The 144,179-nt window shown below is 39.0% G+C and overlaps 1 protein-coding gene across 2 annotated transcripts; it reads right to left on the bottom strand.

Annotated features, from left to right (window-relative positions):
- Window positions 1-24,421: 24,421 nt before the first annotated feature.
- PDGFC (platelet derived growth factor C) lies at window positions 24,422-142,202 on the bottom strand. 2 transcript variants are annotated; one of them, XM_035325837.1, is made up of 7 exons: window positions 142,187-142,202; window positions 141,375-141,701; window positions 73,700-73,895; window positions 56,836-57,016; window positions 31,708-31,915; window positions 26,807-27,024; window positions 24,422-26,065 (listed from the first exon to the last, which is right to left on the bottom strand). In XM_035325837.1, exons 2-7 carry the CDS (start codon window positions 141,490-141,492, stop codon window positions 25,949-25,951), a joined length of 1,038 nt encoding a protein of 345 aa, XP_035181728.1. In that variant the 5' UTR covers window positions 141,493-141,701; window positions 142,187-142,202; the 3' UTR covers window positions 24,422-25,948. The 2 variants fall into 2 exon arrangements, with proteins under 2 accessions (XP_035181728.1, XP_035181727.1); XM_035325836.1 differs by lacking the exon at window positions 142,187-142,202 and adding an exon at window positions 141,850-142,133.
- Window positions 142,203-144,179: the final 1,977 nt, after the last annotated feature.

Here is a 144,179-nt window from a genome sequence, read left to right as displayed (position 1 = left end):
AGATAGGAAGTGAGAAAATAGGCCACTGTGAAAAACTTGGTGATTCTGGGCATGCATGGGAGTAACTGGCATAACCTAGAACCATCCGTCTTCACTTATCCATTTGAAGAGTTGAGGAACTCAAGACATGTTTGAAAATAAGAAAGAACTTGACTCTTCTCCCAGGAGTTTCTCAGTGAGTAGCTCTGATGATGGGAGTAATATTATTACAAACTTGCAGTGGTGCAAGCAAGGAAGCAATGGGGGCTGGCTCCTTGCCCCTTCCTATTTGCATTCCAGAGACTATTTTTGCACCGGCTGTGATCCTGTTGCAATTTCTACGTGGGAATAAATCTTACACTCAGACTTTATCGCAGATAAGACCACACATGGCAGTAGGCACAGAGCGAGCTCCCTGGGGCCCTGTTCCCAGATGGGGCTGAGCCAGCTCCTCTCGTGTGGAAGCAGCCGATCAGCTGCCACCAGGGCAGCTCCACCACTTGCTGCTCCTCTTGTGGCTGGGGCACTGGGGACACAGTCGGTCTCCAACTGAGAGAGGAGCTGAACAGATAATTGTGGTGGTCAGCCTTCTGTTGTGTGTGAATACCCTTCACACTCCAGGAATGGAGGGAAACTGGCTGCACAGCCGTTTTGCACCAGAGCAGAACAACAGAATAAGTCAGCAGTGCTTTCTAAGGGCTGGGGATGTGAAGTGTGGTGCCTGGTTTGGGTGTTTTTCAGCAGCTCTTGATATCACGTGCAAAGAAAATGCCTGTCTGGAGATGCCAGACTGCTCGGAGCCCATGGGAAGCAGGCACCTTCCACATCACCAGCCTTGATTTTTGTAGTATGCCAGGACAACAGACCTATCAATATTCAGGCATAGCTTTTGCATGGAAATCTGTGTATACCGGGCAGCTCTCTGGCTTGTTTTTCATCACAAATCTTCTCCTGTAGAACAGAAGCAATTTCAAAGACTTTTACAAGGAAGCCTCAGGGCTTGTTTGCCAGACTTGGAGCATGGTATGCGGAGACTGAGCTGCCTGACTCCTACTGATGTTAGCGGAGTCAGGAGGCTAACGGCCCGCGCACCGCTTTGCTGACAGACCTGCAGCGCCTGGCAAGGAGCCTGCTGCCATTCCTCAGTCCTTCTGGGTGCGATGTAAAGCAGGGGGGCAAAACAAAATGGAGATGGGCAGCATAGTTTCCTCCGGCTAAGAAATTTTGCAAAGCACAGTAGCTTTGGGGGTTTTGCCTCAAGTTTTACAGAGAACCTTCCACTTCCATATAAACTTCCTTAAGTATAAGATATCTAACAGCATTGAAAAAAATAATTAAAAAAAAATAATAAAATAAAAACAAAACACAGTAAGCAGACAACAAACCATTAGCAATACATTGGCTTAATATGAACAAATAGGTTAGGAGTTACACAGGACTCATGGTCCTACCAAAATTCTAGTGTACTTCAATTATACGTATTCCTTCAAAACTGGAGATAAAGGAGGTACTTTTCTATGATCAAACATGGGGCTGTCGCACAGCTGAAGCTAGTAGCTAATTTAAAATGTAACCTGTGTTTAAAACAAGTTTTGATCCTTGATTCTCTGTTTATGAACACCTGCAGTTTATATCACACACATTTTCATTGGAAACAATCTGTTAAATCTGTAAAATTATTATGGTGTAGTCCCACAGTATGTCACACTGTGGCAGTACCTTTGATCTCAGCCCCTGGGAAACATTTTTTCATGTGGGCAGCAGCAGCAGCTGTAAATACAATGTTAATACTGTTGGGGTATTAAATTTCCCTTTTATTTTGCTGGCTGAAGACTGAGGGTTTATGCAGTTCTACACTTCCCATATAACACGCTTTCAAGTTTCTGAAGTTTCAAGATAATCTAGTAAATGGTCTGTCTTAGATACTTTTACAGTGGTGTTACAAGGGAAAAAAGACCTCTCTGTTTCATTCAAATCTGAGAAAATATACTTCAGTGATAAATCTTAATCTCTCAACATCTTGATCCTCCCCTCAGTTGCCTCATAATTGACAGCTTTTCTGCTTTAACCTGATTAGAAACAACCTGTTGGCTAAGGCATCCAGCTATAACCTACAGATACCCCGCATGCTGCTGTTATTCACATATACAGTCCCACATTAATCTGGAAAGACACTTTGAAAAACATTATCTCTGTCCCTGTTGGTTGTCCCATCACAGCTCTGCAATTCAAGGCCATATGCTGACTGCCATGCCCACACAGCACAGAAATCTGCCTTTACCTTGCTGCTGTGTTATGGAGCCCGCCAGCTGCCCAACGCCCATCCCAACCACACCTGAGGTCAGTGGTACAGAGAACAGATAATGTGCTGAGCAGGTAAAAGAATAACTTGACCTAACCTTTATTCAGAGAGCTACTCCAGCTCCTCGTTCAGATGTAGCTACTCTGCAATAATAGCTTACTTGTTCAAGTTTTATACTGGGAATGGTATAAAGATTAGCCTCTTCTTTAATCTTCCAAGCACTGAATATACATCTCTAGTAAGAATATTTTATTAAATATTATTTAAATAAGCGCACACATTCTGTTAACCAAAAATATACATACATACACATACCACCTTCCAAGAACACTTACATTAGAAAAGCAGTTCTATCAAACTCTATGAAAAGATTCGGAAGTGTCCAAGTTATCTTGACTTAACCTTTCTTATTCACTTCTATGCATGCTGAATTAGATACAAACCACAAGACCTGTTCTTCTTTGCATGCTTTGTACACTCTGCTGTCAAATGTGCATAATGACACCCATTTTTGCTCATTTTCGAATACCACTCTAATAGCCAGTTGTGTGCACACAAAGCTTTTTAAATGCATGTGCTGGGTTCTGTGCCTTAGGGCAAAGCTCATTTTATGCTCTTTGGTATCAGTATAGTTTGGGAATGCAAGGACTGAAGACTAAATTCAGGGTCTAAAACCAGAAAAAGATATAAATGACCTGTTAGATGGAGGAAGGGCTGGGGTAGAGGAACAGGCAGGCATGCAGGCAAGCACACTTCCTACTGAGGCAGGTAGCTTCCTTTCTTCTCTGAGTTGTGAGTAGCGTTATGCATCCAGCTGGGACTTAAACAGCCAGGAGGCTAACGTTCGTGAATTTTTTGTTAATCAGTCATCAGCTATAACTTTTAAAACAACCGCTAGCAAGGACTAGAACTCATCCCTCTCCTTTTCCCAGGGAAGAGCTCTAACTGCCCCAGGACACCACAATAACATGACTGTCCTGGCACAATTTCTGCGCACGCTTCTTCCCACCTCCTTCCACTGACTTATAAGTAGATATTCCTTTAAACTGCAGAGCCATTTCATAGAGGAAAGCCGTATTGAATAGCTGTCAAGCTGAAGGTTGGGGTGAAAGGTGGGCAGCTAGAAAGCAAAACCAGGCTGCCCACATTGCCTGCTGATACTCCTGGAGCAATGAATGAGGACAACCTCCTGCTGTACTTCACCCACGGTCTGCACCATTAGTCATGCTAAGAGCGTGCCAGCTGGATAAAGCCCCTCAGGTGAACCAGTCTGAAGAATGCCTTGCTTATGAATTTAAATTAGGCTTAAATGTAAATGATGGTTGGGCCACTCTACTCTAAGCTAGTTCTGGGATGCCCAGGAAAAATAATTTAAAGCCTTCAGGAAATACTGGGGTTTTTACAAGGACGGGTGGCTAAAGACAGGTGCAGGTTTAGTCTGCATACCCTCCAACCCAGACCCACCTAAGCCTGCTCCATCTGAGAATCTGGACAGCCATGCCAGCACAGCAACATGCTGAGGGCTCAGAAAAATGCAAGACAAAAAAAGGATTCAGGTGTCGTCAGCCTGCTTGAAGGTGGAGCCACCATCCAGAAGGACGTAGGTAGGCCGTAAGGATGGGCTGACATGAAAAATGAAGCAAGGACAAATGCAAAGTTGTGTGCCTTAAGTGGATGAATCCCCTGCACTGGTACAGGAATCCCTGAAGAGGAAAGGAAGACATTGATGACCTGGATCAGGTTAAGTGAAGGGCCACCAAAGTGCTCCAAGGCTGGAGCAGTTGTCCTGTGAAAAGCGCCTGAGGGCCCTGAGCCTGTTGAGCTGGGAGAAGGGACAGCTTCAGGAGGACCAAAAGCAGTACCTATGCAGGTTTTCAAGACCCAACTGGATCACGCCTTGAGCAGCCTGGGCTGACCCTGCTTTGAGCAGAAGATTGGACTAGAGACTTCCTGGGGCCATTTCTAACGTGAATTAGTCTGACTCATTAGATGTCTTAAGACTCCTCATGGACTACAGAAAACAGTACGTTTCTTTTCTGAGGAGCTTTCTAATCATTACCTTTTTAACCTTCTTTTGCTTTAGCATGAAAACCTTTTAAACTAATGTTTAAAAGTACATCTCTGAAAATAACTGTTCTAGTTTAGGTAAATACTATCATGATATACATATATATTTAAATTCTGAGTACTTAAGGCCTCTTCATAAAATAATGTAAGCAAAAGCACACCTTTCATAATGAAATCTAGATGAGTTATATAGGAATGAATTAATGCCTAGGGATATTCCATCATATTTAAATTTAGAAAAGTGTAATTACAAGTCTATGACTAGAAAACAGAGAGTCTTAGAGAAATTAAGACTTATTTAAGAAAAATAAAAGGAACTGCAAATGCCTGGATGACTTAAGTTTCCTTTTGTTACTATGGCTACAATAAAGAATTACCAAAGGAGATAATTGGATTGGTATGGTATTACAGATTTGGCATGCTAATTAGTAGTCTCCTTTTATGACTCTGATAGCCACATAATCCAGAGACATTTCTGCTTAATCACTTAACTTAGAATATTTTAGTAGAATATTTTAGCATTGTTTTGCAAGAAAGTGCCAAGTCTTTCTTATACCCTTATAACTCTGTCTGTATTAAAAAAAAAAAAAAAGACTTGGTTCAATTAACATATTTTGGAAGTCTAGACTTTGCCATTTTTAAAACAAACAGCCATTTACTATCAGCTTTCTAGCGATAGCATTTTCTTTTGCACAAGTATATTTTATAGCATGGGTTTTTTTTGCACGGTGCCTCTACATTTTTGGCCACACAAAACTGTATACGTGTTTGAACATGAGCTCTTCCTATCTATCAAACAGTCCTTTTAAACTGAAATACATCTAGTTTTTATACCGTTTAAACTCCATATTTTCACCTTATTTTTCTAACATTTTAAAAATATCCTTAAAGCCAGATTATTCTTTGTGTGTTTGAAAACTGACACATTGCATTTTTCATCTGAACGCATATTCTTGTGTGTGTTTCTTTTTTTTTTTTTAATTCTAGGTTTGCAAGATGTACGTACAGAAATAAAAGCAAAAGCATGTGAAGCTGCCTATAAATTAAAGAGAGAAAGAAATAAAAACTTTTCTTGGACAGTCATGTATTCAAATACCAAACTGGTTAGTGAAAAAGAAAGATCACTAAATGGAAAAATCAAGAGGTGAGTTATTTCCATGTGCTAGGCACTGAGTTTGGACTCAGATTTTGATTCATTCTTGGCTCTGCCGCAGACATGATAAGGGACAGGCTATATCTAATCTTTTTCTGCCTGAGGCTGTAGTTCCTAAAGCTGATCTGCCTGCTGGCTGCCTCAGTCCTGCCATCCTCCCCTCTCCCTCCCTTCCTTAGCTCTGACGGTGGCTGAGCTATTTCAGTATGAAAAGCCATATGAAAGGGTTTTGTTCTTTCCTCCCTCCTTTTCAGCTTACTTTTCTATTGCTGTAAGACACTGACGCAGCCTAAAGTAGGGCTGGATAAACATCAGAGCTCGTTCAAAGAGGAGAGGATTGTTGGTTTGCGAGCAGAGACAAATATGAACAGCAACAGCTCTAAGTGATTACACTGCCTGGCACAGCAGCTTCAGTTTCTCCATCTGTAACACAGACTTACTGTTAATTCCTCCCCTCTTTCCTCTTTATTTATCCTAATTTGTTACCTGTACCTTTTAGGTGTATTGAGCAGTCAGTTTAGGTCTGAAAAAATATTCATGGACACTTATTAGCAAGACGTATAGAACAAATGCATAAAAAGCACTAAAGGACTAAAGTTAGAGGCACCAGAAAGAAACAACAAATGGATTTCTGCCAGTAATGTGTTAAAATTAAAGGCTTCTGGGAATGTGGTTCAGCAGATGTGTAAGAGTCTGATACATATTTGAAAGCACTGGAGGACAGTTACACTCTTGCTCTACATCATTCCTATTAATAGGTGTTTTTTATAGATGCATTAACAGCACAATCTGCAATAATAGGACCAAACAAACCACGGGGGCTCCCCGGAAAACCTTACTAAACCCAAAGGCAGAACTAGGGGTCACCAGGCCTTGGCCACATTTTCATCACAAAGTGATTTGTTTGCTGTTATGTCTGGACTGGAAAGAGTACTCTGCTCCAGAAATGGTAAATGGGACAGACTTATCCAATCCATCCCGCTGAGAATCTGAGCAGACAATAATTTTATTTGGCCTTGCCTAGGTGACATTAACACTTGTTTCCAAAGCAAAAGGAACAAATGAGCATCTGACTGGAGGAAGGGCCAGCTATCTTTAAATGAAGGTTTGCAAAACCTTTGTAGGGGAGAGAATTTGAAGATATAAATCTGAACAGAAACACGCTGGTGTACTCACATTTACCCTCTCGTGCCTCATTTGCAAACTGTCTGGAGACACCAGGCATGAAGTTGGATAGTGCTGTTGAAGAGAATGCCATTTATTTATTTATTTATTTATTTACAGTGGGTGGGTAGGTGCAATTCCCTGAATTCCCCCAATCCTGTGAGCATGGAAATCCATTGTGTGTGTGGCCTGAGAATAATTCTTAACGATGCCCATCCACCAGGCAGAGTTCATGGAAATATCTTAGCAGCAAGGGGGCAGACCTCAGTTTTGTGCACAGTGGACAAGACAAGGATCTGTGTGACAGAGCGGGCGGCCAGCACAGGGCTCAGGCTGTCTTCCAGTAAGCAACATGAGCCAGACAAGCTCCCTCACAGCAGCAGCCCTTACAAAGAATAAGTCTGTGCACAAAAGCAAGTATATTCAGATAATTTTTGAAGTAACCTTCTACAAAGGCTTACAGGAGTGCTTCAATGTACATAAGAGGTCTCATCGAGTGCAGGACTACTCATGTATGTTAAGTTAAGCACATCTGTAGGTCTTTACAGAAGAAAGCTCTTGGCATATACATGAAGTGTGCCAGTGACAACGAGCTGCTGACAGCGAGGTTCTTTAAGAAACTGAGAACAGAACTGAGCATGAGAAGAGACTCACCAGGGAAAGGACTGGTGCTCAAGTACCACAGCACCAGGGCTGCTACCAACAGGTGGGTGGCAGGCCTCGCACATGGAGCAGCTTTGGCAGTGCCACAGGGGGGAGCTGGGGGAAGGAAAGGGGAAACGGGTAGCAAAAACAAGGAAGGAACACAACAGGGGAAGTTGTTAGGATCCTTCCCATATGGCCTGTTATGAGAGGGCGTCTTTCATTCCCTCACAATTTGGTGGTAACTAGCAGACACAGAAAAAGCCAACACTCAATACAAAACACAGGTATTTGGCAGCTACTGCTCTAGTGTCAATCCCTTGACATGCAGAATGAAATATCAGAAGAAAAGGACACAGAGTAGACAACCTTGAAAATGTATTTTCGATTAATCATGGGTTTGTAGAGCTGCCAGAGCTGCAAGAGTTCTGCAACACATAAAGGTTCACCAAAATCCATACACAGCCCTTACAAGGAAATCAAAACTAACCTGGGAAGCTTGAAGTTGGTGGCTACCTTGAATCGATTCCACCTCAGGATAAGCAGCTACATCTTTGAAGAAAGCCAGTAAATATGTTAGTAAAGAACTAGAACTGTGATCTTTGGGAAACTGTAAACCAAACTAAGGTGGGTTTGTAGTTGTTAACACCATTATCAATACTCTTGTGCCAAGTGGACAGGCAAAGCCTCTGTCAGAGGAGAGCAGGCAGATCTAGACCTGACCATCTTTAGAAAACATTGCACAGTTGTCTTCTCTGAACAAGCCTTGCCAACATCAGTGACACTCACAAGTCAAGTAGTACATCTATTACCAGCATGTGACAACCCTGTCTCCCTGCCCTATGGAAACAAAGCAAAAAATAACAAGTAACTTTCTGGAACTGTCAAGAGGATTTGAATTGTTTTAAGGTCTATATAAGATTATCCTACTAATTTATCATGTAAAATGCTGAGGCATTACAGGGATGAGCTACAGTAAAAAGCTCACCAAGGAGTCACAGATAAACTTCATTTCTGTGACCTACAGAAAAATAATGCCAATGCTTCCCTGACACAAATAATTCCAATAATTTTCTCCAAGGTAGAAAATAGACATAAAAACACAAGGATATTTATCAGGGAAAGACTTATGAATCACCTGATGACACATCACATCTTAAAGGGGGGTGAATAACTATTACTTCAACAATCAAACATTTAATCTTCATTCGATGCTATTGTGGGGCAGGAAATGGCACACAAGCACAAACATGGTAATTACTGTGTGGCACTAACAACTTATATCACATATTGATGTTCTCTAGAACAGAAATTCAAGAAACTGCAGTACAGACCCTGTGCTTTCCATCCGATTTCTTCAGACCCATGTAAATCTGTAAAGAGAGCTGTGGAGGAAGTATTCACATCAGCCACCTGCTGTTTGCTGCTACGAATGAGTCAGATATTCTATTAAGACATTGGTGTAAGTGGGATTTTCAGTCTCTGAATTGCATATTGAAATACTGCAGTCAGAAGAAATCAGTTGTGTCTGGCATAATCACTTTGATAGGAAAGAGGCGTTGGCATCGCATTGATGTATTATGTAGGCGCAGCAGAATCTAATCATCACTTAGAGCAGTTACAGCATTTTTCACTTCTGAAGCTAGAAGCTCCTATAATTAGGTTTCTCTCTTCTCTAAACATAATTTCTCCTAAGGAGTGATAAAAATAAGTGTGAGAGGAAAGGAAAAAAATCTGTCATCAATTCTTATTAAATTCTTGCTTGCAAATAGAGATTTCAGCTCGAAGTCTATAATAATTCCAGTCTCATCACAACATAATTGAATGAGCCTAGACTCATTTTAGAAAAAAATTAGAATTTCTTCAATTTCTTTTAAGACTTGTCCCATATCTTATTTCTGAATAGCTTTTTCTATCTTAAATAGAATATATATTAGAATTTAAACTAAATGTAGATTAATCAAACATAAATAATAAAAGTTCTATTTCATGATCACAATTAAAACATAAAGAATTCTGGGCATGATTTTCAGTACTGGCCTATTCAGATTCTTTTCAAAGTGAATGTCCCTTTTTTGTTGGACATAAACTTATGAATGATATAAATTTCTGCAAACCACATTCAAATGCATGCTTACCTAATCTATTCAGCAATTAACTTACTGAATATTTCCAAAAATATCCTAGGTGTTCACTGATTACACAGATCTTTTCAATATATCACAGCAATGTGCAAAATGTCCTATACATTCTAGAGTGATTTAACCTTTCTCTGTTACCTTAAGATCAATAAATCTCCTTTGTCCTCCTAAACTCATGATTTTCTCCTTAAAAAAAAAAAAAAAGGCAAATATATAAACAGAAAGAGAATCTGACTTAAGTGTTACTCAGTCAGCTGCCTGTGTTATGTTTTCCTTTAAGTGGTTTACCACAGTGCCTACCAAGGTTATAGCACCTAGTCTAACAAAATTCATTTGCTAAGAGCTACTATTTCTTTCCCTAAATTTCCACCAAGACCTTTCTTCACTTGAAATAGTTCACATTTCTAGATTCGATCATGCTTTTTAGTCTGATTACCTACACATTTCCTAAAATATAGGCAAATGAGCGATCAATCTGAAGAAGTGTGACTGCAAACCACTCAGAGACAACAGTGACACGACATAATGAGGACTGATTCTCCAGAGATGCCTCATCCTTGGTATCTTGAGAGATATGGGTATACTATCCCTGTATTTGTTAATAACATTACTACATTAGTTAAAAATATTAGGTGGCCTTATCACACATTAAACCAAGAATCTACATATTTAATTACTGTTTCCTGAAATTTCAGAACCCTAGTGTTAGCAGCTGATAAAAATATAGAGGAAGACGGAAGGCTTGCTGGATGTTCTGCTAGCTATTATTTCTTTGCAGTGCAGTCATGTCATGCATATTACTTATGCTGTACTTTTGCTGTTCAGTCAATGTGTGTCTGCACACGTAAATGGGCAAGCGATGTGTGTTACAGAATGGTGAAAGGGATATTGTATTTGCCAAATTGAACAAGTATGAGTGCTAGTCAGTGAGCTGAAGATGGTCTGCATGTACAGCTCAGAAATTGTCAGCTGCCTGTCCCTAATTAAATTCAGCTCACAGCTTGGAAATGAAGGCTTGAACAGCTCCAGTATCAGGCCAATCATCTAAATGTCTAGTCCCTCTTCCCTCTTCTCACATCCTAAATCTAAAAGAAAGCTATTTATAGCCCAGTACTCCCTGAGTCATTTATTGGAATAACTGCTAAAAAAGGAACTCTGGGAATTAAAAGCAGCAGGAAAGGGGAATTCACCCATCTCCCTTCTTTGTATGAACGTAACCCTCCCACTCATTTAACAGCCATAAAAATCAGAATTCCCACTGAAGAGAGAAACCTGCCACGGACCTCCTTAGGACAACAACTAGTTGCACTGTCACCTGGTGTTGTCCTCTCCCCGTGTCTTCTGATGGGTTTGTCACCCCAGGCACAACATACATTTATATTAAAGAGCGTTGAAACTGCTCCTCTTGCCTTGTCCACTTGATCCACCCTGATCTCAAGTGGATGCTCAAGTTACTTCAAGGGCACCTAATACTTATAGAAGAAAAGTTGGAGCTAGAGCTTTTTTATGAAGTAAACATTTTATACGTACAGTTTCGTAACAGAAATTTCATATAGGACCATATACTCATACAAGATCAATAAAACATGTCCACTCTGACCTTTCTGCTAATATTTGTGAGAATTCTCATTTTTCAACTTCTGAAAGTGGTCTGGTTCACTTTGGAGTTTACCCTTCACCAGCTTCCTAGCACAAATGGGAGCTTCAGTCAAACAAAGGATAAAAATATGACTGGCACCATATTTACTTAGCAAACTCAGTTGAATGTTCTCCCCAGTTTCCACTTTTCCTGTGACTTGGTGAAATCCAAGTCCTAGAAATTTATACATTCATATAACAATGAATTCAAGGCAAAACAGGGAAGGGGAAACAAAAAAGAAAGCATCTTAAGAAAAGGAGAAAGTTCCTGGAAACAGAAATAACTCTCTCAAAACATATGTCACTCGTAAGGAGCAATTACTGTGAGGAGTTTGTGTGATAGTCTAGTTACTCTTTATTTCATTTTCTTTCCAGAGACTGCACAGTCTATAAAAGGACTGGAAATTCCCATAATGAATACTATAATGGCATTTATTATGCCAGCAGCATTAAGCTTGTGTCAACACTTTCATTATAAAATCTTGTTTTTAAGAATTTGTAACTTGTCTCTATAAATACTGCATGTCTCACTTTATTTCTGAATAAGTCAAAATATTATTGTCTCACAGCGTACATTGCTGCAGTGATATTACTGATATTAAATGGACAAAGGTCTTGATTAACAAAGATGAAAGATAGAAAATAACCTAATTGCTTTATCATTAAACTGCTCATTCTTTTCCAGCAGTGTGTTTGAATTTTAAGACACATAAAACTGTTTTTGCTTCCTTTTATAATTTAACATGCCACTGCTCCGATTCTTTCTGTGGAGGAAGACTAGGGATTTTTTTTTTTTCCCCCAAAACTATGCCTGTTACAAAATTTACATTTTAGTTCCTGTTTGAAAAATGAGACTTTACAATTAGTGTGGGGGATGAAGGAGAAAACAGTCTTCACACATCTGCAGAAGCAGATTAAATGGTATAAAGGGTGCAAGAGCGGATGTGCCATCCTTCCCCTGTCCTACCTTATGTGACTTGTATTCACTGTGACAACAGCAAAGCTGATGTTGCACAGGAACAAAGCAATGTTCAAAGCTTGTGAGTTAATACTTGCTGGATTTATGGATTTACTTCAGAAAACTCAACTTTGAAAGGAGAGAAGAAACCAGGTGTTGGAAGAGCCCACGGTAATTAGACTGGGGGTGGGGAGGGAGCAGCTTCCCTGTTGTCGCTGAGCATAAGTGTAAAATATACAGCACTGAAGGCTTCTATGTTTGAGAGATTACTTTCCATGTAATTTGGACTTTTTACTACTCATTTCCTTGTTAATACTGATGTGCTCTTTGTTTTCATGAAACTACTAACACAATAGGAATGTCAGCATAGCCAATTAATGAAAACATTGAATGCACAATATATGTAACGTTCATGGATGTATGATAGGAAGACAAGGCTAATTTCACATAAAAGGCAGCAGCTGAAAGACACACAAACAACCAGGGACGTTCTTCCATTAAATTAAAAAATAAAATAAAATAATAATAATAATAATAAAAAGAAAAACACTCACATATATCTAAAGAAGCACTAATTCCCATTTTGAAGCTTTAATACCAGAGCTAGCTAACTCAGTGTCAGTCTGGAGTTAACATTACTAATTTCATTTTATATTTACACTCAGTGTAGTTCTAGGCCCTTTTTGAATTACACCGGTTTGGATAAACAGCCTCAAGTTTAATCCTCTTGTTATTAGGTTTTTATATGTGTAGCTGCCGAAAGGAGTATAAACTGGGGTTGCTTACAGTATGAGGAGTGAGAAAGAGGAAAAAAAGTTTTTCAGAAATGTATTCAATACTGGATACTGCAAGATGTTTTAGGTTAGAAAGAAGCACTTGTCACGTCTACAAGGAAAACTAAAAAGAATGAAATTCTCCTTATTATTTCAGAAACAGTCCTTAAAAACAGAAATGAAGACCATTTACTTTCAGCTCAAAATGGCTGCTAGTGAAATACTGAACATGGATTTCTAATGTAGGAAAATACATGGTAGTGGAGGAAAGACATCTGATCTTCTTCCGGGGTACTAAGTGATGACCAGACGAGAAAAGAAAAATGTGTTTCTGTCCCATTAACCTCCACATGTCCAAGTAATCCATAGACAGTAAAATTATTTCCTTATTAACCTTCCAACCATAGGTTGCAACACGCAACTGCAAGGAAGACACAGACACTGAAAGAAAAACAATGAATCCTGAAGCACTGGCATTTCAGGTCATTCAAGCTGTAAAAGTATGATCTGTATGAGGTTGTATTGGCTGGGAACTAGTGGGGACAGACAAAAATGCAAAATATGGAATCCGTTGTAACCTTTAAATGGTGCTACACTAGCCCTGTTGATTTGGCAAGGAAGCTGCACTAACAATGATGTGCACTAATGAAGATGTCCTACAAAAGGGAAGGGAAGGGAATCTACTCATAATCTACTCATCTGTCTGTGCACCCAAGATGCCTCTGGAATATCACAAGACTACAAAATATCCAGACATTTTAGTTTAGATTATGCATCCATAATCTAAGTAAAGTCAAATTTAAAATCTACAGTGTACTCGGAGCACATAATAATCTAACTGCAAACATGGCAGGGTACATTAAGAAAAGATCAGTACTAACTAGCACAGTTCTTCATTAAGGAGAATTACCATTAAGAGAAGATTACAAGCTCTTTTTAACAAATAATCATACCGGTAGTCTTCCATCCTTAGTGCACATTCATTTGTGAAGGAGCTACACAGGTGCAGCATGATATAAATACTGTGATCTGCTGTACACAATCAGTACGTTTAGGTATTCACATTCATTCGTGCTTCAAAAGTGCACTCCTCTGAATGTTGTGCAGGCACATCCATAGAAAATCATGTGGGAAATTGAACAGCCAACAAACTACTTGATGGGACACCATCCAATTCTTATGAGTAGAAGAAAACAAGGTGCTCTGGTGAACTGTGTTAGAGAAAATGTCAATACAAAGGGGCAACAAAGCATTAAAAATGGAGATAAGAGGTCTCTGAACCCATTTCCCCCAGCCTGAAGGAGAACATGGTAACAGTGCTAGAATTTCTCTTTGCCTCAGCAGTGTCATGAGCCAGAGAAAAAGAGGTACTTGGATCAGGCAGCACTGCGCAACACACGGCCCTTCCCTCTGTGCTTCCTCAGTTCGCCTTTGTGCCTACCCAACAATAATGAGCACCTCTTTGTTCTTCCTACTGGCTGTTTGAGTCCTTCTTCCTATGGCAGATACAACTAAATTCACTGCCAACATACTTGAAAATGGACTGACCTTTTTTAGTGTCTCCTAAAAAGACAAAGGTATTGGGCAAAAACTAACTAACTAACAAACAAAAAAAAAAAGTCAAATAGTTTTTCAATTTAGGTAAAGAGATGATTACTCCCAAATAAATATTTTTAAGATCTCTTGCAGAAGGAATGAATCATTTTTTTTTCTGTTCTTCCCACATGAAGCAATTTATTTCAGCTGTGGGCTTCATCTATGTTTCCTCAGAAAAATGCACTTCACAGTATGTACCTCTGGTAAACAACTTCGCTGGAGCTCAGATGAAAAGGGAAAGTTTAAAACACTAGAAAATTAAACATAATGCCTCTGATTACTGAAAATACTACACCCACAGTAAAAATGAAATCAGGCACAATAGCCTAAGGGAACACCAAGAACCAACACAGCAAATAGGAGACTAAACTTTCAAAGTAAAGATATTCTTGATTGCATAGTGAGAGAAGATTGCTATGAGATATACCCAAGCAATTTTTTGAAATTCATTTCCCATGTGCTAAACTCAAGTCTCAAAGTACTCATGTCACATAAATGGCAATTGCTGCAGTTCTCTCCAACTGCAGAGATTTAGGATTTGTTGAATTAGATGGTAAGAGACTGGAGATGTGAGAAGACTTGCTACAGGAATTAGGAAATGGTCAATATATTCAAACTTTTTTTTTTCTTTTTTTTTTTTTTTTAAGCTACCTATTATTCAGTTTCTCCAGTCATGGTAGAAAACAGAAACAATACTTTGGCCAGGCCTCCAGGAATTACAGCTCAACTTCTCCAAAGCAGATCAGGTAACGCAGGACAAAATCTCTGCTCAGAGGCTGTGGAAGCTTTGTGCTGACAGACATCACGAGCCCTCTCTGCCTCCTCCTTCTCCTCTGCAATATCAGCGGTGCAACCCATGGATCAAACGTCCTTGCTACAACTATAGAAGAATTCAAGTTTCAATGTAGTTGCTCAAAAGCCAGGTGCAGCCACCAGAATCAAACAATAACTCTTGTCTGCAATCCCACCACAGCCTAGTACCTGCACAGAGATAGAAGCTTGTGCAACATGTCAAAATTGTTTTCAAGCATCCAGGAGGTAGTGTTTCCCACTACTGCATTTCTTCAAGATGAAAGCAAACATCCACTGCTTCATCGATGGGGTGGCACATCCAGGCTGCAGCCTTCCCCTCCACGCTCCTTTCTCCACAGTCCAAATTCATTGACTGATGTCTCTGAGCTGCAAACTTTGCCATCCGACTCTGAAAGCAGCTTTCTTCTCTTTCTTTCAAATGAATATCCATCAACTGGCTTATCAGAGACCCTGGATGCACTTGGAGCTAGCACCAATGCAAACCAAAATCCACCAGCCTGACCCCCCGTTCCGGCTGAGGCGCACCATCAGGAACTGCAGCTCAGATCACTGACGGACATACTTTTTCTAATGGCAGGACGGTGGACAGAAAAACATACAAGGAAGGCAAGAAAAAGGAAAACATTTTGACAAAACCTACTTCTTTTATGACTTGACAGAATAACAGCAGTCAGAGGGAACTGTGGGAGCTGGGTTTCCTTCTGCAGCCTGAGGGGAGCCTTACCCCATGGCGCACGGTCACCCATGCACGCTTGGTACCCACCAGAGGGAAGGAAGGCACAGCAGATCTGCTGAGCACGGCGTGCCCTCTGCCCCAGGCATGCTGGCACACTGGTCCAGCACACGCCACTGGCAAGGCCTCCACATTCATCTCCCAGGGGCGAGGTGCCCACTTTCAGGCAGGCCTCTGGCACACTTATTTCAGCACCTTACGCTGCAGGGCAGGCTCACAGCAGCACAAAACTCAGCTCACCTGGCTGCAATTGAGAGATATAACCTAGCCCTTTAGAGCTCAGATGCGAAGGCCATCAGTTCCCAAACACAGCTATCTCCCATTGTAAACACTGCCCTTAGCCTTGCCTGTAGTTCCTTCAGCCTTCCCACACCCAGGTTCCTTTTCAAAGAAATGTTCCTGCCCTCATTTTCTTTTAGCTCAAAGGGGAGATTTTCAAAGACAATAATAGTTTTAAGAGGCAAAATAATCCTAACCAAGGAATGGAAGTCCCCTTTATCCCAGTTGGGAATCATTTCTTTAGCCATTTTCCTGAAACTTAAAAATAAATCTCTGCCTGGCCTCTTCTCTTGCATTTATATAAGAGTGATTTCATGACCTCAGTGCTTAAAACTGTCCCATAGGTCACAGAGAAGAAATTTTTTTACTGCAGCCATCACTCAGAGTGACCTCCAAGGAGACTACAAGGGCAGCCAAAATTCTAAAATCCTTTAAAACTGCTTAAAATAGTTAAAAACAATTTTAAGCTACCATATCTCAGGCAATGATTTTACTCCCCACACAAAGTGGCTCAACAAGATCGCACGTTGTTAGTATAGCAGTGATATGTTAATGCAGGTACTTTATAGAGTAAATTATTTATATAGAGGATCTTGCTCACTGCTTTCACTCTGGAAAGAATGTTGCTCTTACCGACTTAAATGCCACCCTGGAGCATGAGTTAGGGGAAATGCAGTGTTGCTTAAATAAATAAATACTTGTTCTTTCACATTCCCACAGGGCAAAAAGAATTTTTAAGTATCAGGATATTTTAACTTATCTTCATTGCTTTTTTTTTTTTTTTTTTTTTTTTTTCCCAGGAAGAGACTAAGATGATGTCACTTGCTTTTACATATTCTCTCAAACAGACTAACGAGGAAAATCCATCTTCAAAGAAGTGGCTCCTTTCAACACTGGACTCCCAAGGGTACTAGTCCCCAGCCCTGCATCCTGTGGGTATTTACTGACTGGCCTATCTGTGAGCTGGAGGTTATTGTCGTCCTGTGTGGTACCGTTCCTGGCATCACTGCCCTTGGACAACATGCCACAAAATTGCTGCAACGTCACTTCCTAAAGGACTAGCAACGCCAGATCCCCGTTTGTGCTTGTGAGGTACCTTTTGTCAGGGCAAACTCCAGTTAACAAGCTCGAGAGGAAAATAACTACATTCTTATGCACAATGTGAAGCAAAACTGAAATGCAGAAGGACTATTAGGTAAGCTATTTGGTAAGAGTTCAAAGGCTATCACTTATACAAGAAACTTGATCTTACTTGAAAAATACAGGTGTGATTTCACACAGGATATTGGCCTAGATATAGGCCTTTTCCTATCACATAACGTAGGATTAGATTATTTCACACCCTTATCTTGAGATTTTAACTTGAAAGTAATGATTAACAAAGCAGATATGAACCCTTAGAAGCCTATTTCAGGAAAAACTGAAGTAAAGGAATTTGACATTTATCAGATCATAAACATTACAGGGCAATTTGACACTTAGGTATATCCTTCGTGACGTAAGGAAACACTCGACTCTATGCTTATTAGTTCTTATTAATTCACTGAGATTTTAATATCTCAGTGTTAGGTGATAAATTGCATCTGTGCTAAACACAGAATCCACACGTGGGGAGAGACCTCCAGAGCCCATTTGGTCCTACCCCAGCTCACGCAGGGCCACCTGGAGCAGGGTGCCCAGGACCACATCCAGGTGGCTTTTGAAGATCTCCAAGGAGGAGACCACTACTTCTCTGGGCAGCGTGTGCCAGTGCTCCATCACCTGCACAGTACAGACGTGCTGCCTGGCATGTACAGGGAGCCTCTTCTGTTCCAGTTTGTGCCCAGTGCCTCTTGTTCTGGAGCTGGGCACCACTGAAAAGAGCCTGGCTCTGTCATCTTTGTCCACCAGGACCCCCAGATCATTTCCCCCAGCTGCTCTCCAGCTGAGCATCCCCCAGCATGTGCTGGTGCCTGGTTCCTGCCCAGATGCAGGACTTTCCACTTCCCCTGGCTTAGCTGCATGAGGTTTCTCACTGACCCCATCCATGGCAGCACCACTCTGCTGCATCAGCACTCCCAGCTCTGCATCATCTGCCCACATTCCAAGGGTTTGCTGTGCCCCATCGTTAATGCAGGTGTCAAATGGGGCTGCACCTAGCACGGAGGCCAGGGCACTCTGCCAGTTAGTGGCCTCCACCTGGATTCCTACCGCTGATCACCACCTTTGGGGGCTGCTTCTTCAGCCACTCTTCAGTCCACTTCACTGCCTGCTCAGCCAGTCTGCACTTCATCAGCTTCTCTAATGGAGCCCTCTAGCTTAGTTTCACAAACTGCATGGAATAAATTATAAATTTTACAAGTAGAAAAGGAGATATATTACTCTGGCATTAACATGCCACATTGCTAAACTGCTGGAAATGTAAAATTGCTAAGGCATCCGAAAAGAATTCCTCACAGCCACAGATTTCCACTGTGGTTTAGGCCATAATTTTGTCTTTTTTATTTGAGGTGTTAACAACTCATCCCCATTCAGATAATGGTTACACTTTAAAGTTTGTCTGTAATACTTTCTGGTTGAATCATGGTTACCAGTGATAAAAACCTAGCTTTGAAAACTGCTAAAATGGTAATTTATCTGAAGCTGATGAAAGAAAAAGAGACCATGCCAAATGTATGAGAAAAGACCTGACCATTGCCTTAGGGATAATAAAATTTATAGAAAGAAAGAATATATGGCATATTAACAACAATTTGTAAAAGAATGATTAGTAGTTTTTTTGTTTCTTTGCTTTTTCTTAATCCTTCCACCAAATAAATAGCCTGTATGACACTACTGCTTTTATTGAACACTTCATGGTACCTAAGTTTCTTGTTTTTCCTGTGTAAATCATCTGTTCTCCACTATTTTCTTGTCTTTTTGGTAGCGAATTAACTAATCTGCCCTTTTTGAACACATTAGGAGACAACGCTGAAGTAGATGAACAAGTGGTCTAAAGCAACACAGAGCTTTTGCTTGTTTTCATACTCACAATCAGACTCCTAATTCTCCATAATCCACAACCATTTTTTAAAGTAGAAGCCAGCCTGTGACCAAGGACCATACACAGTTCGTATCTCTCAGCAACACATACACACTGTTCCCCAAAGAGTCAGATGGCATAAAACAGACAAGAAAGGATACCCTCCAACTCTACACCCACAACCAAGATGTGATTTTATTGTACAACTAAGAGAACTTGCAGGTTTATTTTGCCTCTGATTCTTGTTGTTTCTGCTTATATCAAAAATTTGTACTTAAGCTCTGAGATTTAACTACGCAGCGTAACATTGCATGAGACTTGTTATGGCTTACTGAGTGAATCAGAGATCTGGTTGCTTAAGCCTCTGGATGAAAAAGCTTTTTTACAGCTCAGATACACATTGTCTTTCAACACGTACCTTCAATATAAGAAGTGGGTCACAGGAAAACAGACTTATTTTGAGGCTTATGGGGCATATCCCTTCTAAAGAACAGTGGTGAAAATTTATAGATTAGGATTCTGTATGCCCTTCAGCTGTATAAAGTCTGCTATGGCTTCACAATTATGTGAAGTCTCTAAAAAAGCCAGTTTCTGCCTAGCACCTCCTCAGCATAGCTATATCAAAAACAAACAAACAAACAAACAACAACAAAAAAACTGCCTAACGTCTTTAAGGAACTACACGAACTACACAAGCATAAAGATATATGGTAGGCAGATCACCTGCTTTTCTTCATTGAAAAGTAGTCACAACAAGAGAGAGACCTCCCTGAAGGCAGAAGGAATTTGGGGGATCCAGACTTTTAACACCTGAGGACAGAGAGAGATGTGTTTATTTCACTATTTTGAAGTGAAAATGCTCAGTTTTTGACACAATGATACAAAATAAAAAATAGTTAGGAGGAAGAACTGTCCCTCCTTTTCTGAAATTGTGGAGAACCTTGAAAAGAACGAAGTCAAATCTTAAACATTATTTTCTTCTGGTCAGTCTCTAACTGAAGCCTTTAAAACAAAGCAGTGTTGTTAGTTTTTCATGCAGTTGATAGTTCACAAAAATGCTAACTGTACTGATCACTGCCATTCTTCAGAACAATATTCATTAAACATCATGGCCTTCACTGGCCTCTCTTAAATGAGTCTGATGTAGGTGCTATCTGAGGTTCTGAAGCATACTGCATGGATATGGCTGAAGCAGGACTAAGTGAGACAGATAAACAAGATAACCTTGTTATCTTACTGGGATCCTGCCTGGTGAAAGAAAGGCAGGGCATACTATGACAGGAGCAGTTTTTCAGACTCCAGTCAGAACCAAACTTTGTGGAACCCCCCTTCAGAGCAGCAGAATCTCAGGAAGGCAGCATGGGCACGTTGAATTGAACTGTCGCTTCTGACTTTCGTTCACTAGACAAAATAAAAGCTTGCCAAATCAGCTATATGAAAAACCACACTGCAAAACATCTTGAGACTCTTTGAGAAAGACAGGTGTCGTTATTTTTGTTTGTTGTTGTCCCTCCCTCCCCTCCCCCTTCAGAATACAGGCCTGTAAATGGGGTGTTCACCTTGATTAACTTCGTACATCTAACAGAGCTGCCTCAAGTGGGAGGGCCAGACTTTGACTCTACTTAATGAAGACAGACAAGCTCAATAAAGAGTGACACAGAGCATGATTCAGAGAAGGAATCTAGCTTACGTGCTCTGAATCACACTTTCCAAGAACCTGTCACCTTTCTTGCAGGACTTAGCTATACGCTTGTTTTTCTTTTAACAGTCTAGGTGAGTTTCAGTGAAGCAATAGGCAAACTATGTCTTCTCTGAACAGCTTTGTGAAATTTATGCTGAAAAAGCAGTCATATTTTTCCTTTGTGATTTTGGCAGATAACAAAGAAACAAAAACACTGCAACTGGGTTTGAAAGGTGCATAAAAGGAGTTTGAAAGACAAGTTGTCTGATGAAACATCCCATGAAAAAAAATATATATAACAAAGAGCAAACTTACTCAAGCTAATTTAAATATCAAATTGTCCCAAGCAGCACCAGAAGAGGAGGTTAGATTACTTAGCTTCATAGCCTGGTTTGAATGTGAATATTGCAATTACCATTCTTCAAGAAATTCTGCATGGTCTTATGAGAGAGCTTTGAACAGTAGCATTACTACAGTATCTTTAGAAGTCAAATAGAAAGTAAACGTTTCCAATTTTTATGTCCAGAGTTTGCTGCAACTGAAATGAGACTATTTGAGCAGCAAATATCTGAGCAGCAGTAGTATCTGAATTGCCAATTTAAGATTTTCAACACAGTCCTCCATTAGAAAGGAAATAAGGTAACAGCTTACAATAGCTGATGCAGTATCTGCTAAATAAGATAGCTTTGTGCTCCTGTCTTTCCCCTCCGTGAACTCTGTTGTATGAGCCACAAATATTTTTTTCCCGTCTTAATGCTGAAAAGGAGTTGCGAGCCTGTGCAACCAGGCAGACAAAGAGCAAGGAAACTTAAAAGACTTTAAGAGCCAATAGATCTGCAGTTAACGCCCTTGGTGACTAAAGTTTTTGTGCTGCTTCCCATCACTCCCATGCTGACAAAGGCTGACAGAAAGGTTCCAGGAATGTAAATATCTACAAAATCCGTAAAAACAAGGCTCAGCATCGGTCGGCAACTCCCCACCTATTCCTCTGGGGGGATTAATTACTTTTAGCCTAAGCCATTTATAAGGAATATGATACAACCTACAAACACAGACTACACTATTTGGATTTTGTCTATTTACAGGAGCTACTTTATTCCACTCTGCTTAGACCTACTGGAAATGGTCATTTCCCTCTTTACTCCCAAACACTGATGTTTTCATTAATACAGTTCAGCATCTCGTAGACTAAAATAGACAGTAATAGTTTAAAAAATGCCCACAAAGAAGTAAAATTGAAACCCACAGCTTATATTTCACATTGAAAATCATCAACTTTTGATCCACATTTGCCAATCTTTTCTTACACGTATGTCATCCTTTGTGCTTAGCTGTGATGAAAGCTGTGGAAGAGGCACCACCATTTGCTTGTTCATAACTCGTGATTAATAACTTCAGTTAGTTTTTACCACACTGCTGTCTTTTTGCTTAGAAACAACAGGACATAAATAATTACAATAAAAATAAAAATAAAAAATAAAAAAACCACCTCCCTGAGAGGATCACTTCCTGAATGTTGTATGGAATTGGGGATGTAGAAACCTTGGCTCACCTTGAGGCTGTGAGGAGTTATACTCCTCAGGAAAACCTGACTGAAAAATTTCATCCTCAGGCAAGAAAATCTTCAAGGGAAGAAACTAAATTCTTCTAATGGGAATTTTAAGCATATCAGGAGACCATAGTCATCAGCACCATTGCTCTTGCCCTCTTCTGCTGCATTTACCCCACTGCTGCTGGCTTGGCCCAGCCCACCCAGGCCTCCAGCAGTGGCGGTGCAGCCCTGCTGCCCACACCCCCATCACCCCTTGGATTTTACCTCAGTCCCACCTCTTCCCGCCTACTATAGGAAATTATCGATTTTATTTTTTCCACACCAGCATTCCTGTGCTATCAGAAGGGCATCTTCAAATCTTCTTGAGGCTTTTCTGGGTGTAGGCCCCTGGCAAGCGTGGCTGGCTGACTAAGCACAGGCACAGGGTGCAGCAAGGCCCCGTGCCATCAGGCCCCCAGGGTGAATTATCCATGCTCAGGGGGCAGCTGCTCTATTAAACAGGAGAGAGGATATAGCATAAAGCAGGAAAGCCTCACCCTTCATTGCTTAGCTTGTTAGCAGCTTTCCCAAATCCTGTCCTTTAAAACAACTGCATCCACTGTATGTCCCGGCTGTCCTGGAAAACGAGCCCCAGCACAAGGCAGATGTGCTGCGCTGGCAGGGTCAGGCTTTCCTTCCATGCCCGTGATCCCTTCCCAGAGGTGGCAGCAGGTCCTAAAACCTATAGCTGGTACTTCTCTCTCACATCTGACTTGCCATAGTCCTCCACACACTAGACAGAGAGGGGAGGCCAAAAAAACAAGGTCAAGGCAGTGGCAGTGAGAAGACAGCTTCAACATGGAGCTGCAGATGGAAAGAGCTCAGTAGGGATGGGCACAAGGATGGCAGATAGGAGTGATGGTGATTTTGGGTCACGTTAGAGAGAGTGCTGGGAATGAGGATATAAAGAGCATGGGAATAAGTTCAGATGCAGTATTGTTGGGCCTACAGCAAGCAGCTGGGAAGAAAAATGGCAAAAGAAGTATGGGCAAGGAAGGAAGTGAGCCAAAGGCAGGAGGCAATAAAAGAAATACCTGTCACTTTTGGAAAACATCACCCTCTGGATCCTGTATGCTTCCAGGAGCTGCCCATTCCTCTGCTGCCACTAAATACCTACCCCAAAATGCATGCCATGCCTTCTTCCACTAGCAAGCCTACCGACTGGATGAGACCTCCTGCATTTCCTACAGCAGAAGTTTCTGTAGGGGAATTACATTTTTCAGTTCTTCTAATGAATTATGGTACCAGAGGCTATAATTTCTGCTTTTAACCTAATTTGCTTTTTAAAAGGCTTTTGACATCACAAAGAAATCACAATATTAATATTTAAAAAACAAACAAAAAAATCCTTTCAATACACTATACTCTGGTCAGGGACTCCAAATTCAAGTAAACCACATTTCCTGTGTGTCCAAAATTCTGCATTCTGAAATAGGGTTAATGTTTAGACTGATAATTGTATGTTGTGTTTACACCAGATATTTGTCTTACTCAGTAGGAGACTGAGGGTGCAGTAAAATAGGCCAGGTAAGGCAGAATCAGATTTCACCTGAGAATTTTCCAGAACTGATATCAGAAAGTCATACCAAAATGCATAACCACCATCAGAACTCATTTTCATAATAGAAACAATAACAGAAGATGTTATTTCTAGTTGATGGCTTCACATCCACTCAATTTTTAACATTTTAGATGTTTGTACAAATATCACCACATTCCTCCACCCCCCTTATTTTTATTTATTTATTTATTGACTCAGAGCTAAGCAGAATCAATAAAACAAGTGAAAATCTTGGTAACAGAAGACTTTCATTTTTAACTGACTTTCAAAATAAGTAGAATATCATTCCCTTCACATTTTTCTATTTTTGTGTATCAACCAGATACAAATAGGCAATCACACAGAAACATATATTCTCCCCAAATTAGCATTATTACTTTATTTGGTGATTCATTACAATCTGCAAATCCAATAGTCAAAAAAATAAACTAGGCATAATGTTAAAGCATTTTACAAGCAAAAATAGTTTACTGTTTTCTTTTCAATTTGCATAGGGTGGGATAAGTGTATTGGTTAAAGGATACAAAGTACAGAAGAAATAAAACCGTATTTCGTCAAACTGTACCAAAGTGTTATGATCCTGTGAGTGAACAAAATTTAAACAGCTATAAATGTCACTGGAAAACCATACACTTCAACATTAACGAGGCTGCCTTCCCATGACTGTGATGCATCACGAAGGCTGTGAGTCACTGAGCTTCTTATGTTGTAGATCATCCTACTTAAAAGAAATTAAACAGTTAAACAAGCCAGAATGCATCTATCTATGCTCATTTCCTTTCTATTGGAACAAAGGCCAGAATGGAGAAAGGGAATTTTTAACATCAGCTTCTGAAACCACTTACAGAAATGTCTTTCTCTTATATATTCAGTATCATGGAGCTAACAAAGCTTTGAGCTTCATCCACACAACTGTTTATTATTACTGTGCTTCCAGGTTAATAATAATAATAATAATAATGTATTTTTTCACTGTGTAGCAACAAACTGTAAAAATATAGTGCTCCTATCCCATTGTAACCACATCTCAGTTCCTCCAACTGTACAAATCTGGCTTTAAAGTTTCACAAAACTACAAAATAGTTGATCTAGGTTGTAATAAAAAAGAATATTAAATACCTTTGGTAAAAATAGATATATTTAACAAGTTTAGAAAAGCAAATAGTTATATTGTCAAAAGGAGAGTATAAAAATGTACACGATAAAAAATAAACAAACAAGAAATAATCGGTCATAGTAGTAAGAATAAAGGCGCTGTTCTTTTCAACATTTGCTTCCTTAGCTCATGTTATTGTCCAGTCTTCTTTCTAAAAGGCAGGAGCTTTTCTAGAGCATATGGAAAAATCCAGTCTTTCCTACCAGCATTAGACAAATTAAGTTTAATTCGGTACAAGACAGTCTGTTATAAACTAAGTTTATAAAACAGAGAATGCTTTGAGTACATAGGAGTTGTTGAACACAAAGAAAGATTTCAGATGTTTTCAGCCAGAGGCCAGATGTACTGGAGCTGTAGAAATGAGCCAGCCAGCAGGATCAAGTCTCCATGATATGAGCCTTCTAACTTTATTTTTTTTCCTAAATTATAAATCCATGTATTGTCAAAAAAACTGTGGGGGACAATAACAATACATATGTTTTAAATCCCTCATTGATGCCTTTCTCCCATCCTTTCACTGGGCCTCCAAACAGAGCGGTCACACAACATATAATCCCAGTTTGGCTTCTCCTCTTTTTAGAGCTCACTGTAAATCTTGAAGACGGAAGATCCCCAAAGCAAACAACTGAGATTACAGAAGGAGATAATGCACAAGCCCCATAATAGAATCAGCCATTGATTGAATGTGCTTCAAAAGAAAACAGCACAATTAAATCATGTTTATCCTTCAGTATTCCCTTTGCACACACAGTCACACTCCTCATGGTGTTCCAAGGGTACATCTGTCAATGATTTATGCAATCCCCGAACACCAGTCCTTGGCTTCAGCTGAAGAACCTGAAGGAAAAGAAGTAAAGCATCAAGAGAACAGCAAGTGCTTTATCACACACCTAGACTATGAGTTAGACCGCGCTGCAAACACACAGGATGACAGGAAGCCTATTAAAAGAAATCGGGTTTTCTCAGCTGAATTTCTACATTTATTCCACCCATTGATTTTTTTTTTCTTTTACAGCAATTCCTTCACAAAAGTGATTAAAACATGTTGAACAGATACTTGCTTGTATCAAAGAAGAGAGTCTTGCAGTTTCATATTTCTGCTTCATTAACTTTAAGGGCTAATAATACAGTTAAACCAATTGAATCATTAGGTAAGTCAGTTGTAAATAATTTTAGTTATAACTTTATAACAATGGAAATGGGACAGATACCTCTTCCTTCATGGAGTTTATATCTACCACTAGAGAAAGTTGAACAAGGAGGTGTGGTTGGGATGTATCCAAACCGCACAAGTTAACAAATACCTCAGAAATGACTTTCCACAGAAAAGTATTTTAACAAAGATTTATTTATTTATTTATTTTTTATGTAACACCTTGTTAACAGTGGTTTAAAAGAAGGATATTTATATATTTATTGTAGCTCATACAATGTTAAGATATATATTGGCACATTCCTGTAGTAAAAATAGATTATTTAATAGATAGATTTAATCTATAAAAATAGATTATTTAATTTGCTTTTAGTATTTCCAAACATGCAAATGTAAAAAAAAAAAAAAAAAAAAAAAGTGCATACCTCATGATATTTTTTGGTGACTTTTGTTGGTACACATTGGCACTCATTGCAACTCTGATGACAACAGGCACAGTTTCCACCACAACGTTTAACCAGAAGACACAGTGGCCAGAAAATGGTGTCAGTTCGCTTCAGCTCCTCCCTCAGTGACACTGAGAAGTTGCGAGGGGTACAACTATACAGTCGTACCTCCTCCTTTAGGAGGTTGAGATCAACCACTGCAAAGAGACAAACAAACCAGTGCTTTTCTGATTCATAATACAACTTCATTGGTGGTAATCCAACTTGAACACTGCAAAACCCTTGTTCACAAACAGGGCACACTTCTTTAGGTTCCCCTTAGCGGCATAGCCTAGAAATAACAGACCTTGAAAGAGGCAATTAAGACTGAAAAACCTGGGATTGGTTTAGTGAAAAAAATAACACAGTTTTTATCTTGGTGAAATTCAGTGCAACTTCATTTCTTTCAGAAAAGCCAGACTAAAATTATCATGATCTGGGATATTTCATCTGAACTGCTTCTCTCCAAACCTACCACCGTTGAGGAATAGAAGTAGTGTCCAGTTCATAAGTGTATTCCAACTGGTTAGTATGATTTTATCTTCCTGAACAAAAAGAAAAAAACTAAAACCCTATCGTAATACGGCTTTTGAGATTGTTGAAATATATGTCTGAAGAGAGCAGAGAGTTTGAAGCCAACTGCTTCTGAGCTAGTTCAAGAATAAACTAGGAATACAAATAACACAGTTCAGTTTAAAAATTGTATTATTAACCAGTAACATTATTTCAGAAATCCTTTGTAGGTATTGCTAGTAGTTCATAAATAAAAAGCTATCAAATAAAGCTGAAATACGTTCCTGATCTGAATGGCCCTTTGGAGAAATACCTTTTTTTCCCCTGTACTAACCATGTAAAGAGCCTATAGATCACCATGGAGAGAACTTGAGTCTATCAGCTCTATTTAAACACGTAGGGAATACAATTTGGAAGATGCACTTCCCGAGTAGACATGCTCACAGGTACTGCCTCAGGAGCAGATCTTTGGGCAGCAATTTCATTCCATGTTTCTTCAAATATTTTCTTTGCAGACCATATCCATATACTGGCACTCATAAGTCAGGGTTTACTGCGGTGAAGGGTAAGTTAAACACACTGAAGCCTTTTCTCCACTGACATTTGCAGTGAATGCCAAGCTGGTGCACTTCATTCCATCACTATCAGGATAACATAGGTTCCTAAATAAACAATCTGATTTTTAAAAGTGAGGAGTGTGTAATAACTTCAATAAAGTTACTGATAGGACACCACTCTGCCTCCCACGCTGCAAGAGCATTCCTTGGAGAAAGCTGAGAAGGGAACAGAGAAAAAGAGAGACAAAACTTACTGGGGAGAGATCCGCTGTGAGAAATTAAAAATGATTTAAGCTCTTCTGATCAGCTAATAGCTCCAGGCTGAGTCATTTAGAGGGTGGACATGCCTACCTCCATTAATCAAGGACTGTGGAATGGAGAACTTTCTCCTGTTACATTTTCAAATGTGTAAGAAGTGAATTGTCTGAATTAGGATAAAATGCCTCAAACATGAGAGAAATGCTAATTCTGTTATGCTTTCTACTGGTAGATTTCTACAGAGACTGAAGTTGCTTGGTACAGTGAACTTCAAGAGGCTAGACTTATGTGTCCTAACACAACGTCTGGTTGGTCCTTCACCAGGAGAAGCTGAAAGCAGAAGCTGGGCACTGCTGCCTTTATTCCAGCAAGGCAACTGATCCACAGGAGAGGGATGCCTGTGTGGCATTCAGCTTCCCTGATAACTCCTGCCTTTTCACAACAGCAAAAGAATGCATCCATTCCCTGGTACAGTTATATAATAGAGAAAAGGGCAATGTGCTAAAATAAGCAGTAAGTGTGTTGCACATTTTGCCCCACAATTGCAATGAATTTGAATGGAACCCCCTCAGACCGGCGGACCCAAATTTTGAAAAGGTTCTGTGCAAGAATTCTTTCAACTCTTGGCCACTAACTTTTAGCATCTGTTGTTGTAATGATGGGCTTCAGGAGAGGTGAAAAATGTCATATTTTGTTGCCATGCTTTACAGTGTATAGAGGTATATTGCTATTGTACCTTACAATGAACCCTTGCCCTACCTTATGTAATTCAATTTTATTAAAAGGTCTGTGGCAAATTTATCTAGTGCTTATATAATCATTTCTTTGAAGTGTGTGAATGAAGCTGGTATTTTTTCAAAGAATATCTGTCTGTCCAAAATTTATTTTAACACACTGTGGGCATGAAGCTAGATGAGAGAATGTATATATTCCCTTAAAAGTGTTTACTTAACCACAATAAAAGGTTATGTGGATTTCCCAAGTGCACTGAGTTACAGTACCTGTTATAATGTGAACATTTAAACACTCTTTCAACTTGGCTTCCACTCATGTATCACGTTTGACAGAACAGTCAAAGTTCTTTTGTTTAGCACTAGCTCAGGAGAAATGGAAGGTTCTGAAGTAGCACATGAATGGAAAACACTAACATAAAAATAAGGGGAGCAAGGAGGGGGGGGAGCAGAGAAAAATATAAGTGCAACTGTCTAGCATCTTCTTGGACTTGTATCTAGTACCACAGCGAACCCTTCTTCTCCCAATATTTTTTTTATTTTTTCCAGGTGGAAATCATGGCTGGGACACTTGTGTGTAGGCACAGATAGCAACAGAATGGTTTGAGTTCCAAAGCACCTTGGAGATATCCTTGGGAGTGTACCTTCTTACTGGCTCCTACAATAGCACAGGGCTTTTACCAAATTGGTTCCCATGCAATTTTTGGACTGCAAACAAGGAGTACAGAGAGAAAAAAAAAAAAAAAAAAAAAAAAAAAAAACTTAATGTTTATGCTAGAAAAGTATCTACTAAGTCCTATGGTTGTATTATGTCTCTGTTCTTTTAAAAGAACTGCAGAATACGGCCTGATGATTATGCAAAGATTTCTGTGGGAAGTGATACAATCATTTTTTGCACTGTAATATATACTTTATTTTAAAGTATGTTTGATATTATAAAAGAATTCAGGACTACATTTAGACATCAAAGCCTCTGAACTTGGTGCTTCTTCTTTCCTGGCTATAAGCTTTTGGAAACTTTTTATCCAGAAAAAACATCAGATGTAGAAGTTCTGTGGAATTTAGGTTATCTAAATATAGTTTTTCATACAAATTATTAAGTAGGAGTAGAGGACAATACTCTTCTCTGCATAAAATAACACACACTTTCAATTAGACTTACATTTGATCTAGATGCAAACTGATATTTATCAGTTAACCAGTGTTTTTTACACTGACATATTGAAAACAAACAACAACAACAAAAAACCTTCTATTTAACTATAGGAATGTAATTTCCTATAATTTGGAATAAGGAAAAAAAAAAAAATAGGGCATGCACTTCTCCTAAACATTTCTTAAGAAAGTTTTTAAATACAGCAAACATGCCACTGAAAGGAATAACAAACAAAACAAAACAACACAAATAAATAGTTTGCTTTCCCTATCTATTGAATAGACCTAGCAGTTAATACTATGTCATCTTAACTGGACGTATTTTTCTGCCCCAAGCTATTAAATTACACAGTAATGCAGTCTGAGGGTGGTCTCTTCAAGATGAATGTGGCAATACCGTGATATGTTTATTCAGTGGAAAAATCTATTTCAGCGTCTAATTAGAAGTCTTTAAAAGATTTACTCTGATAGTTTCTTTCAAAGATATGTCTTGCAGGGAGTCATTTTTGTCTATATAGATGTTATCCAACACCTGCATTTTAGTTTATGTAAGGTTTCACAAATTACATTTTGTTTTTCTCCCACTTACTGTATGCTCATGGCATACATTTGGCAAATATGGAAACCCTTTAATTAGGAAAGTGTTAAATGACTATCTGAAAGACATAGTCCACTGCTGGAAGCTTTTAAAGAGACTTCATCCTCTTTGACTCTTGATTTAGTTGTTGCGTGCATAGCTGTAGCAACAGAGGTAGGGATGAAGGATTGATTTTTAGGCTCTGATCCAAGAATCAGTTGTCAGAATATTTAAATTTGAGTTACGAAAGGTTTCATCTCCTCCCTTTTCTTGCTGATCAGATGATAATCTAGTTTGCATTTGCCAACAGAGGACTCTATTCAGTTACTCCCGTATGTCATCATTTTCTTGCTGTGTGGTGGGCAAGGAAGGAGGTATTGTCTGCATGCTAACCATCCACATGGAATCCATAAAGATGAAATAGTGGGCAGCATCTGGATCACATGTTGTGGAAAATGCAAAAATGTCAAATGTAGATGGAAGAAAATGAGTTGCTGAACAAGAAACAGCTCCACAACTCTCAAAATACATAATCTATTTTACATCTGATTAATTAAGTTGAAATCTCCATGGTCAAACTGGACATGGATACAGTGATTTCATGAGGTATCACCAAAGATAAATATTGAGTTCATGTGGTGTAGGGACTGGAACAATTCTAACAAAATAAACCAATTGTTCATACAATACACTAAATGTATCAAAGCAAAAATGTTATCCTCCAAGAAACCCAAAAAGCTAGATCACATTACTCATCCAGGATGCCCTGCCACTCTGTGGAAAAGAAAGAGCTCTTAACTGCCTACAGATAGATACCCTTTCTGCTTATATATTTTTTTTCATTCTGTTACTTTATACTGCTAAGTTCCTTTAAGCTCTAAGTTTAGTTATTGTCCTTTCTCTGATACAATGATTATGAGAATAGCTAACAACAATGATCTCTAATGTATTCCTTTCTTGGAATCAAATGTTTGAGGTGTAGAATGCTTTTAATTACTGTTTCTTCATCAAGAAAACACACCTGCAAGGCCAAACAGAAAAGTAATTTACCTCTTGATTTTCTTCCATGAATATATGCCTTTCCAAGAAGTTGCCACGTTGGCCTGTACAAGTCTTCCAAATCCAGCTGCCACCGATCTGGCTCAAGGTACCGGATAAGTTCTTCCACAGTACTAAATCCAGCAACGGCATTGTTTAATACATCTAATGGTAAAGCTGACGGGGGTAGCAATGATGGGCTAGGTGCTTCTGTGTGGTGCTGCAATCAAAGCCAAGAGAAGAGTACCAGTCAGAGGTTTAATGGATCTGCTTTGATAAAGTATGGATCTGCTTTGATAAAGTATTGTACTTTATGAAGTTACATAGCTGGGAAAGTTTATAAGTGGCTAGTTTGTTTCCAAGGCACAGTTTACCTAATAAGACAAATGACAAGAGTCAAAAAGTGCCTAATTATTCTTCAGTGATAAGTGTAAACAACCTTCCATGAGACAGCTTTCCTACTTCTTACATTCCTAGCCTTAAAGATAGCACGCTGCTATACCTGTTCTTTGAAGAAGTTCACTAAGTGATGGACAAGATTTTAGAAACAGAACAAAGAGTGACTGTGAAAATATGGCCCCATTAAGCACCAGTTATGTTTCATACAGTGCTACGAATTATGTTTCTGGTTAAACAATAATTAACAGTAATAACATCTGACATTACTATAAGTATTTCTCTCCTAAGGGGAGGGGGAAAAAAAAAAAAAAAAAAAAAAAATATTCCCAAAGATATCAAAGTTACTTAGATGCTGTAAATCAGTACTATAAAAATCTCCGTACTTTCCCACAGCACAAAATTTACTGTCAAACTTGCACTTGCAAGTTGCACTTGCAGGGGCACTCAGCAGCAGGCAATTTGAGGAAAGTGAGATTTCTGATTTTGTTCGCTCTACTATCCATTTAAAAACTATTTACTGATCTGTATTTTCAAAAGAATATAAAAAGGCAGAAAGGGAATCCTAGGCAGAAAGCTCTACAAAGGTTACATCCTAAGGCAATTTATCTAAGGACCGCATAAGGAGGAAGAAAGATTTGAACCTCCTGCTCTCCTGCTGATTTAGAGGACAGGAAGGACAAGGAAACTTCAAGTTAAATGCATAATGTTGCATGCATTGCTGTCCTCAACTGCGGTGCATGCAAGATTTAGGGAAAAAATTTTCACTATAAGGACAGTCAAGCTTTGGAGGAGGCTGTCCAGAGAGGCCGCACAGTACCCACTGCCAGAGGTTTTCACTGCCTGACTCAGGGATGAAGCCCTGAGCCATGGTGTGACCTCAGATCTGACCCTACTATGGAGGAGGCTAACTAGGGACCTCCTGAGGTCTCTTCCTGAATATTCCCAGAACATCACGTTAAAAAAGATGAACTGGCTGTTACTCTAATATGTGAACTAACATGCCTTGTAGTCAACATATATATACATATATATAATTATAACATTTAAAATTTAAAATATTTTAAATCTTAAATTATTTAAATAATTTAATTTTTATATATTGAATATAAATATAAAATATAAATGTGCATATATAATTCCTCAGCAGACTTAGTGTCAAAATGGCACTCTTGGTACTCCAATGTGAAGTGTAAACGTACTTTGTAAGAGCAGTTGTGTTTCTTTAGCTTTTCAAAATGATCACAGAAATAGACTGATGAGGAATTTCCAGCTAGGCAAGAAGAAATATTTACTAAAATAACCCTTGCAGCACTACATACTACATAGCAGTTTTCTAAAATACGTATGCCTACCATAGCTATATTTCATATCAATAAATATTGTTTCCCTTCTGTGCTCTCAGTTTTATTATACATACATTTTTGCTTTTGGCTAAATCTGAGGTTGAAAGGGCAGCAAATGGAAGTAAACCACCACGCCCTTCCTATTTTTTGCTTCAAGGGCTTGTCTCTGTCTTCAAGAACTACGGAGACTAGAATGATCTGTTCTTTTTTTATCTGGGAGTCTGGTAAAGGTAACACAAAACATAAATCTAATGTACTGGTATTACTAACTTTACTGTATTTTCATCTTGCTTTTTTAATCATATTTTCAATAGTGTGACTGAAGTGGTTGCTTCCCATTCTGGATTAATGTGGAGTTCAAAACTCTAAAGTTTTTATTTCCCTCTTCTATCCAATGCCCGTACTAAAAAAAAATAACATGTTGATACCTCTATTAGGTTATGATAATATAGCAACAGATTCTGGTCTGTAATTTAAATATTTGCTCTTGGCAAAACATGCTACTCAGCAAGTTTCAAAATAGTGCTGTGACACTGTAATTCAGATGGTCAAAAAAAATTTACATTTTTTCTTCCTGTTTTTCTCCACCATTATGTATTTGTTAGCAGTCACATTTCCTGGTTTGAAGGTGCAGAGTTTTGCTAAGGGGAAAAATAAAACAAGGCAAAAATGGTAGAACTAGTACCTGAAGAAAAAAAATCTTATATTTTGTTTCCAGATGAAGAATTTACTTCGGCGTCTCACATATACTGACAACTTTTGTTTTCAAATCAAATAGATGAATTCCAGATGAAAATCTGTTGATCTAGAATCTATTTTCACATTTCACAACCTCAAACATGCACACTTAGCAATACATACATAGAAACTAATCCATTGATTTATGTTATTCTGGATTCAGTAGGCATTTGCCAGAGTGAAGGTATTATGAGGAAATGGTGAATCATCATGCTTAATAATAGCACAATTAAAGTTGTCATCACTTTTTCATCATTTTCATAGCAAACCAAACATGAAGAAAAGTTAACTGAAACACCAAAATTGCACTGCTTTTTTGAATAAAGATCAAGATTAATGATGTATATCCCAATAACTGTAGTCATTTTAAATCAAATAGTTAAAATGTATCATAGATAATCAATATCAAAAAACTACATGCTGTAATTTATGGCATAATAACCTTTATGAAACTTCAATTGATAAATATAAATGTTAATTAAAATCATACTCTATATTACTTTTACTTGCTAATAAGTATTACATTTTCTACTTAAATCTTTTGGACAGAAAAGGACAGCAAGAATGGTACTCCTTCCTTTGACTAACATGATCTGTTGGAATTTTATACAATTTACAATTTCACTCAATTTTCTCAAAGTTTTTTTCTGTCTCATGCATCCTTGATTAATATCAATATTTTAGGCTTGAGACCACCTTTTTATTTTTATGCCTGAGGATGCACAATTTCCCTGAAGACAGATTTTGAAAAATACCTCAACAAGATTCTTATTTCAACACGATTCCTCTTGTAAACAAAATGCTCTATGGATTTTGTTTCTGTGCCCAGGAAACAATTTCAATTTACTTTAATAAGAATAAAGATGCTTAAAAACAAGATAGAGCCAGAGTTTTGTCTTTACTGTTACTAAAAATGATTCAGGATGATAACCAGAGCAGAAAACTTAGGATTTCTGCTACCCTTTAGCACAGCCAAGGGCGACAATTTGTGTTCGATCAAACAGAATTTTCAGTAGGTCTGTTTATATTATATTCCTGTGTGTGTACTTGACTCTATCAAAACAAACACCCTATAGAAATTCCCTAAGGTGTTTACAAGTGCAAAAGACAGGCAAATAGACCAAATTTAGGCAACAGTTTAAGATATTGTCTTGGAAAAAAAGTAGGAAATAACATGAAGTCTTCACAGAAGTATCCAGCCCTGAAGGTTATACATAACAATAGACCTCTGGAAGAAACCTAGGGAGTAAAATTCATGTTAGTGCACTCAGAACAGAAGTTACGCCCTGCTGAAGGATCAAAACCACTCCATCTACCCTCTTTCCCAAAGGGGAAAGGGTATGATGCTCATACATGGAACATACAAAGCGGCACCCATCAGTGAAGCAGCAAATCTGAATAAAACGCTGCAACGTGAATTTGAAATTACCCAGTTGAAGCTAGGACCTACAGGATGATGTAGCATGCAGCCTAACTTAAATACCTGTGATCCATTTCTTGTTCTGACATGTATTTCCTGAGCATATAATTTAGGCCACAGCTTCATGGCAGAAAGCATCTGGCAGCAGCAGCTCCTTGTTATGTCAGCATGAACATGTATGTGGCTGCATCATAAACAAGAACTAATCTTTCTAAAGAAGAACATTTCTCCTTTCCATTTTTCTTTAACTGCAAGCTTATTCACAGCACAGACCTCCAACAGCTAAACCATCACAACCAAAAGCACAGTGGCCACTAACACAAACATTATTAAATTCACTCTGGCCCCAGGAATTTCATACCAAGGAAGCTGCCTCACAGCCTTGTCAAATCTGTAAAGTAAGCGTAATGGCAATTCCTTGATATCACATGCTCCATGAGAGAATGGATACAATAAACATTTATTAGATACTCAGCAGTTTATCTGAAGAATCCAGAAGTATTTTAGATAGATGAAGGGCAAAACTTTGGATATTAAACAGTATGTTATAGCCTTTCACCTTCTGCTGCTATCCGTGTGCTATGCCCTTGCACAGAACCTGCTCCAAGGATCAACCATTCAGAACAAAACAGCACTCACCTACCATTACACCAGAGAAGCTCTTAAGCACTACCTGCAATCTAAGCAAAGCTTTCCTTTTGGTTCTGCCTCATAGGTACTGACTGTCAAGGTCCTGGTACTACCCCCCTCCAGTTAGAGGAGAAGAAAGAAGTAATTTTGTTAGGTTGCTGCTGCCAACAGTGATGAATTTCATGTTTAACAATTTAATCACTGAGTTAAGTCTGGAACAACAAAAACAAGTGAGTCAAATACTTGGAAGGTTGGACATTTACAAGTAGTGAATAATGTGTCCACAGAAAATTCCCTCTCTGCAGAAGAAATCCCTTATTTCACTTCTTTTCTTGAAGAAGTCAAGAAGTTCGTGAGTGAAAACCCATTCTTCAGTTGGCACAGTTTGGAGAAACTATTAAATATCAGTATGGTTTCATCAGGCTAGAAGGCATTCTGTAGCAACAAAATAGAATTCAGAGGAATCTCCCTTCCTCCCCATATCAACGATGATCAGTACTTTGAAGGAAACAACATATGTCTTCTAATGAAATATCCTTACAGCTTTTATTGTTATTATACAAGAACAGATTTAGAAGTATGCTATTAAAACTAGAAGTACATGCACATTCTTGTAACACAACAAAGAAAGGCTATTTTCTTCCTTTATAATCACAGGTAGCCCTTGTATTACCATCATTATAAGCTAGAGGGAGAGCAGATATCCAGCTCAGAAAGCGTTTGCCCTGAGGACACAGAAGCTGCTTGGCATAACTCTTTCTTTTCTCTTCTCCCATAAATAGATGCAGTAATGACTCTGAAACCCTCTACAAATCATTGCCTATCTGAAAAGAATAAACTTACTTGTGCTCATGTAAATAGTACAAAAAAGCTAATCCTTTTGTGAAAGTCTGTTGAGCAAGGATGCTCTGTGGTTGGGCCAGTGGGCAACCACCAAAGCAGAGAAAGCAGGTTCCAGCATCTGTCTCTCAGGCCTCCAGCCAAGAAAAAGAAGGAGGGAAGGCAGGTAACCCATTTAGGCTGCCAAAGCCATGGAATAAAGCAAGTGTGTTAACTTGGATGTGAGAGATGTAAGCCAGGAAGGCCAGGACAGTTCCTATCCATTGCACCACTTGCTGTTTTGGCCAAAGTTGCTGTCACAGCAGTGAGAATGACAAAACAGGCTCCAGTGGCACTGAAGTAAACACCCATCTCGTTCAGCTATCCTCACTTCAAGGATACAACTTCTGCCGTCAAATGACTAGCAGGTAGGGGAACCAACCCTCCTCATCTCAATCAGCTACTGCCTGTGGGACCCTGGACAGAGGACGACATCCTCCTCCTTCCTTATGGAGCCTCCCGCTCTCTGCCTTCCACAGGCTCCCTAATTATTCTTGTGTAAGGCTCCCTAATAATTCTTGTGTAAGCCTCCCTTCAGTATGCATCCAGGACTTTCCTTTTTTCACAGTGAAAACCTTACTTTCTGAGTATCCATGTCCTTGCAGCAGTTAACATCTTAAAGCCAGAGATGGCTTTCCAAACTCTACATCAGTAGGTTTTATTAATGGTCTTCAAGTTGTACACCATTTCTACTCTTGTTTCCATAGTCCCCAACAGGAGAAAGGTCACAAGGGAAAGTGAATGGATTGCTTCCTGTCTGTCTTGTTCTGTCACAAGTGTGAATAAAGGAATAAAGACAGATAAAAGTAGTGTTGGGAGCAGCCTAACATTTCCTCAGGTTAGCTGACAGTGTCAAAATAAAATATATTTGGAAAAGTCCCCCACACTCCCCCCAAAATAGTTTCTGTGCCATTCACAGAACTGTAATGGTGCTGGAAACAACTGGGACATGCTCTCAAGGAAATTGGCTGCACAAAAATTGCACAGGATGTCACTAATCATCAGCTTTCTTCCTGCAAATCACAGCTTCTTGCCTGAAGCCTGTGCACCTTCACATCCTTTGAAATACACAGCATAGGAGAGAGAATCACTCATCTGAAGCCAAAACTGACGCCTATCTAGAGCAAGTTTGTGAACTCTCAGAGGATGACATCAATAGCAATAATTTCTGGAAGCCATTTCCAAGAAAAGATTACTGATTTACTTTATTCTCTTCCTAAGTTAATTATCTGTAATCACATATGTATGATTATGTATATATGTATATGTACATATATACACATATGTATATATACACATACGTATACACAGGTGTGCGTGTATATATGTACAAAAATACATTTTGCTTTTTCCTGTGACCACATGTATCAGCAATAATCCACACTAGCTCGTTTAGAAAATTAGAAGGTGGCAAAAAGAAGAAAATAGCTCACAATATTGTATTCATGATAAGGCCTTCCACACAGTGCACTTCATTGTGGTAACTGTAGTATCTTCTACTCCTATGAAGTGCCTACACAGAGAGGTATCTTTCTTGGATGTTGCTGCATGGAGTTACTGAATTTTTCAGTGTATCTGGATAAGTCTCAGTGAAGCAGCACACAGTACTTCATCAGGAATTCATAACCGGTATAAAATTACCAAATTCCTCTCTGTCTTGCCCTCTGACAGTATTACTACAAAATAACCCCATGACTCCTGTATTCTTTTGGGCAAGAACTTTAATTTACCAATTTGTTTTTTCTTTCAATTAAGGAGAGGAGAAGAGACAGGCTATTCTACTTGAAAGCGGTGTTGCCAGCATCTCTGGCAACTGCTAGCCCTGGAATCCATAAAGCTTGCAGACTCCGTAGTTGCAAGAGGAGTCAATTTTGATACCTTTCCACCTTCGCCGTGGGTTTTTACCCTATCTGCTTACATTAGGAGTTTGTGGCCATAGTACTGAATGAGAAAAGATTCTAGACAGAAGACCCAAAGAAATGCAAGACCTCTTATGACTCAGATGTCTTTTGACTCAGTAACCAAACACTCAAGACTTACGTTAAATGTGTGTCCTGATGTACTGAGTTGAACACAGAGCATCTAAAAGCAAACACAGTGCTGCAATGAATCAGGCCTACTAGGACAGAACAAGTTATGGCACAAATTATCTCCATGACATAGAAAGTTTCAAAGTCAAATCTCTATGTCAGTTTTCATCTGCAGTCCTTCCATCAAGTAATGTGTCTTTTTGTTGTTGCTGTTTTCAGATTACTACAAATATGCAAACTAATTTAAGGTATATAATCCTTGGGTTTTGGTTCCTATAGTATATTTGTGAAAGAGTAAGATCTAAACCATAACTACTCCCAAAACCTTAATCCTTTGTAAGCACTAGCTTCTTGTTTATAAATCCCTCTCTTCTAAATAAGACTTTAAAGGAAATCTACAGTGAGTTCTCTTCACTATGTGTGAGAAGAGCCATTAGAAAAAGAATCTCTACATTTCTCTTGTGCTCAAATAGTGATTAAGACAGTAGTGTACTTCGTGACTGTTCATAGCAACACTTTGCACTAAAATATTATTTCATAGGCATACAAAGATACTTGAATGAAAGACTAGAAAGCTGAATAAGAAGTGTTTTAACACTTGAATAAATAAACCCTTTGTAAACCCTTGACAGCCTTATAATAAACCCTTATAATAACTCTTGGTATATTTTTATTCAATACCTGTTATTCTCTGGAATGTCCTAGTTTGATGAATGCTGTCTTAAACCTGTAATTCCTTCCTACAATGGAAGTCTTATAAATTATATTATATATCAAATACTGAGAGAGAAAAAAAAAATGAGTATTAGGATCTCATTATAAATAAATTAATTTTTATTTATTTAATTATTTATTTTTTTTACAGTTCAGACCAAAACTCAAATTTAATGCACAGAGATCCTTAGCCCCAATATTTAGCTGAATTTTAGTGGAAAGGCAGAACTAAAAGAATCCCAACTGAACTTAACTTACTTAACTGAAACTTTGAAAGCATGCAAGTCCTGTATACATACCTTGTGTTGGCTGAAATAGGGAAAAGTTCACAAGTTAGTTAAGGGAAGATTTGCAACAGAACAATCCAAATTATGCTTTAGATATTAAATTATCATCTAAATGGAGGAATATCATTGGTGGACAAGCAGTAATGTAAAAGTCTCAATGCACAAACGAGTCAATGCAAAAAAAATCCTACAACCACAAGACTCCAGCGAGCATTTAGAGCAGAAGGAATATTATCTCAAATCTTACTGCAGATTGGGTTCTTATGATTATTAATCACCTCATTTATATACACACCCAAAATTCATACAGGAAACGCACTTGTATCTGTTACATTTATGATTTATAGAAGGGTTTTGTTGTTGTTCTGTACACAAAGCTCTAGTTCTTGCTTGACAGACAGTTGTTTACAAGAACTAAAAAGTCAACACAAGTGCAGTTGTTCTGAATAGAGGATGTGGTCAGCCATAATTAAAGGACATCATGTTTGCAGATATATTTTTTTTTAATTACTCATTTAAGTCAAAATATGTGAATACTTATAAAAAGCTTAACCAAATGGAACAACAGCAAGTGTTTGGAGTCAAGGAATGAACTTCTTTCTCTAAGTTCCCCCTAGGTATTAAAAATGGGTAGTTGTTTTTATGAAAATGTTTACTTTTCCCAGTAAGTTCATAGGAGGTTCATCAAACGTTAAACACTAGGAATGACTGTTTATTACAACTGGAAAGTGTATTTGGCAAGGGCAATGAAAATTACTTCTACAATATATGCAATTTTAAGGTGATCCTTCAGTAAATTGCATTCCACAACAGGTTTCTGTTCATTTCGTATCACAGTGAAAGGAACACACCCAACATTCCTGCACAGCAGATACTGCAAATCAGAGCTTGTCCTGCCTTGAAGGTAAAAAGTCCTTGAACAAAAAAAAAAAAAAACTTTGCAAGGAAGGAACCTCAGCTCTGTCCTCATGTATCATTCCTTAGTGTCATCAAACATGCTAGAGATTTACCATATTAAGATTTGTGAAGAAAAGTAATTTCTATAAATTTGCTTCATATGTAACTTACACATCATAACTCAATGACCCTCTACCCAAAGGTAGAGGCTATGACTGCATTGGCCATGTAGAGATTCTCACACCTTTTGACACTTGTGCCAGACTTCAGATCTGCGAGCTAGCTTTTGCAGTCCTATACAGCTAGCCATAACGGTGTTCTAACATACTCGTAATGCCCAGCTCTATTGCTCTTAAATACATATTTTCTACTTTATCTCTTAATTCCCATCTCATGTGACTTCAATATACTTTCATATATATATTTTATAAATTATGCACACAAACATAATTACGCAATGTGTGATTACACAATAACCGAAAGGCAAAATAATTTGGAAACGTATGCTTAAATAGAGAAACTTCTTTTCCTAAGAAAAACATATTCCAAAACAACTTGCAATTAGAAGTAAAATGAATAAATATATATATATATACACAGAAGTTCTAAATCCTAAGTACTCCAGCAGAAGTCCTGGAGTAAAATAAACAGAGGTACAGGAGACCAGAAATTGTAACAAGAAATAGGAGACAATGTGATCCTGTAATAAAAAAGGTAAATCTCATTCAGATGTATTCAGAACAGCGTCATAATGCTAGACTATTGAGCTGCCAGAGGTGTCTCAGCTGAAATACAACGTTCAGTTTTATCTACAGCACTTTTAAGATACAGGCAGACAGAAAACACTCAGAGGAAAAAAGCAAGAAGAAGAAGAAAACATGAAATACGATAAGATTGAGTGATACAAGTTTCTTTAATCTAGACTGACAGGAGATGCGATAACAAACATGTAATAGAGCATCAGATGATCAGCTGTTCCCTAGTCCATCAATGACAGGAAATAAGATCTATGTTGGGGAAAAAATATATCATAATATGTAAAGCAGTGCAACAGATGATTGAGCAGATCTGTGAAATCTTTACCCCTGAACTTCAGGCACAGTATAAGTATATAGCAATAATAAACTGTCTATCTAATCCCTTCTAAGAATGGGAGAATGTCTCAGAAAAGATCCTACCAAATTCCCTTCTAGGCTTGCCTTTCTGTGATTGTATTACACAGAATTTATCTGGTAACCTTGTAGTTTCAACAAAACATGTAAGATTATGCTGAGGAAAATCCTGAATTCTAGAAACAAAGTAATGCTAAATCATTTTTATATTTACTCTGTTGACTAGATATAATTCCAATTCTTCTGTATACACAATCAAACCATACTGCACGTTTTTCCTTTCAGTGATTATTTCTCCTTTTGTACATTTTAACCTATTTTAACCCTTAAAATTATTATATTAATGCTGTAATAAAATGCAGTAACTGCATGCCTATATACTTAAATATAGAATATCTGGTGGGAAAGAATATATATATAATTTTTAGTTTGCATGTCAGCCCACAAGCCTTTATTCACATGAGAATATGGAAATTAATAAAACAACTTCCAATTTTAAACTTTAATTTGGCTACTTTCTCGTGAAGAAAATGAGAGAGTCACAGGTTATAACCACGATTTCAGAGTTTTTAATAAAAGTTGGTTGGTTGGGAGCAGCAGAAGTTCCTTTGGCAGTATCATTTACAATTTCTTTGAAACCTCAAAATAGTATGTAATATAACCCACTTAAGAAGATGGTTTTAGCATCAGCCATAAAATAAAAGTAGACACACATCTTCCATGCTCTATTTTTTCAATCTGTATGGCTGCTACTTAAAATGGAGCCTTCAAAGATGGTTTGAAAACAGACTGCTTCATTCTATTTCAAGTACTCTCCCATGAAGTTTTGTGCTGCTTACAGCATGAACAAATCCATTAAATTAGAATAGGTTGAATTTTAAGGCTCCGCTGCAAGTAACTGCTTCACCCTGCTTCTTGGCATTATAATAAATAATAAAAAAATATTATATATTATTATATATACAGTATGTACTATATAATATTATATAATAATAAAATAAATTATTAAAATAAATAGCCTAATTGTTTTTATTATAATGCATAAATATACGTTTTCTTTTGCACATGCAATTCCTTCTCCGCCCTTTCTGTTCGACATGTAAACAAAGATGGAAGGGAAATCTGCTAAGTAATAAACCCAGAGTATTAACAAATCCAGTGTGTTGCAGAGCAAAGTCTGATTCTCCTGAAGACTGCTAATAAATCAATCAATTTTCATTTAAGCCTGACAGAGGTTTGGTTATAACACTGTCACTGTCCACAGATGTGGTCAAATTCTCTCCAAGTTTCCTGGTCAACAAGGCCAAGTCTTGATTATTTTTAACTAGGTCTTGCTAAAGTGAGTAGAACTGGCACCCTGTAACAAAAATGTTTGAAAAAATCATGTTATCTTGTCAACCAGGCCATTAATTTTCCTCATCAAGTTTTAAGAGAGACTATTCAGGTTATTGATTATGGCCCCAGTCCTACAAGCAGAATTGCTAGTACTGTCATGCTGGCTTCATGGGATCTTGTCTGTCAGATGGTTGCATCTCCTTTCATGCATTCTTGCACACTCACCCTGCTTTAAAGCTACAAACCCCAAACCAGTTATCTGCACAAGAAAGGAAGTGCCACACGCTAACATAACACTGCACTAATCCTAATCCTTTAACAGAGTACTGTCCTATCATCTAAACACAGCGAGTTGTTTTTTTCCAAAGGAGTAATTTTAGTAAAAGTTGCAAAGCTTTCTGCAAGGTCACTGCTCATTTAATTTCTCATGGACTCTTTTAAAAATTGTTGTTAACATCCATTTGAAAATTAATACTTATACGCTTAAGCATACTTTTCTGCTTTCATTTTTTTTTTTTTTTTTTTTTTTTTTGCTAGAGTATGTTTATACTCAGAATGTTTTCTTCCTCAGTCTCCTATTTTCCTGTTCACTGAATCAGGAATACTGGGTGTTTCTGATGATTTCACGGAGAATATATGGAACTAATTACAGAACACAGACATCAAAAACTGTGGTTTTCTAAGCTTTAATTAACTGCGGTTTCATGGGCTGCTATTCATCACAACCTAGGAAGTGGTTCAATGTGGGGTTTATTATCAGTTTAAATAGTCAAAGTGTGAAGCATTGATTCCACCTGAATTTTCCAGCTCATAAAAAACATGGTTTTCTGTGAACTGCAGACATTGTTTACATTCTGTTGAATCCAACATTACATAAAGTCATTTATTGCATTAGCGTACCAGACTGAAAGATCTGGTGAGATCTTTCTAACCACAAGATATCTGTTGATCCACACCGAAAGTGTGCCTCAAAGCCATATGATCACAAAGGTTGAGACCAAACCTTTTCTCTACACGTATCGCTTGAATGCTTGACAGAACTGTTTCAGATATAAGACAAATAAGAATATAAATTAAAATGACAGTAAAAAGGCATGTTTTAGAGGTACTGCAGGTGGGATTCCTTCCACATGACCTGCAAACTGAAGCCCCATGAAATGATCTGTTTGTTTAGATAACAGAAACCAATTCTGAAGGTTCTCAATACCAAAAATGGCATGTAATTGTGACGTACTGCAAAAATTATACTTAAGAAGCAATGTCAAACAAGTCAGCTAAATTGACTACAATGACTACTGTGCTTTGCTGAAGAGTCAATCTACTACTTGGAGAAAATCTTTTCTCTGTAAACAGTCATATAGGTAAGACACCTGCTTTCTGAGGTGCTGTTATCATCATGTTCTTAGCTTTCTCCATTATATACTCATAGAACCACAGAATGGTTTGAGTTTGAAGGGACCATAAAGCCCACCCAGTTCCATCCCCTGCCATGGGCAGGGACACCTCCCACCAGACCAGGTTGCCCAAAGCCCCATCCAGCCTGGCCTTGAGCACCTGCAGGGATGGGGCATCCACAGCTTCTCTGGACAGCCTGTGCCAGGGCCTCACCACCCTCTGAGTGAAGAATCTCTCCCCAATAACTAATCTAAATATTACCTAAATATACAACTTAATTTAAAACAGTTTTTTATCTTTATCTGTGCAGTCCCACTGGACAAACATGATGATTTGCATGAACGAAAATTAGTAATAGGATATGTCAGTATAATCCACTTGGGGAATGGGAGAAGAAGAATTGTCATTTCAAGTACATCACTATAAACTTAATAAAATTTGACTGAATTCATATGGATTAAAAATTTCCTCTCTAAAACTATACTCGAGTTTAAAAGTCAGAAGAGAACATTTTGCTATTTGAAGTTATATTGTCTGCTCAAACAATAAGGATGTGGATTACCTTAACATGAATTGTGTTATAAAAGAATTCTGAGAAAAACAAAGATGTTTTAATAAGCAACACAAGTACATATTGACATATCTTTTTTGTTCTTTTTTTTTCCTATAGAAAGTACTCTATCAGTATTCTCACAGAAAACTAGTCCAGTATGAAATTTAAGATAAACACTGATTGTGATCTCAGCATTAATGATATCATTATGCTATCATCAATGCTATCCTTAACACAATTTCCATCAAAGTTAAATTTGTCCTGGTAATCTTTACTTCACTGCTGAAACTGCTCCATGATGCGTAATTCACTCACTCAGAAATTTAGAGGAATAGGTAGCAACAGTGAAATTAGATCTCCGTGGACAGAACATTATTCTCAATTTAATAAACACATACAGAGAGAGACAATTATTTGCCAATGAATTAATTGGTATATATTTTTAAATTAATCGATTTATACTTGGATAGAATAGCCATTGCTTTGATGATGTGGTCACTACTTTTCTGAGTCCAATACCTAATATTTCCTGTTGAGGGCAATGGGATCTGTTTGTTTGAAAATCTGTCTGTTAGCAGTCACGCTATCTGTACAACAGAAAAGAGCTAATCAAAACATCCACAGATTTCAAAAGCTGTGGATGAAAAGGGTAACATTATCTATTATTGCAATTTGAACTGTGAGCTTATCACTAGATGAATAGAAATAATGAACATCAAATTTACATGCAATAATAAAACCAAAGATGACACACTGTTAAAATAATGCTAAAGTAATTTTTTTTCCTCCCTAACAAAAACTAGGGGAATGTCATTTGTACTGAATGATCCAACAATGACAATCTGGCCAGTTTTCCCTCCTTAGGCAACTTGACCATAATTTTCACTTTCTCCTTGAAACCTCAATATCTAGCAGCCAAAAAAGCTGCCAACCTTTTCTGAAGCAGAAAATATCAGTGGAAGTGCAATGAAGCAGCGACCTATTACACGTGGTGTTCTGTGTCCAGTAACAGCCTGCAACAGATTCAGAATATAAAATATCACAGAATCACAGAACTGTAGGGGTTGGAAGGGACCTCAAAAGATCATTGGATCCAACCCCCATGCCAAAACAAGTTCCTTAGAGCAGGCTGCCCAGGTAAGCGTCCAGATATATCCAGATATATCCATAATGAAAAGTTCACATGTTGCACCTAAGCTGTGGTCCTTCCCTGCTTCTCTTTGCAAGCTCTCTGGTTGCTAGATTAGGGCAGTGATATTTGTAAGTGTTTGATTAAAGAAACAAACATGTCTTCATAAGAACTATTTCATAAGAAAATATACTCTCACACTATTATGGAATTGGATTTAAAGAGAAATTAAGAATGGAATGTGGTATTTTTTCTTAAAACTATATTGTTTAAATGATTTGCCTCTGTTTTCAGATTTTTATGATGACATCCCCTTATTATTTTGCCACTCCTCCAAGCATTAACCATGAAATTTAGACCAGACCCTACCTACAAATTATCCACTGGCATTTCTGTATAACACTAGTTTTGTACAGCATCACTTCGTACAGCTTAAGTCATAATGCTCCGCTGGCATGATTGTTTTTTAAATTATCATCACTTTTTTTTTGTAAACAGCCTGAAGAGCAAAGGTGGTGTTTCTGTTCCTACTCAGACAACTTCTAATTTATTGACCTCCTGAATTCCCCTATAATTTTTAAGCACTTGTGGGTAATGAAATAACAAACATTATTATGGAAATGTTTTTATTATTATTAAACAGCATGACAACTCTTTTTTCCAAATTAAAGAAACACCTTCCTAATACAGTTTTTAAAAATACTAGGTGCACTAGTAAGAGATTAATAGTTCATAGAAATGGAGGTAGGAAAAGACAAAAAAAAGAAAGTTTTTGCTTAAAACAATAGTCAACAACCACAATCTCAAACTAATCACAAAAGACTCTGCAATTGTATCCATTATCTAAATGAAAATCTAAAAAAAAAAAAAAAAAAAACCCACCTCATTTACTAGCACTGTTACAAACAAATATTAGAGTTTTCTTTACTCATTTTTAATATTAATTCTAAGCAAATGTATAAATAAATCCTTAACTACATATGGGCATAAGCATGTAACTTGCAAAAGTAAAAGGTGAATTTCCTTTGCTCTTCCCTAACAACATTGCCTCAAAAGTGTTCTTAAACTGCAAATTAAGTGGGGGTATAATACTGCTCTGCAGAAGATGACCAGAACAATTTGGTTTACTACAGCAGAGCAGAAGGCTGCCTGAAGAGTGCTTTGCCTCCATACAGTGGACTTCACACAAGGCTCAGCTTCACCTTCCTATCCCCTCTACCAGATGTGCAGGTGTGGCCCTTAAGCTATAGTACTTTTAGATGCATTTTGTTAGAAAATTAATAAATTACTTTCAAATTGTTTATCATTTTTCATCCATCTAAATATTTAGTTCTAAAACTAACTCAACTTTTTATTCTTAATGACAATTGGGAATATAATTGAAAAAACACTTGACAAATTTTCTTTTTTCTTTGTACTGCTGATTTCACCATCTGTCTTTAGTTCATGGTGAAAAGCTGGGCTGTATTCTGAAGTCTTTTATAGCAGCAAAGTGCTGGTTTCAAAGTTATGAACCTTAACTCTACATTTTTATTGCATCAAGAGACATACTTCTATTTTAGAGCACCTAATTGCTAGTTTTCTTTTTTTTTCCACATGAAACGTGCCTATGACTTTCTTAAGAAGAAAGGCAATTAAAAAAAGTAAGTACAGTATTTAAAGTTACATATATGGACAGACTGTGAACAAGAAGAGAACGATTAGAGAATTTACTTTGACTAAAATACATGAATTCCAAACCAAAAAAGCATTACACAGATGACTCAAGAACTGTAAGTATTTTATTATTAACCTTTGATTACCCAGAACACCTCACATTGAAAAACCTGAAGGCAACCACGTTCAGTAAAGTTCAGTAGATCAGAGTGATTTTTAAAAGATAAGCAAGGGCAACCCTATTAACAGCTTATGTATTAAAATCCTACATATATGTGGCTAACTGCCCTGACAGCTAGCACATTTTAACATTGTGGTATTTGGCCCTTTCTTCCCAAAGAAATACAGGTGACTGAATGACCTTGATAACTCAGGTCAACTCAGTCATCTTACTCTCCTTGGCTACCTAGTCAGTTCAGTCTTGGCAGGGAAGTCTTGGGTCAGTTGCACAGAATTAGCAGAATTTGTATCCAAAACAATTTTAGAGGTTTTGGAGTTTTGATTTTTTTTATATATTTATATATATATATATATATATATATATTTTTACATTCCCACACATATATGATACGTAAATGATCTTCTCAGTAAAGATCCAAACTACAATGCATTGGAAATGTCCCACTGACAGATTTAGACTGTTTCTTTTGACACAAAAATAGTTTAAGTAGACCTACTGAAAACAAAACATTTGAAAATTCAATTCTTCAACTGTATTCACGACACCAACCATTCACCAAACCACAAAAATATGGACTTCTAACAAAATTACCGTAGCATAGCATCTGCCTTGCTAAAGACTGTCAGGTCGTTCAAAAGCTATTTGCCGTGCTACTAGAAGAGCACTTTGAACTACAGAGCTCCCCTGAGAAACTTTCAAGCTAAGTGCTACCAGAAGACACCAGGGCTACGTACTAGACAATAAAGCATCGGGTTGATTTAAATGTGTGCATCACTACACTGAAATTCCCCTGATCACTTAGCAAACAACTGTAATGAGACCTGAGAACTGTTGCACATGGTGCCAGGGCAGAGTTATGGAGTTTCCCCATGGTATCCTTTTGCAGCTGAGAGAGAAGGGCTATTAGGAAATACCAACTCCACACTTTCTGTAGGGTTATATGCAAGATTTCTTCCAAAGGGTGTGCCATCTGCTTTCATACATCCATTTGTCAAGTGCCATTAAGCCAGGTCTTTCATGCACTAAATTGCTCCCTTCAGTTTGAAGCCTAGCAGTTTAGTTCTCCTTGTAAATGATTCTTAGCATTTTTCTTCCTAAGATTTATTGCCTAGTTCAAAACTAGAGTGAAATGAATACTCAAGCAGCCTGAGCCCCTGGAAATGTCTTTTGCCAAACAGAAATTGCCCTCTGTTCTCATGTGCAAGGTTTTTGCTTGTTTCCATTTTTTAAGCAATTAAAGTTCTTCGTCAATGTGTACCAGCTATCAGCAGTCAACATGGAAACAACCCTCCTGAATTCTTTCTCCACCACCCTAATCAGAAATAATTGAAAGAACAGATTCAACAGCTTTGTGATTATCTAGACTTTCCCATGAAAACAAAACCAAAAACTTTTCAACAAATATCCTGGCTTCTTCAGCTAAGCCTTTCATCATCATCATTAAAAAAAAGTTTTGAGCACTTATGCGAAGCTAACAAATGACAGCTCATAATCCCCATCTGTAACACCAGAGGCCAGGTACTGCAAAGACAAGACAGGTGCAAATTTTGGTATTCCCATAGTGCTTATTATCTATTCCTTTTTAGAAAGGAAATGATTTCTCTTAACGCCACCACCAATACCCCACATTAATCTTTCCTCAAGCAAACTCCCACCCTGAAGCTACTACACAGTGCTATTACCCTGTCAAGAATTTTTATCCTGAATATAAAGAGATGCTTCTGCCAGTCCATGGTGTTAGACTGTGCAGTCATCTACAAAAACACCTCCATTATTCCATTTTTTAGCTTGTAATTCTGAAATTACTAAGGGTCCTTTCAGATCTGATAGTAAAAAAGTAAATAATAGTAAATAATAATAGTAAAGATAGTAAAATGGATAGGGACATGTCATTGAACGTAACTAAAATAGCAAAACTGAAAATGATGGTGCTGCCTGAAACCTAGTATGAAGAGTACATTTGCTCACCTTTTTTCCACTATCAAGCGTATCAGGCACAACATCTCAGTATTTGAAACCATAAAAAAATCTAGGACTGTGCTAATTACACAGGGGATTACTTTGAAAATAGGACAGAATCACTTTGGTTTGGGATTTGTAGAGAAGCCATCTGCATGCTTTCTCCAAAAGCTGTGAATAACATATTGATCTTGGAAATTGGAAAAGGGATAGTCAACTAGACAATTGCATAATGCTTGGAACATAAATACATATATATGTATATAAATACAGATAAAATTACCCCAGGAGGGAAGAAAAAAAAAAAAAAGAGAGAAAAGAAACACCCAAATGCTAATGAAAAACATCAGAGCTTTTTTGCTTGTTTGTTTGTATCAGTTAGTATAATGGAGCCATTTTTCTCATTAAGAACACAATCAGAAATGGCAAAATGAGATGAATGACAACCATTTATTTATTTTTAAATTTTCAGTTTTGATGTTTAACTGTGTTTTACCCCAGGCACACAATCTCATACCCAGAGTCCATACTCAGGACTACAATGGTTGAAAATTATCTTCATTATTGATGTGTTCCTTGTTTATTAGCAGGTGCAAACATCATTGTCTATTAAGTCAAGTTGAATGATACAAGTAACACCAAAGGTAAGTGCTACGGTAATCCACAAGGCTGGTATCTTCCCCAAGCCCATCTTCTCCATGTTCATGTATTCTATTCCTTGCATCATTACTGCAGACTAGATTTTCCATATTAGTATCTTTCCTAGATTAATATACAAATTATTATTAGTATTTCTGCTTTCTCATCAGTTGGCAAAATATAGTTCTTTCAGATCATTCCCGAACAGAAATAATATTAAGATCCTGCAAACACTAGTCAGACCGCTCCCAGAGTCATCAAATTCCAGTAGAATTTTGAATTGTCGCTTTGGAAGAAACACAAACATTCCTCTTTCTACCTTTAACTTGTCTTTCAGACTTTTTGATATAAAACAAGGAAAAAAAAAAAAAGCACACAAGCAGAACATATATGCAAGATTACTTGTAGAATACCACAATAAACTAAATGATAAACCATGTAAAATATGTATTTTCAAATTAATTAATTATGGATGCATCAGCTTGATTGAAATACTAAGAGAAACCCTCCAAATTTTCCAAAAGTTTGCAATTAATGAAAATAATCACTGTCAATAATAAATATTTATTACTAAACGCAAGTCTAATAAAAGCCCTTAGCAGCTTATAGACATGAAAGACAAAAGATACCATCACGAATCTGAAATACTTTTCCAATCTATTTCCAAAATTTTTCAACACCTTAGGGCACTTAAGGAGGTGAAAGAGTGTTTGCACTGAGCTGTCCTAGTAACTGCTTTATTTTTTTTTATGGTGTCCATGTGACAAAATGAGATATAGTCACAAGGAAACATGACATTATGATTTTATTCGAAAATACCCTTCAAAGGTTCTTTCTACTTCAAAGTTTTCTTTTCCTTTCATTGTAGCCACATGGATAATAGCCATCTTAATTTGTGTACTCTTTGTAGTTTTTTGATTTACATGAACTGAACCTGAAGTATGTCTCTATCTATGTATTTGTGGGTAATCTTTAATATCCCACATTAAAAAAAAAAAAAAAAAAAAAAAAAGTAACGGGAATTATTTAGTCCTCAGCACAAACCTAATGCAAAACGAAATCCTCAAGGAAAGAATTAGTACAAAAACCTCTCTGACTGGCAACACATCATTCTTTGCCACACACAAAAATTAAATGACTGAATTTGCAAACTTGAGCATCTTTAGGAGTTTATTGATTTATCTGGGTTTAGGTTTCACTGTATGTAATGAGTGGAAACTCTGAACGCAGAATTTTTTTTAAAAAGTCCTTCCCAACATATGAAGGATTTTCACAGTTCCTTTTCACTTCATGTGGCATTCCAATGTGCTAAATAATACTTAGATACTCTCCTGCTGCTTCGTGCAACCTTGGTTTAAACAACCCTGAAATCATGCTATTTCTCTTCCAGATACTTTTGATTTCTTCTTGAGAAAGTGCAGCTAAAGCCCTTCCTTCACCTTTGTTTAGGAGATCAACACGTCCTTTGTGATGTTTCTGGATGGATTTTCCGTTATTGCAGCCAGGGTTAGGCCTCTCTTGGGCTTTGGTCCTGACATGTGAGATACACGTCTGATATCTCTGGAATCTGTGGGCTTTTCAAAGGAAGCGAATGCTAGGTAAGAGCTTTCTTTTTTCTCTTCTTAGTATGCACTTTTTTCTGTTAGTATTTGAATTTTATTTGCATTTTTTCATTAAACAAGCTCAACTTAAAAAGTTTCCACAAAGAAAACTAACATGCTCAACATCAAAAAAAAAATCAAAGCTTAGCTAATTTGGATGAAATAGAGGAACAATTATTAGATGACCTTAAACAGATTATCTGCATAATATTAATCTTAAGTATTACTGTTAATAGCAAGAGCACTACTAACACCATCTCTTCATCAAAGAAAAAAGAAAAAAAATCTCTTGGATTGAAATCCAGGTAGCCATACAGGTACTGCACCAAAATCCCAGAACACCTGCCAAATCACTTTTAAACAAGGTCAGCCATTTAAGACCCTTCTCGGATTTTGCTCTTCATCTTCACTTGCATAGAAGAGGGTTAAGTCTGTTCTTAGCAAAGATCTTTGGCAAGATCTTTCATGACAAATGACATGCTACCATATGCCAAAAAAGAAAGGGGAATATAGTCACCCCCAGCTTCAACTTTAACTGGAGCTGCTTTGTTCTGAGTGCCCTGAATAATTAATAACTACTTTGGCAATCAGTCATGCATTCCTTAATGGCACCTCAGGCATCAAGTATCCCATTCACCCGCTCCCCCAAGTAACAATGGGCTTTATTACATCAAGTTTTCTATGCCAAACTTGTAACTGACATAATTTAAACTAAACAAGTCACTAGGAAGACTGAAGCTCCAACACATTGTAGGAGTTCATAAGGTTTCCCTCAATTGCATGTAGCTACTATATGGGTTAGAGTTGTAACTGGGGGCAAGTGAGGAGAGGAAAACAAATGAAATACGGATTACTTTTTGCAGTAAATTTCTAGGAGGTTTTGGTGCCAAATACACGACTTTTAATAAATGCATAGCTGAACAGTCAAAATGCAGAACAACCACTAAGAAGCCCCTAGTGAATAATGCAGCTCACCAGTAAGCGCTGACTAAGTGACAGGGCATAGCATGAAAAGAGTGCCTAAGAATAACAGTCGTGTCGAAAGTAGCAGGAGAAATTTAGATTAACACAAGCTAAATTTTCATAGCGGAAAAAAAGCCTTTTCAACACTTCCTTTCACTTTACAGTATTCCAGACTAAATGAACTTGCAGCTATAGAACAAACAGAGCTAACCAAAATTGCAGAACATTCTTCTAAATGCACCCAGACTACACAATTTAAGTTGGAAGAAATTCAAATAATTAACCTGCAGTTATCTAGACCCTCAAGAAATCTTCATGATCTTCTCAGGAAACATACTGCTTGTATACAGTATATGCACTGCTTTTAAGTGCTGCCTTATAATCCTGTGTTAAACTACCCTGTAAAATGATGTTGCATCTAACAGCATCAGAACTGCTGGGAGTCCTTTTGAGAGGCTAAATCCTAAAAGTAAGGTAACCAGATCAATAGCCATTCTCCCCCTACTTATTCATCATGTGAAAAGTTCGTTTGAAATATAATATACAAAGTAAATATATATATATACGATAAATTACAGGAGATTTAAACAAAGCCATTCCTCTTGCTCTTTAAAAGACCTGAAAATGTGTCCGGTGCCCCTCTCTGTGTGTGGCCTCCAAATACAGAAACAAGCTTGCACTGTTTTATTTCAGTTTTGCTTCATTTCTCCCCAAACAATCTCTCATTGCTAGTCTACCAGGCATCTACCCCTCCCCCTTTCTTTTAAAAAATTAAAAAAAAAAAAATTAACTGTTTAGGACCAAGTTATATAAGTGAATTACTAAGCAAATCAGATGTTTTGCAATCATTATTTACAATTTACACTTATTCCTATAGCTGACAATTGTAAATTTTGATTTATCTTGAACAGTAGGATGATACAACCTTACAATTTTAAGGAAAACACAACTTTCACTTTTCAATTGTTCTACATACAAGAAGCAGAAGATCTAATCCTGAAACTTATGAATACAGACTGCATTTACAAGCCAGATAGTTAATTATGCAACCAGAAATGTGAAATTGTATTTTGTATGGCTTATTAAAACAGAACTTTTCATGAAAAATCTCTCCATTAAAGAGATTGGGAAATTAATTCTCACAAACCTGTTGTTATACCGTGTATTTTGAAGCTGGCTTTGAATTCCTGTGACAGGAAAGGGGCTGCTCTTGCCTGATACATATGTTAGATAGAAAATAGCTTGATTTCTGTAATAGTTTGTATGTGTACTTCTTATGCATATAAACTTTATTATTGGAGGAAAAGAGGGATTAAAAAAATGCATCCTACAATCTCAGCTTATTTTGTCTACTGAATAAATGTTCAGCATTAATGATCTAAATATTTTGAATTATTAAAATTGTTTTGAATTGTTGATAACTTAAATCGTAGAATCATTTATGTTGGAAAAGACCTCTAAGATCACCATATTCAACTGTTAACCTAGCACTGCCATGTCTACCACTAAACCATGTCCCTCAGCACCACACCTGCATGTCTTCTGAATACCTCCAGAGACAGTGACTCAACCACTTCCCTGGGCAGCCTGTTCCAATACTTCACAACCCTTTCAGTGAAGAAATTTTTCCTAATATCCAACCTAAAGTTCTCTTGGCGCAACTTGAGGCCAAACTTGAAGATAATTATACTTGCATTTTGGTATTTCTAGGTGCATTTGTTTAATCCATTCCACAAAAATTGGAACACAGGTAAATCAGATAGACACGTAGCAAATAGGATGTAATACTGGAGGGCATCTACAATGAAATCTGGCCTCAGCCCACACAAAGCATCTATTTAGGGCTTTTCTTTTACCATTTTCTGAAAGCAACATATTTATTACCTTCTGCCCTCTGGTATAAAGAGAGCTTAAACCCAGCCATACTCCAAGCTGGTTTGCATGCCGACTGACATTTTATTTAATTTCAAAATTCATCATCAATCAGTCATACTATTCTACTAACAAAAGTGTCCAACTCACAAAAGAGATAATAATGCAAATCAAGCCCTTAATTATTTCAGGGATAATACTTAGTTAGGCCTAAATATTTACAAATACTTACAGGAATACAACAAGAAATAGCATGTACATATACTACTACACTTCACTTACACCATCAGTATGCTAAATGTATCCTCTATAAGCTTATGTATTATTGAATAAATGCACAGAATTATTCTATGCTTCTTCTCCATAACTGAAGTTTTGCAAAGAAGGAAAAGAGGGGAAAATGCAAAATGGCAAAGGCAGTAAGCAAGCCAAATGCATCAAGTGATGCACATGTCAGTAAGGTTAGAACATGGATTCTTTTGATCAATTTTTTATTGAGTTTGCAGATATTTCCGACCAACCAAATACCACAAACCACAAGATGATTTAGGAGATTCACAAAGTGAATTATGAGGAATTTAAAAATATTCTTCACTCTCATTAAATACAGAACATCTATTCTGTAAAAACATGTCAACTCCTGTTCCACTGCATCCTGATGCTTCAGAACATTATCTCATCCTCAAAAATCTATAAACATTGCTTTGCTATCAGAGATCTTTTACTTTTTTCTTTTCCCACCAAGTGACAAAACTGCTGACAGTTAAAATACCCATATTTTAGACAGCGACTAGTGTTTAGTACCTGTGAGTTACAAGTGTTAACCAACATGCAAGAGAAATATAAAGTACATTTTTAAGGAAAAATGCAGTGGAAATTGAGTACTATGCATTTTTTACTTTGTCACTATAGTAAAACAATTCAGGAAAACAACGTTTTTGTTTTTGAAATAAGTATAATCATTTGGCTGAGTATGAAGCAGCTGACTAACAAGAACATTAATTCCTTCAATCTTCTTTGTAACTTCCCAATTCCCTTTAAGTGTCATGCAGCTGATTTTTCTGATGCTGATTTTTCTTCTTCTCAAAGCAAAAAAAAAAAAAAAAAAAAAAAAAAGTGGCTTTTTCACAGTACTGTATTAGGAATGCAAACATTTTATTCAAGTTTCCACATAAACAACCAAGCCCACAACTTCCCAGACCAAAGCCATCTGAGAGGAACCACAAGAACTCTCGGTTAGTTAAAAGGCAGAAACAAAATGTACAATTCTGGAAGACAGATTATTCATTATTGTTATTATTGAGAAATAAACAGCAATTAATCCTAAACTTTGCAAAGAATCTTTTGAGCTACCACTTCAAAGATTTTGTTTTCCTGAAATGCTCCAATCCTGAAACATGTTACTTACTGGCACAAGAAGTGTATAATGGATGCAGAATCCAGGTTGAGAAGGAAAATATTCATCAGACACAAATCTTATTCTGATCTGGTTTCCTTTGGAGATTTGTCTGCTTGGCACACTACTGGAACCACACCAGCGCCCTAAAACAGTGCCATCACTAGGCTCTTCAACTTCTACAAAGTCATACCTGAACAGAAAAGAAAATTACATGTTTATTTACTGGTAAATTTCTATAAACTTCCTCTTTTAATAAACAAACTGACTGCAGCTTGCATTTTTATTATTTTTTTTAATGAAACAAGTATGGTATCAAAGCCAGCTATTTTAAATGTAGCTTCCAAGTTGCCACTGGCTTAAATACATAATAAAATCATGCAGTGAGGTTAAAAAAATAAGAGCTAAGTTAGCATTTTGAACAGACCATGAGTACGATTGCTTGTTCCTTTTATGGGAAACAATTACAATATACAGGATAGAACGAAGGGAGAATGAAGTCAGAGAAAAAACTTAAATTGCTTAAGCCTGGCACAGTAATTCATACTGCAATATCACTAGAAATATACTGCATGTTACCAGGGAAAATTCAGTGGCTTTTTGGTACTGAAACCTTGCCCTCTTGTAATAGCAGTGGTGAGCAGGCTCCAGGAGGTTAAGGTGGTTTAGGGAAACTTGGAAGAACATTTCAGGCTTACGCATATCCCAGTGAGACGTTTGTGAAGCAAAGACCTAAATGTACCATGTGTCAAAAAGAACCTGCTATTTTGGTACTACTGACAAGAGATATATGGGTTGGGAGCTTTAAAAGAATAAAACGTACACGGTTTGATTTAGTTTCATTGGTTTTTAACGTGTGGTCTGGGTATCCCTGGGGATCCGTGAACTTCAAATAGCTCCATGAAAGGTAAGTAAGAAACGCCAGTCAGTTGTCATCCATAAGCTTAAATATGCCCCGCAAAGGTCCTCGCTTCCACTGCAGAATGTTTAGGGGCTTCTCAAGTCATAAAAACACTGAAAGCCACTGCTCTAGAAGGCATGTCTGGTTTTAATATTTTAACCTGTTTCATGTCAGTTCCCCAGCTGCCTACTGACAGAATAAACAGTAGGAATTTCAGTCACTTTTCCCCTGCTGGAGCTTGAAAAGCTCTGAGCCGCAGCACTCGGGGAGGCTGAGAAAGACGGGAGAGTGTTGGTGAGAGCGCAGCTGGCTTTGGGAAGGCCACCGCCGCCGCTGCCCCACTGTGGCCTGCTCGGGGGAAGCCTCCCCGTCTGTGGGGCTGCTGCGCTCTCTTTCAGGTCCTGCCATGCAGTGAGGACACCTCTCACCAAAAACTAAACTGATACATATCCCTCGGTCCTTTCCGAGGGTACAGACAGACCTACTTCTGATGACAGCAAATATCCACGTTCTGAAAAGGAAAACACACACACACACTGCCAAACACGTCAAGCAATATTTAACATGAAAATTATTACCTCAAACATTTGCTATTGAAGCTTTTTTCTGGATTTTTTTTCCGTAAAGCTAATCTTTATAATGATTCCCAGTTCCCTAGTTAGACAGCAGGCAATAAATTCTTCTGTTGCATGTTTGTGCAAGACTGACTTGCACATTTATTATCTCCATTTAAAGGACCACTATTTTTTCCACTTAATTAGAAATGAATGCAATGAATATGCTCATTAACTGTGTTCAAAATGTATTACTGCCATGTACCACAGTTTTAAATCTTTGTTTAACTTATGATACTAATTACTTCATCACCATTTTTTTTTCCCCTCAAACAACTAATTCTTTTAACTGATCCGCCACTGTTTTTACTTTATGATCAGCTACACAATGTATTACAAAGGCAACTTGTACATTTAATTGCACTGAGACTTCAGAGTTCACCGTATTTATCAAATTGATCTTGAGCACTGAATTTTATTTTCTAATATCAGGTTACAAAATTTCCAACAATAACCACCTTTTTATTTTTCTCGTTAAAAGTATCAAATAACTCCATCTACTTTTCTGATTTGTAAGGAGTGAATAAGTTAATCATTATGTTTATCAACTTAAGATGTTTGGGGGTTCAGGCATAGCGCAGGTATCAGTGCTGCTACCACAACGTACACAGCACTTTCTGCTGCACCCATTGGTCTAATGGGACCCCTGAAGTAAAAGACAAATTCAAATTCCACAGTTTAAACCCTAATTCAATTAGTTGTGACATAAGTTGGAGGAGATTCTGAAAAACCCAAACAAAATCCAGCTTTCTGAAAAACCCACCAGGTCTAGATAACTCTGTTTCTGTGTTTTTTAACTTCGGTCACTCTCTCCTTCATCTCTGCATGTGGTATTTGTAAGCAATCTGTCTTTTGTAATCAAAATCATTTCCAATGTTTTCAGTGTTATCAGTCCCACCTCGGCTGTGTTGTTTCTCAGTCACCCTCTCCCACCCTACCACCCTTCTGATCCTCAGAAACCCACTTGTTTCCAAGGGATCGATCCAGACGTACTCTCAGCACTTTACAGCACTCACAGGTTCTGCACCCGAGTGTGCACACTTGCCAAAATCCCTGTTTGAGGGATTTACTAAAACCTACTTTATAAGCCAGTCAAACATAACTTTCTCTTGGCAACTTGATACAGTGCATACAGCACTCAGTGGTTTTCAATAATTGTTCCCTTTCTCTGAAGTCTCCCTCAGGACATGTAGAGGATTTATGTATTTTGTTGTTTTGCCTTTTTTGTTTGTTTGTTCAACAAACGGGTTTGGTGCTGTAGACAAAGTTTTTGTTTTCAAAAGCAAAGATGAGATACGAGTACTGGTTTCTTACTTCTGGACACAGATGTAGGCAAATCTTTAGGAACTCAGTCTACATCAACAAAAAAGAGAGACCCTCACACATTTCCTGGACATCGTGACACTGTTAGCCCCTAACTTTATTCCCATCAGTTATCTAGGTTGAACACGCTGCAAGAGCCTGCCAAAAGGATCTTCTGTGCAACTAAGAACTCCTAGCACTGCACATGTTGACTGAAGTTTGAACTTGCTGCAAAACACAAAAATAAAATAATAATAAAAAAAAATAAAGAGATAAAGAGGCTTGGATGCTTTAGTGTTTACAAGACTGCTGTGCACAGTGCTGCGGCTTTGTGTCGCAGGGCTGAAGAGCAGCAGGGACATCACAGCCATCCAAAGTTATCTCCCCATAAAGAGAAGCTTCTCCTCAAAAAGCAAGAAAACCAGGATAAATAATCTAGAATTGGAAAAATTGGAAATACACTTTCTACCTGTAATGGAGTTAAAAAAAGTTTAAATGCATGTTGAAACCAAAAATCATTCTTTTTTTTGTGCAGTGTACAAACCAGAAGACACAACCTTCTTTGGCACAATGACTAAAAAAAATGCTCTTGTGCTGCATCTATGTTCAATACGTTACTCAAATATTAAATTTGAGCAGTCTCATCTCCTTTCCCACGATGAAAGATGCTTTTGCCCTTAGTCACAATGTCGATAATGCCCTCCCGGATATCTGATGCAGAATGTGTATTCCTCTTCCCTAAGGCTGAGATGCTCAGGACCCTGACTTGCATTAAAAACCTGAACAAAACAAATTATTTGAAAAGGACAAAGAAGCAATGTAAGGGGCTCTGAACTTCAATGCCTTTCCAACCAGGAAATATATTTTCCAAGGGAATGTGTTTTCCTCTCCTTTCTCTATTTTTCAGTGGTTTGCACTGTCATTTGCTAAACGTTTTCTGACAGGCTGTTTACCTTGGCTTACAGTTCTGTGACCTTTGCGCAGCCTCCCTCTGCCTTCAGAATCCCACAAATATATCAATGAATGTAAGGTGCAGAACCCACATGGTAAAACATTTTGTCATATCAGTGATACTGGATCTTTCCATCTCTAATAGATGTGCTAGACAAAAATCTAGCACACCCATCAGAACAGCTTGAGAAAAGGGAAATTTATTTTACCTTCCCCATTCGATAAGCACTGACTTCATTTTTTTTTTTTCAATTAAGAAAAAGGAAGTTCATAACAATCCCTGTCATTTTTTTCCCCTGTGGGATGCTGCATTATTTCTATTCCAGTTTGTTTTAAAGCATGTGGAATTTCAAGGCTTTCCTGGTGACAGCAAAACAAAATACCTACCTCAGACTTGGGCCAAAAGCATCCAAGGTATTCTGGCAGTTCACCAGAAACTGTTATTGAACAGAACTTAGACGGTTTATATTTGGGCAGCTTCAGTTTTGGAAACAATGGAAATTACTAAAAACTGTCATCATGAAAATGTTTTTATCTTTTTCCAAACCAAATTTTGTAAGGAAAGTTTCCTCTTCCTCTGCCATTAGTATTTGAAATAATTTTCATTTTTATTGCTGAAATATTTAAATTTCCTATGGAATAGAACTTTTAGTTTCCATCATTCAAGCTAGACTGTATGGCTGTATAGACAGAAGTGTCAAGGTACTGGCAAACCCTCACATGGTCTTCACCTCTTAGATCATTTAAATCACAGCTGCAAGTAATCATACTGTTCTTTGTGAAATAAGAGAAAGAAAGAAAAGCCAAGCATTTAGCTTGAAGTGTTTTTTTTATTATTATATCTATTTTTTAAAGTTTGCCTGCCTCACCTGTAAAAAATTCTGGAAGCCTTCCTCAATCAACTGAGGTCTCCAGTAACACTTTATTGGGAAAATTCATGTTTATTTGGGTGGAAAAGGGAATACTGGGGCATGACAGAGGCACTCAGGTCCATGGTATCTAATTGCAGACCAATCTGTTTAACCAGCCTTGTTGCCCATAGATTGATGCATTGTAAAATCTCCAGCAAAAATGGATGACGAGACATGGAGAATGAAAAGCTCATGATAAAGAGCAGAGAAAATGCAAGGATCCCTAGAAGGAAGAAAGCACGAAAGGATAGTGTTATGCTGGGCCGGAGAAATAAAAGTGGATTTCAGGAAAACTACAAGCCTACAGATGCAGCAGGGGAGTTGCAGTAACCATTCATTCAAGAAGATAAGTTCTTTGCCATTACCCCTGCTGCCTCTCCCTCTGAGGTAGTTTTCCTGAAAGACTGAGGCACAGAAAAACAAGATATATCATGTGAAATAAAAATCAAAATGAGATAAGAAATTAAACAGTTACAGTGCAGGCACTTATCCACTGTTTTTCAATTTCTGTGAGAGGAAATCTTACTTGTAATTTTTTCCTCCGATGTGGCCACACAGTACAACCACCTGCCACCCAAATGGTTATGTACTTCGTTTTCATTCCAAGTGCATTAATTTACTTCATACTGTTTTGTATTTATCGCCAGTACAACATATCCACCTGAAGAACCGTGGACTAGAAAAGACTGGCCCATCAGTCCAGCAAGTCCACCAAGGCACATCAGTCCACCAAGAAGTAAATGTGAAGTTCCTGAAATCACAAACCTCTAAGGGCGCACATCTGTGCAAGTTCACTATTAATATCTCAACTCGCCACCCAGGTGGCAGAGGAAAAAACTCTTCTGGCACAGAAAGCAAAACTTCCAGGAGGAAGGGAAGGGAGAGGGCTCATTGTCTGAAGTGCTGACCCTGTGGCAGCATCGGCAAGTACTCAGAGCAGCTTCAGTAAATCTGATCCCACTCTACACTAACAAAAAATTTTGACTGGGGGCTACTTCAAGCGACAGTAACAACTGTCAGAGACAGAAAAGATGTCAAAACATCAATGACTTGACGTGCAGTAAACTTCCACAGTTGTAACTTCATTTGCTGATCCTACACATACTGTGTTTTAATGGTCACTGTTAAGAAACAGCATACCCAGAAATAATCCAAATAAATAAGTGATGAGGTCAGCTTTTCATTCTGAGAAGATGATGTTTAATTATACACAAGCATCACTTCCAGCCAATATGGCAAATGAGTATATTATATAAAAAACAAGTATCCTGCCATGCCTACATTTTCCATGAAATGAAGATACTCAAGGTATAAACAGAGAACATTTCTAACTGCCATTCACCAAATATGGATTGTAGTTTCTGCGCCAACCTACTCTGAATACATCTATTTTAGAATATGCAGCCCTGTACGCTAGGAAGTGCCTTATGGAAACACAGATTCATTCACAAATGTTACAGGGTTGCCATGGTTCTCTCTAATCTTTCCTCGTACTGATTAGTTACAGCCCGAGGCTCCTACCATAACCGCATAACTCCTTCTGTATCTCTACCTTGTTATTTAGGATACAATAACAAAAAAAAAAAAAAAAAAAAGCAAGCTTAATCCTTAGATTACAGTTTTCTTTCCCTTCATTCACTGTATACACTCATAATCTAAGTGGTTTACATTTAAAATGCTGCAAGCAAAAGGGAAAAACAAGACAGGGTTTAAACCCCATAATTCAACTCTTCTAACAGCTGAATGCTTTTTGCGAAATGAAAAGGATGCACTGGTTGTTTAATTTCAATTAACTGTTGCATAACCACACTCCTGTCTACCAGAAAATGCTTCCATTTTCTGTGGATCTGCTGAAAACTTGGGGCATCGTGTGAAGCTGAGACCCCTACTGTTTGTAGGGTAGCTGAAAGCATGTCCTTGCCCTGATGAATAGCATGCTGGCACACAAACGAATTCAGAGAATAAATCCCGACTGGCACCTACATGCACTGGTAAGCGCTTGAGCGTCTCCAGCTGAAGCACATGAATACCACAGACCAAAGGTAACTTTTGCCTTCTGGGGAGAAAGGGGCATTAACTCTAAACCAAAACAATTCTGTGTTCAGACAGCAACCCTGTAATTATTTAAGCATTTGTTAAACTTGTCATACAGATCAAATATGTACTTTCAGGAATACAGAAACCACAGAATTCAGTCCTAGATAGCCTGTGCCACAACCTAATTTGTGCTGGTGTAACTTTGATTGATAATTTTTTCTCAGTCACTTGAATAACTATCCTAGGATACAGAAGACGACGCTATAATCATGCATATAAAAAGTGGACATAAGAAAGAGAGAAGATGGGTCCCCAACTGTTCTTTTTAAAAGACTGATTGCTGGCTTTCTTAGAAGCTACCACAAACTTCTTTGCATCAAAGACTGACAGGTATTTCCTATGCCGGTCAGGATACGACACGTTCAGCTCTTTAAATAAAGATCATTTGTTCTAAAAAGAGCATGCTATGAGCTGAACAGAAATACAAAACAAACAAAAAAAGTGCATGGAGTTTCATTTCAGCATTAATATTACTATACATCAAAGGCACATTTGGGAAAATTATAGAATACATACACATCGAAACATGTGAATCAGCTTGTAAATGATGCCCTAGACTCCTTACTTATCTTGACCCTCATTGGGAAATGAAGTTTCCACAGGGAATAAAGTCTCCATAAGGTTCAATCACTTAGGGTTATTATGATAACCTCTTTGCAATCTGCCTACAGATTATCCTGTAGCCATCTAAAATACAAGAAATAAAGAAATAAAAATTAAAAAAAAAAAAAATCCACAAACGCAAAGAAGTCACTTGGATTTTTTTTCCTTAGTAATATTTACCTACTATTCCTCTGTAAACCCTAAAGAGTATTCTAGCTTGGGAATCATTTTGGCTTAGTGATCATAAAAATCACATGTTCTTTCTACACAGATTAGTATTTTGTACAAAACCAGCAACACTCGTGGAGCTCATATTTCATATTGACGGTCAATGTCGTAAAGAATTCTTTCCAGTCTACTGTAAGCTTCTACCTGTACTCACACTGTTTACCATAGTCAATGTACCTCTTTCAGCTTCTCTGAACCTATAGTTATGTTTTTATCTTTTTTTTCAAGCAGAGTTTTCAATATTTAGTCTAGTATCCTGAATGGTAATTTTTCGTTTATGGACAACCCTCATATCCTGAAATGCACCTTTGGCTCCAGTCAATCATGTGAAAAATACCGGCTAAGCAATTTCTTAAAAATATTCAGGAGTAAATTTTAGAAAACACCAACAAGGGGGAATTTTAAGCTTGTGGAGATTCTCCCAGGGCAGTGCAGGCAGCACCCCTTCCCTCCAGCACCCCCAGTGACACAGCAGCATTACCCCCCTCTTCCTTTTCCCTCCTTCCTGCCTGCCTCAGTGGAATATCTATGCGTATTTAAATTAAAACACTTACTTCTTTTGTTCGGTGATGCAGTTACATATGGTCTCCTGCCTGCTACAGTAGCACACAGGATTTACCAATCCAGCACAGACCATTTATCACAAAGTCCAATATCCTGCTTCAGGACAGGCTCATAATTGCTACTTGAATAGAAAGTGAAAAATCCCTGTAATGTAACTGAGGAGTTGCAAAATACTGCACAAGGCAGAAAAAACCTGTCCCCAATCCTAGCAGGAGATCAGTTTACACCTAAAGCATGAACGGAGTTTCCTCTCAGTTTGCTTTATACCTACTTATAAGTTAATGGTCATAAAATTATGCAGACCTACTTTTAATCCATCCACAGCATATGAATCAGAGGCTAGTATGAAACAGTATTTCCTAATAATTGCTGCTAGTTTACTGGTCTCCCTACTCCTATGTTAGTGTCAGAAATGGGAAGAGATCTATTTATTTGACCTTGTAAACACCCTAGGACCATAACCATCTATCCTTTTTCAGGATAAGTAATCCTGCTTTTTACACACTCTCTCTCACATGCGTCTTCTCCGATACCCTGACAATCTGACAGCAACAGATTGATGTAAATTGCATTATATATTTGCTGGTGCTGCTCTCTAGCTACAACTTCATTTGAGCAACTTCGTTAAAATGTTGATGCTAGGCAAAGAAGGTGACCACGGTGGGTAGTGAGGGAGTGAGGGAACGAAGAAAACAAAGGGAGGAAGAAATGGGGAGAGGAAGAAAAAAAAAAAAAAAAAAGCTGAGTAACAGGTGAGGAAACAACTGTCTGCCCTGGAATAGGAGAGCAGGAATGCCTGCTATTCCTGCTGATGAGGCAGGATAAAACTGCCCATAAACCTGACAGCGAGCCTACAGGCTTAACCATACTTAGTCTTTCAGTAATCAGTAAAAAAAACTCAGGGAAGGAGCACGTGCTATGCACAAACTGAAATGCTGAGACATTATCCACAGTAACTTCAGCTTTTGCTGCAGGGCCTGACTTTGTAGCTTGCCTTTCTCTGACATCGGGGACTGAGGATAAGGATAAGCACGCTGGGAAGTGCAGGTGGCTGCACGGTGTGCCCCCATCCCCGAGCTCGGGCGGCCACGCAGCGCTCCCAGCGCTCACTTACTTCGATCTATTCACGAGCAGCGGGGAGGGAGCAGGGGAACTCCATCAACAGTAATTGTTCCCAGAGCACCCCAGACAGAAGCAAGACCCGGCAGTGCCACGCTCATTTTCAAAGAAAATAACTTCAGCCCACGCCATCAGAAACAGAGCCAACTACGGTAACGTGAAACAATTTTAGAAGCAATAAATTAGGATTAGGATCGTTTACAAAAATATTTTGATACTGTGGACACAGTTTACTTTATTCAAACAGCTCGCTTGAGATTGAGAGGACCAGGAAGGAATTTTAAGGAGCCTAAAATGTTTTCTAAGTCAATGAGTGTAGTCTCTGGTGTGGAGAAGGAGTAAGGGATTATGTCAACTGCCCACTCGTCAGCAATCACTCTTCTAACACTCATCTGGGCTGTGAAAATAGATTTTAAATTACTTGTGAAATAATAGCCATTATAGGGTCCTGTAGCAATGGCAGATTCTAAAAATGAACACAGGATTTACATTAATGGAGGAAAAATGTGGGTGGGCAAGAATGCCGTGACAGCCCCTAGGTTTGTGCAGCGTGCGCTCCTGATCGTGGCACGCTAGATCCGCTGCCCTCCCATTCAGACCAGGGAAGCACCTTGCTCTAACTCCCTGTGTCTTCATAAGCTTTGATTTGCTTAGAGAGTACAGTTTTGTAGCTATAAACCACTGCTGTTGAACCAAGTTTAGTCTTTCAGAAGCTTAAGAACTGTGTTTTATAGAGTGGTCTCAGTTATACCTGTACTATACTTCAAGTTTTAATCTTCTTTTACTGCCTGCAACGTCTGCTTTGTTACATTTACAAAACTGTTATCACACAAATGGTATCAGGCAACTTTTAATACACAGTAGAGAACCTAAAAGAATACTTATAATTAGAAGCCAAGTTTGGATTACAAAATCTGGTATTATTTTTGTCTTGTGCCATGAGTTTAATCATGATTCTCTTTCCTTTTTATGAATCCATCTACTTCAAGTGTGTGTGGGAAATTGCACTGCAGAGTTTCAGCATGGCAGGATCTAAGGAAAGGCTTCACTCTACCTTGACCAGTCCAGAGCTTCCAGCAACTGCAGCCTCTGCTGGGTACAGTACACACCTCTGCCAGCGTCAACTACTGGCAGTAATTAAACAGCTAAATGGGACCCGCTGAGGGATGAATTACTGTACAAATGATCGCTTAGTAATCAAAGAGACAATTTTTCTGGAACCATGGGAAAGGCAAAAGAAAGGCCTTTCTAAAGTAGATAAATAACAGGAACCACAATTCTGTCCAATGAAAGCAGAATAAGAAACAATTTTCCTTGTATTTTATTTCAGAAATGTGCCTAATCCAGACATACAGAAACAGATCCATTTACTTCTTTTGATGCAGAAAAACACTAATTTTTCTCTTCAAAACATAAGAAAGCAGGATGCACAAGTGTATTGGATTCCTCTGCATTCATTAAATTGAAATTATATTGCTACAATTGAACTCATATGAAAGAAATAACCTCTGCAGTACTAATCTTCTGTCCTTTTATGTAAAAGAACAAGTTTTGGATAAACAAAGAACTCTGGCCCCAAATTAATTTAAGTTCTTAAAAACTTTGATTCCTACAGCCCATTCTCATCCTCCCTTTGAATCAATTCAGCATTTAAGCCTCTCTTGAAATGGTAACACTATTCAGTTGTCTTGCATCATCTGGAACAAGCAACTAAAAATCAACAACAAAAAATCAATCACCAGAGAAATTACTCCATCTTGCCTCAAGTTTCATGGCATTTTCTACACACTGTTCCTAAAATGCCACCTTCCTGCCAGCCGTAAAACCTTTATGTTGCTACCAAAGGCTTCAGCTTACATCACTTGTTTCACAGCAATTCTTTCCTATCAGTATTTCAATTAATCTAAGGCACTCGAATACTAGAACTCATCCTGGCCATTTAAATTATATGACCCTGTTTCAGACTTTGAATAAAAATGATTGACAAGGAATTGTTATGTTGGGGGAAAAAAAAGGGTAAAAAGGAATTGCATATTGAAGAATGGCTATTAATGGAATAGTTCCTAACCAAATGGATCTGAACATAGAACACAGCTACAATGAATTTTAACTTTAGTATGATTTTACTTTTGCTGAACTTGTTATATAGATGATGATGAAGGAGACATTTAAGTATCACAGATAAGTACACTCATCTAAACAGAACCCAGCCCATCTACGTGCATAGAATATCATTAAGCCTAGGTGGCTACAGTGGAACACATTGAAATTCCAAGGCAACAGCAGTAAGAAAAGAGCTTTAAGGACTGATCTTCACTGTAACACATTTGAAGCCTTAGAGATTCTGGGGGGACTCCTCACTGTTCTCTGAATTTTCAAATAGAGGTGGCAGCAGCAATCCCTCCAACCAGCTTAGTGACATGGGTCACCTTAAGCATTGTCTGCACCCATTCCTCTTTAAATACGATTATTTAAAGGTCTTTATCCAGTTGTTCAATGGCAACGTAAACTTTTTACCTACCAAAGGGATAACTTCACCCTCTCAGCATCACAGTTTCTTGAAATAAAAATGTCCACCAGAAGCATTTAAGACCATCAGACAGCAAGGACACATCAAATGCTGAGAGGATGTATTTCATTTGGAATCTATGCTTGATCTTAGCACACGTGCTAAGTTTGTTCTTAGCACATACGTTAATACTGCCTCTGCAATGCTCTCAAAGCACAAACAAATAATATGAGATTTTTTTGTTTTGTTTTGTCCTACCCCCCCACCCCCACCCCCCCCACCCCAGAGGTTCCAGAAGAAAAAAGATGCTGGATTTATTCTTTCATGCACGTGCTCTGTTGATGCAGTTAGTGCTTTCAAGATGTGGGCCAAACAGAAGTGGAACATCAATAATCTTTTTTACTGAATCACCACTGAAGCTGCAGCTATGCATTTCTATTTTACTCTACAGGTTAGATGGAGAGAGAATGTTGTAATCACAAGAAAAGGAAACTCCGTGTGCTCTAAGTTAGTCATTGGGTCGTATATTACATGGAAAGCTCTCTTTAGAAGATTATGTAACAAAATGTTTAGTCCTTTTATTGTGTTTACCATAACTCACCACTGCATAGTATGCATTTGACATAATTTATGTCAAGAAGACAGATAAGCAAATGTTTTCCTTCTTCATAGCCACTGACTATGTCTTCATGTTTCTTCTAAATACACTTGTTTCAGCCTTGTTAGACTGAGCCAAATCTTCAAAATTTTTAACCCTTATCAACACTTTCCTAACATTACATTCAATAGGAACATACAGGATTGTTTAAGCAGTTTGGGTGATGGTTTCTACCAAAGACCTTTGATGTTCCCTGAATGGAAGGGAACAGCTTGGGTGCAGTTTGGTCAAAAGACCTGAAGTGAAGACAAGCAGCTTACAGAAACGTTACGGAAAAAGGAGGTAGTGAATTTATTGCACACGGTTCTGCATCTTAAAGCATCGTCTTAAGTAACTTCAGAGGAAGAACATTCCTGGAACTAAGAGTTAAGTATTTAATTTAATGTGAGAGGAGTGCAAGAGCCACAGTACTACTCAAGGATTTTATCCCATATTACCACTGACAGCTGCCTTCAGGTTTCCTAATTTTCTTCAGGCAAAAGTTTTACATATTGCACATTAACTAGAGAAGTTTGGGGGGTTCTTTCAAAATGTTTATAGTTCTCTAAGTGAAGCATTTACCTGCATCAACAGATTCACATTTGCAGCTGCCAAAAGCCTCAAAGAAAAACAAAAGCCTACAGAACAGACTATAGTTCATACTTGGAGTTATTAGAGGACTGAAGAGACATGGAAATTAATATACCTATCCTAAAATGAAGATTATGTTCAGGTGACATCGAGTATTCAACAGTTTGTCAGTTCCACATTCCCCTTGTATATTGTAATCCTTACAACCTTATCTACAGTAATTGCACTTTGGATTTGAGACACATTTCTGTTTTATTAGATATAATAAAAGTCAAACAGACTGAAATCACCTGATAATTAGAAAGAACAGCTGCCACCATGACCAAGATGAACAACTGTTCCCATTCTGTGCACAGCAAGAGTGAGTTTGGCGCACGTTACTAATGTAGGCAGGATATTTTTTTTCTTTTCTTATTGCATTTTTGTGATTTAACTCTGCAATGTACAACCTAGTCACAACATCAGACTGCTTGGTAAAGGCAAGCGTAGCACACAGTGATAAAAGCTTTGTGATAAACGCCTCTGTGTCAGGAAGGCATGGATATAGCTTTCCTCCATGAGGACCATGTATGTTTTCAGAGACAGAAAGCAACAACTTCAGAAACAAGCAACAATTGAACAAAAAATCAATCCCTCCTGGTCAAGGAGAGTTATGGCACCTCCCCGATGATAGGAGCTGTCAGGCACAGAAGTCTAATGGCCTAATGATTAAAACAGCGTTGAGGGGCTAGCATCATGACCCCTCTCTGCCCGACAGAGAGGGATCTGGGGGTCGTGGTTGACAGCGAGTTGAATATGAGCCAGCAGTGTGCCATGGCAGCCGGGAGGGCCAACTGTATCCTGGGATGCATCAAGCACAGCATTGCTGGTCAGTCGAGGGAAGTGATCGTTCTGCTCTACTCTGCGCTGGTGCAGCCTCACCTCGAGCACTGTGTGCAGTTCCGGGCACCACAGTACAAAAAGGACTTGAAGCTGTTGGAGAGTGTCCAGAGGAGGGTGACCAAGATGGTGAAGGGCCTAGAGGGGATGACATATGAGGAGCGGCTGAGGTCACTAGGCCTGTTCAGCCTGGAGAAGAGGTGGCTGAGGGAGGACCTCATTGCAGTCTACAACTTCCTTGCATGGGGGAGTGGAGAGGCAGGAGACCTTTTCTCCATAAGGTCCACTGATAGGACTCGCAGGAACGGGGTTAAGCTGAGGCAGGGGAAGTTTAGGCTCGACATCAGGAGGAAGTTCTTCACCAAGAGGGTGGTTGCGCACTGGAACAGGCTCCCCAGTGAAGTAGTCACTTCACTGAGCCTGTCTGAATTCAAGAATAGATTGGACTGTGCACTTAGTCACATGGTCTAAACTTTTGGGTAGACCTGTGTGGTACCAGGAGTGTATTCTCTCAGTGGTCAGATAAACTGACACTACAGAGCCCTACAAACTACAGAGAAGGCTTTTGCGTCACACAGAACATGCATCCTAAGAAGCAGGTGGAAGAACTGAGAATATGGGACAAGGACCACTGCAGGTCTCATATCAAGTCCCATCATACACTTCCAGAAGGGGGAGAAAGCCTGTTACAAACTGCAGGATGCTGGAAAGAAAACCTAGCATCTCTGTGCTGCAGATTTTACCTGGTTTCAGTCATAGGCTAGAACTATAGGATCAGGCCACTATCAGCTATAGAGTTACACTAGCAATAACACATTAAATGTCATGCTTTTTTTTGTTGTTTTTCTTTATCACATAAACTTGGCTTTGGAGAAACTGTTGAGTACTCTGCAGAAACAATACTGATTTGTGCCTTTCAAGAGGGCAGAAACACGGTGGAGTCACAAATAGCATGGGATGCAGTTAAAAACCCTTAGCTTTTCTACACAAAGTACTGGAAAGAAGTTAAAATAATTTTACTAAGAACTACAAGAGCTAAGAAACACAAGACATTACTTATAAAGAGATATTATTGTGATAACTTCATAACAACTACTGATAATGCAGTCACTTAATTGGCTTGTGTAAACTGTTTTATGCAATTAAACTCTTTGCACTTCAGTTATTTCCTCCACTTGTCAATTACTTCTACTCACTTCATGTCAAAAAAGGTACACTTTCCCTTCCTTTAGTGAGACTGTTACTGAATTTGAACTGCAGGAACCCTACCTGTGCTTTCTCTTTTGGTTAAAAAACAAAACTTTTCCCTCCCCCAGAGGATCATATCTTCCAAGCCAAAAGTATGTCCTCAAAAGTGCACGTACCAGGATTTGCATACATACAACTTCCTGGTATCCACACACATGTATGAGCACGATAAAATTACAAGTGAAGATTATGAGTGACTTATTACTGTTTTTGATTTGACTTTTACTTTTGTATTTGTCACCTTGTTTACTTAAAATAAATGTACTCCCATTAAAATACTATTCAAGTTTAATATTTAAAATATTTTAACTTATCTCACTTTTTTCTTTGCAAGTGGATGAATGAGTCACCCTACCTGGATTTTCTTTCATTTACCACTTTACTCTGCCATACACAAAGAAAAGATAAAACTAAGTTTTCATTAAAAAAAAGAAAAAGTTGTGCAAAGGGAGTGCAGTCATCTGAGCAAACGTTTGCTTATAGCTCTTAGTATTTTATTATGTTTGACATGGCCTTGACAATTATTCCCTTCATTATTATGAAGATGATATCTGTCCATCTGTTGTGAACCTCAGCTTCCAAATTAAAAGTGCGAAAGTAACCTCAAAGAGATTCAAATTTGTAATCAAACATTGATATGTAATCAATGTCTGTAATCAGACACTGATAAAAACAAGTGAAGATCAAATAATTAGAAAAACTGAAATCAAGCATCAAGTAAGCATACAAGGTACTCAAAATCCAAAACAGAAAAAATAGAACTATTTGGAAAGGAAGGTATTGTGTGAAATACCTCCCCAGGAACACATCAAAGCAGGATACGTCAAATGACATGTTTTATCTGTTAATTTACTGAAAGGAGTTCAGACAATGCACCATTATTCATACATTCGTTTTTTTATGATCTGTTACTACGATGGCAGATAGATATGGGATAAAAGAGATTAGGATCTCTCCCCTTTCACTCACCCACAGGAAGCTCATACAACATCTGCCCCTACTGTCACAAAATACCCACAGCATGATCAATCAGACAGCTTGGCTGAGAACTACATCCATCCATGTGCCTGTAGTGTCCTGGTTGTTTCTCTACCAAGCTAAGCAGCCTTCAAATGCTAATCACAGGAAGGAAACACAGATTCAACAGAAAGCTGTGCCAGTCATTTAGTGGGCAGAATACTTACTGAAGTCCTAAAAAAACCAATACCATTGAAGAATATCAAACAACGAACTACTTTAAGTGCTGTTTTTCATAGAAAAATGAGAATTTGACCATTCAAGTATTGTATGGTAGTTTTGTTTGAATAGGGATGCTATACCTTGCGTCTTGACCTGAATTACAAATTATGTAACATGTTTACCCAATTTTTCTCTGTAAAATTAGATACTCGTTCCTCTAACATTGCCAGTAGTATTTTCCCAAATGTTAAAGCCTTCAGCTTAGAGCCAGCGATACTAAACATTCCACGTTTCTGTATCATTGTACATCTGGGGCCCAGATACTGAATGAAGATGGAGAATGGGTGGACTCCAAAGCTTTCAAACATGAAATGCTTTTCTAGCACTGCAAATAAAATCAGAAGCTAATACCTTAAGAGATGCATTTTTATAAATATATTGACATGCAGGTGTCATGTTTTTGCAAAAGCTGAGCAATACTGTTGTTCTATCCCCCACACCTTCCTTCTGATGTTACATAAGTTTAAGCAAAAGTAAACTTACTTGCAAATGTCATCTTCTGGGTCCTCAAGCCCAAATCTCTCATCAAAAGTAAGCTGTATCCATACGTTTTCATCTACTGCTACTAATCTCCATACTAGTACAGTGTTGCGCGGGTATGTATGTGGAAACTTGGGGCTGTGAATACTTCCATTAGTAGTCACAGTAATTATCTTCTCATGCTGAGGATCCTGCACTCCTACAGTAAAGAGAGAAAACATGCATCAATACTGCATTTCTTCTCCTTTTCCTAAAGCGTCTCTATAACATGCACAGAAAAAGGCCTTTTGTTTTGTTTGCTTCTTCAAAGGAATTCCTGCATGGAAAAATTTATATAGTAACAACAGACAAACAGGTAAATAATATTTTGCTGGCAAAAAGTTATTCAAACCCAAGCCTCAGCTGATGTTCAGAAAGCAGAACTCTAGTCCAAGTGGAGTTAAGAGAAATGTGGCTCTGTAGTTCCTTAGACTCCAACACTGGAACCCAAGACTGGAGTCCTACAGAAGCCCAGCAACCCAAGGGAGTACAACTACAGCACACAGGCTGCCAATGGCTTCAGGCATTTGTTACTGGGAACTGCAGAGATCACACACGGTACAGGGAGAGGTCTGCTCACACCTCACAGCTACCACAGAAGGACTGGTTTCAATTTGTCTCTTGTTAGTGGAGACTTATATTTGTTGGGTCTGGTGATAAGGATTTTGACGGCTGCCTCCCTGCTGAGGGCCGCATCAGAAGAGTTATCCTGACACAGGAGCAAATCTGGGACATGCTATGAGACAGTCACCAAGTATATGAAATTAGACATTTACTGAGAAGCCCCAATAGAGGGCATTCCTCAAAATTCTTCAGCGTTGTTAGACTACAAAACACATGTAAAATTAAATGCCTTATGTGGCAGCAATTAAATTCAAAAGAAATAAGCCAACTACTTTTGTTTTTAAAGCACACAGGAACAATGAAACTGCTCTAAAAACAAAAACAAACAAAAAACACCCTCTTCAGGTGATGAATTCACAACAGCGAGTAGTTTTGAAAAGGAAAGGACTCCTTTGGTGAGCAGTAGCAGGGACTGTCAGGGACACACAACAGCTCTCTTCACAATACCTCAAACAACCTCATTCCCAAGTGCCCAACATTCCCAGGAATTCATACTCAGCAGCTGGAATCAGCTTATGTGGGGGGATTTAGCTGCAAACAGCAGGCACTAACGTAATCTGCATAACTTTCAACATCATGACATGCAATGACAAGATCCCTAATTGACAAAATTTAATTCCATAAGCACATCAAAGTATATATATATATAAAAAGATATAACACAAAGCTTCTACTGTATTTAACTTTTTTAAAGTCTGGATACAGGCAGGTTTGACATTGCAGGCAGTAAATCATAGGAATCATCAGTTACCTAATGAATAATTTTAGTAACTAAATATGCTTGTAGTTTTATACTGGAAAATAATTCACACTATTTTCTTTTTGACAATTCATTTTATTCTGCAGTTAGTTACTTCATTTTTGTTTGTTTTATAAGCAGCATTATGATGAAGATACATTTAGAGCTATGGAAGATGTCTATGCTTCAGTCTACAACAAAAACATACACTGCAATTGTTCCTTATTATAGCTACATGTGAAGGCTGACAACTAAATGAATGTACTGCAAGAAAAGAAGGCCACAGAAACAGCATTGCAATTTTAAAAGAATAGATCTATACTTAAATGTAATTTAAAGTCTGACAGACTTTTGCCTTCTATTCTGATGAACTCATGCTTTCTACTTGCGGTATGAAAATGGAAATTTTTCTTTTAAGTGGAATTGCTGCTTATATAAGCTTGATGGAGTGTGGTTTTGCCAGTATCCACACGCAGTTACACAGAACTGACAGTACAGTCTTGTGTACACATAAGGGAGGACAGCATGCAGTAATAAGAAAAAAGCACAAAGAAAGGAGGCATGAGAGACAAGGTTCCTAATTTAGACACTTCCCTGGGTTTTTGTTAGCTGAGTCACAAGCATTTTTTCTCCAACGTATAGCATGTCAGCTGAGAGCTCCAAATTAAACACAGCAGCCAACAATAATAAGTGACTTTCCCAGAGACTAGTACACCAGAGTGTTATTTCCAAAGTATGGAGAAGAACACCATTTCACTGATGACACTATGTTCAGTGGTTCTTTTTGTCTTTAAAAGCACACACGGGATTACAAATCATGTTATATCTCACAACAAAGTGTTTCCTTTTCTATCAATACAATGATAACCACAGCACTGCAAGTAGGCCAGGCATATCAAATGAGAAGTCACTAAAAAGGGGCGAAAGAACAGAAAGGCATATTGCAATTTAGTGAACCGGACTTGCCTTCAACTCCTTCATTTGTGAAGGAAAAATGTGTTTCACATACAACGTTGTTCCACAAAAACATCACATTCTCACACACATCATTTGCTCCATTTCAAATATTTGCTCTTGCACAGTGGAATTTCTTCTCTTACAAAAGAATTATTTTGTATGACTACAAAGGCAAGTAATTGCTGTCACTGGAGAATTAAGCTTGCTATTTGTCTTCAGATAAGCTGCAATATTCCTTTTTATCCATTCTATGTAAACAAATAGTACCACCATACCATAAAAAGCTAGACTTCTCCTTCTGAGTTCATGCATGTTCTGAAAATTTGAGTAAATTGTGTAAAGAGCACAGCCACCTGAACGTGGCTAAGTTGACACTATAGTGCCTATTTTTGTGTGTGTGTGTGTGTGTGTGTGTGAAATGGCTTTACAATTACTGTCTTTATTTTTAGGGATAAATCAATCCACCTTACTCTTAAAAAGGAATAACAAATCCAGCCAGATTTACAGCAATCAGCTGTGTAACTCCAAAGATATATACATCAGTCCCTGCTGCCATGACCTGTCTGCCTTTCTATCTAGCAACCCCCACCCCCAAAAAGAAAAAAAATATATATATATATAATTGCACAAACAGCACTGATCAACTCAGAAGCATCTGACTGGGTGAGACTAAGGCAGGAGAGGCACCATCCCAGCTTGGGTGCAGCACTACAACATGAGGGCAACCAGACAGACAGGGGCTTCAGTGAGAAGCTTCTTTGAGCGATGGGCAACAGAGATCACCTGCAGCAAAAGGTTCTGGAAACAGGGCACACTGGATAGGGAACAAACCCCTAAGCCAGACCAGGATATGACACGGTTACACTTATTAGGGAAGGACAGCACAAACTTCACAGAGCCTGAAGCTGAAGAATGAGTCGCTGCAGTTGTCTTTGATGTGGTGCAAGATGCTATCACCAGATTTATATATCTATCAATGCAGAGAGCCTGTCCCTGAAAATTACAAGATTCCAGGCATTCTGAATGCACGGCAGTGCATTACCCTTTCACTGCAATGGTAACAGATGAAAAACCACGGTATCACCAAGCAGATCAGCAGATGCCACTGTAAACTGAAATTAAACCCACCGACGAGACAAGCTCATTCCTGCCTACTTCAAAGTAGGCCTCTTTCCCCATGGGCACAATACATTTCACAAAGATCAGCGCTGACACTTCTTAAATATAGCAAATACCTCTTCTCAGTACGTTATAATCACTACATCTCAGTGAGGGTCACAGGTAAAACTTGGACAAACCGAGTACAGCTCTGGAGACTGAAGAGGAGCACCAAGGAAGGAACAGAGAAACGGCCTTGGCCCTGGGTGCCGCCGCACTGAGGGCAGGTTTGCTGCCCAGGTGCTCGGTAACGGTAACAGCAATTTCCAAAGCTTTCTGCCAAACCTCCACTAATTTCAGAAAGCAACTTTTCTGTAAATAGAACAAGTCCTGATAATCATGGGTTATTAATAGATAGTTCATGGATTTAATTCAGTAGCCCTTAATTAAGAATGGCAGCTTTTAGGCCTTCAGAAAACACCTTAGACCATATATGGCTATCAATGCTTGAAAAACAATGTCAAATGCAAAGAAAATTCTCAACTCTAAATATTTATGGATTAAGATTAGAGCTTTTTCTGCTATATAGCAACGTTGTAGTATGTGAGCGTCCTTTGCCTTAAAACTCAGTAACAAAAGACGACAATAACTATTTGTTCATTACCACTGAACTTCAAAAAGGATGAATTTTTTTATTATTTGAAAGGATTTCCTGCAACAATCCCATAACGTTTTTTTAAACACCACATTATGTATAAAAACAGACTTTGTAGAAGAAATCCATTGAAATATAACATGCTCTTTTTTCCTTTTTACCAAACTTTGAAAAAGCAGCAAGTCTACTTTCAAAAGTAATAAGTAAAGGAATACAGGAAAACCACTTTCTACCCTCTGTCTCTGGTTCAGTTGCCTCCAGGCACTTCATAGCTATTATCTGAATGTACCAGTCGAAACGAAATTTAACTCTTTTGCCAGGTACAAAGGAAAAACTGGAAAATGATCTGTTACTGGCAGAAAATTGAAGGCAAATACCTCAGCTCAATATTGTTCAATGTATAAGATAGGTATCAGGGTAAAACCACCCAAAATCATAAGGATGCTGCTATGAAAGGAGCTGTGGAGACCTCCAGTCCAAGCTCCTGGCTGGGTTACAACTCCTGCTCGCACCACAGCAGGTCACTCCACTGAGGGTTAGCATTTTTTAGCCAACACCCAAAAACTTCTATGGGTGGAAACTCCACAGTTCCTTTGGATAACCTGCTCCAGTGCCATACTATCTTCCAGGGTAACATGTTTTCCTAATATCCGATCTGAACCTCTCAACTTGCAATTTTGAGTTGTTTTTCTCTTGGAGGAGCAAGTTGTTTTGTTTTTATGCTCACTGTAGCCCACAGGAAGAGTTTGACCTGGTCATGGCTTGTAACCGCTCTTCAGGTAACTGTAGGCCTGCTATCTGACTGCCACTAAGCCTCTTCTTCCCCACCTAAACAAGCCCAGCTTGTACACCCTCCTCCACTCGCTGCCAGCCACCATTAGTCCTGGGCCTTAGAGCCTGGCAGCCCAGCCAGTTTTCAGGCTACCCAGCAAGCAGTCAGCTCTTCCAAACCAGCATGCCTCAAGTACCACAAGAAATGCTTTTGAAGCACATTATCACCTTTTCAAGTAGCGAGCAAAGAAAACTTCACACAGGCTTGCTGTATCTCCTAAGATAGCTTTCTTAAGTAGTATGGTTTGTGGCTTAAATCTGGGTTAAATTTCTAAGACACATCATGCCTTTGGCGGAGTTTCCATTCTGAGCTGTTTCGATGCTTTGATATAGCACCTATTTGAAATGCTGATGTGATTCTTCAGCTATTACTAAAAAATAACCACAGAGAGAAGTGTACAAACCTGTAGCACAATATACATGTATGAGTTGTCAACTGTCACTTGATAAGTTCACCGTCTGACTAGAAATCTACTAATTTAAACAAGTACTTGCCATCAAAATTAAGCAAACATAACAAACTTATAAAGTACTATATGGATTTAAAGTAACGAATCAGAAACATGAAGGAGAAATATTACATCTTGTTCAGATTATTGCTCCCTCTGACACACTTACATGTATGAAAAGGCATGTAAAAAAAATTCAGCTCACACAACTCTAGATGAGTGTATACAGAATTGTGATTGTTTTTACTATCATTTTTAAATCCTACAATTTATCCTATTTCTTCTTTCCTTCAGTTATCATTTTGAGTTCAGACTTTTACTGTTACCTGAGGCACTGAATAACATATGACTTATCTGCTGGCTAGTCTTTCTCCTGCAGCTACGCAAAGGACATTATGTGAAGGGGTACGCACAGACAGGATGAGCAGAGAAGAGCAGCAGAAGTGACCTCCAGGAAGCCAGGGTTTTGGAAGCTGGCCAATGAAGGAAGGACAAAAAGAAGAATAAGAAAGAGCGGCGGGCAGACATCACTGGAGAGCTGAGCATGGAACTGTAGTAACAGATGTAATGAAGTTTCCAAACAGCTGCATGACTTAATGTCTTGCAGAAGATAATCATGACTAGTCATATACTAACAAACCTTCTTTGATTCCAAATTGCATCAAGAAACAAAAATGAGTTTATACTTTATTTTACAAGTTTATACTTTATAACCTTCAAGTATTCTGCCAGCCCTTTGCCTAGTGCTCTGGCTTCTGCTCAAAGATGAGGATGGCAATTAAACAGTTTTTTTGTGTGTGGTTTTTTGTTTGATTGGTTGCTTTTTGTTTGTTTTCTTCGTCCTGTGCATGGCAAATCTTTTCAAAAACAAAAGAAACCTCTATGAAGATCTTTTTTCAGAGCAGTCTCTTTTGGAAGGCAATCCTGGTTCTGAAATTCTCAATACCTTTTAAAACTAGATAAATACTGTATTTTAGCCAAGATAAAGAATTCCTTTTGCTAAATGTTAGATGAGGTAACTTTCTGGTGTTATCACATGCTCTAAGATCTAATTACTCTGGAGTGTGTCAATAAGCACTTTATTCCAACGTCCACAGGTAAAGTCTGGCTTCACTGGAATCAATATTCAAGCTCCTGCTGGCTTGAATATGAAAGGCATTCCATCTCTATTAAATACCTAATGCTGTTGGAATAATTATTTTATAATAGACTGATAATAATATAAGCTGCTTTTTTTCAGTCATGAGCCAACAATTAGCCTGAAATAAATATGAATATGCAAAATACCAACAATCCTCTAACAAACAGGATTCCAGTCAAGGACTGTGCCCTAGTGCTATCCTCTTCCATTAAACTGCAGAGCTGCTACCTTGAGTGAACCAAATCTTCTCAGACAGGTAAAGCTGTAATTAAGGACAGAAAATTCTGCACTCCTTCCTCAACCCAAAACCCTTTAGATAGTTAGTGAATTGAAACCAGAATCATGACTTGTGCTGTAGATGGAAATGAAGAGGAAAGTGTTTCCAACACAAAGTTTTATGAGGACTACAGTACAGCTGATTCCAGGAAGAACACAATTATTCGTGGGTGCACTGCTATTCCAAAACCTACACTACAACTGTCCGCTCTAAGATCAAAAACGGTATTGATAATTGTAAGAATGTATAGATTTAAAAGACTACAGACCAGGCATGAAAGAGTCTACTTGACAAATGCAGATGGAATAAAACACTAAGAAGTGACTGATTCCGCATCTGTACTTTTTAAGCAAAAAGAAAGCAGATTAGGCTATCAATAGAAGCACAAACTTTAGCAGTATCTTTATACTGTTTCTTCTGAAGATTATTTCATTAGTCTATATGGTGTAGATAACAGCTAGGCATGTAACTCATCTATATGCCATTACTGTATTAGATTCACTAGAAGCATTATTCAAAGTTCATCGGTCAAGGTGAATGAGGTAGAAATAAAAGTACTTGTTGTATACACAGCAAAAGAACAGTTATTTGTATCCTTATTTTTCTTTTCTTTAATGCTTTGAAATTCATTTGTATTGTTGTGATTACAAAAAAGCCATAATAATCTGTAACTATTATTATTATTTCTATTCCTAGAGGAGGAGGGGGGTGAGAAGGGGAGGGGAAGGTGAAAATAAAGGGGGAAAGAGGAAAAAACACCATTCTGAGTGAGTCACTCCCCTTATCGTCTCAAGGACTAGCAGATAGTAAACAGCTTCATGATCAATAGCGTCAAGGGCAGACAGCAGATACAATCAACCTAAATACCTGACCTTCATCCATCAACAGTGTGAGGTCATCATCATTTCCTCATTTTCCCACAACAAAACCTCTTCCACTTCCTGAATTTCTTATAATAAAACCTTTCTTAACATTATTATTTTCTTCTATATTCCAGAAAATCAATGCAGTACATAATATTTTAGATGTTTTCAAAGTCAGTTTCAAAATTTTCTCTTTCACTGAGAAATGGGGAAGTTTTACATATTCTGCACTTAAGTCCCTCTATATAAAATGACATGAACAGATGCTGAAAGCTGCCAGACAAAGTTGAAACAAAGCCTAACAGTATACATTTTCCAGGTATCCTGGGAAAATCAAAACAGCAAGAGTTGCAGTATTATTTAATAATAAGCTGGTAAAATTAGTAGTTTCCAATGATAATGAAGCTCAGAAAGGGAGGAACTTCTGAAAGCTACATACCCAAGTGTTACCTAACACTAATAGCCTGGGACAGGGGGAATTGTGAGTCTCCTTGAAAATGTACAACTTACTATACATGGAAGAAGTTGTCAATAATAGAGAAATGCCGTAAGGGTTAATGCTGAAGAGAGCAGAAAGCAAGAACAAACAGTAAACCAGAAAAGAGTTGTCCAACTGGACCCACCTACACCTACTAAGAGATAAAGTTATTTATTTACTCTAAAGGAAAAAAAAAATCTTAAATGTTTGGGAAATTTGTGTGGAAAAGCTAGTGAATATTTTCAAATATGTAATCTTTCCAATTGTTCTGCTATTCAAAACAGTTACCTTTTTCAAAGCTTTGCTAAATCAGTTTCCTGTAGGAAAAAAAGCAAACTAATTCTTAATTAAACACAAACAAAACAACAAAAATGACTACTAAAATAGTATCTATGGCAACAACAGAGACTCAAGTGAATGTCAACAACATCGCATATAAATGTTCAAACCCCGCATTTTGAATTTGTTTTCAATTTTATTAAGATAGAACTTAAAAACTACACCCAAAATTAGCTTTGTTAGTACTGTAGACCACACACATGCACACACGGTATCAGTCTGTCTTGAAAAACTGTACAGTCTGAGCAAGGTAGAAACAAGGGAACAAGCAGCATTACCCCAGATTGCTAAATTGTGCATGGCACAGAAGAGGTTACAAGTCCAGAAAGATAACTTCAGCAAAACCACAAAATTAATCTGGATCTCTTTTAATCTCAGTTAGAAGCATTAGTTTCAATGCCAGCTCTTAAAACCTTGTATCTCATTTTCTAGTACTAGATATGGCTGCCAGTATGCTTTTAAATTCATGTGATTCATGTCCTTTACAAAAAATTCCTCAATCTGACCCAGTTGAATCTTGATCTCAAGTCAGACTTTGTTGAAAAGCAAGGCTTAATTTTATTATGCCCCTTTTCTTTATGGTTCCTTCAGTTTATATTGTGCAGCACTTGTTAAGAGCAGATACTAGTAAACATTTGGGAAAAAGATTATCCATGGTCCATGTGGAATTCAGCATGAATAAATAGACTCCATGGATATGGTATGTGTTAACTAGCTACATCTCATTTTAGGTTTCATTCAGAATGAAAAAATATAAACCTGTCTTTAACAGGTTTCAGGAGGTAAAAAATAATAAAAATGAAATAAAATAAAATAGTACGCTAATATCCAGAAATACCAGTCCTGAAATGTGTTGCTTTGCTTTTTCCATTATTTTGGTGTTTGAGTGGATTTTGCTTTTAATTCTTCCACAGTACAGCACTGTAATGATAGTGATCCAAGTATTTATACAGATCACCAATCATATTTCAAGTTCTGAAAATATCTGAAAATGTTCTTCAAAAAACAGTTCTGAGAAATACTACTGCTCAACTATAGGAAAATATAACTCTCAAGGATGGTAAACATTTTTAGTCATAGCATTACAGTGATGAAATTCTGTAAGAGGAGACAAAAGAAAACCAAAAATCTAAAGGTTTTTTGTACACTGCAATTGAAATGTGACTACAGTGCATCTAGAGCTAGTTCTAACTATACAGCAAGACTACCCAACTCTAAGTAAATCCAATGTGACATTCATTTCACTGTTAAAAACGCAGAGGGTCCTAAGCAAACTTACCAAGCTTGTGCCAAACTTTTTGTACAGAAATAACATTGCTATTGGAAGCTCTACAAGCCAGATTAAAGCCACCCGAGGCTTGCACTGTATGTACAGAAAACGTACCTCTGGCATATCCCTATGTCAGAAAGGCAAGAGAAACTAAGAAAGTACTATAACAAATTTATTTGGGATCTATTTAGTTTATTTTCAGAACTGGACTACACCGTTGTCTCAACTACAGAGATACAAACCATTACATCTTTAATATATATTAAAGTAAAGATTTTAGCTGTTACTCACCTGCTAAAACAAAACTTTTGGAAGACCATAATGCCTTCATCTCATTACAATTTGACTCCTGCGAGACGATTTGGAAGAAAGTAGTTATGCAGTATAAATACTGATCTACAGGAATGTCTATAAAGCAACTGTTACTGAACTGGAAGAAATTTAAGCAGAAATTTAAGCAGAAAGAACTCAGCTTCAGTGAGCATGACCATAAAGGTGTCCAAGAGCAGCCACAAAGAGCTGGTATGGGTAAAGCAGTAGACTATTTTAAGCAAAACCACTTCCAAATGACCCTTTTGCTGATCTAGTAAAGCAGGTGTTCTCGAGGAAGACTAACAGCAGGGCACCGAGGACCATCACAGTCGCAACTTATTTCCCTAAGATTATATGCACTGCTGTATGGAAATCATCGGTATACTAAGTCAGGCTTTAGTCCCTGGAGTGACCATAGTTCAACATATTTCACATTTAACTTATTGACATACAATTTATTATTTCCCATTTCACACAAGAAACTCAAACTTTTATCACTGGATCATCTAACATTACTTTCTGCCTACCTTTAATATCTGAAATCTTCCAGAATGCTTACATGGAATAATTTGAAAAAGCTGCACAATTGTAAAAATGAAAAGTGAGACTTGGAACTCTCAGATCACTCCAGTATCCCTAGTTCAGGATAACTTTCCAGTTTGTCAACCTTTTTAAAACTACACAAGGGAACTATTTTGTCCCCCGTAAGGGTCTTGGCAATGCTGTACAGAGATTACTTCTTTTAATGTAATTTGATCATTCACAGCATCATATCAAAAACTACTGTTCAGTTTGAAACCCAGTGCAATCTCCAGGGATGACGCTTTCCACAAGAGACTTTCAGCTTCAGTACTGCTCAGAATCATGTCTAAGAAACCTATAGATATTCAGTCAGATGTGTCACTTTACTTTTTTTCTTATGATGATGCTAAAGCATCCTTAGCAGTTTTCAGCATTCTTTAACTTCTTTGGAAAACACACATGGGTATGGTGGGGATGAGGGCTGGGGAAATCAAGGGTTAAAATGCATTTTACCTGATTCCCCTGCAATTCTAGAGAACAAGCAAAGGGTATAAAATTAAAACAGGCCCCTTGTCTTAGTGGTGTGGCTTCATGACTGGCTTGAGTGGCCTAAGGGAACATGTCCACCAATAAATAAAAGATGCTTCTCTGACGACTTATACTATGTCAGCTGTGTATTAGGTCACGATATTTGATGAAAACCATTTATCATTCCCTTCACGTGCTTTTCAGATTGGGTTTTGGTTGCCTGGTATTGTTAAGTCAATATCCTTGCTTGAACTCCTTGAGGTTGAAGGTGGAACTATTAATTTCACAGGCATAGAGCTGCATTTGTTAACTGTAGTTTGAACAAGTTGAATTCAAAGTTCACATCATATTGCATGCATCTCAAGCTAAGGAGGAAATTAAATCCCAGGACTCTATTTGTTAAAACAAGTAAAAGTGATTTTGCCTGCTCACACTTGGAATCACTATAAAGTGACTTCAGTTTCAAACCCCATGCTGTAATTATAAGAAAACTATGTACTTTAAAATAGAAGAAAGCTGTTATAATTTCAATGGATTTAAATTGTGCCTTATAGAAAAGCACTGCACTTTTCCAGTGCATAACAGCAGGTTGCCATGCAGAAGAGAACAGCTTTTATAAATAACATCTTGATGCACATTTCATTTATAACGTTATGCCCGAGAATTCTAATGTGTTCCCAACACAAGGTATTTATCAACAATGCCAGTAGATGAAGCTGGTGATTCAATTGCAAAACAAGATAGGAACATCAAGCCCCCAAGCTTATGCTCTCACTTAAGTTAGAACAAACAAAGCAATATATACAGAGTCTAACCCAGCACCAAAATTAATGGGCTGTTTGAATCTCTCGGTGATAAACAGCCTACAATAGCTAAGTGTGCAAATCTGAAGCACACGATGGTTGAAGAAAAAATATTTTTCATATCTAAAAAGTTCACCTCTGCAGAATTTCAGCAATACCAACATCTACAAGCTTTGATGTTCTATAATTTTGCTTACTTAGGCTACCATAGCACTGCATAAAGAATTATATACACACACAATGTTTAAGATGAATCTGAAATTTAATTCAACATTTATTGAAATTCCCATCCAAGTCAATCTTTTCTCCTTATTCCTAAAACACATTAGCTGACATCTATTTTATGAAAATCTTGCACAATAAAAAGAGTCCAAAGTGCTATAGCAGCTGTTTGAAACTGAAGGCTTTAAGCTAAGATTTTAATATGCCACAGGTAAAGTATTATCTGCACATCAAAGCCTCACTGCTGTAAAGAAATATGAAGTGCTGGATGCCAAATGTTGACTGTCTCCACTCTGAAGCTGAATGAGAGCAAAGATTCCTGAGTGGAAAAAAAAAAAAAAAAAAAAAATCATCTGAGAACCTGGCTTTTAAAAATAACATATAGATTGCTAACACTTTAGAAGTATTTCAAACAACTAAGTATGGTGAAGAGTCTTGGTCTGCTGCAAAAGCAGACAAGTTAAACAATGCCCTTCCTAAACCTGTCTTGATGACTGGAGATTTTATTGTTTGAAGACTCCTGCCTCGTTGACCTGGCTTCAGGGAAGTGATTTGATTTTCCACTTACTGGTTGCAATTTAAGTTAGCACAACTCGCTTGCACAGTGACAGAACGATGCAGTTATCTTCTGACAACTCTCTGTGAGAAGAGTATTTTAAAACATTGGCACTACGTGTAATTTTCCTGAAGACGATCACTAAACAAGCAAACAAAACCCAACCAAACAAAACAAAAATTCAAGCAAAGGTTCAGAGGCAATTATTAAATCCAGAGTTGTCTTTCGTTCACCTCACTTAGGTGTAGGTCTTCAGGAAGCCTAAAGGCATAAGAAGGCAAAGAGCAGAAAGAGGAGGAGGATTGGTATGTTCTGGTATTACCTATTTACATAAGACTAAATGTGTCTACGCACTTTACACTCCTTCTGACTCAGGTGCTGCTATTTATCCAGCCACTGTGGTCCTTGTCTGTGGCTATGGTAGTGCAACTGATGTACTGCAGAGTCCGTCTCAACATGATCAACCCTGTTATCCAGCACATTACCAGCTGCGTACTACTACCTGTTACACACTTAACAACTAAGCTCAAACAAAAGAAATGACAAACCAAGGAAAACACCAACTTATCAATGTCATTTCTGAGAGTATAAACTCAATGCTCTGGTCTCTCAGTAAGGCCCGGCATGTCTTAACAAGTGTTCAGATGCCCAAGTCAGGTACTGAAAAAAGGCTAAGCTCCAATATATAGTCAAATATTATACAAGTATTACACTGCACGAGTCCCATGTTACTAAAATGGTTCTTTTAACTCTGAGTGTCACAGGCCGCTTGCACTGAGAACAGTTTTAAATGAGCCTTTGAGTTGAGACATCATCATTAAAACAACTGATTTATGTATAGATTTTAAGAACTGATTTATGTATAGATTTTAATAACAATTTAAAGTGGGAAAAATCCCTGTATACAGAACTTTCACCTAAACTATTTAAACATTCTTGAATGAAGAACAAGAGGCATACCGAGTTGACTGCTGTATAGAGGAACCACGTGCATATGGGAATTGATTGAAAAATGATGAAAAATACTTAGGCTCTTCACTCAATTAACGTGTTGCATTCTGCAGAAGTAGCTCTGTGATCTGTAAAGTCTTCTCAGGTTTTATTCTATGACCAGCCAAGAAAAGATTTCTAGGAGTAGGATCTCATCCTAATCTTTTCCATGTTTATGGCTGGACTAATTATTGCTAAGTGCTCTTCTGGGAGTAGTGTCAAATCTACTTGTAAGATCCAGGGAGTTCACAGCACAAATGAGAAAGTAATTAAGAAGAACACCAGTGCCACATTATCATCTCATTCTGAAATTGGCCAGATCTAATGATGCAGACTGATCCGACCAGGGTCTGGGCTAGCACTCTGGTCAGTATCTTTCTTTCCATACCATGGTAAAAAGCAATTTCTTTAAACTTGCTGGTCAAAACAGTAAGCAGGATGTGCAGTTTACAGTGGTGTTAGCTCTCCCAAGCAAAGAGCAAATCAGCTCTTCTGGTACACCGTTTTCCTCAGCCACATCCTGACTACCTACTGTGTTAAGAGGATGCTACTTAACTCGGAGATAACAGATAGAGGAACGAAGGTGTATTAGGACATTTCAGACATTTAGAGCATTGATAGGATTTCCTCTGGGAGACTTTCCACAAGGACTGAAAGTTTCCACAAGCGTCTGCATTTGCACTTTGTCCAGCATTGCTTATTATCCTTACTACTTCTAGGGACTAATCTAGGAAAATATTAGGTAAAAGCCCAATTGAAACAAAGTAACCTTTGTAAAGTAAAAATAGTATAGATTAATAAAGGGGGTGGAAGCACAGCTCCTTTCTTTACTTTGGCAGCTTTTCACATACAGCTCTCTCCAACCCCCAACAGTCGGAAAATCGGTTTTCATTCCATTTGCTAGTACATCCTGCAGACGACAGTAAACCTGCTTTATCCATTTACAAAATCACTTGCTTTCCTCGCTGCTAATATTCAAGCTGATAACAAAAACACTCGCTCACTCTCAGGCACGCACCATTCCCCCAGCCCCTTATGCCCTGCTACGGTACCAGAGCATCACTGGGGACACAGAGCCAGCAAAACTGGACACCCCCTCACAGCTCAGCCCCAAGTCCTTCCACATTCCCCGAATCAAAGGTATTCAGTTCCAACCATTCGGATTTCCTAGTCTTGTAACTCCCTCCCTGGTACTTCTCCTGGAAAATGATGCACAGAAGCGTTGAGCCATATCAATACTTATCAGCACTTCCCAATTACACAGCCCAGGGACTTGTTAAATGCATCTTTTACAGCTTCAGTATTTACAGTTACTGTAAGAGGAGAGAAAAACCTGCTTCCTTACTGCTGTTGTAAATTTCATTTTAATAATATTTATTCAAATTCTGGTTTCAAGCCAAAACAATCATCTCTCCATGTTAAAAGGCAGAATATCTCTAAACCTTCTATTCTAACTCCTGGGTGAATATGAATGAAAAAAAAGCAACTAATGACAAATACTTGCTGTGTCTATCTACTCACAGAGATAAATCCTGAAAGCTGATGAGAGCCATCCCCTTTTTCAACACAGCACGTAATTATCTTTTCACCAGGCTCATATTACCAACCAGTCTGGGCTAGAAGACCAACCTTACATTGTTAACATAAATTCAGTTGTAATAATGGTGTAAGATTTCGTTGTCTTAAGTCAAATCACAATATTAGCCTAAAACAGTTAATGACCTCCAAATCTAAAGAACACACATTAAACTGCTCTTCTATTTGTATTAAACAACTCAGCATTAAAGTCTAGATTTTACTATTATCTTACCATCAGAACACCAGAAATTCGACATCTTTTTAAATGGTTATTTATTAAAAAAAAAAAAAAAAAAAAGTAATCTGAGACTTTATTAATACCTGAAAGTTTAAGAGAGGCATAGTCATTTGATGACACAATCTACTGGAATCCTTCTCATCTGCTCCTGCCCTCTTTTATTCCATTTACATTACAGCTGGTAATGTGGAAGAAATCCAGATGTTATGTAAAACAGCTGCAAATGTACTTCTATCTAAGCCTGCAGTGCTTTTACTCATACACAGAAAATGCTTATACTGTCATTGTCTATGAAAGCAGTGCACCAAAAAAAGCAAATAGGCAGCTGCTATGCCTTATTAACAGCAGCCAAAAGGAACCCTCAGATAAGATCTTGACCTAAACTTGGGTACCAGTCGGTTATCCAGTTACTCACTTAATGAAAAATTATATTATTTTGTGCATCGCTTCAGGGGCTTTTTTTCCTGTGAATTTCCATTTTTCACTGTATTTGACTTTTTCATTTTGATCCACGCACAACAGCACTACTTAAGAGTTGATCAACCCTTCTCTTCCAAGTGTCTTCAAAGTCCTGTTTAAACACGCCATCCTAGTCCATTAATGAAAATGAAAGCCTATTTTTTCTCCCATTCCATTGCCTCAACACAAAATCATGTTGTTTCCAGTCACAATACATTTTTTTAGGTAAAGTAAGTGGAAATCCTGACCAATCACAGTAGAAAAAACAAAACCCAAATAAATGAAACTTAAGCATTGATATGCACACAAACCATATCGAGCATGATTTATAGAGAATATTATAGGATTTTTTTTTAGTACCATGCTAATATCAGATTTGTGAAACAGAATAAAAAGTATCAAATATCAGTGTTTGCATACGTTAAATATGAAAAACAGCATTTGACCAACACTGAATCAGAAAGTAAACCAATGACATATTAGGACATGATCCTGTTAAACCTGCTATATTTGACAGTTTACATCCGGATGGTAAAAAATGATTCCAATTCTTTATGCCCAAACACACACACACACACACACCAAATGTGAAGCAATACTTAAACTGCCATAGTTCTATTGGCAGGAAAGACTATGGGAAAAATAAAAAAAAAAAATAAAAAAAAAGCCACTTGTGATTAAGCAATGTCATCTTGAATGGCACGATGGAATCCTCTTTTCAACTACCTACCTACAAGCTTGCCAAATTTTAATTACTAGTCATCTTACTTGTTCTCAAGACTGGTGTCTTTGCAAGGAAGGGAGGGGAAGCCACCAGTAAAGAAGACTTCCATTTATGACGAAGAACCCAGTCAATGCTTTTGACCAAATTAAGATACACTCTCTCTGTGTATGTATATATACATACACACATTTATACAAATACATGCATATGCATAAAATATCCTACACATACGTAACCCTATTCCTGAGGGCATCTGTGGGGACACACGGTGCCCCAGGAGGGCACCCAGTTATGCCTAACCTGTGGAGGATGGCCTGCCCCAGCCCACCCGCACCCAGGAGGAGTTCGGAGGCAGACCCCATCGCGTGGGCTCTCCGCAGTGCTGCTGCCCAGCTCTGCATCGCCCTTTCCCGTTTTCCACTGAGGGGTGCTCTCACAGCATTTTTGTGTAAATAAGCAGCTGAGTGCAGTCTAACATAGTGAACAATAAAGGTACTGGCATGAAAATTCACTACAAGGCATAAATTTCAGTACATTTGTTGTCTTCCACTTACAGGGAAAAATTTAAAACTTTGCACAGAAAGCACAGAAAATCCCAGATATTCTCATTTCAGTATAGAGGTCAAAGGCCACTTTTCTTTAACCAATTTATGCAAGCAAAGGGAGAGTTGTACTGTCCTACCTTCTGCAGAATAACCCCATTTTCTAAAATAATAAATAAATAAAAAGCCAACGCTAAGTTGCTTTCCATTCTTAGCAATTAATTTAAGCTACTTTCATCTCTACAGAAAGATAAAAATCTAGACAACAGCAGAATATAGATCAAAACACCTTTACCCATCATAAACAACTCCAAATTATGGCTCGCAAAACAATAACACTCCAAAGTTTATTCGCTATGTCTTTGCTTCAGAGAGATTTTTTTTAGACGTTTCTTCTACAAGCTCACCTTCTCTCTTCCTTCTGCATAACTACAAGACAAGGCTAAAAACAAAGAGGAACAAAACAGTTCCTGAGAGCTGCAGTAATACTGGCATGTTCATCTTAGAGTATCAGGGTAGGCTATAACTCACCTGCACAGGTGCTTACGACGTTTGAGTATTTTGCCATTTAATTTCATTTATTACTACCTGGGCACTTGTGCAGCAAACATGAAAGTGCTGGAAATGCTTTCTGGAGAGAAAGATTAACTGTTTTGGCACCCAGGGTAGGCCTGCAGGACAGGGTACCACATGCATGCAGCTAGGGAACAGAGCAGCTAAACAACCTGTTCGTACAGCTTACTGTTGCAGCTGTCTTCATGTTCTTACTACAGCTGGACAAGCTATGAGAAGTCCACGACAATTAACTATTTTGTTTTCACTTTTCTTCCACTCCAAAAAAGATGTAATCAGCCACTTTCATGCTGAAGCTTGTAATATACATAATTACTGCCATGGTAATTTAACAAGTGATACTCTGTCCATCAGAATGGCGCTTACGGTGTTAACTAATGTGTGTCCGCGGTGACAAAGTACTTGCAGTAGATGCTTCCAACAACAAAGGTCATTTCTCTTTGGTTTGCAGTACTACGTGATAAGGAGATTTTTTTAAAAAAACAGTTCCTACTAGAAAAAGGAAAAAAAAAAAAAAAACTCCCAAACTTTCAAGATTAATTACTGGATCCATATGCCTTGTTGTGCATTGCTGCTGTCTCTACTCCCTTGTGGGGGTAACCTAGTAGGACTCTAACATCCTGCTGTTACCTCCTTTTTTCTGTCAAGCTGTATGTAAATATTCATAATTTTTGATAGCTGTATTATGTAAATACACTTTAAATAAATCTGTATAAAATATCTGAGAGCTTACCCAGTCTAAATACTATCCCAGTATTTATTCTCACTACTATTTGTGAGGTCTCTGATTTCTGTAATCACTCTTGCAACTTACTGCTCTCAAAATCTAAATGACGCACAAAGAGAGCTTCTGCCACCTCCCTGGGGTCTACTCTCAGAATAACACATTGTTCATAATCATTAAGCCTACCAGGATGTGCTCCTCAGGAGTATCAGAGCGGCTGAATTAGCCACATTTTCAAAATTAAAAAAAAAAAAAATAGTTCAGAGTAAAACTTTTCTTTCAGACTACATCTGCCTGAATTCCAGAAAAAAAAAAATATATATATATATAACCAAAAAAATGAACTAAAACCTGCATTTGCATTGCTCACAAATTGAAAGAGTCAACTTTTGTTTCACAGAATCCAAGTTACAGTTTGGAAAGTTACTGTAAGCACACTTGCCATCTGTACTCAAATGCTAATGGTGCAACTGGATTGACTGTATATGGACAGAAATGGTCTCAGAAAGATTTGGATTACAAAACAGATAAAATATAACAGATGTGCCCATCAGCAGGCAGGCTGGCATTCACTCCACAGCAGCTGAGGCTTCCAAGAGTAAGCATAGTAGAGTAATTCACATGAACTTGCAAGTCACACACAAAAAAAGGCGTAAGTTCAAAAGTACCCTAAATTTGAGCGGAGTGAAAAAAAAAAAAGTCTGTCTTGGATAACAGATGATGAACAAGCTGTAGCTCTAAACCGTCTGGTATTGTTCTACTCTGGGTACAGTCTCAGCTGACTAGATGCCCCAGCCCTGCAGTTTTCTGGGCACATCAGCTCCCGCCCACAAAGACACCGGACCCTCCACAGCCCGGGTGAGGAGAGGGGGAAGCCAGTGATGCCAACCTGGAACTACTTTGCTCACCTGGTCCTGAGCATTGCAACGCCCACAGGCATCCAGTGCCAGCTGAACGCTCACGCTGAGCGGCACAAGGCAATGGTGAGAGTCAGATCTCTTTGCCTGTGGTCCTCGCCGCAGGGGTGAGTGCTGCTTGCAGCTGGCAGGAGAAGCACAGAGCACGCGGTTACACGGCCAAACCTCAGCTCCTGCTCTGGAGGCAAACACTTTAACTAGAGCTAAGCATTAGGCACTTCTATCAGTAAAACACTGCTTTCTTCCCGGGAAAACGAAGATGGGGAAAAATCCTGGGAAAGTCTCCTTGAGCTAAGAACCGACCAGTTTCCTCAGTCCCACGCAAGGGGGACTACCACCATCTCTTGTTTCTGAGTAAAAATTACCAAAGCCAGTAAAAGATTTATACTACTATTTATTTTCTTTTAATCCGTGTGCTCTGACAGTGTTTCATTTGTAAAGACCATAATTTACTGTGCATACCACCAAGTTCAAGGGGGACAGAAAAAAGAAAATAAATCCATCTTTCAGTATTTGCCAAGCTTCTACCAGAGTGGCAAGCACATCTGACAAAGTTTTATCGTCTTTTCCTAGTTCTGGGAAAAATAAAATACAATTAAAAAAAAAAAAAAATCAACAGATAGAAATACCGTTTCCAAATCGAAAGACAGAATCTTGGAGGAAGCCCAGTTTTCTTCCACTCTACTTCATCAGGTCATTATGTCATTCTTAGATCAGTAAGTGCCAAATACTTCAGAAGCAGAATTCAGGAGCACCAGATGGCATTATTCAGAACTCTTGTAAGTCCTGGTTGCACCGGATGGCTCAGTGGCATTAAAAATTTTATTTTCCATATGAAGTCCTACTTCTGACCAAAAGAATATTTCCACTGGAAGTGTACGTGCTTAGAGGTGACGCAAGGCAGACTGCTTTTTATCTAGTAAGTCTCCAGTCTTCACATGAAATTAATACGTAGTTAGGTGGCAGACTAGTTAAACATTAGTAGAGTATCTTGTTTAAGACTCTAAAGGAATAGTTCAAAATCAGATGGAGATTTAATGCATCCCAATCAAGTCTTGACAATTCTGAAAATTTCAAACTCTTGGCTTGTTCTAGTTAACACCAACATAGCTTCCAGTCTTGCATACAAACACTTTAGTCTACCTGAATTTTTGCCACGCTTGCAAACATAATTTTAAGAATAAGCACCAAAATATCTTAAAGAAGCCTCTAACGGCTATTAGAAGTACTGTCTGCAGAAGAATTGAATGTCTGAGTTTAATGCCTGAATTTAAGCAACATAAGAATATGGTGCTGAAATAATAATAATAATATCCTCCGTAAAGGAGGTACTTTGACAATTGTCCTTCTCTCTTCCAGTACAAGAAGGAATGACATCTAATCCACTCTGATGCAACTGGAACTGTGTTGGTAGAATATATGTCAGGTGTAAGAGCTGCAGTGCTTTGTTTTAGGTTGTTTTCCTGGGTAATCTGGTCAATTGCTTAGGAAAAGAATCCAAATAGCTAATAATGGTGCAGGCTACTACCACTAAGGACTGATATGATGGATACCTTTGAGAATCAGTGCATAATGTACAGAACTAGACTTCAAGTGCACCTGATTTACAAAAGCCATTAATTATTAATTTTTCAGAAGTCCATTACACAAAGAAAGGGCAACAGAAATGGTGAATGATACCATTCTGGCTGTGAAAGAGTTCCCCTCCTCCTTCTCCCCTTTCTGCTTCAACTGAAGCAAAAAATTTAGTTCTGTTTTCAACCTATCATGCTCCCATTGCTAAAAATGGGATGAGCTTAATCCAACATTCCTACTTTTATTTTTCTTAGATTTCTGGGGGCATTTATAAAACAATGCAGGTTAAGAGTCACGATCAGAATTAGCAAGCTAGCTGAACATGATGAACACATGGCCTCCAGGAGACTGCCTATGAAAAGAGCTGACATTTCCAAAACCTGCCAGTTGTACATGGGACAGATTGCTTTCAACAGCAGTCAAACATCACAATCTTTAGAAGCAAATCCATAATGTAATGTCTCCAGCGTAAGATAACTTTAATAATGAGACCAACACAGACAAAGAACAGTTGAGCCAAAAATATCAAACATTACTGGAAACATTTCTCTTATTTATATAAAACACCCAACAATGTCTTTGAAAGGTACTGAAGTAAATTAATATCAAGGCATGCAGCAGCTGGGGGAAGTCTGGTATTTAGCAGGGGATCCTCACTTGCAGGTCTTATTTCTCTAAAGCAACCACGAGCAAAAGGCAGCGCAGGTTTTTGTTCTTTGAAGATTATTCTGTGCTGTTAATTTTGATCACTCTGAAATAAGAAAACAATGTTGCAACACCTTGGTATGTTAATGGCAACTTTAATAGTTCTTTATATGGACTGTAAATTTACAAAATCCCTCAAAACAAACAAACAAAAAACCACATCAATAAGATACTTTTCTCCCTGTGAGACGGCTCGTTATTTACAACCTCAGTTTTGAGAGCACTTATTCATGCGCTTAATGTTAAAAACTGCAGTCAGTACCACAAAGGCCAACGAAATCATACACGTACATTTATATCTAAATATCTAAAAAAAAAAAAAAAGCCCATGAGCAAATTATTTTTAATATAATTTTTGTTTTAATTGAGTATCTATAGAAACCTTCATTTAAAAAAAAAAAATAGATGACATAAAAGGGTGCCTCAGGTCAGTATTGGTTCCTGCAAAGATTAATAATTGGTAAAAGACAGAAAATGAAGGGCAGGTATGTTTTTTATTTTATTTTTTTAATTAAGAAAAAAAAATAATACAAGAAACAGTGTTGGGAGCACTGCTGCCAGAGTATTAGTGATTTTATGAAGCAGGATAAAAAAGAAGCATCAAAAAAAGTTAATTAGAACAATCAAATCTTATAAAAACCAAACACCAAAACAATGAGAAGCTGAGATGATAGTTCCCAATTGCTAATGATAAAATTGGATGTAATAAGCATCAAGGCATGCTCAGGAGCAAAGCATTGGTATCACTAAGGAGACCCTTAGTGATAATACAAAATACAAATAATACAAAAAAGGCAAGTAGGAGGATCCAGAGAACTGCAGTTAGCCTAAGTTCAATTCCCAGGAAATGACCAGAGCGAGTCCCAAGAGGAATTATTTCCAGACACAAGAAGGTGACTCACAGAACCAACTATGTCCTTACGCAGGCCACATGCTCTCAAGCAACCCATCTTGGTGGGCTCTGTGGACGAGCAGGCAGCAGCCCAATTCATTTACCTGAACTTCGATATGGCTTTCAACACTCTCCAACACAGAAGACACCGCACTTCTCCTTATGGTCAAGATGAGGAAATACCGACTGGATGGGTGGACAACAAGGTGGGTGAAAAACCGACAGGGCCTTCAGGCCCAAAAGGTAGTGGTCAATGAAGGAATTCATATCAGGGCTGATAGCTGTTTAATAATTTCCACCAGTAGCCTAGGCAAAAGGAAGCACCACATCCTCACCAAGTCCAAAAATGACAACATAAGGGGGGGAAGCACGGGCAGGCCGGAGGGCAGGGCTGCCAGCCATAGGGGCCTCAGCCAGCTACAGGAATGGCCCCTTGAGAACCTCCTGTTGAGAAGAGGCACCGAGAGTTAAACATGTACCCAGCCAAACAAGCTGATGGGATGGTGGAAGCGATCGCTCCCCTTGACTGTGCATTTGCACATGATACTGCATCAAGAGACCTGTGTCCAGCGTGAGGGATGTTGACAAACTGCATGGAGTTTGGTGGAGGGCCACTAAAACAGCCAGGAGTGTTTGCAGCATATGGCACAGGAGGAAAGGCTGAAGGAAGGGCATGGGTTTGGTCAGCCTGAAGAAGGCCATGGCAGCATCAAGACACAATCTTCCACTACCTAAAGTGGGGTGACAGAGAAGACTGTGACTCAGGGGGGCAAATAGCAGGAAAAAAGCCAGTGGCTACACACAGCAACAAGACACGTTGACTGAACACATGAAGCAGCCAAGCACTGGGACTGGCTCCCAGACGGCTGTAAATCTTCATCTGTGGACCCTGAGCGGCCCCAGGAACCTTCTCCTTGCTGTGAGCAGGAGGCTGGACTAGGTAACCTCCAGGTTTGTCTTCCAGACTAAATGAGTGCTTGATTCTCTGAAGACTAACATGTAACATCCTCAATATGTGAAGCCAGAAAAGAGTCAGATTACAACTCCAAAAGCTACAAATGGGCATGTCATACTCAATAATAACAAAGTTGATTTCTTCAGACTCCAAACACAGAAGTTCAACCGCAGTTATACCTGAGACCTGCTTTCTGAGGCACATCTTCCCAGTCTCTGCAGACTGGCTCCTAAGACACTCAGTGTTAGGAGTGCTGTTAGCATAGGGACAAAGCCTTGAAACATCTGATGATTAAGTAGGTGACTGTATGTAAGGCCAAATCTTTTCATGTGTGCTTTTCCTGTATGCTCCAGGCTGTTATCATAAAGAAATATAAAAGGGAATCCGGAATACAAAGAGCCATTCAGAAATGCTGCTGCTGTTGTGTGTCGAACTACTGAGAAAGGTATGTTTTAAGATGAATAGAGACAGATTACCTTTGACAACAATTCTGTTCATACTACTACAAAAAAATAGACTGTAAAAAAAAAAAAAAAAAAAACACAAGAAAGAGAACAAGACTCATTTCCGAATAGGTGAATGAATTTAAAACCCACATACAAGGAAATTAAATAATGAATCCGAAAAGATGAAGTACCTAAAAGGCTCTATTCATGGGTATGATTCTTTCTACTTTTAACACCCACAACATTAAAGCAAATATAAGGTGAAAAAGCCTTAATCTTGAACTTTTGAGTGGTCTGTTTTCACCCATGGAACACAGAACCTTGCAGAAAGCCTTGTTTTAAGCTTTCCAAAGTAGAAGTCACTTCTCCTACATTCACAAGCTGTGTTATGACAAAACCAATAGAGTAGAACAATGCAGTTAACACTGAAAATTAACATGAAACACCAGCAACAAGCTATGATTACACAGCATGGAAATACTATATATGTTAATATATGTGCATACATGGAAAGATCTGTTTATGTATTAATGAGTAACACTAGCAACAATCAAAATCAGGGCTGATTTTTTTTCCCCACTGCCTCCCCCAAATCTTGAAGAGGGGGAAGACTTGACTTTTATATTTCAAAGGAAAAAGCATAAAATCCTATATGCAAGTTATTAGTAAATGTAGCTGTCCCTCTGATAAGAAAAGCAGGTGTTGCTTATAATGCGAATGACATTTGAGCAGCATTGTCTGCATTAACAGGATTATGCTTAGTAGCTGAAGTCTGCAATTTTGCACAAACAGGATTTACCACAGGACTGAATATTGAGAAAGTTACTAAAAGATGTATTATAGGAAGACACTTTGAAAATCACAAGAACAAGACATTCATTCCCATTTAAGGTTACACTATCTCATGCAGCAACATGTACGGAAGTTATGCAAGATAGTCTGTACAAGTTCTACTAAGCAGTAACAGAAACTGCTAAAAAAACTACTACTGAAATGCAGCATCTTTGAAATAAACAAATCTCCTTAAATTGAACTAAGCAGAAGAGTGTGAAAATGTGTACCCATGGCAATTCTCCCTCATAAACACAGAAATATATTTTTGGAATTTCAAACATGTTTTACAATGTATGTTCAGCAGAAAAGTGAACAGAAGCCCTATGATTACACCTCAAAGAATTTTTAATGGACATTAATAATTTGATTCAGAATTATGACAAATTCTACCAACTGACACTCTCATCAGGCTTAAAAAGCTATTCTGAAAATTTCCAAAAAGACATCCTCCAAGAATGCAACTTTTGTGGAAACAATAGACTTAATGCAAGTCCCAGACTAGCAATGTCCCAGACCATACTGCTTAAAACTGATGTAGGCACATTCATCAAACATTTGCAGCTGGATCAAAGATGACAAGATCCTCCTAATATAGAATTCATAGATGTATGTACTAAATAAATATTCCAATGAAACAAAAGGATGAATATATTGGTTCCACCAGCTGGAAGATTTCTACCTGCATATCAATGCTGAGACATTCCCAAAGGCCAGTTGTATAGATAGATAGATTGATATTTAGTAAAACTGCAGAAGAAACCAATATGCACAGCTTGACCTATCTTGCCACCCTTCCTGCTCCTCCCCTCAAAAAAGTGAATTGTTGAATAAAAATAACTAAAATAATACAATGTAGTGTGATCTAACTATGCCTTTCCTTCAAATTACCATATTTTTCCACTTAGTCTCTACACGGCTTTCACATTTAACTGAACCTGAGTGCAAAAAGGGACTGCTTGATTGAATCCAAAATTATCTGAAAGATAAAATAGCTGTATTTCTCTTGACTCATAAGGTGTGCAGCTTCTTGAGCTGAAATGGAAAAAAAAATTCTTAGCTTGCATAAGCTGTCATCTTTCTATATTCAAATTTCTGATGAGAAATTGGAAAGTGACATTGCAGGCATGAATTAACTCATTATTTTATAGTCTCTAGCAGTGACTTACATGCCTGTGCAAATCAAGTAGATTTTAAGTGAAATATCCACTCAACTCGATGGTTCAATCAGTTTCTTCAAGTTACCTTCTGTCTTTTTCCATTTATCTTAAGTCCAGCAATCCTTTATGTCATATCTAAGTTAATGCCTAACACCACAGACATTTCCTGCTAGCAGTTGTTATACCATTATTCTCACAGGCTAATTTCTACAAGAACAGGCCCTTAGATTACAATGATAAATTGCAAAGTAAGCGTATGGAGCCACAAACTTTATGATACCTTAGATAATGTTAGCAATAACCAATCAATCAATACTAATGTGACATACCAAAGGTACTGAAAGTATGCAACGGGGCTGAAGACAAACGAGCAATAAGAATATGAGATAATAAAGATTCTTTTTTGCTAATGCAGAGGAGTCTCTGGCAGAGGTGGTTGGGCAAAGTCCTCTAGACCAAGCGTACCAAATCAGCCACAGTGTGCTGCCAACCAGAAATAGTGTCACTCTTTGGGATCCTCTTGCCCCCTATGCTATGCCCAGCTAGCTGGCAGTAAAGCAGATTTACAGAATAAAAACAAACCGGTATTATTTCTTCCTGACTCTTTTCTTCTGATTATCTTCTGAAAGCTTTGTAATTGAGCCAAAGGTAATTTATAGCCAAAGTTAAACAAAATGAACAACAGGAAACTGCAAAGTGTTGGATTTCTTTAGGGGGTAGTACTCCTAAAGGTAGACAAAACAAACTGGCTTAGGGAGGCAGCTATAGTAAACTACGCTTCATTAAACACGTGAAGAGTATAATTCTGTTCAGTAAGCTTTTGTTAGATTTCTGCTTCCTTGAAATAGAATTGGTCATAAAAAAGAAAAAGTGAGGTAACTTTAAAGGATTCTAGCAGGAAGGCATCTGTCATTCTGCAGACATTCAATGCATTCATACCCTGTTAGTGAAAGGACTGAGGGAAGCGACAGAAACTCCAGCTCCTCAGCACTGCACAGCAGCATGCTGTTCAAGCTGTCCCACAGTAGGATGGCCAAATGAGGTTAGGGACTGTAACTTTTAACACATTTCCCTCAAAGCCATGCTGTGGTCATTGGTCCTCGGAACCAGCACTGCAGGAAAAGCATTCCCACCAAATGAATTTTCTCCTATGAAGGACTGCAGAAATACACCAGCAAACACATCTACACAACAGCCCACACAAACAGTTCACAAACCCCTTTTTTCAACGCGTGTGTATTTCAAACACAAGAATTTCACTGCAAAATTACCACTACAGTGCTTCAGCAGCTCGCGCCCGGCAGGAAGCTTTCACTTCCTTTACTCCTACATTCACTCTGCACAGCACCTCCATTTGCTATTTCACAAGTCAAACCTTGTAAGTTAGCCTATACTTTCAGTCACCTCACGTTCCCTCCCAACAAATCACTGAGGAGATTCAGTTATATCTCTATCTTCAACTAGATTGACAAGTACATCTGCAAAAAAAAGTGAGTAATGTTTTTTCCTCTCAAGGGCCACACTGGGTTAATCACCTCTCAGGTTAGCTGGAAGCAACCAAAATCCTGAAGACCAGCACCAGACACATCAGCAGTCGAGAGGAAGCAGGGTCTGTGTCCTTCAAGTACTGCCATTTCTCCAGCCACTGCCCTTACCAGTACAAGGGGCTGCCTTCAGCCCACCTGGGGAGCACACCCTGGCTTGTCCTCAGGACATTGCAGCTCCTGTCTTGTCAGTGTGCTTTAAGATAGGAAAAAAATCGCTTAGACAACAAGAATGCTATGGAACAGCCTCTATTCAAGGAAGAAGAAAATCTATGACTTAGGATTTTTCAGCCTGGAAAAGTCACAACAAACGGTAGCTCCGCAGACAGAGCAGGGGGCTTGCAGAAAGATGCGGGTTCAGCCACTGAGGAACTGCAACTACAAAAGACAGTTGCTCTTCATGAAAATCCATGGCTAACTTCTAAATATTTTGGTCACTGAGTACTAGGAATACCGAAAGTGTACATAGATTAAAGGGCAAGTTGGACTTGGTAACCAAAGTCCACTGTGCAGAGAAACTGCCTCCGACTCACAAAGTCTCTGAACTACAGACGACTAGAGCCTGGGGGTGAATTCAGTGATGGCCTATGCTTACTCTTATAGATTTCCCAATCTATTTATCTCTGGCCACTGCTCAGACAAGGAACACTGGCCTGTGCAGACTCCTGAACATGCATATGACCATGTTTTACAGAATGAATTCCGTATATTTGCAGGTGTTTCTTTTAATTGCTTCCAATATTCCACATTTCCATCACCAAAAACTCAACTTCTACCATCTCCATTACCCTAAATGGGACGCTAGCATAATGGCTTTGAAATATATTGATTTTTATATTGTTTCAGATCAAATCAGACTTAAAGAGTACCTTGCCCTTATTCAGCATAATTCAGTACAGTAACATTGCAAAATGCAGAAAAAGGATGACCATCAGGTTAGTTAAGCACCATCCCGTAAACTGCATCACAGTCACTAATACAAACACACAGAATGCCTTAACACAGAAGTTAGAGGCCTAATATATTCCAAACTACATATGCACTCCCTTCTGTTTTCTCTTCCCCTTTGGCAGGACCACCCTTCCCACTTGCCCACAGTGGTGCTCCTTTCTCTGCTCTCCCTCCAAGCACCCCGACATTGCGTTCTCTGGTGCCCATTCCATGCTCTCAGCAAAAGGGATGAGGAGTGCTCCTACTCCCTTTTACATCATCTGGTCTCTTCTGGGACGCAAAAGCAGCCAAGAGCTACCACCCTTATTCAAAGATGAATACTCAGAATAGTGGGCTACCATGAAGCAAACCAAAACAGAAAAAAAGGTGCAGGACAACCACTTCCCCAGCCTTCTCCCTCTTAGGAGAAAAGCAGATAAATTGCATCTACAACTACCTCCCATGCGAAAGCAGGCACCCAACCACTACTAAGTTTTGGAACAAGGCAGGTCAAGGCACTAGGTTTTTCCTCCTGTTGAGGAGGAAGATCAGAAACAGTAAAGAAATAATTGATTGGTTCTATTTTTACCCATGCAGGGCAGACAGTGCCTGTTCTTTTTCAGCTTGATGCAGATAACTAACTACATATTTCCTGCTGCCTATGATGAAAAAAATGCATTACTTAACCACAAAAATACAGCCAGTGTTGACAAGAAATTGAGATGCAATTTATAAACAAAATGCGATACAAATGACTTTGGCTTCCTTCACTGACATTTAGCCGCCAGTACATGAAAAGATCCTAAAAATGAACTACAGACTCTAGGCTAAGAAACAATCATTTTCTGTTGTTGTTATTTGTTCTTCTTGGGGAAAAAAAAAAGAAAATAAAATAAAAAACTAAAAACATAAAAAACAACCACACTTTGTTTATAGCCCATTAATTTCAGGCAGACTGCCCAGATCAATATTTATAGTATTTTAACCAACTGTTGTTTAAAATAAATTATTTAGTTCAAAATCCATTAAAAATAAATTCCCCAGGCTTGCAACCTCTGCAGTTTTACTACTGCAGCAGCACCAAGCGATTGGCAGCAGCGCGAGGAATGCAGGTGTTGAAGAAGAGCGCAGATGGGAACACGGCCCTTCAGAGGGCTTGCCTCAAATCTACCCCGAGCTTTGAAGATAAGGATATTTCAAACCTCTGCCGAACAGGGGGAGGGAGACAGCAAACAATCTTAACTCTTCTCTTTCAAGAAGTGTTTGACTAATAAGGGTGGTGGTCTCCTGTGCAAACTTGATGTTCGAGCTTGGGTTCAAAGTTTTCTGGGGAATACGCGGGCTCCTTTTAAGCAGAAGAAAATAGGTTTGCTCCAGCAGTTCAGCATACAGAACCCTGTATTAACTGCTCAGGAGGGCAAAGTGGCCCATGCAGAAAATCTTGCTCCAGAGACTACCAGATAACACTGTACAGGGTGGAAATAAAGCTCTCAAAACTTAACTAAAGAGTTCACAGATTCACATTGCTTCAAATGCAGAAGGGTAGCTAGATCTGCATTCTTCTCCCCCACAGAAAAGAACACCGCAAAAACCCCTTCTGCGGTCGAGCTACACTGATGAGACCTACTTTTCCAACATCCGTGGGAAGTATTGCTCTTTTTTTTCCCTTGTCTCTTTAGATGGAGACTTTCCTCTTACAGCACATTACCTACCTATCTCCCAGAAGCCACAGTGAGCAGAATCTGAAGAATCTGAAGAACGCAAACTTATTTTGAACATAAATGTATTATATGACTTTCTAATTCAAACAATTATATGCAGCAGCAAGTTCAGATTTGCTACGCACACATCCAATGCCACCAAACATAAACATCTTCCTTACAACCCGTAACAATGGGCACGCCGCTTCAAAATGCGATGAGCATGTGCACCCAAACCACAAACATCCATTCTTAGCCCGAGCTGCTGAAGCCTGTCTTCCCACCATAAGCACTGACTACAATACCGCATGCTCCTCAAGCAGCAAACTCGCCTATCTCAGCTCCTCCTAATTAGAGGACAAGGCTAAGCTGCTGTCTAAATTTAACAGGGAAGGCTGAGTTGGGAATCTTAATTCTGGCCTCAAGAGTGCTCCAGGCACATCCATGTTCTCCAGCCACAGCCCACAGATCTCGGATCTTCCAAAGCCAGTAGCAGGACTTCTGCCTTCTCTGTCTGCAAGGAGCTGCTCAGCAGCGAAACTGTACTCAGGAGCTCTTTGAAAGCCTTGCAATGGAAAGCCAAGTCATTAGGCAAAGAATTTGTGACTTTCCTCATCATCACCAAATATCCATAAATTCTTAACAGCATCCCTTCAGAAAGAAGTCTCAAGAAGCTTGCACTTCCAGCCACCATATTCCACAGCATAAGTAATTCACTTTAAGGAAAGTGGAAATTAAAAGGATAGTGTTGAGTATTTTGTTTCCCCCCTCCTTCCTCCTCATTTACAGCACAGAACTGTCTGGAACTTGAGGAGAAAAAAGAGGAAGAAGTCCTGTTACAAAAAATACAATTAGTGGAGATTGCTGCATCTCACTTGATGTTGTTTGTGGTTTTCAAATCTCTCAGGAACTGTTTGTGGGTGCATGTTAAAACATGTGCTCATTCCCCTAGTATAGCCAACCCGCGTGATTTGTGAAATGCAACTTTGAATTAAGAGCTGCAGCCTCACTACCTCTGTATCACTTACCACGCATCAGACAAAGAAGGCATTATGCAAAAGACTGAATTTATATCGCAGAACTTCACAAAATGAGAAATAAAGAGGGTTTCCACTTATGTCTGAAAGGAAAACAAACACACTGGAAAAAGTTTCAGACTCGCTGCTTTGGTCCTTTTCAGTATCTGAAACGTGGCTGTATTACAGACAAATCAAAGAACAGAAACACAGTACCTATTAGAAGGCTTGGTTTGAACTGAACACCATCACAAAGACCTTAATTTAATGCCTTTTAAACTGCTAGTTTCCACATGGAGCTCTTGGCCAACCCACATATATCCCAGATTCATTCTGCCATCAGTCACATTGTTTATTCATTTCATTTCGTCTGCTTCCAAAGAAACTCTCCTCCTTAGAGGATGCAATTTCTCCAGTGACAGGTGCATTTCACTACCTTTCAGTCATTTATTTTTAAGTGTTCAGTCATTGTGTATTTAAGTGTTAGGTTTAAATTTCAAAAGGTTGTCTAATTCCATGTATTCTAAAAAGGAAGGAGCCATTCACAATCCAGGTTTTACCCATACCGCACACAACCATTACACGTTTCTAAATGGAAGAGGTGGGTAAGAAGCAAGGTAAATTTCTCAAACTCAACTGCATCATAATTAAACACAGTGAGCAGTTAAGGGGAAAATACAGGAAAGACAAGTTGATTTATAGTTAGTAAATCTTCAGAGAGGACAAAGGTTTTTCTTTGAAGTTTGAGGAACGCAGCTGTCACTCCAATTTTGACTTCAATAACTCTTGCTTTGCTGTAAGTAGTCATATTTGTCTTACTAGTCAATCTTAGCGTATCTAAGCATTTTACTGGTAAAAGGTAGGATAACCTGAAATTGTTCAAATTAAATTTGAATGGTCCACTGAACCATTAATGATGTCTAATCCCTTCCTTTTTGAGAACTTGGATGTATTTTCCAGAAGGCTGTTGAAGCAACTACCTTCAAATAAGCCTAAGAAGCTTCTTAATTCTCAAAGAGATTCAGAACAAGAGAGTAACCAGATCCAACTTGAAAACAGGAAAGAAACCAAGTGCATAATTCCACTTAGCAAGTTAATGTAAAACACAAACCCAAGTTTTGAAAATGCAACCCGATATGCTATATATTGAAGCTTATGTCGTGATTTTAAATACCTATTTCATAAAACATTCCCTTACAATAACACTTTATAAAGATGTTCAGACTCTGTTAATATTTAAAAGTCTTTCAGACTGAAAACTTTGCAGTCAGCAAAAGTATTCACAATGCCAAAATAGTCACCAAACCCTCTTAGTTCTAGCTATAAACTACCTTAACGTTAATTATTAACCATCTTTAGAAAACTTCACATCTAAAAAAAAGAGAGAAACGTTAATTTGTAGAAAGATTTGAATCTACGTACATGCTTTCACGTGTAGCATAAGCAGTAATCTAAATTACACATAGCTTTAGAGGCAAAAATCAAATGTCTTCTCCACCAGTGAACAGTTTGTAAGACCGAAAAGCACACAACTAAACAAATCCAACACCTGCATTTTACTACTTACCTAATGATATTGCTTCGTAACATCCGAGCAACTCTTGTTTTAATGTCCTTGGAGAGGCAAATTAAAAAGCAGCATTCCTTAAAAAAGGAGAATGCAGATATCACTTGGACATATTTGGGGGCTGAAACAATAAAACAGCCACACCAGAATTTATTCCAAACGACCATGAACTCAGCTGCTCTTAAAAAGGAAAAAAATAAATGTGACTGTCGTTAGTTCCTCTAAAGCAAGATTTCACATGGTGTGAACTTTAGAATATCTACACTGAAGGACAGTGGCTCAAGTGCAGCTCATACCTGGTTCGCTGCTCATAGAGGTCAAACGTCACCAAGTTTTCCCTACTGCTTTCTTCCATTGGAAAAGACAGTGCCCTGCTTGCTCAGATCATGAGCATGCTCCAACACCAGCACCATCAGCCAGTGACTACTCCTGAAATTGTGGTGACCACTAAAATGGCTCAATCTTATGTTATTTTTAAAGAAAAATTGATGTGTTTTATCATGAAATGAGGATGAACATCAACAGCACTGTATTCTGCACTTCCTAATTAACTGTATATTGAATGACATAAGTTTAAAATAAATATAAAGCTGTAAGTCATTCTTAGCGCTCTAGGGACCAAGGCCTCAACACTATCTTTCACCAAATCTCTCAAAGGGATGGGTTAACATGCTCAGCTGCCTGCACTGCCTTCCCTGTACCAGGGACGTTAATGGGGTGTAAGTACCATTCTGAACTGTGTTTAATGAACACATTTTAGATTTTCCCCACTCTGCTTGCTTTAGGAAGATAAAGGTTGCAACACCTGCCTTAGAACAGATGCTATAATATGCTTTTTTTTGTAGGATATTGTGTTTTTGCAGCATAACAGTGTATATAAAATACTGTCTCATTCTGCATTTCTAAAATGCAGGGGTAGGAAGCATAGGAAGCTAAGCAATTCCGACAGAAAGCTCAAGGGAAGCAATGTAAAGCATGTAAACCAGCCATTTCTCAGATCACGTATCCCTGTCCTAGTAAGAGGTCTTTAAATGATTATCAGCAGCTTCCCTGAAAGCAACGCCTGATAAAAAGAGAAAGCTGATGTATATTCCACTGCTTCACACTGGGAATAAGCACTCTGTAAGGTCCCTCAACAGTTTTCGTCTTAGATAACTCTTTGCAGGAGGACAGGATGGGGCATGACAACACAACACACATACAAAATAAATAAAAAAAATATCAGCATTTAGAGCTTTCAGCATCCCTTTAATATTCTTTAAAATTAAAAACAAAATATATATGTATATATAATATATATTAACCTTCAACAAGTAAGAGGCAGCAGAGAAAAATGATGATTTTCCCAGCTTAAAAGTGTTTGTGTAAGCTTTTTAGTTGTTTACAACTCTTAATTAGCATCATTCTCTCACTGTAGCTCCCCGGGAGCTGTAAAGAGATGAACCTTGCATTGCTAATCAAAAAGGTTAGAATAAACCTGACTTAGAAAACCAGACTAAGAACTGTTGGTTAGTGAACTGACTCTGGATCAATTCTGAACGGCACTGGTAGCACATAAAGCAGTGCCTCCAGAACAAGCATGCAAGTAAAGAAGTACTAACTTGAGGTTTTCACGGAGCTAGTGCACAAGTTAAAACAGCCAGCAGTCTCCAGTTCTACTTCTCCCTCACCAGAGGAAACTCTGAAGTGCACTTCTGTAGGGTAGCTTGCATTTTAATGAATAAATACCATTTAGAAATCAACAGGAGTGGGAAAGGAAATCAGTTTTAATGGTCTGGCAAGGCCATGGAAACCACACAGCCCAGCATATGCAATGCATGGCAGAAGTTCACCCCGTCACTCTTCTCAGCCTCAGTGCCTTCTGGTTTGGATGCAGCACAGGGCTGTTTAGTTAGCAGTTTTTCCTCACACTCACCTAAGTTTTTTCCTCCCTTAGAAATTCAGTCATCTCAACTTTTTTTTTTTTTAAAGCTTTGTTACATTTGCCTGATGTATTGCTTAGCTAAAATGCACACATTCAACTCTTAATTCCCTATTAATAACTCTGCAACTTTCCTTTGAGCTTTATCCAAGCGGTAACACTATCTAGCTCCAAAACCAAGCTTACTGGAGTGCTATACTCTAGAGGAAAGTTACAATTGCCCAGCATCTCTACTTTTCATACATTAAGTTGAAAGAGAGTTCCTTTACTACCACATAGCCTCACAAGTTTTCACTTCACTTTTCAGAGTCCTCCCTGACGTAGCTATTTTCACTGCTTCTTCCTTGGCTTGATATGACTGGAACATGGCCATTCAAAGTAACATTGTCTTCTATCCACGTTCCTCAGTTCTTGGCTATTTGGTGTCCATTTTTTAATCTGTGAACTTTTTTGATCTATGAAATATTCAGAGGTAGTACTTCAATGCTCAGAGTTGTTCCCCTTATAAATTAAAAATTCTGTTGTCACTGATAATGTTCCATGGGGAAAGCTGGCAGAAGGCATCATAATTGCCTTCACTTGCACATTATCAAATTTCTTCTCATACAAACTTCAGGCTCCACAGGAAAAAAAAAAAAAAAGGCAAATTAAATAAAGAATACAACAACTTAAATATATAGCAACAACATGACTTCCTCAATATCAACTACTGCTTTGAAAAAATGTGATCCCATGGAAACTTAACTTTTTAAAGACAATTCTTCACGTGAATTTTAATATATATCTTTGCATAAAATACTATGCAGCAACTTAAAGGAAAGAAAAAAAAAAATGCTGTTTTTCCTATTTCAGCATGGGATGTCTTCCAAATCCTTTTATTTTATATAAATGCTTCAGCCAATTTTTTTTTATCCTCCAGTACAGATGAATGGTTTACGTTAGTTGGACTTTGGAGTCTTTCAAGACCAAAAACACATGCGAGTCCACTCTAAGGAAACATTTTGCCATAATCCAAGATTAGGATTTACAAATTAAACATACAATATTGAATAACCCAGAAATTTGCTCAAGTCTAATTATCTGTATTTTAGTGTTCCTTATCCTTGTCCTACAATAGAGCAAGCTTTTGTAGTCTCTAGACTGTACACCTAAGCCACAGAAAACAAAAAATATCAGAGTAGAAAAAAATAAATTACACAAATCCCCTACATGTAGTTTTATTTATAGAATTATGAAAAAAAAAAAGTCATTAAAATATGAGCACTGGAAGATAGCAGCTAACCTCACAAGACACATCATTGACATTTCAGGTGTGTTTCCTGGTATTCCTTGTTCTTGGAGGAGAATAAAAAAAAAAAAAGTGGATTCCTTCAAATGTTGCCAGGAAACAACAACTTAAACATTTTGAAAAGAAAGGAAATTCAAGTTTACAATGTCATGCAATGTACTACAAAAGGACATTTCCTCCACATACCAGGTGTATCTAGCAAAAATACAGATATATTGCAGTGGAAGTTGGTCTGCCTTGAACAAAGCTTAAACTTACTCCAGTGCCAAAAAAATGATTGCTTGATGCTAAGAACAACTGGTTTATATTTAGTTAAATGTACTGAATAACAATAATAATAAAATAATAAAATAACTGAAGTACATGTGAAACTGCTTGTAGTTCTTGACTGGTCTTTTGCCTTTGCAAAAGGACAACACAAAAGAAGGGAAACACGATTAACAGTATTTATGATATGAAGACATTGAAGTAACAAGCAAAGTGTGGAACTGAATTGCTAAAAAGGCAAGTCTATGTTATCTTCTCAAAATGGGACCTGACAATCAGCTTCTTCACTGTATGGATGCATAGTGGCAGCTTTAAAAACAAACACCAACAACAAAAACACCACACAGACTATACGCTTTGGCTTATAAGAAAAAACACACAAAAACACAACACTAACAAAAACAAACAAACAAAAAATACCACAGGCTTAGACTGAGCAGGACCAATTATGTCAATTAGTTGCAGTCTTCTCCTGGCCATCCCAGAGTATTTACCATTTTGCTATTCCAAGCAGACTTATTTATTGGTACGTGCAGCTGTTCTTCTGAATCTGCCATTTATTTCATTTTTCTGTTCCTCCACAGAAGAAGAAAGGAACTGAAAAACCTTCTCTTTCCTCTGATTTCCACATCCTCTCTCACCAGGAAAGGAAATGTAAGAACTAAATTTTTCCTTTTATTCTCCATCTCTCACTACCTCTCTATATAGGAAGGCACAGAAACCACCCTCAACCATCACAGTACCCCTTGCTAATACACTACTTCTCTTAAGAATATTTTCCTTCTCTGAATTCAGCTTCTTTCTTCTTCGCTACTTAAAGACTCAGAATCAAGTTTCTCACAAAATTCCTCAAGCTCACAAGAATTTCCCATTACACTGTTTGAGAAAATAAAACACAGGGTATGTATGCTCTAACCTTGATATAGGACAAGACAGACAAAGAAGTCCTGTGCTGCTAGCTATTGGAAAGGAGTAGTGAGCAGCAGGAACAAGGACAGGTGAGATATAAAACAAATTAAAATTATTCAGCTTAACTTTGGGCACTGACCAGGCTAACAAGAAACACCACAAACCCCTCATGAGGGGCAGAAAGAAAACGCTCTGTTTGCAAGAGGAAAGAACAGAGCTTAATGCATGTATAGCCAAAATGTTTCTCCCCAAAACCTGGGGTTTCTGCGGAGCTTAAACTAGCAGGGAACACTTCCCCAGGGAGGCCCGCTGAGACGTGCCTGGTGGGCCCCTGCTGCGGAGCCTGCTGCTGATGGGAGCTGAGCACCATGGCCTGTCCAAGGCCAGACAACACACCTGGAGATCAGACAGCAACTCAATTTAATAAAAATTAAAAAATAAATAAATAAAAATCCTTGCGCTCTTTAAAGAAGTGTTTTTAAGAACTGTTCTCTGCATCACTGCTGCCTGAGGGATTCACAAGCAGGGCCTCCTGTCAGAGCCGTGTTCTCAGAGAGGTCCGAAGCAGCACAAGAACCACTGGGGGTCACGGAAAGGATCCCCGGTGAATTCAGCAGGCTTCTGTGTGCCCACAGGCACTGTACATAGCTGATGGCTCGACCACCCTCTTGTGCCTCCTGTTTTTATTTATTCAGATGTATATTTTTTAAAAACCAATTGTCTGAGATGATTTATAGCTTTAAGAAATGTGAAATGGTTTTCAAGGCCATCTAAGAACAGAACCTTGTGTTTCTGCATCTTCCAGAGCATTAACTCCAATTTCACACATGCTGTAGATGAACTACAGCCCCCAAACTGAAACAGATATGAAGTGTGCTTCAATATGCAAAAGACTGTCATTAATATCAGGGTCAATTATACCTGATTTTGAGCATTTTAACATTAGCAGAAGATATAGTACAGGCAGTGTTACAGTAAGTGACACTGAAATTATTGTGCCTCTTAATTCCAGAAGTCAAACTTTTATTTAAGAAAAAATAATCTGCAATTTTTATTAAATTAAGCAAAAAAAATGCAATTTTGTCCTTGTAACAATCCTGAAATTATGTAGAAACATCACATTCAACTCAAAAGTGACAAGAAAAAAAAGCGTAAAACCAAGATACTAATTCCATATTTCCTTCTGCAAAGGTGGCAAGGCTGCTATTTGTTCACTACAAGGTGCTGAGGCAGTCATTTTAAGCCAGGTGTCTTTGACATTTTTTCTGGCTTTTGTCCTTTAAACTCTTCTGGGAAGGGCTGCTTAGGAGGTAGACCAGGGAACAATAGTAGCAGCTCTAAAAACATAAATGCCCATTGCTGTATACACTGTGGTTTGCGAATTCTGTGTTGCATATCACAGGCATAAATTATGAGATCCGTAATTCTCAGGGCTCCTGAAACTTAACACAGTCCATTGTGGTGATCACCTGCTGACGTGAGCAGGCATTCTGAGGTCATGAGGACGGTTCTGGTGCTGTGAACATGCCCCCAAGCAGAACCCATGTGGGATACAGCCACAGCCAATGCACAGAGCAAAAGCAGAACCATTCCTTGCAGCAGGCGGAGAGACAGTTTTCTGCTTTAGGAACACCTAGCACTGACCTGCAGCTATCTCAACCTGTGTTGGCTCGTAAGACCGTGCTTTGGACCAGACCCAGCCGTACAGCTACAGATTTGGCAAAGTAGGTAGCACAACTGCTCCTGTGTCACCACAGCAATTGTGCCTGTGCAGAGCAGCAGGCAAGAAAAAAAGCCATCCTTTTATTTCCTGGGAAAGAGTTCTCTATCTGTTCCACATCAGGTCAGTATCAGGTCTAAATCCCAAGTAATGGAGTACATAATGCAACAGCAGCACTTTACTGAAAGCTGAGATTAATGCAGACACGAGAATTTAAAACCAGTTCAAAATATTCTTAAGTCTTGTTCTATTTCACTGCATTTGTAGGGGCCAGAGAAGGGCAGTCCCTTATTTTAAAATAAGCAGTAAGGCTTCCCATATTAGCTTTTGGGAAAAGCGTGCATGGGATTCGGTGGTTGCAGTCCAGTGTGAAGCTTTGAATAGCGCAACTTTAAACTGATAAATGTGTGACTAATTCATGGATTATTTAAATAGCATGCACGATATTATATGGACGCTGCTCAGATTTCTAGCACTAAGGATTTGTCCATGTTCTTTCAGTGAATTCCTGCTTTTACAGGGATAGAAATTAATATTTTGTAACCAATCTGGAATGGAATGGCTTGCAACATTTAATTTCAAAAGCACTGCTATTTTTCTGTATGCTTGCATATTTATAGGGCTAAAAATTCAACCATATGCACAGATTTAAGGTTCTGTGACCCCAAATTTATAGTACATTACACATCACCTGTCACTTCACTACATTTGTTACTTCTGAGAGCTTTGCTTGGTTCCAGGGATCTTCAAAGGCTTTTCTTCAAAGCTGCTGGGTGTGGGGGGGATACCAAGTTTCGCTGTTATAGCATTTTCCACAGAAATACCGTATACACATACATATACTTACATATATATGTGCATGTATATATGTATAAAAAACACATACCACTTGCAGAAAAAAATCCAGGTCTTATTTTATCATCTTTTTGGCCAAAACCAAATACCCCTTCCTAAAAACGAACTAGAAATAGCTCCCCCCCATAATAACTATGCTTCAAAATGTCTCTTGCTTCTATTTTCTGTTGTTTGTCAGCTTCCAAACTGATCTGCATCTCCACCAGGTTATCAGGCAACTGCAACAGCACATCTTGATGTACCTACAAATCAGGACAAGGTGCTGTGCATAACCAGCAAAGTAGTGAGCTCTGCAAGTGTTAAGCAGTTTCACTGATTTTCAATATCTGCAAAACAATACTTGGGATTTTTCAATTCCCAGTTTAGTTGTCCAAGATATTCTACATTGCAGGACCATTCCATCAGCACACTTAAATTCCTATTATTTTCAGCATTTATGATTTTTGCATAACCTGTTTCTGCTGCTTCTCTGATGAGTATATATTTTATATATATATATATATATATATATATATATATACACACACACACTTCATTGACAGTAGAAGCGTAGGAATGCAAAAATAGATTTTTAACACAAGCTCATGGACCAGAGAACATACACATTACAAGTATGTTATAACTTAGAGCAACAGTTCAGAGTTAATGCGTGGGACAGAAATTTAGATCTCAGTAACTTTCAAATTTTACTTCTAGGCCAGGAAAGCTGTTACTACTAGAGATGAAACTTCGTCAACCACCAGTTATATGATCCTGGGAACTGCTCAACAAGTTTTACCCGAAGAAATAATATGTAAAGTAAACTATCCCTGTTATTAAATGGTAAACAGCAAAGATTGATGAAGCAATTCACCAGATACCTTAGAAACATACTCCTCATGAGAAAATCTGTGCCCACAAACTGATCTTATATCTCATGCATATCCCAGAATGTTTTGTAAGTTGTGTAATTTATTGCTCTCTTGAATATGTCCTATCTGAGGTTTCTAAGCAAGATCAGCCCTAAATGTAAAAAATAAATGTAAAAATAAAAAAGAAGCGTAATTCAAGCAGTCTCCTTGTACTGCTCAACCAACCACTCTTAGAGCTTCTGAGAGGACCACCTCTGTGAGCTTAACTTTTAGTAATAAAACTAGCATTAAAAAAACACAGAGAAAGAAAGATAATGAAGCATGGAGTGGGCAGGGGTGGGGGGGAAGATGAGACTCCTATGATTCATGTTTTAGATGTAAACACATTGTCCAATTTGTAAATAGCTCTAACTGTTTAGTGCTGTTGTCAGCAAAGGGTAGGGCTTCAGGACTCCAGTCACGTTGTGATGCCTGCCAACTCACAAGAGAAGTAGTAAAAAAAAAAAAAGTAAAAAGAGTAACAATGTCAACAAGAAGCACCAGCCATGGCAGTTCAGTGCATTCAGTGTCATTCATTTCACCTTCACGCACAGGAAAAGAAACTCATCTCACGCGTAACATCAGGGCTCTCAAGATCTCCAGGTGTTCTGAACTATTTCTTGGCTCTCAGTCTAAACCTATAGAGTAGAAATGATTTTACAGAGTACAGCAACGTGAGAGATCTTTTAGGTGCATGGACATAACATACGGCCACAATTTACCACTTCAACAGTAAGATGTTAGGGTGCTGATCCTGTAAGCTCTTTGGCATTTCACTGGGGTTGACTCCACTGGCTGTGACTGACCCTGCTCCTTGTACAAAGCTGTATGCCAAAGATCAGGGGTTAGTTCTGCCTCCATACACATACCAAACAGGGTTTCGCTCCTGCTTTCTTATGAAGGAAAAGGCAGCTTGGTTGAACAGTGCTGCACTGCTTCGCGTCCAGAGGACATTGCTCATCCGCCTCTCGTGTCCACGCAGTATTTTAAAGCTGACAGCGTGCCTTTGATGATAAACTAAAAGCCCTTTCAATTTTAAATCTTCTTATCGCTCTGGTTTAATGTCTACTCAATTTAAAGCAAGAAAACTCTCCTTTTATGGTATCACGCCGTGGGTTTACATAATAGATGGCTTCCCTTCCATGAGAATTTGGCTGCAACAGCCTTCAACAAGTTGCTTACATGAAAATCCAGCCTTTCTCATGCTTGTCATGCAATTAAGAGTTTTGTGGTCGCTGAGTATCTACATGTTTATCCACACTGCAGTTCTTAATAGTAGTGCTGTACTAACAGTACGCTTCTTCGCACTGGTTTGTAAGCAGAAGAGATTTGTACTGGAAGAGACAGGGAGAGGGGCAGAGGGGATGAGAAAAAAACATGAAAGTATCTTAGAACTCAGGGGTATTTACATCAAGGTAAAATGGAAAAAAATTAAAAACTATTAGTAACAACTGGAAATTGGAGTTACGCATAACCCTTATTAGATGTTGGAACTCTTTTTTATATAAATAAACAAAGCTTTTCAAACTTGTGGAAATTAAATTCAGCTCTAAATTGGGATAACACTACAACAGTCAATCCCAACTCTAAATTCAACTCAACCGAGTACATTTGTAACTTCACATGGACTACCAAAAAAATGAATCTTGGAAGACCCAGTGGACACTGTTTTAGTTCACCTTTTTTCTATTTAGGTAAGGCCAAAACCACTTTTTTTTTTGTGTGGAATGAAAATAAATCAGCAGAAAAGCCATCAAGCCCCAGCTTCCAGCACATCTCTTTTACAGGTCTGTCCTCCAGTGCTACGGACATAAAAGCTGTTCAACTACAATGCTCTTTGTCCACATTTACATTTTTACATTTGTGAGCTTAAAAGACTCACATGTTACGCTACTGTATGCTCACACAGCAGAAAATGAGACTGCATTTGATGCTTTATCTCCCCTGATACACAAGATGCCTAAATGAGAAGGGGACTTCATTATGTATCCTACATAGTAGGGATACATAAAGGGGTCTCAAATGTATCCCACTATATCTAAGTTTTTTGTTGGCATGCTTCTAGAAACCAAAGCTATATAAAATTCTCTTTCAAATTTGATAAATTGAGGCAAATGCTGGGGAAAGGAAAATAAGAGTGAAACGAAGTTGAGTTTGAACTGATTAACTCTGACCAGAGTACAGCTACTTTCCTAAAGTTTGGTTTGTATCTATCAAGTGGAATAAGATGCTAAAAATGCAGCCCATTAGCAACAAAATTATCTATTGATATGTGAATTATCAAAGTCTAAGAATTTAAATACCTTACTATATGAATATATTTTCACAAGCTCCTTGATAATGAAGCACCATAAGCCTAGCTCTCAAAGCCATATTCCACAGATTTGTGCTTTTTCTTTCCCCAGTATGGGCTGTTCTTTTAGCAGATCAGCTTCACTCAGAGCAATACAAATGCAAAAGGCACTGTCACTGCTTTGTGGAGAGCATGTGCATGTAAAATAAACATGATGTACAGCATGATTACCAGTTAGAGCCCAGGTGAGGAGTTCGGCCAAGGAGCATCACCTGCCTTGGGAGACAGCTCATGCGATGACAAAGCATCACCTCAGCTTGCTGGAGGTGAGGTATTTCTGGATATGCACGAGAGCAGAGCTTTAGGCAGTCAGTAACTACTGCTACTTAGGGCATCAAGAGGTGTCAGCTACCTCCAGGGCTAGATCATGTCTCAGCAGGAAGATGTAAGACAGTCATTTTAAGATGTTGAAGGTGATATTTGGAAAAGACCATAAATACTTAGCCAGAATCACAGGAGAAAAACCCTGGGAAACCTAGAGACTGAAGCAGGCTTCCAACCCAAGGCCAAGTGCCTTAAGTACAGCAAAACCTCACCTTATCCTGTGCGCCATACAAACTTTAACCAAGACAGAGAAAATACCTCTATCAATTACATCAACTTTGAACTACCTAAGTTCGAAAATATTCTTGTTTCATCACAATTTCAGTAAATTAATAGCCTTAAACCTGAACTTGAGCAGTAACCAGACATCCTATTACACATGTAAAATTGCCAATAAAATCTACTTCAGTTGAGTCTAATGTACTAATACTCAGTAACACTGCCTCATCAGTTTAGCAGTACTTCAGTTTTCCTGTCCAAAAGCTTAAAAATCCTATTTTAATACTGGTTTTCCATAGTCTATGAAAATTACAGTAAATATTAAAAAAAATAGTTACTGTCTGCTGTGAATACAAGAGGTTGATTCTAAACAGACAGAACTGGATGGAGTTGTGAAAGCAAAAGATGCAACAGCTTCACAGTTCTGACCTTCAGAACGACCCAGCTCTTTAGCAAACATGAATTCTTTTGTATTGGAGGTGAAATGGCAAATATTTCCTGTTATTAAGGAAGGTTTTGGATTACTTTCTCTCCACTCAAATGCAGGACTTCAGATAACTAACCGCAATGACAATAAAAAGACTGTTAAGACTATCCTAAAGCTGTAATAAAAAGCAGATCACACTGCTGTTGGAAAGAACAATAAAGTAGCACATGTGGTCATCACAAAAATTGCATTAAGCTTTTTTGGCGGTGCAAACAATTTCAGGGCTCTGACAGCAAAGAATTATTCATCTCCTAATTTCAGGTAAAAACAACAACATCTACAGAACATAAAAACTAATGACCTACTGCATTAAAGGTGAAGAGACCTGAAAATAGGCTGAATTTTAACCCTTGGGCGTCACTACAGCCAGAGCTCCCACAATTACAAGTATAGCTCAGTACAGCAACCTAGGCTAGAAAAAACCTGTAGAATTTTTAACAAGGCTTTGAATTACAGAAAGGTTTTGTCTTTGGGGCTTTTGATTGATAATTCCATAACTGCAGAGTTTTGTTCCTTTATTTTCTACATACCACTTTTTCAGCTTCATTGATAATAGAGAATGTCATCTGCCTCATCATCATTCCAAGCAAGAGGCAGTCTTTAAGTAACCAAACCCACTCCTATGTGGTTCAGAGAAACAAGTGATTTTAAATGGAGATAGACAATAAGCCAGCCAGAAAAGGGCTGTCCAGTTCAGCAAGTACAGGTAGTCGGGTGCAAATTAGTATTTTGTAGCCCCAGTCTGTGATCTGACTATGCTAGAAGCTCAATGGTATAGTGCAGCACATGCTTCTATTTCAAAATGCCCTAATGTAACAAACCTGTATAGTATGAATGTATAGTACATGGATGTGATACTCATATAAAAAAATTAATGGGCTCCATGACACTGCGTATGGCTAACTGTGGAGCGAGTTTACTAGGCAATCACAGGAAACAGATCAATATGACCTTTGAGTAGACCCCAGTCCATCCTCCTGCCTTCAGCAACATCATTAACCATCAACTACAAAATCACACAGGACAGAAAGTAACAGCTCCCATAATCAGCTACCAAGAACAATCACAACAGGCTAGAAGTAGGAAAAACAGTACAACAGGGAATCAATGTGATATGCAGGGGGAAGGAGGAGGGGAAAAAGAAAAGGAAAATAGCAAAAGGGTGTCCTGGCTTGTAGAGTGAGACTTCACAGAAGTCTAACATCAGCAAAAAGGCATTTAACTCATCTTCACTTTTTTTAAGTTATGTGCAACTCCAGCTAATGACACACAGCACACCTTGTGGCTCGAGCAATAATGGAACACCCTCAATGACAACAATAACTGAGTTCTAGGAATACACCAGATCCCCCTGAGGCCCGATTTTCTCTGTTTTAATCTGGTTCACTTATTTCCACACTTAAGTAATAGCTTTGCTTCTTGCCTCTGGCTGAGCAAAGTTCAGGATTACGCCACTAATTAACTAGTGGCTCTGGGATTTTTAGCCTACACAAAGTAATGAAGAGCTAAGTTGAGAAAGTGTCCTAGAAAGCCTATTATGTCAGTGATTCCTACTTCTGTGGAACAGAAATCGCCTTTTTGGCTCATCTTAAGGCAAGAGATCATTGCATAAATATTTTGTCCTCAGTAAAGCTTTCCCAACTTTCACACATGCAAATTAGACAAAAAAATGGGTTACCAGCTGCTTCGCGAGCAAGATATGGCAAGCTGCAGGTGAGAGTTCACCTGGAAGTAAATCAGCAATAGGACAGAGTTGGCAAATCCAATCTTCTTGGGTGTCGTGCCATCATTCCTCCCCCCAGCCCTTTTCTCTGCTCAGTAAATCCCCTGGTGGCATGCAACCTAAAGCAGTTCATTTCACAGCCAACCCTTTGCACCATGTTAGAAGAGGAGACTAACACCCCACAAAACTTAAGAGTTTGTGGCCTGTGCAAGGACTAGCAAATCCAAGCACTGCCTTCTCACTCCTTGAGAAGTGTTTAACTACACATTTTCAAAGAGATTATATAAACACTGGGCAATGCAAGAACAAGACCATGGAGAGAAAGCTCCCTAGATCATGAAAGTATCTGCAAGGTAACCTCAGGAATTTAATTCTTGCCTGAATCCCCACTCATACTGACTGACTCAGAGAACTTGCGCACACAGAGCAGATTTAGACTTCTGTGGTTTAAACTGACGCATGAGCCAACGGGGCATTTGCAGAATGGTACAACCAGAGACAGCTTAAGTGAAACAGCGCCATGAGATACATTTATATATATATATATATATATATATATACACGCACAACAAAAAAAAGCTACCCAAACACTTGATCTCACGTCACAACTGAGTATGTAAGATGTTTGAGAGTACCAGAACTCAAAATATATTCTTATTATTTATAATGACACGTACTGTTTTTAAAATCACAGCAAGCTGAACATTGTTATTTTGACCTAATTAAACAGGACAGAATTTGGAACAATGGCAAGTCTCACATCTTCCAGTGTAAGGCACCTTCAGGAAATTAAGTGAAAATTTGGCAATCTATCCCTTTCAGTAACTGGCATGGGATTACTCCTCCTCTAGGTATTTTTTTCTCTTTTCCAGAAAATATTAACATTTCACAGCTTTATCTGAAGACAGCAAGCAACTGGGTGAAAGAAAAGCTATCTGAAACCTTTTAGTATAGCAGCCAGAGTGGAGCACTGTGTGTACCACAGCATGAGCACTGAGAACATTTTTTAATAGCTAAAAAAGCTATAGGTCTTGAAGGGTATTTCAAGTGTTTCAAATGATCCACTCCAAATTATTTGCAGTCTTCAAAGCTGTGATTATCAAAAGTCATACAGTCAGTGGAAAATGAAATTCCACCTGGCCACATTTTTTGTATTGCACATTACAGTTTCCCTAAAGCAGTTCACCATTTCATAAGAGAAAGAAAACATTTCATTTGTTAATGTCCTCTGCAGCTAACTTGCTTCATCAGTACACTGTTGCATTTGCGCCTTCTATATAATCATTGAACGTAACAGCACTTTCATTTTTAAGTAGCACTGACATTGAGGTGTCCTGCATCCAAATTAAGGGGCTGGGTATCAGACAAACTGAATCAAATATTTCTTTGATAAGTAAAAGTATAGGACTAGTAGTAGCTACTATTTTTTGAATATTTTCATATGTAAACTTCAAAAAAATAATATTACTGCTAGAGTGTGTTGATCCACTATGATCAAGTGACACTAAACAGTCAGGAAGAGTTCAATCCCCTAATAAGCAGTTATCAATTGAGTCTCTCCTGATAAGCAGACATTTTGAAAAGACACATGGTCATGGGAGCTTGATCTAAGTGTTATTTTTAGAAGAAAAGCTGACTGAGGCACCTCTACTCACCAGGAGCACAGAGTGAAAAACCTCTTATTCTAAAGTATATTTCTACTGCAAAAAGAGAAAGATTTTTTTGCCTTCAACCCCCCCAAAGCTCTTTATTTAAGCCCAAGTTTAGGAAGTATTATCTCCAAGTTTCGGAGCGGCATACTTGGAAATGTGTAGTTCTCCGGGCAGCTAGCAGGCAGGGGGAAACACCCCTTCCTGACCATAAAAGGTCCGAGTGCATGTTCTCAAGCGGAAAATGTGTGGGATCCTATTTACAAATGTATAAATACATGCCATTCCTTTGCGCTCACAGGCACAGTTGAAAGCCAGCCAGAAAAGGAAGTACCAGCAACTCGATCCGAGATTTCCAGTACGTTTCCCCTCACATGGGATCACTTTGGCCTGTATTTTCATAGAAGTCTGATTATTTTAGTGAATGAAACCACATCATAGTCTCCAAATCAAGAAAAATCACAGAAGGGCTTTATAAACATTTCAGTTAGTGCAACAGACATCCATTTCTCTTCCTTCCTCCCCTCAAAACCCTTAGCCCCTCCTCGGAGGGATACAGGAGGCCAAGGAAGAAATCCCAGCTGGTAAGCATTGGATCCAGCAGCAACCAAGAAGCATCTCATGGTGAATACCTTCCCCTCTGAAGTTTTCCTGAGGATGAGACCTGCTTGTGAGCGTCACGCCACCAACCCATCCCTGGGGACATTGCTTATGGTCCCCGTGAGGAGCCAGGCTTGGACAGCTGCAGTTGAGGGGGGCCCTACCCCACATTTGTTCCTCCTCTAGGAATCCATACAAGGAAGAAAAAAGAAGAACTAATAATTCGGAAATTCAGCTGGCAGGCTATCTTTAAACATAGAAAGCAATCTTGAAAATTATTTCTCATAAGACATCCCAAAGGCAAAAATGCTTACCAAATAACTTCCCCGTGTAAGCTTAAAGCTGAGCTTTCAGTTCTACAATTGAAACATATCATGTTTCAACCACGTCATCAGCATTGCGTCTAGAACTGCAGAATTTTAAAATACTACCAGAAGACAAGTAGCTGCTATTGCCTTGTGCTTATCTTTTCACCTCTACCTCATGCGGTTAATGGGAATTATTTGCCAAGTAGGTGTTATTTATTGTGTGATCACCAGAGCTTCAGATCAGAGAAGCCACCAAATCCACAATATTCCTTTTTAATATACTTTTCTGAGAACATGTATTTACTTCAGTTGCAGTCAAAGCACATACAGAATGGCAGCCAAGTGATGGTTTCAGAGAACCTATTAAGGTACATTCAGGTGAAGCATCTGGTACTCTAAAGGATCTGGTTCTCTTTATTCAGAAAGAAAGAGGAGTCCTAGAAAATATTTAGTTTAAAAAGGGAAAAACTCATTCACCATTATACACAAGGTAGACAGAACATATGACATTAGCATTAAACTCACTGGTAAACTGCCTTACTGTAAGGGTGGTGAGGCACTAGCACAGGCTGCCCAGAGAAGCTGTGGATGCCCTATCCCTGGATGTGTTCAAGGCCAGGCTGGATGGGGCTTTGGGCAGCCTGGTCTGGTGGGACGTGCCCATGGCAGGGGGGTTGGAACTGGATGGTCTTGAAGGTCCCATCCAACCCAAACCATTCTGTGGTTCTATGACATAGAATTCGGGTAGGATAGAGGGCAAAGGAAAAGGATAGGAAAAGAGCAAGATCTAAGACCTTGCAAAATCTAAGTAGCATTGGCTACACTGAAGAACCTGCCTCCTTCTACGCTGGGAAGTTGAAATAATCAAAAGCACAAATGATTTATTGTCATTATGGTTAAGACAAGCATCTCCAGGTCTTCTGCAAAAGAAACTTTCTTACACCCACCTATACGTCCTTCCCTCACATTAATAGCAAATGGGTCATAATTTCCATGCCACTTGCACGTTCATTTAGAAAGCTGCCATTCACCAATGCCAGTACTGAAAAGGACTCTTCAGACAAACTAGTAGAGGAACTGGACTTGTGGTAAGGTGATGAAGGAGGAGAAAATCTCCACTGCTTTTAGAGTATTAATGGAGGAGTATATTCTGGTCCTGAAGGTTTACAAACCAAATGAAAAAAGGCTATGGGAAGAAAAGCAAGGCCAAAGCAAACAAACCACCACTTGACACCACAACCTACTGTTCAAGAAAGAACACTTCAGGAAGTTTGCTTCCCATTTTACAGTCGCCACCTGAATGCCAACAGCTCTTACCAGCACTAACAACACTATGCTTGAAGCAGAACATGGGATCACCTTGTTCCCATGAAATTTGTGGCTTCATATCAGCGTCATTCCCAGCACTCCCAGGTCCGAGCACAGCACAAAGCAGTTTCTCAGCATCTTTTCCATGTGCAGAACTGCCTGTCCTTCAGTGACAGGATTACGCTGCCAACAGGAAAACTTGAGTACAACAAACCTGCAACAAATACACAGAGAACTGGAGAAAAGACTACCACTGCAGAGAAGACTAACAGCATACTCCTTGAGCATTGCTTTCCCATATTTTTTGATAGCCAGACAATACATACCTTATATGCATTTTTATTCATACCTACTATACCCACACACATATGAGTGTTTACTATACGCACACTATACAGGAGAAAAATGTGGAAAATCTGAAGCCTGGAGCAGATCTCAGGTGAAGGCGCCACAGCAGCAGGTCAAATCTTAAAATCACAAGCAAAAACAAAGAGCTAGATTATATTAAACAGAATTATCCAAGACTATATGTGAAGCAACCAAAAGAAGTTATTTCTTTATCTGGGATGTGGTTAGACTACAGAATTTCTCACCACCAGAAAATGGGGACAGAAAAACCTTACAAGATTTCAAAAAATCTTTTGGACTATCAAACCCCAAAAATCTGTTTACATCTTTCTTAAGAAAATTCTGACTATGAAATTGGTAGAAGGTAGGATAACAGATCAGGGAATAGGATAACAGATCAGGGAATTATCATTATATCCTGGATGGGTACCACGCTGAGCTAAGCAGACCTCTTATTTGGCCTGGTATGCCTGTTAATACCTTCTAGATATTTCTCAGGGAGTTGGCTTGGCACACAGACCACATTACTAGTACTTTCTTTTAATCTACAGTATTGTAGATCACAGAATTATACTTAACCTTATCTCTTCCTTTTGGCCTCATTACCGCTGATGATATTCAAAATGCAGATATTATTCCATATCTTTAATTACCTTTCCTTGCCTACCTTTAATGAGATTGTTTCATCTCAAATACAAAGCGCTTCTTTTCAGTAAAATCGGAATAGTTTTCTTGAGTTCTGCTTAGCCTTATTTTTAATAAGCTAATTAACCCTGTTTTACATCTTTAAAAACTTCCAGTCTCAGAACGTAATTTTGCCATTCTTAACTAAAATTTTCTTATTAAATAGGAGCTGAACATTAGTGAGCTTTTTAATTGTTCTGCCCATAACTCAGATCCATTTCCCCTCTTCTTAAAGATCTCAGCCATACTTTCAAACCCCCGTGCCACAACTGCTACAGCTTCTTCTCCTCTGCTTTCCACAACAGGTTAATAGTGAAATGGTTATCTTTAATCACATCTTCCATGTAAAGATCCCAAACGATTCTAAAATATATCTTAAGTTGTGTAAGACTGGGCAACAGAACAGCAACTATATTCTTAAAGATTCAACAGAGGGATAATCAACTCAAAAAGTAGCTAATTAGTGACTGCTCTAAACCACTTTCATGAAGACACTTTCATGAAGAAGTTGTTATTGTAGAGCAAGAAAATTAAGTATTTAGGAAGGAATTCATGGGAACCAAGAGCAATTCCTCGATTTGAATTTGGTCAGAGCAGCGTGTTAGTCCTGCTGCAAGTGGTAGGTGACTTCAGCCACCACCTCAATCCTCCTGCCTGAGGAGAGGTAAAAGAAAAACACACACAAAACAAGACAAAACCAGCAACTACAGGAGCACCACCATGTCACTTTCAGTACAGTGGGGACAGAAGACTATCACAGCATCTCCAATCCCCACTCTAACGCTTTATATTTTATTTATATTCTTGAGCAGCCTGCTCAAGTAGTGATGAAACCCAGCGTCAAGTAAATTACAGAACAGGATAAATAGCTAGACTTTATGCTATCCACTGCTCATGCTTTATTAATATCACGGTATCACTCAGGTAATACGAAATACAACTGAAGTGTTATTCTGATAGATGGTCATTACCTGAAGCCCCTGGGAATATTTTTGCATCAAGCAAGCAATAAAAATGTCTTCTAGTTGATGATCCTAGACTATTTTAGAAGGTACTTCAAGACAGTTGTTAACACTGTCTGACACCTAATGTACAGCTACAGCTGGCAGAGTTATAAGTCAGTCCTTGGGGTGGCGTTCTGATCACTCGGTAACACCCTGCAGTTGGATCCAGGCATTACTGTTTTCAATTGAGGTATTTAAGTAATTCATGTGTATGTGAGAAAGCTATGGAAAGAACAGAGCTGTACCAAGCCTGAGAAGTTATCAGCATAGAAATATTTCATTTTAAGAGCAATGGTGAGTTATCATCATCTGAAGCCATTCAGATAATTTCTCTAGATGCAACCACTTTGAACATGGTATTGTGTACATAAAGGAAAAGAGGAAGAGAGCTAGAAGCAGCTGGGCTGTACAAAAGTTGCCATTTAGCTGTATCTGTACTATATACAGAAGACTTCAAGAACAATTCCAGAAGGTAAAGAAGTCCCAGAAGAGCAAGAATTTTTAGGATGTGTTCCCTTGTCTTAAGGAAAAAGCAACCTAGATGTCAGAGAATTAAAGCTGATTCTTTGAGTTGGATCTCATTGGCTTACAGAGATTTACATTTCTTATAATACTGTTTCTTTGGCTTGGTCTTTCACTTGGCTTCTGTCACTTCCACTTCAAGTCAGTATTAATAGAAGTGCAGAAGACAGAATCTTAATAGCATCTCTTCCCACACTGCAGAGAAAGCACTTATTTACAAAACCCAGATGAAAACCATCAGGTGTTTTTCTTTAATGTAAAATGTCTGTGCAAAAATTACTTGCTGAATATGGTGAACATTGATTGACATCTCTACAACACATATAGGTTTTTTGATTATTTAAAGACCACAGTCAAGCTCTAAGTTCTGATCCAATCATAATTATTTTTAACAAGCTTTCCTATAGAGATTCTCTACTGTTTCCTACAAAAGGTAGAAGTAGGAAACAGCTTGGTCCTCTGAGCAACTGATTACATCATATTGACAGCGTGTTCTGTGTAGTCAAGAGACCTTGGAGACGAGGACTGATTTGTTCTGTTCGGTTTTCAGGAGCCAAAACGGAGACTACTCCAGCTATATGTGGGACTCTTCCCTCTGAGCTGCACCAAGGGGCAGATGCTACCTGAGCACTGAAAGCCTTATGTTGACTGTTAAAACGTTTATTTCAGCAAAAGATGAGTCCAGGGGCTTCAGGACAGTTCACAGAAGTTATCCAAGCTCCTCCTCCTCCTCCTCCAGTTACCCCATCTTTCCATAAATGCACACCTAGCCCTTTCTGAAAGAAATCTTTTCCTACCCAAAAATGAACACTGTAACCACTGCCCGGATCACACTCTTTTCCCTTAGGGCTCAGTTTATTTAAAATAATAAGAAAGTCTCACCCTCGCCCTCTCCCCCCCCCCCCCCAAAAAAAAAAAAAAAGTGAAAGCTACTGTTTTCCCCAAGAGCCTTAAAATGGCTCCCCTTGCATTTTTACTTCCTTTTCCTTCTCTCACCATCTTACCACAGGAATATACTTGTTTTCCACTACTCCCTCTTTAACCAAACCACCCGTTGATCTGTATTGTCACTTGGCGCATCACAACAGGGAGAAGGCTTTCGATAAATGAAGTCAGGTGTGAAATGGTCTTTTGTCTGAGAGATCAGAAAATAAAAGAAAAATGCTGTTGGATGTTATTGTTACTTGCAGCAAATCAAACATAGTTTTCATGTATAATATAGAGTTTTAGACCAAGTGCCTGTGTACCTAGAAACTGGTGTACAGTGACACACTCAGTGCTCACTGTGACAAAACAACTGTTATTACTGAAGATTTTAAGTAATTAGTGTAGTTTACATTCTCACAAGCTTCTTTGCAGCCCTACAAATTGCAATTTATATCCACAAAGACTGCCTCCCTAGAGTTTATAAATACAGGCACTCTTAACTGTAAACACAACTATTGAAAGAGGGCATTATGTTCCCACTGTTATTTTTATTTATTTATTTTAAGTACAGACACGAATTACTGCTTACCAGAATCACATGTAACGCAAGCTCTGAGCAGAGCTCCTCATCCCTTGCAAATAATTAGCAGTTAGGGGAAAGGAAGAAAGAGTGACCACGTTTCTCCTTGGAAACATTTCAAGCCTTATGAAATGGCACTCTTCAGAAGTGCCAGGAATAACAAAAACAAAACGTGATTGCCCTGAATCCATCTAGCCAGCAAGGTGCCACTGCACAGCTTGTTATGCTCTCTCCTCTTTAAAGACGGAGCTCCTAGTGGCCACGTAAGGATGTGCCAGATGAAAAGCCACAGGGACAATTTTCAGAGAGAGAGAGAGGCATGATTTTTCTGTTGCCATTAAGTTGTGTTCCCCGCACCGCAGTACTTGAATCCAGATTTTTAAAGCTATTCTCATTTGCTCTAAGTAATGAAAACTACTGGTGCAAAGTTGTTTCTTAAAACTACACTTAAGACACATAAGACAAGCCATTCAAAGGCCACGTCTGACATTTTGATTGTGGTGCATGAGGAGAGAAGAGGAAAAACCATGGAGATTGCTCATGTTGAGAATCCAGTACTGATAAAAAGCCTAAGCTGCCACTTTCTCTGTGCTTCATCAGGCAAAAAAAATACCTGCATGATGCTGAAGAACGTTTCAGTATAAAAAAGAGCCAAAACATGGGCTGCTCTTCTACTCCCTGGATATGAGCTCTTTGATTAACATGAAGAGAAAATGGCACAGTGTTCATTTCTTCCTCCGAAAGAGGTAAGCCTCCACTCAAGTTGATCATCATGGGGTAATAATTCCGAAGTCCACGACTTGCCCCAGGATGTTGTTAACGAAGCATGAGGAGTTTGTCACACACAAATTCGGTACTGTAAGGAGCAGCGTCTCAAAGATCCCATAGCTACCCATGCTGGAGAAGAACAAACCACACCACAATTCTGCACTCTGTATGAAAAGTAGATTGTAGTCTGCTATTTTCAGCTTTGCATCCTCTCAGAGCAAAGTTTCCTCGTTCCCTTTTTCAATACCCTGGCATGATGTAACAATCAGGTGATGTGTCTAGCAGACTTGTAAAATAAAAGATATTCAAGCACAACACTATGAGAAGTGTTCAACCACATTTGGTAATCATCATTCAGCCATTTACTACAGTAACAAAGAGGATACAGACAGTTTCTTATGCAGCATGGTTCACTAACTTTTTTTCTCCAGTAGATAGCTTTCAACATTAATTTCCTTTTCACATCCGTCCGTACCTTTCAACATACACCACTTCTCTACATTACAATGCAGCCAGTGATGTTCTCACTGTCCTGCAAACCGCAGAAGAGATCGTTTCTCCCTTGGCAAAGACAAATAATGTTTTTTTTTTGTTTTTTACACTTACACAGATTTGTTTTGATTTCTTATCAGCTGCACAGAGTTTCACATCTGTCTATCAGTACTTTAATCAGTGGAAATGTAAATGGGGTAAAAGTCCTACACACAGATTAGGAAAGGCACTGAATGAAAGAGCTATAAAAGGAAATGCTCAAAATATGAAAGTATGATTAGCTTTTATCTTTCAAACACTACTTTCCATAAATAAACCCTATTACACTTCAATCATTATTAGATTTGCTATTTTTTTCAGCTAAAGCAATTCACATGCTGTAACTGAATTTTATAGCTAGACAACCACTGTAGCAAACATGAATACAATTGCTGAGCTTATTTAATTTCATGTTCTATGAATATAATCAAGTCTGAAAAAGAAGCTGTCTTGCTAGATAGTTACTTTTTCCAGGCTCTGAATTAACAGCAGTGGCTAGATCTTGCAAATTTGCATCATGTTACTTCTTCATAGTAACTAAATCCAATTATTTCCCAGCTTCAGTGCAATTCCTCATACATTGAGGCAACTTCTCAGGTACCTTAGTGAGGAACTCTTTGCATCTTTGACACCTACCTAAAAGTGCTCTTGGTGGACAAATTCAGTGACTACAGCTAGTCAACCAGTAATAACACTATTTATAAGGAAATCTTCACTGTTAAGGGAACAGTAAATACAGTAAACTGCTAGTGCATATGATGGTATACGTTAAGGAAATTGCACATTTAGAGCTGCCTTTATGTTAAGGATTTGACTAAAGCAGTGGCAGCAGTTAACTAAATGCAATCTATTACTATGAATTAATTCACAAAATCTTTCCAGGGTAGACTTTGAAGCAATAAATCCTGAAAATGAAGATGGAAAGGAACTTAATGTAACTGAAAGATCGGCTACCTGTGACTGAAATCTAACTGCATTGTATTGCTGTCTTTGGCACGGCATTGCAAAGGGAAGATAGTAGACATCAAAAAAAGAAATATGAGAAAAGAAATATGAAGGGTATCGTGACTTATTTATCAGACCATTCACTTAAAGAACAACAACAAATGAAAGTGTTTTAAAAAAATTATTCCACATTTGCTTCTAAGATCCTGAAGAGGGGCAGGGGTGATGGGGCTCCAAAATCAATAGCTACTCTATTCCGTGCTCAGTAGCAACATCTGGGTGCACATGCAAATTCCAAAACCAGATGGAGCGAACCAGCTGCAGCACACAGATGAGACATTATCCCCCTGCAGAGCAGAGCAGCCACATCCAAACTGTGCGCTGGGTACAACCCACGTGTTCAGCAGCCCCCGCTGCCTGGAAAGAACTGAACGCAAGAACAGCTGACACACAGAAGAGCAGGGAAGATTCTTCCCTCACCCTGGAAAATGAAAGTGAAATGTAAATACTGTTTGTCATATTACCTAGCAGTAGTTGATCTTCATGTCTACAAGCAAGACTACTATTTAACCCATCCACTATTTCATTTATTGTATGTTTGGGCATCTGTTTAACATACTACTAATTCACTTTTAATATGATCAAAATAGTTTTAGCTCCAATATTACTGCAGCTCGCCTACATCAACTAAAACCAAGAGTTCTTGCTTTTTAAAAACTACAGAGAACATTCTCATCTGAAATGCAGACAGTGAACAGAAAGATTTATAAGCCATTCCTGAAAGTGAAAAATGCTGAACAAGTCAATCTAACCCAAGAATATACCTTAATAAAAAGGATTAAAACAAACAAACATTAAGCACACACATACATAAAAATGTCAGAATAAACCACATACAAGCGCACGTAGCTATAAATTTTAATTACTTAAGACCATCCATTAAGCAACTGCTGCTAGAAATAAATGCTCTGCTGTTACAGTGGTCCACAAGGAAACTAAGCATCCATTCCATTGTGAAGTGTTTTAAACACTTTCACACAAATCACAACCGGTAACAAGATCAGGCATTTCTTGTTCTGTTTTTAAAATAATGAGCAAGAGAATTCAGCTTTATGCAAGGGCACCATTCCAATCCCAACCCAGTACCCTCAGTGGCAGTACTGTAGACTCTAAAGCTTAATCTCAAAGAGAATCTACAGATCCTGTAAGACGTCAGATTTACCACAACATTGGTTTCTTTCCCCCTACTGCAAAGAACTCTACCAGGTCCAAATTTTGGCAATGTGATTATGTTATGAGCAATTACAATGCAGAAACATCTCCCAGCTGTTAGGTATCATTGTTACACAGCACCTTCAAGTGTACCTTGACTAATGAGACAAATTGGAGAATCAGATTCTTACTGATAAAGCAGGCACCTGCTTTAGAAATATGTTTATATTTCTACTTTACAGCAACACAAAACCCTGTTTCCCCCCACAGCAGTAAAGTAATTTTGCAAAGCAGACAGATGCTTAAGTAAGAGAGCTTTCTTCTCTGTTGTTCTCCAGAGAACCAATGCATGGCCCACTCGAGGTGCTTGGTGAGATTGCAAACAACCTCTCTGGCAGCTCTGGCTGGACTCAGCTCAGGACACCTACCTCCCCATCCACATGATGCTTGTTGTTGAGGATCTGGTTGGTATAAAGTAGCAATCTCCAGCTGAAAAAACATAAAAGGTGGCTGTTCGCAACATCTCATGAGAGTCTTTACGTTACCAAGGATGCAATAGACTTATGAGTACGTGTAGAGATGTACTGATCTCTGAAATGCTCTGCTGGCACAGATCCTTACCCGTAATGACACTGCTCATCACAAATTAAATCTCCATGTCAGAAGAAATAACTACAAGGCTGAACCAGCACTTCAAGTAAATACTTCGTGAATTCCTATGCCAGCAAGTACCACCAGAAAAGCAGGGACTGCTTAGCAGAAGTTTTTCATATGTCTTTTAAGAGAAACTAGAGTTGTAGACTTCAATCTGACTATAGATGTGACACCCTCCCAGGGGTCAGGCATTTCTGAATGTTATGAATAAACTGCAGGCAAGGCTGGCGTACATAAACATACACACAAACATCTTCATCACATCTGCCAAGAAAGCAGAGTGAGAACAATGTAGTCAGCATCACGAGAGCTGAAAATATTTTCACATTGCAAGAGCACGTGTATTCTTACAGAAGAGCCCATGTCTATTAGCTGTCATGCCTTCCAAAGACGGAAGAGACTATTTTAACTGATAAGACATCACCAATTGTAACCATCAGCCAACACAAACACTACTCGTCTCCTACAGAACACATAGTATTCTTGCTGTTTGTTTCCTACATGTTTAGGTAGGAGCGCGTGTAGGTTTGTAACGCACGTTAATCAAGATAGCAGTCCTGAACAAAGAGTTTATCACAGAACTACAGCATCTACTGAGGGAGAAACTTCGTATTTGGTAGGCTGGAGGGAAGAGGAGGAGACAATTCTTCTATTTCATGGAATTTTAAATAAATGCACAACTCTAGAGAGGTTGGAATGATTAAAGTCTGGCAAAGATTAATTGGTAAGATAACCAGTGAGGGAGCTGGTGGACTTCCCCATAACTATCAAACACAGGATGGAAACAAACAGGTCTAGAATGGCACTAAAGGCATGGCACTAAAATACCTTCCTCCTTCTTCCCCCCCCCCCCCCCCAAGGGAAAATCTGAAGGAGACTGAAAGATGTCCATTTACCATGGAGACTGAAAGGCTATTTTGGTGTCTGAGATTTGTATTAGAAATAAGAGAATGTCTATTCTCAGAAATTATTAAAGAGGCAGTAAGTGCTAATAAAGATTTTTTCATCCTTTCTTGCAATTCTGCTGTGACAAAAGAAAAAAAGAGAAAGTAGACCCAGCAAGAACCCTTAGTTATTTTAAAAAGTAGCATTTAGGTAAGATCAGATACAACAGTTTCATCTCCTTGTCTAGGAATCGGGTTTGTTTTGAAGCCACTGCTTGTTAGCTCAATTACAAGGCTTTACTTCACTTTCAGGTCCACTATAGTTCTACAAGAAACAAGTATTTGCAGGTGTGAGTCTCCTTGCATTTAAGACACTTAAGCCTTGAGATATTATGGTAGACCACCTCCCAAAACTGTACTTTTGAAATACAAGTTGCCCATAATATAAATGCAAGCTTTTTACCATCTACATAGACAGAATATTCTTCTGAATCACTTTCTGAAGGACCTCTTCAAATATTATATATTCACACACATACATTTCCTAAGAAAGTCATTTTCACAGCTACATTATTCTGTGTGATACATACACGTACATAGGTAGCCTTACCCACGTAACAGTTCATTACAACTAATGTCAAACTTGGGCTACGCTTTCATTCTGAAATGACCTTCAGATTTTAGAGAATGAAGAGTTACAAAAGGCAGCTGAAGTTGCATTGGTAATAATACAGTTGGGCAGCCATATGTCATGAGAAAGAAGGCACCCTATAGTAACTGACACCAATGTCCCTTCTCTAAACTTGAAGAAATTGTACATAGATAACCTTACATTTACATTGAAGTAAATAAGTCTACATAGTGGTTTTTTAATATGCAAAAATATTTGTTATCTCCTTTTGCATTCCATTCCACTTTCTCAGTACTTTCTGAAAAATGATTAAATGGCTCACAAAGGTCTTGTGAGTTTGTGCCACAGATATAACATTCAGTACTTAAATTTGGTCCAATGTAAGTTTCTGAAACTAGTAGAGTTTAACTTGGACCACGGTTGCTGCTGTTCTGTACAAACCTATTTATATGAACAGAGCAGAGAGCCAAAACGGTTGCTTTGTAATTACTTCAGGCATGTTTGAATCCAGGAGGGAAACTGTTTTAATTTATTTTCCCCTGGAACACTACAAAGTTCCACTATAGCTTTACAGTGTAACCAGGCATATCAAGAAAGAGCCTTCATTTACCTAAAAAAAAAAAAAAAGATCGAATTATACTACTGAATTGTTCTTCTATTTCTCTGCTTCAGCCTGAATGCACTGAAATGTTTGAAAATACTGTTTGAGAATTTGTCATCTATAGTGTCAGAGAGATTTTGGCAGAAAAATAAAGTCTTGTTGAGGGCAAAATTCAGTCAAGATGACCGTAAAATCTAATCCACACCTCTGAGTTTGGACTGAATATCCATCACTTAAACATCTTGTAAATGACCCAATTTGTTTACATGGCCCTGTAGCTTTTTATGACTTTTCCATAAAGAAGTTATTACATCCATTCCTTTTATTTTGTTTGAGAGCATTTGAATGAGCCCCAGAACCACAAGCAAGTGAAACAGACTCTCTGCAGATGGAAGTGGAGTCATATAATTCACCACTACCGGTAAAGGAGTCAGAACAACACTTTCAGTTTGGAAATGCCATACCTTCACACAGCAGAAGAATTTCCTGTGCCATATGTCTTTTTTAAGTGTTTAACTATTGTGTAAAAATGCACACTGGTTTCCTGTCCATCAGAGGAGGAACATAGAACCACTTGGACTTGGGTCTCCCCTTGCTTTCACCAGGCATGAAGGCAGTTGGACAGTTACAACATAGTGAAATAGACTGGGGAGGGGGAACAAGAGAAGCTTCCCAAATAACAGCTTAATAACAGACTGGAATTTTCTGGGAAAGACTAAAGCCATAGATTAGGATCAGCAATAGCATTATCCATTATTTCACAAACAGAACCTCTTCCAGCAAAGTAATCTCCCCACCTCATGGGCTTTTAAACAAATGACACTTAGAAGGCAGCAGAGAGATTAACAGGACTGGATTAACATGGAAGGTATGGCCAAAGTTTCTCCAATAACATTTTTCCAGTGTAACTTACTCTTCAAATATAACACTCCCTGGTATTTTACACCTGGACTTTCCCCTGACAGAAATTTACAGCTTTGCTGATGATACATGCCAAACCGAGTAATGGTTTAAAGCTGTAGAATACCAAAAACTACAATAAGGGCACCACTCCTGCACCTTCTAGTGCCTGGGCCCAGTCTGAAGCCAATTTATCAGATTATAGGACCAAGTCACTCATTAACTGCAGCATTTGACCTCCTGCATCACTAGCATCTCCCTAAAAGTCTTATGTAATTTATTACCAACTCATAATAAGAATATGACAGCAAAAGCAATACAAAACAAGACTAGAAGTACAGGAAACACAAGCAGCAGTGGTTCCTTTTACCAAGATATCTTTTGCTTTCTCCAAGACAGGCTTCGCATTTCCAGAACAGCTGAGGAAGGGTGATATGGGAGTTTCAATCCAGCATCTGAAGTTATCACAGGCTATGCCACTCTCCCTCACTCTCAGCAGGCCTGTAGTGCTGTAGGTCCCCTACAGGAGGTCCCCTTACAACAGCTACCCAGCTAGCAGCACCATTCACCCAAAAACCTTGAGCCAGATGTCCCATGGCGAGGCTGGCAGGGAACGCGGCCTACAACCCACCGCCACCTGGCCAACCTCAGCATGTACCGTGCCATACATAGAGCATCAAGCACAACTGTGCTCAACAAGAGCTACATCTGGATGCTGTTTTAATACAATCAATAACCAGTGTTCACAAACCCAACAAGTATTCTGAACTCTTAAGACAGACAGGCCTTGCTAACCTTGATTCAGAAGGCCTCAAGGATCCAAGACCACAGAATTATTCGGGCTGTCTCCTTCACATCAGCGTTTTTGATACTACTTACACTCTGTGAAGAAGACTTTCTCCATAACGGTCTAGCAATCTTTCTGGCCTTCTTCCTTCTTACCCATCCTACCAACTTGCGTAGAAACTGGTTAGGTTATTAAAACAAGTAGAAGTGCAGCTTACATGCTAAGTAAGATTGGTATCTTCACATAAAGAAAAGCTGCTTAACATGCTGTAGGATCACAAAAATCAACCACAGATAACCCAGTGTAACAGTGGAGATTTATAGAATCTCAGCACAAGGATGTTCGGAAGACAAGATCAGAAGACAGATGAACCCTAAGGCTAGGCTGTCTGTGGATGGAGGCATGAATAATGTTTCCTGATGTTGCCACCTTACAATAATATCCTACGATCTAACTAAGCCTCTAGGAAGCATGACGTTTATATTTTAGCTTCACAGTAGCACATTACAAATTTTCACTCAGCTACTTGAAAAATGCAATTCACATCCAAACACAAGCTACACAAGCCTTCCAAAAAGAATGAAGTTTCTAATTTCTCAGTTAATTTCTCAAACTCCTGAAGAACTAATCACTCACACAGATACATAAGTGCTACAACATCAACAGCAGCTCTACATGGTAGTGCTAGTCACGTTTTGTTATGTAACTCTGAAGAAGTCCTACATGTTTCCTCTAAAATCTATTCCCGTACAGGACAATTTCTTAGAAACTTGCATACTGGGAACCATACTTTCCATGACACACATTTTGCAACTAAAAAAAAAGCACAGCTCTCTACTAAAGCAAAGGGCTATCTGTAAAGCAATTTACTTCCAGTGAAAGGAAGCAAGCTTGGACAGTGTGTGCTCTTTCTAGTAATCAGGAACTGCCAGGCACAGCAAAAACCGGAAGAAGCAACTACCCAACAGCAACAAGAACCCCAAAACCACCCGGCTATAATGCAAAACCACTGCTGTAAGGTGCAAACCACTACTTTGCTATTACTTGTTGACTGTGTAATAATTAGATATGAAGGCTTTGGATAACGTTTGGCCTCTATAAAAGATGTTGTGTTTGTATGTAGACAAAGTCCAACATAACACCTTTGGTTGTATAGCTGTCACTTTCTCAAGGTATATCCTGTGTTATTTGTTACAAAACACCATAAATGACTGAAAAAAAACTCCAGAAAAATGCAACGAGGCCTTAAAATCTTTTCTGCAAACCTAATAAGAAATAGTTACTTCAAAAGATGGGTTTTACATGTGTCTTCCTTAAACTCAAAGTATTTAACAGAGAAAGGCAAGAATGCCTACATATCTGGGACAAGTCACAAATGGTCTGTACCTTTAATACCGTCTCTTTTATCTGCAAGACAAAAATGAGAGAAGCAGCAGGACTAAAGAGCAGTTCCAAGCAGGATTCTGCCAAGCACCAGGCAATATGCCAAAAGGCAACTATAAGGCACAAACCTGTTTTTAAAACCATCTTGCACTGCAATTTATCAGTGTTGAAGAACTTCTCTAATTTGCCACAATCTTTTGCTTAAAGTCAAAAGAGGATGTGGTACAATTCTTCACTCTCCAGGAAAAGAGTTTTAAAACATTTCAAAACAAGTCTTGGATTAAACAGAAATAGATTAAACTTAGGACAAATTGCATCACTATCATGTTTCCCTTTAGATGATGTGTTCGTATTTTCTTCCTTTTCTTCTCAAAACAAAGGAAATTTCTCCTACCCAGCAGTACTGGCACTCATCAATTCAGCTAGACTCAGCAGCAGTGGCATTGATTCCCACTGCTTTCAAGTATGCTCTTTTATCAGAGATAATTTTACAGTCAAATTAAGCAAAAGCACTGACATTCTCACCTCCGAGAACTGAGTGAACTGCATCCCTCAGACATAAACATGCTCTTTCAGGTGTTGAAGCCTGAGTTAAATGGTCTTCACCAGAAACTCCAGGTCATGATTATGTGCCTGTCCATGAATTAGCTGCAAGCTCCTTTGAAGATGCTCAAAAAGGGGAATCCTCCAGGTAGTTGTGAGCCCATGCACAAGCTGAGGAGAAGACAGAAGGTCCCTCTGGCCCTTCAGTGCTTTGCTGAATTCTACTTGCATCCTCCAAGTCTTCCCAGGAACAACCTAAGATAGGCATGTCTCAACCTCCAGCTCTAGCATCATTTTTATTTTTGAACGGACTGCAGCACCTTTCATGTGAGGAGAGGCTGAGAGAGCTGGCCTTGCTCAGCCTGCGCAAGAGGAGGCTTAGGAAGGATCTCATCAATGTCTATAAATGCCTGCATGGGGGGAGCAAAGACAACGGAGACAGGTTCTTTTCAGCACAAGCTGGAACAGAAGAGGTTCCCTGTGAACACCAGGCAGCACTTCTGTATCGTGCAAGTGACTGAGCACTGGCACAGGCTGCCCAGAGAGGTGGTGGAGTCTCCTCCTTGAAGATCTTCAAAAGACACCTGGATGTGGTCCAGGGCACCCTACTCTGGGTGGCCCTGTTTGGACAGGGGCTGGACCAGGTGGCCTCCAGAGGTCCCTTTCCAACTCAGCCATTCTGTGATCACAGAATCACAGAATTGTAGGTGTTGGAAAGGACCTTGAAAGATCATCGGGTCCAACCCCCCTGCCAAAGCAGGTTCCTTATAGCAAGCTGCGCAGGTAGGCATCCAGACGGGACTTGAATATCTCCAGAGAAGGTGATTCTCACCTGTAACTGACTGCAGGAAAATTAGCTTTTGTAAGTAGTTGGTTCTGGTGAACTGCTAACTGACTTCAGTATTTTGGTCTTGTCTTCTAAAGGCATTTATTGCCTTCACTTTCTAAACATACATGACACATAAGATATTCTGTCCATTCTTATAGCACCTGATTTTACATTATCTTATCTAAAAGACATCCTAATATTTCTCATTGAAATTCTAACAGCCAATGCCCGTAGCTTAGTAAAATTATTGTGGACATTTATCACAGCTTTCCTGAGACAGCCAAGGGAACAGAATTTACATTCACCTTCCATCTCACATTGTAATCAAGTCTGGCCTAAACTAATAGCATCACATAAGCAGGTACACTCAGGCCCCTAGAGTTAAGTCATTCATATTAAGCACTCCATCAATAGCTCCCTCAAACATTGCTGAAACTACAGAAAGACTGAAGATAATTCACAAACATACTATTGAAAAATAGAATGAGTAGTAAGAACTATAATAGAAAGATGAAATAAGTAAACCATCCAAGTAATCAAATTCAACACAAGGGATTGAGATTTATTCCTCAAAAGAAACTGAGAGCCATTTTTCTGAACTCCTTACAGCAATACGGAAAAAGGGTAATAAATATGCCAGACAGCCATAAGAGTACTGACAAAGCCACCTAAGTCTGAAAATCCATTCAAGCATAATCTGTTTTTCAACACAAGAACTGTGGAAGTCAAATCCACACCATTAACCGGGAGCCATCACTACACGCACCACTTACTACTACTACTTCAGTTTTCAGAAGATGGTTGCATGAACTCCTTTGATCCTCCAGATGAATATTTACTCAGTTGAATTACAAATAAAAACATTAAAGATAAATATTTTTTCAAGAAAATCATATAAACTCCCTTACTGTCAAGCAGAGTTTACAAATAAACCTTTTCTTAAAGGAACCCTGACCATCACAGAGGTCCAATAAAAACAGGGAGGTAGTTTTAAGTGGTTTCCAATGGAGCTATACCAGCTGCACAACAACCATCACATTGAACTCTCAGAAGGTAGCAGCAAATGACTGTGTTCTAAGTATATCTATATCTAAGTACAAAGAAATATTTATCCTAGGAAACTGCCACCCAAAATGCCATGTGCTATGCAAGAGAAACAAGAATACTTATGTCTGCATTTAGCAAATAAATCCAACTGAGTTAAACCTTAATTCTGAAGTTCACACTGATTTAGCCAATAAATAAAAAAGCCTCCAATTACGAAAAAAGTCCTTAAGCACATGCTTACGTTCTGTAACGTAAGTAGTCCCACTGATTTAATAACAGGCCATAGACATCTTTGATATCACCTTGAACCAACAGCTATGGCACTCCTGAGTACAGCCCAGCAACGCTGTAATCCATTCTACAGCAAAACTTCCTGGCCATTTAGCAGTTTTACAAGTAGAGGACAGAATTGTTATTTGTAGACTGTGAGTGGAAAAGCTCCCTCTCTCCTGACCAAAGATTATTTGGCATGCGAACAGCAATATCTCATTTTCAAACTCCAGGGAGTTTTAACCTGCCTCTAGCTAAAAGCTATACAATCTTCAGATTGCAGTAGAGTGTAAAAATCACTCTAATTAAACCAAGTAAGAACTGGTTTGACCAGTGTTACTGATCCCCAAATAATTAAAGTCAGTTAAGAAAAGTCAGGAGTTGGTATTTAATTGTACCTAAACTTGTACTAATATTTGAGAAAAGTTTTGTAGTTGAACAACTAGAAAACAAACTTCAAGTAAACTACAACAATAACCTGGATTGTCCTTAACTATGAACTACCACAGAATACAGTTTCAGCACACTTTTAATTTCTCCTGGATTTGCATTTATTATAAGATGCAGTGACGGTATCTCAGAGCATGCCAAATCGCATTGCAAACCCGTTGAAGCCTGACCCAAGGCAGCTGCATTTCTGATGCACGTGAAGAGAATGCAGCTTATGCTGCCACGTACACTTACACCCATTTACACAAGTCCTGCTTCCAAGCAGCACGATCTACCTTGAGCACTTCATCGCTGGACTCCCACTGCTGGGCCCTGGCACCCTGTGAAGGCCCAGCTGCATTACCAAGCACCAGGCCTCCTGTGGAAGGCTGACCGCATAGCAGGTTTCCTCCCCGTCCTGACAAAGTTAAAGCACAGCAAGGGTAATTCTGCGCATCTTGAGATGCTTCAGTCACACACAGACTGAACAGACCACAGCATTACAAGATTTGAGTACATTAGTGCCAAGTTCTTTTTGTCACAAACCAGTGCCCCAAGCCCTCTAAACATCAGGTAAGCTGGGTGGGGGGTGAGGGAGTCATTTCTCCTCTCACACAGAGCAGATAATTTCCTGTACTGCACAGAGTCTGATTGGTTTCCTGTCAGAGCAGCTGGGTCTCCAGGTCTTTTGATCACTTTCCTCTGGCCCTGCACAGTTGCTCTGATTAGAGATTGATCCCAGTGCTGCTCTTTGATCAGCTGTGCTGGCAGCCCGCAGGTGCCATATATCATCACATTAGCAGGCCATAGCAGCATTAAGCTCTCCAGCTAGATTTGCTAGCACTCTGTGAGTCCTATTAATTCGCAAAATGCTCGCAGAGGTCCCCAAATCTTTGCTTTCTATTAAAGGCATGACGTAGAGTACTTTTATCAGGGGAGTCCCAAGTTCAAAGTTGACAGAACTGGTCTTAAGTCTGTGTTTTTGCTGTGTTTCATTACTGTTCGCAGAAGTTTGAGCACTCCCAGCTTCTCCTTTTGTGTTGGCTGTGCCCAGGCAGAGAGCTCATTCTAGCTGACATGCAAAATACTATTTTTTCCCCCCTTATGTTAAGCACCGTGGTTTCTGTGAGTGTGTGCTAACAGCCTTAACTTTAGATATTTTACATGAGGGGTGGTTTCACACGGCATATAACGTCCCATTTTGTGAAATACCCTTTAAAGTGACCCCGTAATAGCCGATCGAGAGGAGAGGCACTTAAAAACCTGAACACCGTAAATCACACGGAGTTCAGAGGCTAAGCAAATCATAACCCCCGAAGCTGTCCGTGCTGCATGAAAGGCTCCTTTCTCCAGCCGGGGAGCTGCCGCCTGAGAGTTCCCCAAACACCCCAGGTATTCCCGGGAGAGGCTCCCGCTCCCCAGACAGCTCCTCTCCAGCCCGCACCACAACTCCCTGCTCACCCACACACAGCACCGGCCCCGGCCGGGTTCTCCGGAGGCAGCAAAGCCGCTGCCACCACCCCTCCACCGCCGGAGCCCCACGCTCCGCGGGGCTCCGCAACCTCCCCCCCCCGCCCCCCCCGCCTCCCCACCCGAAGGGCTCCGTTACCGTTCTGCTCCTTGGCGCCGGACAAGGCGAACTTGCTGCTGAGGTCGGACTCCGCGGCGGCCCCCTGCCTCCGGCCGGCCAGGGCAGACGTGAGCAGGAGCAGCCCGAGGAGGAGCATTGGGCCGGCGGGGCGCGGGGCTGCGCGCAGCGGGCGCTGGCGGAGCGGCACCGGGGGCCGGGCGTCTCTCAGCAGTGCCGGGCGCGGGGGAGAAGGCGGCACCGAGCCTGCTCCGGCGGCAGAGAGCTGCAGGGTAGTCTCCACATAATCCCATCCAAAACTTTTTCCTAGAGCCCTTCTCTGCGTCTCCAGGTTTTGTTTTTCTTGGGCTTTTTTTTTTTTTCAAAAAAAAAAAAAAAAAAAAAAAAAGGATCAAAGCAAAACCTGGACCCAGCCCAAGCTTCCCGAGGACTAAACAACTCGGGGCCGGAGGAGCAGGGGCGAGCGGCGGGGCCACTGCCGCCGAGGAGCGCGCACCTGTCACCGTCCGCCGGGCAGGGACGGCTCCCGCCCCGCCGCGGGGCCGGGCCGGGCTCTCAGCCGCCGGCTCCCCCCCGCCGACCGCCGCCGGGACACGCTGCGGGACACCCGGCGCGGCCGCCGGCGCCCCCGGGTAGTCGCGGCGGGGCGAGCAGCCGGCACAGGCGAGCGGGGAGGCTCCGCCGGGCGCCCGTCCTGCCGCCGCGGAGCCCCCTCCGCACCTCTCTCCCGAACTCCCTTTCCCAGGAGCCCTCTCCCTAAACTCCTCCCTTCGGTCCCACCCCCCCCCCCCCCCAGCTTTAAACTCCTCTCCCGCGCCCTCCTCGCTCCCCACCTTCGCCCGCCCCCGGCCCGCTAGCGGTACAGCTAGCGGGGGCAGCCCCTGGCCGGGCCGGGCCGGGCCGGGCCGGGCCGGGCCGAGCTGAGCCGTGCAGCCGGTGCCCGGAGCTGGCCTGCGGCGCCCCGCGGTGGCCCCCGCCGCTGTCCCCTGCCCGCGGCCGGCTGGCGGCACGACAGGTGCCGGGGCTCCGCGCACAGCCGAGCTGCTCGCGGCTCGGGCCTGCCTAAACGCCAGGCCCCGCGGCCAGGAGCCGGGGTCTGCGCCGTGCCGCCCGTCCCCCGGCCTCGGTAACTGGGGCGAGACGCTCCGCTGAGCTACCCGGGGCTGTCTGCCGGGGGTGGTACTGCGGGGATGGGGCTTGTGGCTGAGGGTCTGGTGGTCCTGCAGCCCTAGGACCTGGTGGCCCTGCAGGTTCGTGCAGCCCTAAGATCTGGTGCTGGGTTAAACATCTTGTACAGAGCGCTCCCTTGATCCTGGGAAGTGAAACACAAAGGGAATGTTTTAAAAAGACTCTGGGTGCAGCTGATTTCTCTTCTGACAGAAGCTGCAGCTTGAGCTACCTTCTAGTGAGACCTGTAGTGCCCATGTAAACAACAGAGCTGCTGCCTTCTCTTTGGCACTTCACAGCTCGATCTCCTTTGCTGTAGTGCTGTGTAGCACACCGTCTGCTTTACTGTATCTGTACAGCAGACAGGGTGTGTTTTGGTCTTTGTTTCCACTTGGCTTCAGAAGTCAGAACTGAGCTCACAGCAAGGGGTATCCCCCCATTACCACTAGTGAGGACTCAAGGACTGTTGACATGAAACCCATTAAGACAGTGTTCAAACATCCTTGCTGGAGGTGGCAACCTTTCCAGTTGGTTTGTACTCAGGTTTGAACCGCGGCTACGTGATGGGTCAGGGTAACAGGGCTGCATGGTAATTAGATACCATCATGGCAAGAGAAGCGATAGGAAGGATGAAATCTTTTTCTCTCAGCTGAGAAGTTCTGGCAGTGTTTTTTAATAGTTACTTCAGCCCCCATAGCTCTGAGGTAGTTTTGGGGACAGACGGGAAGATCTGTGTAGCCATGGTCTCACTGTCAGCGAAAGACACAGAAGAGAAACTGAGTCTGCACTACTGGAGTCTTGAGTACACACTACACAGATGTCTTATCCTTTGACCCGGCTCTTTCCATTATATAACTGAACTGTTTCTTTGCCTCAGCCAAAGTAACCCTTGAGACAGTGATAAACATCCCCTCTGTTCCTAATAAGTGACATATTTCTAGTAGCAACTGAAAGCTGTCCAGCCAAGCTGGGCTGCGTTCTGAAAGGCAGGCTTGGAGCATACCGTAAATAGCAACCCTTCCCTTACAGAGCATGAAGAAATAAAGTGACCGCACAAAACAGGCTAGGCAGTTATTTTTTTATTATTGTTGTTGTTGTTGTCATTAGTAATTTTTTGGCTGTCACTGCTGTCATTTTAAAATGGAAAGAAAAACAAAGTACTGCTTTCCAGGTCTTCTAAACTGATGATTACAAGTACTGCTTCTTGTAATCAAGTAAATAAAGTGTTGCACTGTAACTTAACCTTCATTGCCTGATGATTTTATGTCTGCTTGTTTTCTTTTCTTTCTTTCTTTTTTATTATTATTTTAATTTCAGAGGATTGATGACAAGTTTCCTCCAAAAAAAAATGTGGACATAATGTCTCAAACCGTGCACATGAAAACTAAAGCATCCAACATTTTCCATAGCTTTGGGAGCTTTAGGCTGCATCAGACCAGTGTTTCATCTGGCATCCTGGCTCTGACATTTCAAAGGAAAATGCAAGAACCCCCATAGTGGATGAATATGGAATAACACTGAAGAGAAAACTGCTCTAAACCTCCTGTAATTAAAAAACAGGGTATATTTTTGATCATTAAGACTCTACATCTTTTCAAAAATGCTAATATTGTTAATCCTATCCAAAATGTTGTATGTTAATCCCTATCTTCATAGATG

Source organism: Oxyura jamaicensis, chromosome 4 (assembly GCF_011077185.1).
Source record: "Oxyura jamaicensis isolate SHBP4307 breed ruddy duck chromosome 4, BPBGC_Ojam_1.0, whole genome shotgun sequence".
Lineage (NCBI taxonomy): Eukaryota > Metazoa > Chordata > Aves > Anseriformes > Anatidae > Oxyura > Oxyura jamaicensis.
This window is presented reverse-complemented; position numbering and strand designations above follow the sequence as displayed.

Bases quoted from the DNA above. Each gene is read 5' to 3' on its own strand.
- PDGFC (XM_035325837.1), bottom strand. From the start codon at position 141,492: ATGCTCCTCCTCGGGCTGCTCCTGCTCACGTCTGCCCTGGCCGGCCGG. The intron at 57,017-73,699 runs GTAAGTTTACTT...TTTTCTGTTCAG, and splicing joins CCAGAAGATGACATTTGCAA to GTATGACTTTGTAGAAGTTG. The intron at 26,066-26,806 runs GTATGCACTTTT...CTTTTCCTTCAG, and splicing joins TCACCAAAAAATATCATGAG to GTTCTTCAGCTGAAGCCAAG.